This window comes from Labrus bergylta, chromosome 4 (assembly GCF_963930695.1).
Source record: "Labrus bergylta chromosome 4, fLabBer1.1, whole genome shotgun sequence".
Lineage (NCBI taxonomy): Eukaryota > Metazoa > Chordata > Actinopteri > Labriformes > Labridae > Labrus > Labrus bergylta.
Genome location: NC_089198.1, coordinates 9,000,040 through 9,111,926, shown reverse-complemented (window position 1 = coordinate 9,111,926; position 111,887 = coordinate 9,000,040). Strand labels below are relative to the sequence as shown.

The 111,887-nt window shown below is 41.7% G+C and overlaps 1 protein-coding gene across 1 annotated transcript; it reads right to left on the bottom strand.

Annotated features, from left to right (window-relative positions):
- Positions 1-3,517: 3,517 nt before the first annotated feature.
- Positions 3,518-100,875, bottom strand: LOC109989895 (neuropilin-1a). Its single transcript, XM_020641809.3, has 18 exons — positions 100,091-100,875; positions 98,986-99,160; positions 69,577-69,758; positions 58,800-59,027; positions 52,622-52,792; positions 46,705-46,871; positions 34,850-35,005; positions 32,753-32,897; positions 28,585-28,760; positions 28,239-28,394; positions 21,174-21,318; positions 16,775-16,957; positions 15,925-15,969; positions 11,972-12,109; positions 9,447-9,751; positions 9,069-9,165; positions 8,333-8,377; positions 3,518-8,091 (listed from the first exon to the last, which is right to left on the bottom strand). Exons 1-18 carry the CDS (start codon positions 100,179-100,181, stop codon positions 7,817-7,819), a joined length of 2,880 nt encoding a protein of 959 aa, XP_020497465.2. The 5' UTR covers positions 100,182-100,875; the 3' UTR covers positions 3,518-7,816.
- Between the last annotated feature and the right edge of the window lie 11,012 nt (positions 100,876-111,887).

Genomic DNA, 111,887 nt, shown 5'->3' with positions numbered 1-111,887 from the left:
AATGGTTCTTTCTTGTGGTATTTTATTTATTGGGTTATGTGATTTTTTGATCCAGCAGATGTCGCCCTTGAGCACCAGCATGAAACCAAAACAACTCGCGCTGCATTGTTGTGTTAGCATGCTAATGCTAGCGATCTTTATTATGCTGGTATCTTCACACTGCATATAAATTTACCTGAAATGAGCGTGATCTAGAAACACAGTTAAGCAGTGAGTACAGTATGTTATTCTTCTTTTCTCTAGTCCCTCAATTAAACAACTTTTATACGCGAGGGGAGGAGTCAGCCGGCCGTCCCGACGATGTAAACAAACTGAAGATAGGACTCGGAAAAACATCACAGACAGTGAACTTGATTCATATTATATTTAAGTGTGAAAAATCACATATAAAGACTTTAACCACAGAAGTGTATAAAACACAATATCTCAAGATTCAATTTCTGTTATCGTCTTACTTATAGATGGAATAAAAATAAAGTCTGCCCACCTCCTGGAACCCAGTGAAGGACCCACATGGGGAACCAAACATTTAAAGACCTAAGAGGCTCCTGAAGCCACATTTAGCCTGTTTAATCACAGGGAAATGTGTGATGATGAGTAAAGCAGCTGGTGCTGCCAGTTGTTCATATGGCGGTCACTGTCAAGTCACCGTCTCCTTTACACGTCTTTACATCACTGCTCAACCATCCTGACGCCCACCTCTGACCATCTGATCCAGAATGCAGAGTGAGTCTTTTAATGCAGTGATTTCCAAACTGGAGGGCGCGACCCCTCAGGAAGTCCCTGAGTTATGATGAGGGGAACAGCTAGGCTAAATAAAAACAATGCCCACAGTAAACAGACAACTCTGCACAAGGACTGCTTTTTAAAGACGAGAAAATATGACCACACAAATCTCACCCTTGGCCTCACCTGTATAAAGGCCGTTAAAGAGAAGAACAGAAGATTGAACATCATGTGTGTGTCATCTCTTGACAACATAAAGCCCAGAGACGTTACATCCGCACGAAGGAGCCCGTTTTTAATTGTTGTGCCCAACAGAGTGACTTTACCAACGTTGCATCTGTGCTCAGCTGGCCATTTATTAAGTATCCCAAAGAAAACGTACACTATAGCTACTCACACCACACAAATCAGGATCAAGAAAAGATCTTAAATGTAGAAGTGCAAATCCCCACAATTGGGGACATTATCCAAAATAAATATTAATACAATAAATCATCTGAAATAAAAAGCCACAAATGCTGATTTTGAGAAGCTTTAAAGGTCATTTTTATCCTTAAAAGAAATAACAAAAACAAACACACCACACTGCTTACCTCCGTGAGATACATTTTTATTCAATTGCCTCAGTTAAAAATAAATACAGACCAAGCTGGCCTTTGAAAAGATTGCAGAAATAGAGGTGTAGATATTACATAGGACATTTTCTTAAGTTGTTTATTCCCAGGGTGTTGATCAACTTTCAGCTAAAAATGGAGCATGTTGCATGTTGCAAAGCTTCCTCTGTAAAAGTGGCTTGTTATTTCTTTAGTTGAACACAAAACACTGTTTTTTTTTACAGATGATGTTTAAAATAACCTCTAAAGACATTATAATTTGTAAGCAAAGGACTGTCTCGTAGTGTGTTTTAGTGGATGTGGATGTAAGGATATGAGTCGATGTATATGGTGAGGGGTTGGGAGGCTCAACATTTTTTGTGAGGGCTCTGCAGAAAAAGTTTGGGGGGCGGGGGGCACTGTTTTCAGCTCACATCAGAGGGATAACAAGAAATCTATTTATCTGATATGCATTGTAATGTTATCCCTCTTAACTCTGATCAAGTCTAAACAAGTACAAAAACAATGTGGTTACTTCACTGCTTGTAGGTGCTCTTACTTCCACATGGCTGATCACAGCAGCACTGAAGTATACGACATTGTTTTTACCACATGCTGTGTAAAGATTTAGACTGAAATGAAACACCAAATAAGCAGAAGTGCAGACTCTGAAGCCAGCAGGGTAAGGGAAAGCGGTACAGTGGTGAGCGTTTGGGCAGGGGAACCTCTTCTAAAGCAAAATCACGTGACTCAAGTTCCCATGAGAAGTTCAGACTGCGGCCGAGCCAAAAACTGTAAAACTGACTTTTTTAAATGTGGTGTGTTTGTGACTTCTGCAGCCAGCCTCAAGTGGACACTCGATGAACTGCAGGATTTTACACTTCCGCACTGGCTTCATTTTTTAACACCGAGGGGTTGCCGCTTGGGGATGACTGGCAGCAAAGGGCCAAAGCAGGATTCCAACCCACGACTACTGCGATGAGGACTAAAATCTCAGAACATGAGGCGCGCGACATAACCGCTAGGCTATCTTGATGCTTTATTGACAAAGAGACTAACCTCACATTTTAAGCTCACATGATACCACATAATGCTACATCAAACTGCAACAGGATGCAGGAGGCTATAATGGGAGAAACTTTCAGCATTATCAGACCATAAGATCATGGTGGTGGAAATTTCTTTGAATGCACAGCAGCACTGAAGTATACTACATTGTTTTTACCACATGCTGTGTAAAGATTTAGACTGAAATGAAACACCAAATAAGCAGAAGTGCAGACTCTGAAGCCAGCAGGGTAAGGGAAAGCGGTACAGTGGTGAGCGTTTGGACAGGGGAACCTCTTCTAAAGCAAAGTCACGTGACTCAAGTTCCCATGAGAAGTTCAGACTGCGGCCGAGCCGAGCTGGGCTGAATGTTAAGATGAAATGTTTCTATGATGAGTGTGAAGTATTTAATGCTGCTGCGATAAGACACGCTTCAATAGGCAATACTGCCACCCTGTGGTTAAAGCACGACACTGCATGCAGTCAGTAATATAAGCACATCGAGAGCATTCCTCAGACATATTGTAATATATGTCATAATCTCATCATATTTTCCTTTTATTTTTTTTTTGCATCTTAACCCAGGCTGAGGATGTCGATTCCTCAAGCGCACACACACACACACACACACACACACACACACACACACACACACACACACACACACACACACACACACACACACACACACACACACACACACACACACACACACACACACACACACACAGACAACAGCATCAGCAGGCCGAAGACTCAGTGAGTGGCCCGGTTGCAGGGTCCTCGCACTCGTATATAAACTCCTCAAAAAAAGTTTGGAAACATTATTTAGCTCACTTTTTTTAGCCCCTTTAATAAAGCTAATTGGTGTTGTATTTTATATCGTTGGAAAGCCTGATTAGTCACCTTTACAACGAGGTAGAACTTGTTAGGATCTTGCATTTGTGGAATGTGCAACACAGCTAAACGTGAGGGTAGCACCCTAGAAAAATGTGCCAAAATCCCCTGCAATGTTCTTCTGTGGATAAGGGATAAGAGGTGGAAACTAGCTTTTTACTCTCTGTGCAGCACATCAGCTTCATGCTTTGTATTGAAACTACTGAATAAACACATTCAAATACTCAGGAAGGAAATCAAGCAGTCGAGCAGCGTTTACTTAAAACATTTATTTGATCCAATTCTTTGGAATGTAATAGTCAATGATCAGAGTCTGAGACAACAGAGACGGATGAGTCTGGGTGCTGACCAGAAAGTCAAAGTACAAACAATACTTTTAGTCACTTAAGGCCTCACTGCTTTTCCATTGTGTGTGTTTTTTGTTTTTGTTTTAAACTTTCTTATTTCCTTTCTCCATTTTTTTCTTGATCTGAGACGGCAAAACATTACAGAAGCAGTACTGAAAATAAAACTTTTTTTTCTCGTCATACAAAGAAAAGAAAAGAAAAACAAATCAATGGCACATACATCAGTGACAGAAAAAACACGAGGTGATATTATACCAAGTAAATAAAACTGTTACGCTTCAAAAGAGACGCATATAAGCTTTCTGGAGATTGACAAAAAACATCTCTGTAAAATGTATTTTTCAGAATAAAAGCATTGTCATCTGAAAGTGTTCAAAAAGAAGCAACAACACTGTCCTCCTCCTCCTCGCCTTCTTCTTCCTCTCTTTTCATAAATCAACATCATAAACACAGATTCTTTAAATATATCAGTGCAACATTTGTTTTCACATCGAGTGCTGCAGCATCCTTTCATGTCTGTTTTCTGAAATATTCCAAACACGTTGAGTCAGACTGAAGTTACACTTTGATACCAATGATCTCATCCAGGTTCTTTACTTTGATAATCGTCAACAGAACAAATAAAGAGTTAAACCAGAGTGATTTCTAACAGCTTGTAACGAACATCTCAACAGTCAGAGCACTCTGATTTGAATGGAAATATTCTTTAAGTTGTAACGGGAACAGGATAATGATTTAACTTCATACAAAACAGACTCTAGAGCGGCCTTTTCCTTCCAAAATAAAATAATCTAAAAACAAAAGAACTAATTGAAAGATGATGTTTTTTTTGGGTCTTTTTTGCCTTTACGGGATTGAAGCTGAAGAGAGACAGTAGGAGAGAGTGGGGGATGAGCATAGACTGTAAATATTAATGGACAAAGCCTGAGCGACGTCACCTGTCTGTTACTGCAGGGGGCTTTGGAGTCACATAGATGGTGGTCTCCATGCTGGAAATCCTGTCACAGCCTAACTGTCAGTCAACCTAACGACAGGCTGAGAGCTGGAGCTGAGGCGGGTCTTAAGCCTCTTGTCAATCAGGTGAACTTATTGTGAATCAAAACGGGTGAGTTATCAAAACACGTACGGTGTGTTTACAAGAAGGTACATTTGCGATTTGAGACACGAGCAGACCTATTTTGTTTTTTTTATCCAGGCTGTAAACATTTAAATTTCTGCTATAAAAACTGTAAAACTGACTTTTTTAAATGTGGTGTGTTTGTGACTTCTGCAGCCAGCCTCAAGTGGACACTCGATGAACTGCAGGATTTTACACTTCCGCACTGGCTTCATTTTTTAACACCGAGGGGTTGCCGCTTGGGGATGACTGGCAGCAAAGGGCCAAAGCAGGATTCCAACCCACGACTACTGCGATGAGGACTAAAATCTCAGAACATGAGGCGCGCGACATAACCGCTAGGCTATCTTGATGCTTTATTGACAAAGAGACTAACCTCACATTTTAAGCTCATATGATACCACATAATGCTACATCAAACTGCAACAGGATGCAGGAGGCTATAATGGGAGAAACTTTCAGCATTATCAGACCATAAGATCAAGGTGGTGGATTTTTTTTTGAATGCACACTTGACAAATTTCCAGAAGAACCGAAACATGTTTCACATTCACACACTTTGCTTGTTTCTCTCTCCAATAAATGGTGATGCAGAGCAAGAGCAGTGGGAGGAATTTTGTAGTTTCAATCTTTGAAAGCTCGCTCTGTTTCAACCCTCATTAAGAAACAGCCAGTTAGATAACAACAGCTTTCTTTGTTGATTCAACCAGAGTGCTGTGGGTGAAATGTCTGACTCCTCCAGCCTTCTCAGAGTGAAAAACAAGTGAGCAGAATCACAACACACATAGCCACAAATACCAATATTTACTTTTAGAAGGAAGCTAACCGGTTCATCTAATTTTCATCCTGCATTTTGTGTTAAAAAGTTAAGGATGGTTCTGATGTAAGTGTGCACTGATGTTTAGGAATAAGGCTCCTCTTGTGAAGTCTGCAGGTGAGGAAAAGCGCCAGGATGTAATAGCGATGTTTCAAATTGGGATAAAAAGCAGCAGAAACCCAAAAACATACAAATAAACCTTTTCCCACAGCCAATATTTAGTTATTTAAAAGTACAAAGAATAGCACAATGAGCCTTCCTTGTGTCTCTTTCTTTTGATTAGCAAATTAGCACGTTAGCTTCAGGGAAAACAACATGTGAGGCCATAATTGTACAGAAAGATCGTCATTTTTCTCAATTAAAAAAAAAAACATCCTTCAAAGATTTCTCCTGATAGTCAAAACATGACAAACACTGACGGAGAGTACAGCATTGTCCTCAAGTCTTCAAATCAAGAGCTTCCACTCCCCGGTCCGCTCCGTCGCGGGTCCAAAGAGAAGACAGGTGAAGCCTTCCTGACACCTGAAGTCCTTCACACTGACCGCTGGACACACTTTTAAGCTTCAAAGTTTCACAGTCGTCTCATGTGTGCCAGTGGGGAAAACGTTTGCCGCCTTCTCGTGAAAATATTTCCTGATGATCCATCCTGTCACATATCTTCTGAGCTGCTGCTGCTGCTGCTGCTGAGGTCGTCTGTTTTACCCTGTACAACAAAAAAAAACTTCACTTCCCATGAGGCATTTCTCCATAATGCCATAAAGCCGATATCCTTTCTCTTTCGCGGAGCACAACCAGAAAACCAAACAACAACAACAACAACAACAACAAAACGGACAAAAAATAGCAACAAGATCACACGTAAAAGCAGCACAAACGTGGTCGTCGTCTGTTTGTTAAAACTCAGATTTTCTGGACTTTGTAGTTTGGGAGTGAGTTTGATTCAAACACAGAAAGGATACTGCGGCACTGGTGTTTTTCGTTTTTTTTTTACTATATAGAAAAGGGCGCTCAAATATATTAAAACCTATGTACAATATGTTGGATGTGTCATGTGCCATGAAAACGAGGCATTCAGGGCTACTACACATTTTTTGAAATGCCATCACTTTTTCCAGAGCTTTCCACAAAAATCGCTGCTCACTGCAACGGTTAAAATCAGAGTCGGTACGACTGTCATCAAGGCGTGAAGATCTTCAGATGGATTCCAAACCAACTCATCTGATATCTGACAGTATGCACTTAAAAAAGTTTCTGGAAAAAAGTGCAGAATTTAATTCCTCCCCCCCCCCCAACTTTTCTCCGTGGTTTTTGTGTAGGAACCCTGAACGTGACGCCAGCCGATGAGAAAAAACAACCAGCAGAAAACAAGGCAACAGAAAAGTTGGAGAAAAAAAAGGCACTGTCGGAACTAGACACAGGTCACGATGGTACCCGCCTTCACACACACACACACACACACACACACACACACACACACACACACACACACACACACACACACATACACACAAACAAACACACAAAGTAAGATGCTTGCACACATAAACACAAGTGTAACGTGCACACACACACACAGACGCACACACACACACACACAGACGCACACACACACACACACACACACACACACACACAGACGCACACACACACACACACACACACACACACACACACACACACACACACACACACACACACACCTACAGCCAGACTCAGTGATACATACACACCCTAAATGCAGATGTATATGGATGTGACACCTGTACACACACATGTTCACGCACACACTTCCACACACACACTCACAGGGAACACGTGGCCTGCTAAAGAGCCAGATATCAGACTTTTCACAAACTCCGCCCCCCCCCCCACCTCTCTATGAAACTATGACATCTGAAACAACAAAAACAAACAAATAAACAGATTTTTTTCTTTCTGTAAAAGTTCACAAACGATACTTTTATCTGAATTGGTCTCAACACCAGCATGAAATCAACAAAGCACGCCGAAAAACAAATAGAATCCTTAGTTTTCTTCTTCTTCTTCTTTTTTTGCTGTACAGATTCTTTATACACAGTGCCCCCTGCAGGTCAGTCTTTTCCACTGCCGCTCCTGAGAAAAAAAATGGACATTGGCTCACTTTCAGCCCACCCTGACGTCCGTCCCATCGGTGGCTTCAGCCCAGCGTTCCCTCCCGTTTGATTGGCTGCATCACAAGTCCATGCGGAGTTGTCGCTGCTCCGTGTGTCCCGCCCCCCACCCCCCACTGCCCTCACGCCTCTGAGTAGTTAGTCTGTCCGTTCATCTTGTCCTTCTTTAGCTTCACGCCGTCCACCAGCTCAAAGTTATAGTTCTCCAGGGCGGATAAGTTCCTGTCCGTCATGCTGCCCTGTGAGCAGGCGCAGTACAGCACCACGCCGCAGATGGCGCCCAGGAAGACGCCGAGCGCGGACATGGCGATGATGGTGATGAGGATGGGGTCTAGGGTCTTCAGCATGTTTCCTGGGCCGCCGAGGTCGCTGTTCTCCAGAGGGAGGGAATCCATCGCTGTGAGAGAAAGAGACGATGACAGTCTTAAAGGGCCAGGCACATTTTATCAACACGTCTAAGCTCAATAATATTAAATGTGTATCTAAAAAAAAACCTCAAATTAAGGCAATGTTGCCAACTTCCCTGTCGAGGAAGAGGCGGTCTGAGGAGGATTTTCCACACAAATCGACAGTACACGCAACCACAACAAACATATTAAGACTTTGATGACAGGATTGCATCAGAAGAGGTTTCTTACGTAGGATGAAGATCTCAGTCGGTGGAGACGAGGGAGCCTCTGGATCTGTTTGGGGGAAAGAAATTGGTTCCATCAGATGAAATTACAGTGACAGTTCTTAATGCAAAAATAAAGTGACCAGCATTAAGAGGAGGCGGTTAGGGAAGTGGAAGAAATATTAACAAAGAAAATTAGAAAACTGTCTAGTTAGTCGTACAGAATTGCCTCACTGCAGCGGTTCTCCTCTTAAAGGGGCCCCGCTGAGCAGCATCTCCTGAGACTAATACCCTCACTATTCATAAGTACCGCATGCAACATCACTTCAAAAATACTGAACTATCCCTTTAAAAAAACATTCTTTTGTGATTTAATCAAATTCTAAATTCCAGTCAAAAACATTTACACTTCTTGTGAGCCACAGTTACCTAACAAGTCCTGATAAACATCTTAGTTTGAGATATCACAAGTGAAAAAAAAGGCCTGAGATGCTTGAAATAAGTAAAAAACTCAACAGGTTAAATATTTAGCCCCATTGTTGGATTTTTTCTTATTCATAGCAAGCGATCCAGGCCTTACTGTTCCTGTGTTACATCCCATAATAAGCTGTTTATCAGGACTTGTTAGGTAATCATGAATTATTAAAAGTGTAATGAGAAGTTTTTTAGACAAATACACTTGCTTAGATTTGAGTTTGTATCATTTTTTAATATCAAAGTGTAATTAGTAAAAAATTGTGATCTGACAATACAACACAGACCTTTGCATTCCTCTGGACCGAGTCCATCCAGGATCTGGATGTTGTCCACAGCTATGTGTCCCGCACTCCGTCTGTCTGCAACACCTTCTACCACCACCTGCAAATCAAAAAAAATACATGTAACATGCTCAACCGTTCAGCCTCAGGGATGAAGTCAGAAGAATCAGAGCGCTCTCAAATACAATCAGGATCAAGAAAAGATCTTAAATGTACAAGTGCAAATCCACACAATAAATTATCTGAAATAAAAAGCCAGAATGCTGATTTTGAGAATCTTTATCTTAAAAAAAGAACAAAAACAAACACAGAAAAAGACTCAAACATCCTAAAGTCACAGGATAATAGATGATGTCAGTTTTTAAGTAACGTGTGTCTTACCTGATATGAGACACTAGAGTGTGGCAGTAACACTCTCCCCTCCCTCCACCTGCTGCCCTGGTGCCCGCTGACTGTCCACAGGATCTGCCCCGCCTCCGCCTCCCTCCTCTGCTTGATGTGCAGCGCTCCGGCGTGTTCCCCGAACATGTGGTACCAGAAGGACATGCACAGGTCGGCGTCCGGAGCCGTGATGGGCAGGCTGGCCAGGCTCGCCACCTTTTCGTCCTCGTCGTCATCGTCGCCGCCGGTTTTACTCGGCATGTCTGTGTCACCCAGCTGCATGTAGATGAAGTTCCCTGGTCCGCCTGCAGGGGGCAGCAAAGGACAAGGTAAGAAGAGGGTGTGGGCTGTTTTTTTAAGGACTCCTGAGAGCATGTTTGAGGATAGTTTGACTCTTTAAACAAAGTGTTTGATCAAATATTTAAAAATGAGACCCCAAAGAATTAAAAAAGTAGAGTCCAAAGAGCATTCTTCTCTCTAAATGTTGACTTAAAATGTATTTATATGAACCTCGTATGTGACTATAAAAGGTGCTAAGGATTATTAAGGGTTTATTATGCATCACATTTATTGCATTAATAAAGTAAAGACCTGCTAGGTGTGTCATCTTCACTCACAGGAAACACAAAAAACAACAAATTCAAGGACTTCACAAGGTTTCAAAGGACTCTATCAGGAGTCGACATCACAAAAGCGCTCATTTTTTACTTGAGATCTGGTTAAGTCAAGAAATCAAGGTGAAGCCATTCATTTCAGAGCTGCTGCTGCCGTCTCCACGGAAACATCCATCACAGGAGGTGTTTTGAACGGAGAGCGGAGGGATAGTGATAAATGTGAGCGCTGCATCCTTTTCAAAAGTCTTCGTTTTTCAAGGCTGATCGTTCAGTCCAGTCGATGTTCGAGGGATCAAAGCGTGTACGAGTTCTGCTCTGTGCAGGTAGACAGAACACAGACGTGGTTATCGATGCATCTTCTGGCAGAAATGCAGGAGTTTGAGGGAGTTATGTAACCTATGTTTCCGGTTTAAAACGTTTTTGTTGGGTGTCAGTTTTCCACCGTTGTGACATTTCCTTTATGGTTGTATTTTGGCTCTAAGTTGATTTTCTTGCACATTTAGTGTTTCCTGTCACATGTTGTTTACCAGACGCTCTTAGATTGTGCTGCCTGTCTGACCTGAGGCCTGCACCAAGAAGCTGTTTGACACATGTATGTATATATCTGACTTCAAATGAAACTTGTCCAGTCTTGACCATGGCAAGCTGTCAAATGGTGCTGGTCATCAAGAAATTCAGTCAGTTCCTGGTTTTCATTTGGCCTTTATCAACAGCGGGTTGTATGTGGCGTATGATCATTTTAAACCTTGGACAGTTCGACTGGCTGCAGCAAAGGATCGAGGTCGGATTTGAACCCACGGCCGCTGCAACAAGAAGTTACAACCTCTGTACATAGGGCTTAGTTATGTAAAGTTCTGCAGATTTAACTTTCTAACAGAGATGTCTTCTCTGTCTCCTGCCCCGGCACTATAGGTGTAAATTAGCTCATAGCTAAGGTGTTTGATGTTCTGCATCGGGTCACTTCCTGTCAGCAACTGTGTGCACCAATCTGACTTAAAGCTGTTTGTTTGCACTTCCTGACGTTGTTTCCTCCTTTCTATCTCTTTGCTTGAGTTGTACTTACTCTCTGATGTGCGTCGCTTTGGATAAAAACATCTGCTAAATGAATTGAAGCTAACTCTGGTTCAGCTTATTGGCTGCACACTGTCCCTGTCAAAATAAACAAATATGGGACGTGGTTTTCTCTTAGAAGGTTTAGGTGTTGGTGACTCCTGAGGCTCGACCAGCTGAGAATGACGAGTTTAGTCCAGACGATGTTCACTTGAGAGTTTCCATTAATTCATCCAAAGACAACATTACATCTAAAGTTCCTCCATCCTCGTGGAAAAGCACCGACCATCAGGAAACAGCAAATTAAAACACAGGAGAAAAAGATGAAAAACTAATAAAACCAAATTAAAATGTTATTAAAAAACCCTAAAAGCCCCCACAGTCCGGTTTAAAAGTTCAATCAAAATATGTTTTTACAGTGGTGTCTGGCCCAGATATCACATCTATATCTTTGATTATATTTTATTGGACATTGTCTTTGGTCTGTTTTCATGCTCCAGTCTGAGAACACCACCACTACATTTGAGATGTTCTCCATGTGTTTATCTGCTTTTCCCACGCAGGAGTCGGGTTTTGCGTGCAACAGGACATCGTATTATATCATGTGAGGAAAAGAAGGACCCACTGTTGTGTTGATTGTTGTGATTCCCCGGGAGCAGCAGCAGCAGCAGCACAGACTGTCGTTTGTTATTTTAAGCTCACTGTGGTTAAAAATAGTCTCACATCGAGCACAAGAGGGTCAGACAGGCTTTCTCCACAGTTGCATAGTAACAAAGAGAGCCACACAGAGAGCTCTGGCAAAGCTTCAGTCCAGAGGTGCTGGTTTAAAAAAACAAAACAACAACACAAAGGTGCGCGTACCTGTGTGGTCCAGGGTGGGCCCTCTGTGCACGGTCGAGGCCCCGTTGGTCTGGATGAGCCACTCGGCGCCCGTCCCCGTCCCTCTGGTCCAGCCGCAGAACGACGAGAAGTCAAAGTTGCAGGCGAACCAGACGTACGCTGCACACAGAGAAGAACAGAGGGGAGCGGTTTGAGGTGAGTTTGTTGATTCACTGAGGTGTTGAGTCACATGAGCTGAACGTTGAGGAGAATCAACACTGAGAGCAGAGTAATAACCTTTGGATTTGTTTAGCAAGAATTTAACGTTTTCAGGGAGGGAAATTCTTGCATTAATATCTTGATATTTAGCACTAAGTAGAGAGGTACGCAGGGCTTTACATATGCAGTTGAGGATCAACTATTCAACTAATTAGACAATCCAGGAGTTCATCACTCACATGTACTAGGGATGCATCGACACATCGGTTGAACATTGGTACTAGAGGTGTGAAAAAAAATCGTTTTATGTAAAAATTGAGATTCTTATCTTCTGAGATTTTAAATCGATTCATAACTTCCAAAACTCTTCAGTCACTACCTGTTAAGTGCTAATGCTAGCTCTTTAACTCAGTAGAAAGCCAAACGGAGCAGCAAGAAATTCATCCAGTCTCACAGAGGACTGGAGGAGATCCTGAAGTATGTACTCATTCAAAAATAGACTTTGAATCAATGAATCCAGAATCATTTTGAAATCGAAAATAGATTCTGAATGTAATCACGACCCCAAGGATAGAAATCGAATTGTGAGAAACCCAAAGATGTCCACATTTTGCAGCTTTTTGCCACTTTTGCAAAAGTCAAACAGTATGCAGCTTTTATCCTTTTTATGTTCTACCCTTTAAACATATTTCCCCCCTACTCTACTTTTACTGTAAACTGCACACAAGACCATGAAGGCCTGTGAGTGGAGCCTGAAAATGTTCACTTATTTAACCCCATCTGTTTTATTCATTGCGTCAAAATCGTGAAACCTTGAGCGATCAAAGAGGCAGATAAGCAACAAGTTGGCTCCAAGCAAACTGAACCCTCAATCAGCCCGTATCTATTCCTGTAAAAAGAGTCCAAGAAAGGCAACAAAAGTTCCCAGAAGTGTAAGTGACTCGACTTTAAAAAGGCATCTGTGTTAAACAGTCTGATATCTCTGATCATACACCGTGTTCACAAGCTGAATTGACTTCAGCTCAGAGCAGGAGAGCAGGCAGCCTGAAGAGTCTTGTAACATCAATATTAGAAAGCTGTTCCTGCTGTATTGTACGCACAGTTTAAACATGCCGAGCTCTTGGAGAACATGTCGCACCGCACACAAAACGCTCTGTGCCGACGGGTCGGGGTGAAAAAGACAGAGAGAGACGGTTGTGACTGTAGCTGCGGTGCAGCAGCCGCAGGGCCTGAGTTGAAACACAGGAACTTAAGACGTCAGCGCTGATAGAAAGCAGCAGCGGCGGCGTGTACACATGTTTGGGATCAGGACATTCAAAGAGGGAGGATAACTGAGAGGAAGGCGTGGTGCCACCAACATGCGGATGTGGCCCCACTGAAAAAAAAGCCCCAAACAGAGAGAGAGAGAAAAAAAAGAAGCTACATTTCCCTCTCTGCTTTCTTTCTTTTCTGTGCCAGCAGTCGGCCGGCGGCAGCGCTTCACCGCAGTATACAAACGAACGCAGACGTCTCTGAACGCACACTGGACATGTTGTTTTTTTTGAGAGGCTAATAGGATGCAGAGATGACCGTGGAGCCGCTAACCCCTCCTGCAACCCCAAGCTGTCTTCACGCGATGCCTCCGCTCGGCTAATTGAGACCCAAGAGGGCCTTTTATTCTCTCACTCCACACCTCGCTCCTCTCTCTTTTTTACCTTCACTCTCCCTCTGCCTCTTCATCCTCCCTTTTCTGTCTCATCTCTATTCAGTCCTTTTCCTCCTCGCTGGCTCTCTCTCTTTCTGTCTTTTGTGTCCGTGTCACAGCTTCTATTTTCCCTACCTTTTCTCCTTCTATTCATCCCTCTCCTCCTCGGGGTTTGGCGATGAATTGAACTTGGGGAGTATTCACTAGGGGAAGATAAACTGTGACACCGTGCTGAGATGTTCATGCAGAAAATAAAGCTGCAGAGCTGCATTTGGCTTTCAGTGTGGAGTTGATGCTGGCTCACAAAGAGTGTCTTTCAAAACATAAAGAGGAGAAGGGAGACTTTATTTAGTCCTTTTGTAACACACTTGGAATACAATCCTTGGACCTTTATGAGGTAAAGAGAAGGAATAAAAACATGCCAGCTGGATATTCATTTGGATATTTTCTCTTTTACTCCTGCCTGTCACAAAATAGCTAGCTTGACTCAAGCTTGCTATCAGCTCCCCTCAGAGAAACTGTAGCAAATTAAAGGAGCAATCTGTAAGATATCTACTGACTTAAATGAAAAATTGAGCTCACTATATGATCAGACATTAAGGAAACATGCTATGTTGAAGTGCTGGCTTCTCTGACAACAATGCAGCAGCCAGTATGTCCTCCTTCTAACTTTAGATTCTGCTCCTGAATGATCTGGATTTGTTTGGACCAGAGAAGGTAGGGGGTCTTAAGGCGAACCTCCACACGGCCGTTTTGGACGCCCCTCAGTTTGCCAGATATGAGAGCAGTTATCAGGTCAACAGGTGTTGCAGCGATGGAAGCGGTCAGGAGAAGTGGTTCAGATAGAAGTGATTGTACCCGACCTAAAAAGCCTCTGCATGTTTCTAATAAGCTCCACGAGCAGAAACGTGCTCAAACTAGGATCAATATTGGAGATGCTTTTTGAAAAATGGAGAGAGGTTAGAACACAGAAAGGTTTACAGACCCATGCAGAGCTGGATAAACACTGAAGCTTCAGAGTCCACAACATGGTGACCTGAGTGAGCATCCACTCTAGAGAGGAGGGGGTGAGGGGGAGACAGCTCTCTACACTGTTTACATCTCAAGGGGTGTCAAGATGATTAATGAAACATAAGAAATCAAATATACTTCCGCTATTTTAAGGATGCAATCTGAAAGAGGAAAAGCACTCATTGGCGTAACTGCACGCTGATAACAAACATGACCAGGACCTAAATCTGTTCAGAAATTAAAGGTACAGGAATACATTGTTGTGCATTTACAAAAAAAAAAAAAAAAAAGCATGCTAGCTGCTAAAGTTCAGTCCAAATGTGGCATGAGCGTTGAAAAACAATCAACACAATATGAAGTAAAAATGAGGTTATTAAAGAACCATAATGCACAAACAAACTGAGGGCTGATAATCATTGCGCAAACAGCATGAACATGAGCTTTCTGTTGTTCTCTTATTTATTTATCTGCCTGTAAAAAGCTTTCATTCTTCCTCTGTCTCTCTGCGTTTTCTCTCTCTCTCTCTCTTTTTTTTTGGACTCTCTCTTTTCCATCTGTCGTCCCCCTGCAATTTCATTTTAACTGGATTTGCTGGCGTGACCAATGAGAAGAGAACGAAAACAATGCAGTTGCGTTTTGGAGCAAATCTATCAACATTTCTACTCGGCAGCTCGGGCCGTCGGCGAGCTGAGCTGAAGTCTCATTTGTGAACTGGGGCGATGAAAAGAGAGAAAAAAAAAGAAGCCATTTGCTCCCATGAAAGTCGGGTTTCATTGTTCTCTGTGACTGTGGTCAGAATTGATGGTGACACTGAATAACGGGGGGACACTGGCTGCTTTTAATGCACTGAACTGGCAACTCGGAACAGGCCCGCTTGTTTGTAAAAATCTGCCTGCAGAATACTTCAACTCCACTTTAAAAGTTTGTGAGCAGTTCAGAGGGGAAGATAAGCGGGTGGAGAGAAATGAGAACAGAAAAGTCAATAAATGAAAAAAAAAGCAGGACAAGGACACGAGGAGAGAGGAAAAGGTGAAAGAAGAGGAGAGTAAACATGGCAGCAGATTGCGGCAGACATCCTCACCTGGTATGAAGTCCAGGATGGGGTCGGGCGCTGTGGTTCCTCCTGCTGCAGACAGATGGACGAGTCAGAGAAAGGTCAGAGATCAGGCGGTTTAGTCACACCCACACAGATGCCAACACACACTCGACACACCTCGACTTACCAGAAATCAGTATTTCAATGTCGGGTTGCTCAACATTTAAGAAGGTAATATACATTTTAAGAAGTCTAAAGGATTCAAATATCATCTTAGTTTAAATGTACATATTGTGAAAAATCCACTTCTTCAGAGTTTCTGAACATATATTTGGGTAACCTCAGAGTCTACTGACCCACAAAATGTGAAATAAACCCATCCAGTCCTTTGTTTGTGGTCTGAATAAGTCTTACAACACAGAGAAAAATGCTCTGTTTCAAATGTGCTCTCCTTGTGATGTCACAGTGGGATTCTGGTATAAAAAAATCCCCTCCCCTCCCCTGGTATCTCCACCCAGGGACTCCACCCCCAGACTAGAACAAAACTTTTGCGCAGGTCGGCCATTTTTATTCTCGCTAGAGAGGAGTGATGTCTACCAGGAAAACTCAGGGGGCGGGGCTCATTGCATTTAAAGAGATACACACCACCAAAACGGAGCGTTCTGAGAGAGCTGAAGAGCAGCAACTATGGAGGTGAGTTTAGCTCAGCTGGTAGAGCAGACGCCTCATGTACAGAGTCTGAGTCACATTGGTTGCAGGTTCGACTACGATCATGTTTGGTGCACTTCATCTCCTCATTGTCTGTCTCTCTACGTCTGTACCTGTCCTCTGGAATAAAGGCCTAAAAGCGCCCCCCCCAAAAAAAGAATCTTAACAGTGAGTTTTGGCGTCTTACCCGTCACGGTGTCATAGTCATCGGGGGCGTCGGTCTCCACCACACAGTCCGGCTGCCCCTCCTCACACTCTGGACTCAGGGTGGTTCCAGGGATGGTGGTCGGCGCTGTGGTGGTCGCTCCAAACGTGGTCATGGGAAGTGTGGAGGCGATGGGCGTGGTGGGCGGGGCTGTCGTTGTAATGTCTGAATGAAAGAGACGATAAAAAAAGTTTTTTATTTGAACAGATACAAAGGCTTTTTCAAAATTGCTGCACTGTTTTTAAGAAAAGGAAAAAAGAAAGAAAGTGCGACTCAGCGTTTGCAGTTTCTGTGTCAAACATCAGAGCGAACTCAGATTTTTTTTTACCTGAATGCATCTCCAAGGTTTTTTTTATCACATTTAAGTTAAAGTCTCTTTTACTGTAGGGACTTTTAGGAACCAATGAACCTCTACTTCCCCTTCTGAAAGAGGAACAAGAGTCTTAAATAAGTTGGAACACCCACAAATCCTCGCCTGGAGGAGGAAGTCGTTTCTGCTGGCATGAGCACTCTGAGTTTGACAGTTTGATGTGGAAACAAGAACTTGACTGTAACGCCAAACTCTTGAGGGTTTTTTTTTCAGCATAAAAAATGCTGTCAAATATAACAGCAGGGAAATAATGAGCTCCTTTAAAATCAGGTGTGATGCTTTTCTGTTGTTAGCTCTTGACGTACCTGTGAAGGGAGAGCTGTCTCAAATCTTTCACTTTCAATCTCTGATTACAGTAATTAACCTGATCTGTATAAAGCAAACAGGAAGAATAACTTTGACTGGGCTACTTAAGAAGAACATAAGAAATAACAAGAAGCAAATCTATGAGAGGGACAGCGTTCAATCTTTTGCATGCAAAAACTGAACCTGTTGCTTTTTCATACTTTATTAATCAAACTAAAACAATGTTGCAGGCGAACTCCCGCAAACATTGGTGATGCTAGATTCTGTTGGGGCCCTCGGCAAAGAATCACAGGGGGGGCCCTCCAACCAGCATTCTTATATCTTGAGTAGACAGAGCTGCCCCAACCTTCAGCGAGGTGATCTGACACTACTACTACCACGACGCCCCTGACGCCCAGCAACTACCATCGGACTGTGTCGTCCAAGCAACCACCGCCAAACTTTGTCAGACCGGGTCGGGGGCTACTGGCTTTGGGGCCCCCAAGCAGTTCCCTGCCTTGCCTGTTGTAAAAGGAGCCCCATGCTCGCAAACTGTCTGATTTGCAAAAATGTATTCACTGGCAATGTATCGGAGCCAGACCTTCATCAAGCAAATGTTTGTGAGTTAGATAGTGTTGGCTTGCAATTATTAATGCACTCATTCCTCTCCTATACGTCTCTGTGAAATTACTGTCCAAAGTGTTTTTCTACTTAGGACTAAACTGATCCTAAGAGCTCCTGAAATGCCCAGAAAACTTTGTAAAAAGGGGCTTAAGATGCTACAGTTCTGGGACTTAGTGGTTAACATATATTCGGCAAAATTTAGCATGCTAAAGATTTGCTAAATGCTAGTGAACGACAAGACAATGATGGTCTCAGGATTGGTAGAAATGCACAATCAGAGGCATCATAAGCAGCTCTGAAAATAAACAGAGAGCGGGCTGTTAGCTGGAAGCCTTGAGCGAATGCAAAGTGAAGCAACGAACTAAGAGAAAGTCACATTTGAGCCACATTTCAAGAGGCCTTTCTTCATCTCAAGATCTCTTTGGATCATTTCTGCAGGAGAGTTGCGACTCCCTTTTTGGGTGAAGAGATATCAGAATATTAAAAAAAACTCGACACCCCTCGTCGACAAAACCGTCGCACAACTCGAGTGTCTCCATTTTCCTGAACATTAAAGACGAGCCGGCACTCTCGTTCCCCATTCAAGGATTCAAAGTGATAACGACGGAAACTCTCGTTATCTTGTTCAACTCCAGCATGCTCTCCATGTCTGCTGATGTGCTTTTATGGAAATGCAGCAAATTGAAGATGAATTAGCATATGTAGGCCGTGTGTAAAAAAAAAAAAAAAAAATCACAGATGGTGTGCATGTAATTAAACTTTGTAAGACGAGGAACATGTTTGAGTGGGATGAAGGTTTGCTCCGACAACAGCGTGGATGTAAGGACAGGATTTAACTCAAAGCAAACAACTGTTGAATGCGACTCGCAGGCAGCGCTGTGAGCTTGTTAGTGCCTCTGCTCGCTCCATTATTATTAAGATGTTCATGCAACATCGCTTTAAGAAACTTTGCTTTGAGGAGGTGAAGAAGTAATCCAAAGAAACACCTAATTAAGTGATCCTACATTAAGCCTCTTATCATTAAAAAAAGGGCTTCAATAACATCTTTACTCTCTGCTTCAGTGAGCATTAATGTATAAGAAGACTGTCATTAAAATAACTGATGATTAGCATGCTCACTAATTTGTATCTTTGAGTTTATAGACAGATGTTTGTGGGTTTGACTCGATCTTGAAATATCTCAGTAAACAGTATATATGTGTATGTTTTTTGAAGTGTGCACATGTGGTTTGGATGCATGTGAGTGTGCAGAGGAGTGGTTTGATCCTTATCAGGGACAAAAATGCTGCTTGAAATAGTACTCTTTTTTTGTCTTTCCGCTCTTTTTCAGTTTGCTCTCAGTCCTTACAACCCCTCTTCATATGCACACACAAACTCTCGTCTACACATTTTATCATGTTAGTCTCTCACTCAGTTTATTTCTCACAATATCAGGCTGAATAAACAGTCTAGAGTTTGTTAGGGCCCCAGGCAAAAAGGGGTCGAGCCCAGTTTAAGGTCCAGTCCTCATTACTAACCTGGTTTTGCTGTTTGTTAAAGGTGTACTATTTGGAGATTAGGTAGTGAAATTTGAAAGTTGGAGAAGTGAAATCATTTGTTTGGAGCTAAAAGGCTATCACGATACTTAAGTCAGGATTTTAAACATTTTGTGATATGTTGAGAATTGCGATAATGTAAATTGCGATTTAACTTTTTGAACTGTATATCATGTCCACAAAACTGAACTAAATCAAGAACTGTTTAGTCAAATAAGAAAACATTCTTAATCTCTTAATCTCACTTGAGTCTTTTTATTTCTACACAATGGGAGTCAAGCCGACAGACTGACCAACACTGTGACTCAGATACACTCAGAGTTGTTTTTAACCCCTTGAGTGCCAGAAATAGGCAATCTTCAGCTCCACTCCTCAGAAGGAGACATCAGAGGCCAAAAAGCGATGCATTGAAACATAGGTGGCTAATCATATCGTGTCATAAAATGATTGCTAGTACACTTTATAAAAAAACTTGCACAGGACTTTCAGTAGCATGCTAGGAGCTGTGCAGTGTTATCAGCTGCTGTTGACTGACCCTCCTCTGTGCTGCTTCTCATCTTTCAACCTTTAAATCAACTTTACAGTAAAGAAAAAAAGGGGAAATAATCAGCTGCAGGGAGCTTTTGGATTCTTAAAGGGTTTCAAGGGATTCTTCAAAGATCCTCTTAATCACACAAAGTTTATCTCCTGCCTTCTACTCCCCTCGTCTCCTCATTGCATCCTCCCCTCGACTCCTCTCTGTTTGTCTCTCCCTCTCTCTTTCTCACCCATCCTTCATCTCCTCTGAACTTTAGCTGATCCTTATCGTTCTCTCCACAGGGCAACCAGATACACCGGAGAGCCTCCCTACTCCCTTCATCTGTTCCTCCTTCACCTACTGCGGGAGGTCGAGCCCTCCTCTCTCTCTCTCTCTCTGACACACACACACTAACACACACACTATCCAGGTCTGTCCACTGCTGCAGTAGAGATATGAACCTGCCATGCGCTCGCTCTCCCGCCTCTCTCTAGCTCTCATTAAAGAGCAGATAAGCAGCTGCAGGTGAACGATGTTTAATGACTGATTGGTTTGCTGACTGAGGCCAAAAAACACTTTAATGCAAATACATCTCAAAGTGTTGTTTACATGTTTTGATATTTTCCCTTGTGTTATATGGCAGTGTTTCTCAAAGTGTGGGTCTTGACCACCCTGGGAGTTCAGCAGGGAGCCCTAGTGGGGTCACAGACACTTTTAAAGTAAGACGGAAATCAACTTCTAATTAATAATAAATATATTTTGGACAATAAAATTTAAATGTATGTAATTTTAGATTACATGCATATTGTTTTCTGTTTTTGCTAATATTTGAAACATCACATACCACCCTAGCCAATCAGAATCGAGCAGCTGCTATGAGTCACACTGGTAAATCAGAAAGTTGCTGTACCACTGAAAATAAGCTACCTAACATAACAACTAAAACAAAACAGACCACTAGGAGACCAGACTGAACATGACTCATCTACAAACACAGAATACCACCTACTACGGCATCTTACTGTATATGAAGTCAAATCCAACACCTACCGTCCAGCTCGCAGCCCAGCAGCTCCAGTCGGAGGCCCAGGCCCTCGGTTGTCGCTCTCTCCGGGTAGATCCTGATGAAGCGGGTCAGGAGGGGACCCACTGACCTCAGCTCAGGGGTGTCGTGGTTCTGGTTCCCGGTAAAGATCTAAAGATGAAAGCGACAGAGAGACACGTTAGGGACTGATTTATTGGGCGACTCAGGCTGTTTAAGGTGGAGGAGCGTCAGCTATGATGGGGTACCAACACACTGATGATGGGGTACCAACACACTGATGATCCTCTAGCATGTTGGGAAGCCAGTATGGTATCGCACTTGAATTATTTCCCTGGACTTCCAACCTGGAGGCCACTTCCTCATGCTTTTTCAAGACTCTGGCAGACATTTCATTTCAGGTACACCACTGCCTGATTATATTTCACTTATTTAACTAAAGATAAGATGGTGAGCTTGTTAGTTTCTCTGCTGTCTAGTCGTCTTTGTGGACGAGTTTTCAGGCATCATCGCCTTTGGAAACTTTGCTTTGAGGAGATGTTCAATGAATTTAAATAAACATCTAATTTAGTAATCTAACATTCAGGATCTTACATTAAAAAATGCTTTTAATAACTTATCACTGCTGCAGAAAGCATTAATGCACACGAGGACTATGATTGAGATAATTGGTGCACGATGACTGATTTGTATGTCTGAGGTTAAAGGAAGTCAATTAAAGAAACAACGATGAGTCCTCTTTGGAAAAACACAAAATTAAAGGTTTTATCTGGGAATTAAGTGGCTGAATAACGACAGACTTTAAACCAAAGTAGACACGGTCCATGTCTTATTCAATTTGGTTCAATTTGCAGCAGCAAATAGTCATTTCTGTTGCTTTTATCAGAAAAGCTGTAACACAGGATGTCTGCAAATTTCATCAAAGCCCAAACTTCAAAGACCTTTCAAGTGCATGTTAAGACTTTTGAAAGCAGATTTCCTAATTAAATGAACATGAAACTTCAAAAATAAAAACTCTCCTATCACAGATGAAAATGGTTTCCTATCAGAGGAGAGATCAGCAAAAAGCTTAAGGGTATAATTTTAGGCAAGCTTTTATCAAGCACGAGGAAATCTGAGGGCTTCAGATACTTATCTTTCCAGGAAATGGAGAAAATCAGTTTTTGGTTTCAAAATGAATCAGACGGTGTCATTCGATGATTTCTGAAGTTGTAAATCTCAGACAAAGGGACACATCAGACTTCTCTTTCCTGCTTTAATTCTGGCTCAAAGCTACGTCGCCAAACAATCATGTTTGGTGAGCGTCTGATCGAGCAATCGTCGCTTTGATAAGAAGCTGAAACTAAAATGAAAAAGAGGGAAACAAAGGCAAAAGGTAGGAAATCAGAACCAGCGTCCATCCTTTTCAAATGTTTAACATGGCGGCGGCACAGATGAAAATGGTTTCCGTCAAACTCAGCGGTGGGACACCAGACACCACATAGCACTCCTGGCTGTCTGGACGGCTGAGGTTTTCATTTTGCCTGATTCAATAAAGGCTGCAGTGAGGCATTATGGGTACAGCTAAGACGTGATTGTAAGTACAAAAAGATTTGTGTCTGGGGGGGAAATGACAAAACACTTCGAAGGTGAACGCTCTAGCTACATTCATGCTAACACCTACATGGAGGTTACTAACTCTTCAGCACTTCCTTTGTTGAGAAAGAAAATTAACAACTGCTGCAATTCTTTAACCACCACCACCAGTGACTAGACCCCATAGGGGGATTACCACCAGAGACTGGACCCCATAGGGGGACCACCACCAGAGACTAGACCCCATAGGGGGACCACCACCAGAGACTAGACCCCATAGGGGGACCACTACCAGTGACTAGACCCCATAGGGGGACCACCACCAGTGACTAGACCCCATAGGGGGACCACCAGCAGAGACTGGACCCCATAGGGGGACCACTACCAGTGACTAGACCGCATAGGGGGACCACTACCAGTGACTAGTGCCCATAGGGAGACCACTACCAGAGACTAGACCCCATAGGGGGACCACTACCAGAGACTAGACCCCATAGGGGGACCACTACCAGTGACTAGACCGCATAGGGGGACCACCACCAGAGCCTAGACCCCATAGGGGGACCACCACCAGAGACTAGACCCCATAGGGGGGTATCCTATCCTGCTATCATGACCGAGTGAACCACCAAACACATCTTTTCCTAAACTGTTAAATGCACAAATTGTAAACTCTTCATTAAGTCGTTCCTGATTGAAATACCTCTACAGTTGATGGATGAATAAAAAACGTCCAGTATGAAAAATATAATTCAATTAAGTTGAGATTGTTGAAGAAAGTGCAGCTCAAAATGAAACCTGGATACTTCAGCTCGAGTCTTAAACTCTGTCGGCCCTGTTGGAATCGCTACATGTATGAACGGTGCTCCATTAATAAACTTTTCCTTGAGTTAACATTCAAACGATCGGATCTATAAGGGTGTAGAAACATTTAGGATGTTATGAAGGTCATTGGAGTTGATTGGATGGGATTTTGGTACATCCGCTTTCTGTCTAGATTCTGCCGTTTGTGAATTTGTATGGAGGTTTGGTAAAAGTGCTTCAGGTTTCTGTAATTTTGTTTTGTAAAATGTAAAAATGGATATCATTAAGATGGACGTGACTGAGATTAGAAACACAAAGCCCAACTGTCCATAGCAGTACAAGTGTACAGGCAACTGGTGATAAGACAAAGGACCTCAGATATCTGTTTCCCTGTCGGCAGAAGTCTGCATGCAAAAGCGTGGTGAGGGTCATCCAGGATGAGCTTTGCCTTCTGAGTTGCTCTTATTTAAAAAACATGGCCAAGATCATTCAAGTGAACGCCTACGATCTTTCTGCAAAGTTTAACCATATTTCCCGGCCTGTTTTTTGTGAAGTCGTTGTTCTTACTCCACACGATGTGTCGACTGTTTTCCTGCGTTTGATGAGAAACAGGTGGAAGGTAAGAAACCCAACAGGCCAGTCTCCTCATATTGTCATGTTTATGCATGAACGTATATACAGTAACTACACTACGACCATGTGTGAGCCCGGCCTTGCTGTAATGCATGCACCAGCCCGGGCCTCGCTGAGCCCTTTTCCTGCCTCGTCTTTTGAAGCGGGTTTTTATAAAAAGACACAGGAAACAGAGCGGAGACGCAGAGCTGAGGGGGACAGAGGAGCATCAAGATCCGCGTCTGCACTAAATCAGTGGGAGACAGACGGCCCCAAACCTCGTCCTCCAGCCCTCACCATCTGGAACGCATAGAGGAGGATGTCGCACCAACAGGGCCGGGAGACGAAGGGGGGGAAGTGGGAGTCTTAAAGCAATGACATGAATTTCCTCTCGGGGATCAGACACAAAGTCTCCAAAATCTCTTAAGAAGTGATACAGACCGAGACGGAGACTAGAGGGGAGTTTTTCCTACTTCTATTCCATGTTTCCTTTTTTTTTTTTTTTTATCTCCTCTCTATCTTTTATACTTTACGCTCAATCACACCTGTCAGTCACACAGATAAGTTCTGCAAAGTCTTCTTTACATTTAAGGAAGAAGTTTGACTTGTATCCCATTTAAAACTTCACAAATCTTCCTTTTGTTAATCCTGATCAAACCAAAGCAGCTGTGAGAGGAGCTTGTTCATCAAGAAGAAGTTAGTAAGAAAGCTTTCCACTGAATAGTCATAAAAGAGGAACTTAATTCATCTGTTCAGAGACACTAACAGCTTAAATGACTCACATTTCTTTAGACTTAATTAAAATGTTGTCAGAGGCACTTACACTTTAAAAAAAATGTGTCATTATGCTTAGAGAAATGGTTGATAAATGAACAATATGAATTTAGTTTTGTTTTAAGCGAGCCATTAACTTTGTTTCGCTACTTTTCTTTTTAAACAGCAGCAACAGAAAGAAGACAAAGAAAATCGTAAGAAATCGTAATGGGCCTCATTCACAAACACATCTGAGACTCATCAATATGTTCTTACTTTAATTTACTCAAACTCTGCCAGCAAAAATAGAACTTCTCCAGACCATGCATAAGCTCAATGAAAGGCCAGCTTTCCCTGTGAAATTTAAACGCAATGAGTATAAGGAAGCATCCTGGATCTAAACACATACAGGTACTTGGGGCAGGTAAACAATGGCGGGGCAAACAGTGCAATGAAAAAAGGTATTGAGGAATAAATCAGACTGTTAAAAAGTGGAAGGATGAAGAGGCTATCTTGGTGTTATTTACAGTCTCCAGTCCTCTGCAGCTGCAGGAGGTGCAGGAGGTGAAGGAGGTTAAGGCTCCTGGGAAGAAGTCGTTCCTTCGTCCATTAAATCGGCTTTGGTGGCTCTATATCTCATCCCTGATGACGGGAGGACAAATAATCTGTGACCTGTGTGGGTTGGGTTCTTTAACACTGTCGACATCTAGCATCTATTAAATCCGGGTTAGAGAGCCAAATTCCCTTAAAGTTCTCTGCCTTTTTGTTAACACCTGGACCTCGTCCTTCTATCCTTCTATAATATATTTAAAAAAAAATCTTAGTTAAACACACAGTATGTAAATTCCACCGCCAGAGGGATCTTAATCAAAACAATAACAAAAGATGACGTGAAGGCTGGCGGGGAATCATGGGAGTGATTCTCTCTGCTATTCCCCCCTCCTCCCCCCACCAACTCCGAGTTGACCGTTGTCAAGACGATCGAGCCAATCCGACCTGAGGAAGAGAATATGTTTACAGACGAGCTAATGTATCCGAGTATAATTTACATGACGTATTTATCACAGCAGCACAAACAGCAACAGCGCGGCAGCTTTCAGTAGCAATCTATGACGAAACATCCGATGTTTCCATGGCAACGATAAACATGCCGTGTCTGTCAGGTCCCATTACAACTATAAAATTAAAGATTTCTCTGGCTTTGATGACTCTTCGACATATTTGAGGTCGTATCCTTGCTCGTTTCTCACTCCTGTCTCTCTCAGGTGCTTGAAGTTGGCGTGTGGGTGGAGCTGGGAGGGTCGTCAGCTGTGTCGGGCGTTTAAGCGTTTAAGCTGATTGAGACTCTCGTTCTCTCTCAGCTCGGCCTGCTGCTGCTGTCACCTCTCAGCCTTCCCTTTGTTTGGTGCGCTGCCTGCACTCATCACAAACATCGTGAATCTTCACTCACACAGACATTTCGGACTCGACACATCACATTATTTAATATTTGATTATTTCAGTTGAATAAAGATCATTTTGATGCTTTATCTGTGTGGCTTCTTTCTTTATTACCATCCATGAGTCAGGTGGTAACAAAACCCAATCATACTGTGATACTTCTTGAATCTGAAATCTATTTTTCCTTTTTCTACTTCGTATTTCTTCTTTTTTTGCCCCTGCATCTCAGTTTTTACTTTTAAATCTCCATCTTTCTTCCCGTCAAGGCTGGCGTCGCGTGCGTCAGACAAAAGCCATCCGACAAACAGAGCAGTCACAGCTCATATGAACAACAAGTCTATAATTTGGGTGCCAAACATTTCATTCCACGAGCGGCGTTGTGGTCGGGCGAGCGAGCGGCTCCCAGGAATCACAGATTACAGTCAGAGGAGGTTTATGTCACGTCAACAACCTTTTATCTCTCTCCCTGTATAATCAACTTTCTGCTAATCTGAGCCGGCTTTCATCACCGCACTGCCGCTGAATGACAGAAGACCGAGGACAGAGGACGATAGAGGAAGAATGAGAGAGAGACGAGAGGGGGAGGAAAGAAGTTTAGATGAAAAGTAGAAACATACAAGTGTCTGACTTCAGATGACATTTTTACAGCCTTGCTCATTAACCATCACATTTTAATAAGTGTAATAATACAGGGATAAATACAGACTGCTAAATGTGAGCAGAAATCAAACTTCCCACAAGGACTTAAAAAGTGTAAAAAGCAGTAATGTGATATTCTGTATGTTATTGTGTTGTATTGGAGTCTTTCATGCCAGGCTGGGCCATGCCATGTCGTCATGACGTGTTGTATCATATGGTGTTGCATTGTCAAATCATGTTGTTTTGTATGATATCACATCGTATCCGTCATGTCGTATCATACTGTATCGTGCTGTACCGTGTAGCATCATATCTTACAGCGTCGTACTATATCCTATATCTTAAAGTATCACTTCAATCATATCTGTATGTAACATCTATTTATGTATTGCGCCGCTAGTGTAGTGATATCATGCAAGATTCAGTCTGTAGGGACTGGTTGGGAATCGGAGTGTCGCCGGTTCAAGTCCCGGCACGGACCGAGTCCAGAAATTGGTCTGGTAGCTGGAGAGGTGCCAGTCCACTTCCTGAGCACTGCCGAGGTGCCCTTGAGCAAGGCACGAACCCCAAAGCTGCTCTGGAGCGCTCGCTGTGTGCAGCCCCCTCACTCTGAGACCTCTCCATTAGTGCATGTCCACAGGATCCTGTTTGTGCATTTCGGCCTATGTTTGTGTAGCATGTTCATTAAACAGAGTGTGAAACTGAATTTCCCCTCGCAGGATTAATAAAGTATAAATTATTATTATTATTCATTATTATTATATCGAATCATATCCTATCGTACCGTGTCATACCGGGTAGAATTGAATGGTGGCGCAAACGGTGAGCGAGTCGATGAGTGGACAGAGGGGGAAATGGGTGTGAATGTGGGATTCAGGGGTGTAAACATTCGGTGAAAACAGTGGAGCATCCAGGTTGTCACACTGTGTGGTATCGTATCCATCACATCATATCCTATCGTACTGTATCGTATCAAATTGTAACTCATCAAAATGTAACACATCCTATCGTATATCAGTGTGTCATGAAGGCTTTTGTCTCTAACAAGCTGTGTTATGAAACATCACTATCACTAAATAAATACAGATTCATTGGATTTGGATTAAATTCTCACAAATTTCTCAGGGACGATCATTTCAAAGATCTCTGGACGTTTTCTGTTATTATGATTCTGCTATTTTAGAAGTACAGCACATACAGTATATTCACAGTATTTATAGGGTTAGTAACCCGTGACAACAAACGCCGACCTTAAGCTTGGTGGTGTTGTCCTCCTTCACGATGGTCCAGTCCTCTCCGTCCAGGCTGTGGCCCACCCTGAACCTCTTCATGAAGACGTTTCTGTCGCGGTGTTTGCCTCCCTGGATCACAACGCCGCTCACCATCTTGTCCTGACCCAGATCCACCTTTCAAGAAGGACGGACACAGGAGAAACCAGTTAGTTTGATGATAAAACAATCACATAATACACTTAAAAAGAAAAATGATAGGCTGTGTATTATAAGGATTGAGTCACTCGTAGACCAACTTGATTTTAGGTAATTTGTTCAGACAAATGTTCCCCCCTGAATCTTCAGCGTTCAGTGTCAGACTCACCTGTAGCCACTCGTTTTTGAAAGGCTGCTTGGTCTGCTGCCCGGTCCAGCCCGATCTCCCTGTCAGCAGTCGAGCGTTTTCAGCGACCCAGCCCCGGTCTGCGTACGACGAGGCGCTGATCTGAGCGTCTGAGATCTGACCCGACACCATCCCCAGCATCCCGGCACATGGATAGTCTGCACAAAGAGAGAGAGAGAGAAACAGAGGGGGATGAGGAAAGTTTTGAAAGGCATACAGAGAGATAGGAAAGGGGATGCATCCTTATCTAGTTGCTGATATCGTCAGCGGTTAAAGTCAATACTCTCTGGGCGCTGCTGCCGTGGTTAAACACGAGAGTAAGAGCACAAAAGATTAATTTATTTTCTTCGGCTGAATTTAACTTAAAACTTTGCATTGGTAAGCAAACGCCTTCATATGGGTTTCACCTGAAGCTCTACTGTTATGATAATACCAGAAATAGCAAATAACGCTTGAATGGCCACTCTGTTCCTCGATTTTTACAATAAGGTGTCTGATGTATATGATATGTTCTGTGGTCTTACTACTTCTCCTACTTTTGATTTTGCAAATATTCTATTTTAAGCATGATTATTCTACTTTCATTTAGAAGTGTGCACTTTTTTTCATGTCCATCTGAGACTTTCACGTCGACAGTCGAGAAGCAGCTGGTAGCAGAGTGTTTGGAAAATGTTCAGAGTCTGGTCTCCTGGGTTCCCGACACCGACAGACTCGCCTGGTGAAGGGGGACTCTACGGGCCGCCTCGAGGTTAGAAGACAATCTGTTGAACAAGCGGGCCGGTCTGCTATCTCTGATGTCGCTCAGGAATAAAGAAATATACTGACGTAGAAACGTTATAAACTAGAAGCATAAGCTGTGCTGCTTCACCAGAATCAGTTCAATTAAACTCAACAAATAACAAGTTTTCTCCATTGTCTTATATCTGGGCTCAGACGGTCCTGGTCTCTGTGTGATTTTTGTATTGGACAGATGTTTCCAGAGTTATATTTGACACTTAACAGCAGCTCCAGAGGATGTAAATTCCTCCTCAATGTGAACATACAGACTGTCAGTGTTCTTTATGGAAACCCCCTGCAGTCATGTCTGTGTGTCGTCTTGCAGTTCTGAGTTTATGAATACAACGTGTCCTCTTAAAATGTGCAAGACAAAGAAAATCATTTCTCTTTTTTTTAGAACTTCTTTAAAGTGCATGTTTGTATCAAGAGTTTAGGTCAGGTTTAAAACGGAAATAGGATTAGGTTTGAGTCAAAATGAGGACTTTAACTTAAACTTAAATCTAATGTTCAAGGTTAAAAAGGTCCAGGTACACCTTTATAGAAAGCGCCTACAGTCATATTTGTGTGTGTGTGTTCTTGTGTTAAGGGGTTATTTTAAGTATCATCAACCTTGCAGGGATGGAAGACAATGGGTTAAAAAGGGAAAACTAAGCTTATCTCTCATGAGTTTCAGCCCCTCTATAAAGTGCCTGTTTGTTTGGTGCTGATCATGTTCTAGGTTAAAGGTTCTACTCACTGTTATTTATTAAGTAGATGTGTGTTTAAGAGTTTTATCACTTTGAATACGGTCTTCAAACAGGAAGAACTGAATTAGATTAAGTTCAAAACAAGGATCAATTCCTTGTCTTTCATTGAAGCACTACTGTAAAGAGCGTATCATGTTATAGGAGCAAGATTAAAACTGTACATCAAGATACTGGGCGGCAGTAGCTTAGTCTGTAGGGACTATTGAGATGGGTGCGGACCAAAATATGGAAGTCGGTCTGGTTGCTGGAGAGGCACCAGGTCACTACTGCCATTGTGCCATTGAGCACAGAATCAACAACAGTGTGTAGCAGTGTGTAGTAGCCCCACTCTGACATCACTCCACTGGTCCTGTTTGTGTAATTATTTCTGTGTGTGAGAAGTATATCTCTCAATAACAGAGTGTAAAACCAGAATTCAAAGTTTAAGGAGTTACACTTTGTTATTTAGGAAACTCACCACACAACCGTTATGTCACAACAAAGAGCAAATGTCCTCACAGGAATAGGAAAGAATTAGTTAAATGTGCAAGAAATAGCTTGTTTTCCATGTTATTTGTCGCTTCTCACCTCAGGTTTGACACGTTGCTGGGTGCGACCTGAGGAAGCCAGAGGTGAAACGTGATGTTGGCTCACAATAAAGTGACAGTGAAGTATTTTTCAGTGTGCCAAAGATGATTTTCTCATTGCATGCTCCTTCAAACGACCGGCTAATGAGAACGTAGGTTGGCTGTGGACGGGGTACCCTGTTGGTCATTTGGGTTAAATATGCGTGCTTCACTTTGATGCAGGTTCAGATTCAGGTTATTTTATTTGTACCTGTAGGTAAATTTGGTTGCAGGGAGAGTCACTTAATACAACACAGACAATACATAAAAACTTACAAAGTGCATTTGATCACTGCTTTAATTTGCAATTTTTTAAATGGGGTTTGATTTGGGATTGACTGTAAAAAAGTGAAATTGGGGACAAAGTTCAAAGTTACAGTTTAAAGGTTTTACTCAGTTATTTACAGTTTAGTAATAAATACCCTGCAGCAACGTCTGTGAGTGTTTTTTTATGTTTATGACTATAACATAAGTGCTCGCAGAAATAGGAGGTGTCAAATGATAAGAGGGAGCTAAACTGCATGTTTTTGGTCTGGGATTGAAAATAGAAATTGGATAAAATTCAGGTGAGATGATGATGAAGTACAAGGTTCTGTTTCATGTTTAATACTTTATACACACACGCACGCACGCACACACACACACACACACACACACACACTCACACTCCTGGCTTCCCGCTTGTGTCATTATATCACCTGAATCACCTGTCTAGCACTCCACAGCCTGTTCTCCTATGAGTAAGAGCCTAATATCTACTTTATGGAGCTCTCCTACTGAGAGTTGCTTGTAGCACATCAAGGACCGGGGCTTTATATAATGTTAGAGGATGAGTAATGAGGCGGCATGATTTTTCCTGCGCTGCTCTGTAATGAATAACGGTGTCCTTCTGTGGGAGTTTGGGCTCGCCTTGGAAGCGATGATTATTTTAAATCAACAGAGAGCAGCAGGAGGTTCTCATCCCGGCGCCAAAAAGATGTTAACTTTGATTCACGGTGATGTGCAAAAAGCGAGAAAATGCTGTTAAGAGGGTAGAGTGTGTGTTATGAGGAAGAACAGTCAAACGGGGCCAAAAGCAGGTAAAACTTTTAAAAGAAGTTGTTTCCCGGCTGTCACTCCTCGGAAAACTTCTCAAGTCTTTTCAAGTGAAGCCCGGTCCCACACTGAAAGACTTAATCTGAGACTGAATCTCAGCAGATGTTGAGAATGTGAGAGACCCCACACACATGATGACAAATACTCAAATCTAACAGCTCCCATGTGTGAGGAGAGCAACGGTGTGATCGAAACAGAAACACAAAACACTACCAGAAGCAGTCCTGACTCTAAAATCTCGCTAAATCTCTCGCAGTTAACTTCATAGTAAACAAACATGCCGGGGCGACGGACATGAAGACTTTGGATTTGCTGCGGTGATTGTGTTTCCTTCTCCAGTCAGCCCGCTTCCCAATTGGCTATGCCCTTCACTTGACAATCAACAGCAGACGATGGGCAGGATCATTTTTGGACTTCTTTAGACTGAAACTTCAAAATGTCAAACTGTAGATAAAGACGTGGAGACGACGTGAACATGTAACAGAGCGAGCTGGAGGTGAGTAGGAATTTATTTGCTGCGGTCGTTGAGTTTGAAAGAAAAGAAACTAAACATTTTGTGTGTTTTAGCATTTAGAGGATTATACCAAACCATGAACTGGTGCTCTAAGAGTTCAAGCTGTGAGCCTCATATAAAGTTCTCGTTAAAGGAGAACTCTTCTTCTTCTGACGCACTTAGCCGTAGTTTACAATCAAGAGATTGATCGGCAGCCAGACCAGATTAATCCTTCTGTTCATCGATGGTAAAACAAGCAAATTCCAACCCCGAGATGACGACAAGCGTTCAATGATAATCATGTTCTTGATACCTGAATTGAGGCTGAACATCAACATCATTTACTCAAAATATAATTTCAAAGAGCCGGTTATTTTGCTCTTAAAGTCCTTTCATGTGTATTTCTGTGTGCTGTGGACGTGGTTTTTTGTTACCTGATGTTCTGCAGCCGTAGATCTCAAAGCGCATACAGATGCCCTGCTCCCAGGACATCGGGCGGACTCGGATGTAACGAGCCAGAGTCTGTTTGGGGAGGTAGGCGAGAACCTCGTCCGTCGGGTTGTGGTTCCCCTGGAAGATCTGAACAACAGAAAGTACACAAGAAGAAACATATTTAATCAGCTTATATAATCAGTAAGGGTATAGATCCTACCATCGGAGCAGGAAGCTCCCAGTGCTGCGGGCCATTTCAGCTGAAAGATTTCCACTCTCTCCCTCTGCTCTGTCATTGTGTTGCTGTCTCTGACCAGTGCTGCTCTTAAACCCCACCACCCACCTGAAGGCCCCGACCGGCGGTTCAAAATATGATGTCACCTCTCCTCAATTTCTGCATGTGAAATCAAATCTGCGAGGAGGGATGAGGTCGGCGCCTCGACCCAAAACAAACTTTGTTCACCTGCTGCAATAAAAATATCAAGCAATGTAAATGTGAGTCGTCTGAGTGAACTGTGGCGCCTGGTGTTGCCAGGATCATACTTCCCCCCGTGTCTCCCCTGGCCACCCCTCTGGACACGCCCCTGGCTCTTGATTTTGCTGTTTTTAACATCTGTACTAAAAGGACCACTGCTTCTGTTGCCATGGAAACATCACCACTATCCCTGTGATTAGCACCACTACTCTATTTTCAAACCACAGCTGCTATTATTGCTATTAAAGGAAATGTTTTGCTCGATAAACCTGAAGTATTTATCACTACATCTGTGCCTCTACTACTACTGCTTGTTCTACTTTCAGCTTCTTCCCTCTGGGCGGAGGTTTTTGTAGTCCCACGGTGCCGAAACAAAGTGGTACAGGAACAGCTTTGTCCCCGCTGCTATTTCTAAACTAAACAAGCTGAAGCAATATTTGCTCTCATACATATCTGATATTTATTTATTTATTTATTGAGGGCTTAAACTTGCTTTAATCCATGGCTTAACTCAACATGTTATATATTTAACTGATTGATATTTCTTCATTCATGCATTTTCTGCTCCGACCTCCACCTCAGCGGCAAGGACGTGTGGGCGAGGAGAAATCCTTCCTGCATGTTATCCCATATGCTCTTTTTGTAAAGCGTCTCGAGATAACACTTGTTGTGAATTGACGCTATACAAATAATGACTGATTGATTGATTGATGTGCCCTGATTGCAGAAACCGTTTTCTTTTAGTTTTTTCTGACATGTTGAATCAGCGTCAGCGGTCGGTGAGATGAATCTCTCTGATTGGCTGTTATCATTTCTCTCCAGCTCTTTAGACTCAGGTTCAGGAAAGCCCCTTCAGCATGCCGCTGTAGTATCCATGCTTTCACCCATTAGTGCGGTTTCTCTTTACCTTCACCTCTTCTTTTCTTTTTCCACTAAAAGACAAAGGACTGTCAACGCCAGCGCCATTTTCAACTTTTTATCAGACATTATTCTCCATTAGTTTGTTACCTATAATACAAGTGGTGACTGACAGCGGTGTGAAAATGTTTTTTCTCATATCATAACAACGGACTACCGCCGCCTGCTGGCATGGAGATTTATTTCCTCTTAGGCATGCGCAGAATGTACGTGGTGGTTGGCTGTCGGCTGTAGTCTTTGCGGTGTGTTCAAGTGTAACTTTTTGGCCAAGACAAAAGGCAACGTGAGTAGTTCTTTGCCGTCTGCTTGTTGTGTCAGGACCTTAAGAGCTGATCCAACTTCTGAGCTTGAAATATAATGAGTTGTTTCTTCTAAGTTTCCCAAATTTAGCAACATGGTAATTCTCTCATCATGAACTTATTGTAAACAGGTCTTTGAATCTGTTGCACATCTATCAATAAGCCTTTAATGCGTCTTTTCACCGGCATCACTTTCAGACTTGTTTTCCATGAAAGAAGTCAGATGTAAAAAAGAACTCAGATCAGAGATTCTGCCAAATGCTGCCAGCCTTTAAAAAAAAAAAAAACTACATTGATTCAGCCGCCCACACCTCTCTCTCTCCATTGATTAGAATTCAGAGTCTTTCTCTGCTCATCAATATTAGCCATGTTGTGGGTTGTTACAGCACAAAGTGACTCATCATTACCTTCTGCTTTGAGCCCTCCTTCACGGTGACCCAGTCCTCTCCGGTAGAGCTCACGTCCACTTTGTAAGAGCGGACGTAGTAGTGCTTCTTCGTCTCTTTGGAGATCGCTCCCTGTGTCCCGACGGCCGTGATGAACCGGAGGAATCCCAAATCCACCTGGAAAGACAGTAAACATGCTTAGATTAATGGAAAATCTTGATTAACACAGTAAAAGAGAACGTTTGAATGCATAAATAAGTGCATTACTGACATAAAGAGCCACAAAGTATCATCCTGCAAATTCACCACTGTCTTGTATCATTATGCTCTTGAAGTGTATGGGAAACAACACGCTCACATCTCATTAATTATACTCTGATCGGTCCATAAGTAGACAGTGAGGAATCAGAGCAGGACGCTGGAGAGTTAGGCGGCCCCCCCTTTCTTGTTGAGACTGCCGCCTCGTCACCTCATAATAACTGAAGACCTTTTCAGGAAACATTATGCAGTAAACTCTAAACTAAACTGCTGACAAACGTTGAAAGTCGTGAGTTTTTCTCCTTAGTCCTTTTTCTCTTCCACTTAAACCCCGGTGCTGACAGCCTGGAAATCCTCTTCATCATTTCAGTTCCTATTGTGTCTGTGATATGAAAACCCCTGGAGAGTTTTTTCTGGTAACACAGTTTCAGCAAGAAGAAATTAAAATGAAAAAGGACACATTGATGAAATCCTTTTCTTCCTCACTTATGTCATCCAAGATGTGATCTGCTCTGGTTTCAGGATTACATCTTTTACATCTATTACATCTTTGTTCATTCATACTCAGCAACAATCCAATATAAATGTGAATACATAGCACGGTAATGACTTTCTAAAAAAAAAAGAGTGAAGCAAAACTCCCTCTGGGTTTATTGTTCTCAGCTCTGTGTTCACACCGACAACAGGGCGCTTCCTTCAGCTTGTTTGAGTTTCAAAGAGACCATGTTGGGGAAGCGATACAGCTCTGCCCACTCAGGGACGCTGTGTCTAGAGCGTCGACGCAAAACAACTGAAGGAGAACCAACAGACTATCCTAACAGAAGAAAAGGTTTTATTTGGTCTAAGACGTAAAGAGATAACAGCCAAATAAACTTGCAGACGATGCATATGGTCACTTGTCTTCTGCTCTCTGTCTCATTGAAACTTGCTGGTTGAACAGGATGGGCGGGGCTGGGGAAGTGTGGAGACAGGAGGGGGGGGGGGAGCTGAGGGAGGAAGGAGGTGTGTCTGAAGAGAGCATTGTATTGGTCTGAAAATCTGCTCTGAGAGTCGCATTGTATGCCTTTAAATGTAAATCTAGTCCAAGTTGATCGAGACAGCAGCGTGTTAGGGCGGTTTAGAGAAGCCAGAGGATTTGGCTGAAGAGAAAACTCCTCTGATGGTCTCCAAAGTGAGCCGGCTGGGTGGATCTTCAGAGGGGGGGTTTGTGGTTTTAGGATGCGTTTAAAAGCCCCATTAACAACCCCCGATAATGTGTCTGTCTGCCCAGAGCCCATCAACCTCCAAACACAGGAACAAGTTTAGGTCAGCGTTTAAAACCTTTTATCACCACGGAGAGCGCAGAAATATAAGAGGGCAGCACTTTGGATTCAAAAAAGAATATCCTGTGTATCCAAAAAACACCGTGTTTCCTCGTTTCTGAACAATCTTTTCATGGAAGAGGGCAGAACGTGACGTGGGACTGAGGTCATGTGTTTAATTTAGGCCGGCTGTGACAGGGGGTACATGTGAGGTTTGAGAGACCGATGTCCAGAAGAGTCTGCTGTTCAGAGATACGAAGAAGTGTGTGTGTGTGACATCAAAGTCATTCAGAGAATACCAGGGAGTGTGTGAGAGTGAAACAGCTCAGGATCAATTTTACGGCTGTCTGCCCGCATCACTAATGACTACTGTGTGACCTGTGTGTGTGTGTGTGTGTGTGTGTGTGTGTGTGTGTAACCTTCTAGACTTAGAGGTTGAGTTAGGCCAGCAGCAGATTTTACGAGAGGCTGAGAGTAACTAAGGATTCAATATTTAACAACCGGACTTAAAAAGTAGAAAAACTAGTAGCCCTATATTTCATACTCCAAAACTGCATGCCTTCATTTTTCCGATATTTTCTAGTTTTATAAACAAAAACATGAATCTTTTTCTTGGTGTAGTCTATCCAGTGCTGAGCAAAGTTAGCCTAGCTTAGCATAAAGATGGTAAGCAGTAGAAAACAGCCAGCTTAACTCTCTCAAAGGTTTTATTTCCTGGCTGTAACAAATTTAAAACAAGAGAAAACTGTCAGACCAGCATGACCAGAATGATGCTGATCATAAGAGTAACAACTTTATAGGTAAATGGTAAATCTAGTCTTCTGACTACTCAAAGTTCTTTTACACCGCAGGTCACACCTACACATTCACACACTGATGGTAGAGGCTGCTATTTAAAGTGACCATCAGAAGTAACTAAACACATTAATACACATTCATACTCCACTGATGAAGCAGTGGGAGTAATTCAGGGTTAAGTGTCTTGCCCAAGGACACATCAGACGTGTTTCTGCAGGAGTTAGGGATCAAACCCTCGACCTTCTAGTTGAGAGACGACAGACTCTAATAACAGCCAAAGGTGTGTCTGCCCTGAGCATGTCTGCGCTGGCTTATCATTAACGCATTTTGCATAAACTGGACCTGAAATTAATCTTTAAGGAAGTTTGTGCAAACTAAGTGACAACAAAAGTCTCAGAATGAAGCTCTTCCGTTTTAGCCAGTGTTCAAAACAAAGTAATTAATTGTCACAGCTTCAATCAGCCGACTTTTCTGCGCGAGGGGAAGTTCCCACATTGATTGTGTTACTCCGCTGACTGGATGCATTGTCTTGATCCTGATTGAGTTACAATTCCCAAGTTTACAAACTCACTTATAGAGCCACAAGTCTCAGGACACAAACTCGCCAGACATCCTGAAAATAGCCTCACAGAAAAAAAAATCACTTTTGAGATGTTTTAATCCAGATTTTTTAACAACACACAGAGGGCTCAAACAGTGTTTAATTATCTGAATAAATCAGTGTGATCACGCTTATTTCATTCAAGTTCATGAATTGAGTTTTCAAAGCCTTTTTTTTAAACAAGTCACTCCAAGTGAAATGATTTAGGGTGATATCAGAACATCTACTTTTCCTCTGTTCTCTCTTGAAATGATGATCTAAGGGCTACTTTACAGATAACACAAAAAAAGAGTTTTTCAGATGGCCAGGGCATTTTATCTCACGTTAGCGAAGAAGCGTCCAGAAACAAGGCGGATCAAAAAACGCTGGAAAAGAGAAAAGATAAGAAACAGGATGCTATCATCAAAGAGAGAGAGAGATAACAGAAAAGCCTTACAGTGGTCTTTTTTTAAGACTCAGATAATCGTTCACTGTCCACAAATACTGAGATATCAAATAAAAAAAATGATTCACTCTGACAGAATATATCTCCATAACTTCCTCCAAACTGCATCACAGCATGAGGTGGATTTGATTTTAATAATAAGTGTGTAAATTAAGCAAGGCCGGATTAACCATGAGGGCAATTGACCAGGGGCCAGAGATCTTTAGAGTAAATTTAAAGCAAAAAAATCATGTTAGATCTCGTTCTACTTTAGCCTCTCTGCTGGTGTCACAGCAGTTTTTTTTCCCACAGTACCACTGCATCCCCCTCCTCTGATTCTGTGGTAGTGTTGGTGGGTTTGGTGGGCAGCAGACTTCTGGAGGGGCTCTTGAAAGTTGCCGCCCTGGGGAATGTTGTTGTTGTTGTGTTAATTTGGCCCCTGACTCATTCTGCCTTCCTCTATACTTCCCATTCAGCTAAACAGAATCACTTGCTTGTTGAGTTTGGAGAATTATCAGCTGCGTACTAAAATAAACGTCCCCTCACTGTGTGGGTTGCTCTGTGATATACAGTATGGTGTGTAATTACGTTACCATGCAGACGCTGTGATGCTGTTACATGGGAAGGGACTGGAGGAGGCCATTATTTAACTTCTCCCACTCTTTCTTTTTTTTAGGAACAAGGGAAGAAAATAGCTTCTGGTGGGCTCTGTGCGGCCTCATGCGACTGACAGAGAGACCACTGGGAAAACACGTTTGGTGGGATCGCTCGCCCGGCGTTCCCAGCTGCGTCCTGAAATTCCCATGAGACGTGTCCCACACATTCTGTATGTGACGGAGACGTAGAAGTGATTTATTTAGGGTTCTTCTGGGAAACAACCTGAAGGAGATACTGAATAAAGTCTGTTGCTCATTACTTAATTGGGTTTTGAAAATTTGAAAAGTTTTGTTATCCCTCGTTAGACGTTATTTTTGGACACAAGTAGTCGAACCAAAAGTGATATTTTGATGGGTTAAAAAATGATACGGGGAAAAGTCACATTTTTAAAGCTTCATTCAGACTGTCGTTTAAAGCCCTGATAAAATCGTCTCTTTGGCGTTTCACCTTTGATCTGAATGTCACACAGGTGTAACTGGGGGGATGAAGTGATCCTCCCTCTGTATCATATTTGGCGGTTGGCATATTATTTCATTTTGTTTTCCCTCCTTTTAGCTGCAGGTTGCACAATTGGTGAAGTAGCCTCAATGAGTGCACCTGATTGGATAGATAGCTGTGCTCATTTGCACAGAATATAGACTTCAGGTCTAATTTGCCCGGCGAGCGCCAGAGCCCTTCTCGAGACGCGCCGCAAAGATCCCATAATGCATTGCGCGACTGCCTCTCCGGCTCTCCATAGGAAATGAATGGAAAGCGTTGAGACGCTGTAACACAACCCTCAAGAATTCGGCGAGTTAAATCTATAAAAATCACTTCAGTTTGTGTTACCAAAAAAAAAAAACGACTCCATGATTCAGGGGAGGAAATCAAAAGCCGAATCTACATGACAAGAAATAGTTGAAGCTCTGTGTTACACATCTGCAGCTACTTTGATCTACTAATTTTTGCTGACGCCAACATTCAAGTGCCAAAACAGTCGGTATAGTTTGAAGTTGTAGCCTCTGATTTATGAGGATTTGATAAACCGTATGCAGCAGTATACTCTGGGTTATGAGGCACAAAATGAGTTCTAAGATCATCTCTTTTTCAAAGCTTTGTCCTCAGTTTAAATAAGAATCCCCCTCAGCTCCTACAGTACACCACTGACCAGCTGTTACAGTTGTTACATGTTTGTCTTCAGCGGGGCAGTCAAAGCTCCATTCTCCAGACTTCCTCCTCCAAACGATGAAGGCTAATTGCTCTACCATCTCCTAATTAGTCAACACATGGCGGCGCCTACATTTATACCACAGAAAAAAGTCACACTCAGGGCTTTTTTTTTTTCTTTAAATGAAGGAAACAAACTGCAGGAAGAGAACGAAATTCAGTGGAGTGTGTCTAAAGGAGATTGAACAGAAAACAGTGCAGCTTCCTGCCAAAACAGGATACTGCTTTAGCACTGATAGTAAAAAGAAAGAACCTCAGCTACTTTACTGTCAACAGAGGCTTCAGTGTTTACTCAAGAAAGGGCTGTTCTGTTGGGGATGCCGAGGCTGGAATGAGGAAGAAAAAGTTCCCACAGTGTGATCTTTTCTCTACTATTAAATAACTTTTATACTGCTCGTGGAAGGAGTCGCCTCACAGGCATGAATGACTAGCGGTTATGCAACTTTTTAAAATTAATTTGAGGTAGAATTATGTTCATTTCTGCATCAACTTGCTTTGTTTTGTCTGAACCACTCTTCCAACATTATTTTCAATTGACTCATAATCTCTGTTAGCAACGATATTAATCCCAGTTTAGTGTTCTAACATTGTAAACTGTTTATTAACTAGAGTTGATGATGCCATGTTTCTCATGGAGGTGGCTGGAGAAGCTAACTATTAAAGACACTTCTTTTATAAATACCTATTTCTAGACTCTCATGTGTCACATAGGACTTAGTGCATCTATCCATTGCAGGCAACAAGTAAGAGCTGAATGCAGTGCACTTTTACACAACTTTTCCCGTCTTCTGACCCGCTCACAGTACTACATTTCAAACATATCCTTTCATACAGTGGTGGCAGAGAAGTGCCCAATGACAGTACAACACATGACTCTGTCCTTGGGAGAAACCTGTGATTCTTTGTCTTGACCAATGATACTCCAGTAGATGTCGCACTTCCGCACCAGTCTCTCAAACCATTATTGATATCTTCATTTTGTACACATTTTTAAATGTTCTTTCTGGTGTACATTAACAATTTTATAGTCTTTTCCGTCTTTGCGGTGCTCGAGTTTTGTTTGAAAATCATGAAAGGCCTTTCTCTAATCAACGCCTATACCACATTACTGCAGGGTGATTTCATAGACTAAAGTAAATAAAAGCCGTAATAGAAGTTTTACAGTAACCAAATTTTTGCCGTTTCTTAAGATAATATGATCACTTGGAGTCAGAGCTATGCTAGAGACAATGTTGTTTGTGATTGGTATCTGTTGAACAGCTGTTTTATGGAAGGTCAGTTTTGGGTCTACTCAGATGTTTTTTGACTGTGTTTGGTGCAGTGTTTCTGAAACCTACATAATTTGGCATGACATCATCCCTATTAGAGCATTAGGGTAGCTTTCTCATGACTTAAACCTTGAAAAGTGCTTAAGCTCATTGTTTGAATCCAAAGTTTAACTTCTGTTGGTCTAACTTTATTTAAGCAGCCTTGAGGGCTTTTTTTTTATCCCAGACAAATTACATAAGCTAATTAAAGAGCTAAACCTTGCAGATCTCGGGTAAAGCCTTTAAATTCTTGCCGGAAAACAAAATGTTTTTATTTGGACTTATTGCGTAATTATGTATCAGCTTTGTGACTGGAACAACAGAAGATAAAACCTCATTACTGTGAAATGACTCGTTGGTATTGATGAAAGAAGACGGGGTTTTATTCCTCATTCTTTCTTTTTAGTATAGCCTCGAGGTTTCAGACTAATTACATCTACTTTGTTTTCGGGCTTTTTTCACTTTGAAGAATGACATAACTCTGATTTAATCACTTTTTGTCTCTCTGCTCATTGCATAAGAAATTAGATTCACGATTAAAACGACACAAAAACACTTCTTTCATTGAAATTGGAAAACCAAAGAAAACTCAGACATTTCCTCACACATTGATCTCCATCTTTTTTTTAAAGGTCTGATCTGTGTTGAGTTTTCTCTGGGTTATTGACATTTCCGGGGGTTTGGGAGTCAACTGTTTCCCCCAGAGGTCTGCTCTGGATATTGAGACCATTTAACGCTCTCTGGAGGATCTTTTGTCTTTCGGGTTTCCCTCCCGGCCCGCAGCTTCAACAACACAAGGCCCCTAAATGTGTTCTCCAGATGCTCGCCGCTGAGCTCTTCCTGGTGGCGTCAAACAGATCCTCAAGACAAACGGCGCTGTGGTATATAAATACCTTTAAGTCATGAGGGGAAGGAAGCCTTTCCTGGGCTTACATCATGGGATTCAATAACAAGACAATTTACTACAACCTGTAAGGATGCACCAACACATATCTATTCTTATCTACCTGATCAGATTTTGATTTTGATTTTTAAGGGTAGAAAACTAAATGTGTACGTCTCTGATGGATTGTTCTTCATTTGTTAACGCTGCTCAGTTTGTTGAATAATTAAGACATCACTTCTTTAAAATTCCTTTTTCTCATGTTAGTCTCTAATGTTTCCTTTAACTTTCATTAAAAGCTCATGTTTGGTGCAAGCTCCTACTTCTAAAGATCGACTAAGTTTGGGCTTTTCTAAACACATTTTGAATAATGCTCTTTGCATCTGATCAGATTTTGAGCATTTTTAAAGTCAGCATTTTTACTTGTGTTTACTTGAGTCAGATTGCTTTGAACTTTGAATTCCTACATACTTTTCTTTGAGATGCTCAAGTTGTGAAGCATCTCTACTTCTTTTATCCCCTTCTCCAAAGAAGTATGGATTGATCTATAATCCATTAAAACCTAAATAAAAAAACGGGTTTACTGAGCCACATTTGAAAGTATTTCTTTAGATTTTTAACATTTTTAAAGTCAGTGTTTTTTCTTTGGCATGTTTGAGATACAGTCGGAATGATTTAAAAGCTCAATTTTTGCACCAGTTTTAGTTTGAACTGCTCTAAAAAATATAGATGAAAAAAATGCTCCTCCTGGACTCATTGCTATCAGAAGTGAACACTCAGTACAGGGTGTAATGTCTGCGTTTATTGCTTGTATCTACACTGCAGGCTACCACACACTAACACAAGCTAGCCGTTGGTGTTTGTTACCTGCCTGTCCAGCAGAAAGCAGGCCAACTCTGGGTCGTCGGGTGGAAACCAACACAAGGTTCACCCTCGTTTTGGAACGACCTTCTACTCAGCGTTTTGCCCCAAAATGATCACATTTTTGGTTTAATCGTATCCAATAGATGATCCACTCCTAAACTCACCTGCACACTGTTATTGGCTGTGGGAAACACACCAGCTCCCCACCCAGAAACATCTAGTGTCAACCAATACAAACCAAAACATGAAAATCCAGGCAGAGGACTGAGTCTCTGCAGACACAGTCACCACATGTATGGAGGCCGATAAGTGATTACTGAGCAGCAGTTAAGCGTGCGCACTACTACTGGCTACTGGCGCCCCTTAATTTCAGATAGTTACACTTTCTTTCCAGAATTTGACAAAACAAATGTGGATTATAGATATGGAGTTTTTCCATTAGGTTGCAAAAACCCAGCCTGCTGATAAAGTGGGTCACTACTGTGCAAAATAAAAAGATGACAGATTTATCATAAAGAGAGATAATGAGTTCACAGTGCCGCGGTGTAAATCGCCACCGGGGTAACATCTCCCTGACAACATCATAAATAGCAACCTGGCAACAGTATTAATATGGTATGTGGTATTAATATGAATGCCTTCAAATGAATAATAGATGTTTTCACAATGGAGAAGGCCGGCGTGCAAGAATTAACTAAGTCATAATTGTCTTCTCAAGTAAGATGAATGGCGGGCCGTAAGGCATACCAGGCGTTGCAGAGCGGGCCACGTGCGCACCGCACTTAATCAAATAACATGTTCACAGAAAACAACCAGTCATAACTCAAGATGCCTCACATAATCTGAGCTTCTGATTCTGATGATATAAAACACTGGGCTGATGTTTCTTCAGGAGGGTCGGACAACAAAGCTTCGATTGAACCAAACAAATCTGTCCTCACAAAACAAACCAGCTAGCTACTTTCAGGCCTTAGGCGGTTGAAGATCTACTGCTGCAGATCTCATGACCGGTTCTGAACAGGGAGTGTGTCCTACAATATCTACTGTCAGTGTGTTTTTAAGGGAAACACTGGAGCACTACAGCTCAATAAGGAGATCCACACACTACCAGGTTCATATTGTGAGAACTGGGCATGTAAACACTGTACTCCAATTAAAGGTGTACAGAAAGTCTAGACTTCTAGGTTTTATTTCAGGCCTCAAAACATTAAAACTTAGACCTACCTACATCAGCATTTATTTCAAAGCAATGAAGGGCGATTTCACACCTATAGTTTGTTTGCTTTGGACTGAATGGTGGACCAATTTGTTGCATTGTTGCTCAAGTTTGTTCTGTGTTCAACCCGGGATTATTGAAGGATCTATCAGGTATGCCTTACACACCTAACACCATGCCATGGTGAATAGAAAGGGCTCATGGTGGTTGCTTCCTGCAGGTTCAGTTGTTTGGTCTGCACCAGGGTTAGGTGGGAAACGCCCTTAATTACTGCTTAATTATTTCCAAAACAATAAAAAGAAGATTACGAAAGTCTCAGGGTTACATTCTTGTAGAGCCTGGCAATGCTAAAAGAAATCCTTTACAAAACATCACTTTTACATTGACGACATTGAAGCGTAACAACTGGAAAATACAACCTCAGCTTCCTTCATCAACCTGTTGAACTCTACTTTCATATTATTTCTTCCCAGTGGGCTCAGCTGTGGCCCGGTAGCTAAAAAGCGTCCCCAGACAGACAATAGAGAGCCGCTGCTACTAATTTGGCACAGGGGTCGTCTTCCTGTGTACTTCCTGTTGTAACCTCCACAGGAAGGAAGTGGGGGTCTGTTCTTAGTGCGTGGGGGCATTGTGAGTTTTTCCTCTATGAGTTCCTGTCCTGGACAATGGGACAGTCAAGTCGCACCTTACAGACTGATCTGAGAGAGAGCGATCTCAACTGTAGGTTAGCCTTCACTGATCCAAACAGTATTTACAAAGGCAATGTGCTCGTAGTTAACAAAGCCTAACTATAAGTGAATAAGGATTTAAAAGGACCTGAAGTTTTGGTACATTGCCATCCTGTTATGTTGGATAATTTGGCATTAGGAGGAAGAAAACATTTCTCTTGTTCCAGTGACTTTGACTTCTGGAAAGTCAGTCAGCTAGCAGCTACGAAGCCTGAGACTAGCTCTGTTGGAACGCTACAAGCTAGCTGTAATTTATAAAATGAAATTACTGTATCATCAGACATTAAAGAAACATGCTATGTTGAAGGGCTGGCTTCTCTGAATGCAGCAGTCAGTATGTCCTCCTTCTAAGTTTCATTTCCGGTGTGGAATGGTTTGTTTTTGTTTTGACCAGAGAAGTAGGCGGCAACCTGACACGGCCGTTTTGCCCCTCGCCTCTCAGTTTACCAGGCAAACGGCAAACCAGCAGGTGTTTGCAGCAATGGAAGCAGGTCAAGAGAAGTGGTTCAGATAGAAGTGATTGTACCCGCCCTAAAAAGCCTCTGCATGTTTCTAATAAGCTCCACGAGCAGAAACGTGCTCAAACTAGGATCAATATTGGAGATGCTTTTGAAAAATGGAGAGAGGTTAGAACACAGAAAGGTTTACAGACCCATGCAGAGCTGGATAAACACTGAAGCTACAGTGTCCACAACACAGCAATCCTGCGTGCACATTGACTCTAAGGAGGAGGGGGGCGGGGGAAGGACTGCAGTACCCATTTTAAACACTAGGTGTCAGAGTTACATACTGCTCCTTTAAAGGCTACGTTAGTGCTATTTTTACAAAACAATGTATTGCTTAACTTTCCCAAAAAAAGTCCACTGATATACAAACTTTAATATATTGTAGTCAGTTTATAAATGTTGCTGAGAGAAGAAAAGCCAAAATGCCCAAACACAGTCACATAGGTGTATACTGAATGTAGTCTAAGTATTGCAGGTCTGGAACTGTATTCTACATTGTAGGTTATTTAACCACAGATATTACGTGAGCTACTGAAAGTCACATTTTCCGCACTGAGAATTGTATTACTGCCTGAATAATCACATGACATTAGAAGAGTGCAAATACACTGAATATAACATGCTTGATAAAAGAGTTGTTTTGCGTCCTCCAACTTTTATGACATCTTAAACCTGAACAGGAGTGAGTCTAACAAACTGAAATCATTAAGAAGCAAATGAAAATGTTGAATATGTTTAAAGAAATCCACCACAGGGCTGATTTATTTCCACATTCAGTGATTGCAGGCTGCTACGTTAGATTTCACAGTGAATAAAGGAAATGTTAACTGCGCTTGAGAGGCAGATTTCAATAAATAATGCATGTTGGCTTATTTTTTCTTTCTTGCTTTTTGGGTCCCTTATACGTGCAGAGAAGTGGTACAAATGAGTGAACAATATTCAGACCAGATGTGAGCGAGATCTCGGCGGTGCAGTCGGGTTCAACGAGAGGAACACAGTGAGCATACATGCGTTATGAGCTCAGACTCAGAAATGAGGAGCAATGTGACACAATTTTCAGTTTTTCTAATCGAGTTTCACCTCAAGGATTCACTACTGGATTTCTAATGAGAGCAAACATTTCTGACCTGTATCCACTCCCTGACGGTGTCGTCGGAGGGCGTCCAGCCGTTCTCCTGGTAGTTGAGACGTGATCGTTCGGGGGACCAGTTGGAGTTGTACTGGGAGGAGGCCGTGATCCGCTCGGAGGAAATTTCTCCTGACTCCATTCCCAGCGGCTCCAGACAAGCGAATTCTGCAAAAGACAGAAAAACTCCATTAGTAGAAGTTGCAGAGGCGGCATCAGCCATAGGACAGCGGGCGCTTTGGTCAAGGATGTGGATTTAAGTGATCATTTATTCATCACAGGAGAGGCAGTGATGTTACACTGAATATCAGCACTGATGGGATCTCGATTCTATGCAGCGAATAGTAGTAAGAAGTAAGAAACTTAACTAGTTCTTCAACTTAAATCTCCTGTTTTATGTCCTTAAAAGGATGGCAATAAAGTTTGAAACTCCAAACAAAAAGGTCATTTATGAGTTATTGCTTTTAAATTAAAAGCAGCATCATTCCTATACACATCAATAGTCAGGTCAAAAGAGAAATGTTTGTATTCAAAATGATTGTAAATGTTCCTTTATTACAAACAGGACAGGTTTATTACACACATCATTAGCTGAATGAACTGGATTTTGGTGTTTTGCTCATCGGGTTGTCGCCACTAATGGCTGAATTCATCATCGACCTCCGCGCTGTGTTCTGAAGGGGACTCCAAGTTAAAGTCACAAGTCTGTGTTGGAGGAGAAAAAGCCAATTTTTTGGTCTGTGAGTCATGCAGGGAAACAAGTGAGCATTGTGGGTAAAGTATCACTCAGACACTGTGAAGTGTCCGTCCCTGTCACCCTGCTGGTTCTCTCAGTCACAGAAGCGCAGGGAGTCGTTTCAAACGGCTCCCGTGGCGACACTTCAGAGGCTGTTTGGTGACACTGGCCTTTGTACAGTATTCATACATTTACACACTAAATCCGCGTGCAGACATTTACGGCTGAAAAACGCAAAATTTATCACCAGAGCTCATTTAAATTTCAAAAACAACATTCAGTTGAGTTTCAGTGAAGGTCTTAGTTTGCTGATAATATGATCAACACTCTGTGTTATTGTAAAGAGTCAATAGCTCATTTCAGACGGGGATATTTATGCCCCTTTCACGTTTTAGCCTACAATCTGAATTTTAGGGAGGCCTATTGGGGGGGCGAAATGATCCCCCTCTGTACTGTCTTCAGAGGTAGTATCAGAGGCGAGATGGTTTTAGTTGAGCCAGGGAGGGAGCACAGCGCTGTGTGTGTGCATGTTTGACTGTTTGTGTATGTGGAGCCCCCCGCTGTGCCGTGTTTCCGCAATGTGAATTCACAGACCTGGACACCGCTTTTATACTGTTGAGGAAACAACATGAACGTCCAAAGACGTGATGACGGCTGAGCTTAGTGATGGCACTTTTGCAAAAAAAAAAAAAAAATAATAATAATTCTGAAAAGGGCTAAAGAAAGTAAATTTATGTTATTGTCAAACTCCTTTGTATTTAGATTTGGACATACCAAATATACAAAAATGCAAAAATACAAAAATGCCTTGAGTAGTTTTTGCTAACGCGAGAAATAATGTCTTTAAAATCTATGGAATGACATCACGGCTTGGCTCAGACCCCAAGTTAGCAGGTTCTGTCTTTCAGACGTTAAATGCAAAGTAGGCAAACTCAAATATCCATCCATATTTGCACACTGGATATCCAATCATAAATATTGAACATTTGTTTAATATTTACTTTTCACTCTAACTGATAAATAAGGCTCTCCTCTGAGGAAAGTCTATCCACACTCTGCTGGGCTCAGGAAACCTGTATCAAAACAGCTTTTGAGCAAATTCTAAATACCCGTCTGCATCTCTGAGGCGGCGGTGTCCATTCTGTAACAGCAGGGGAGCACGGGGAAGGAAGAGGGAGTGGGGGGACTAAAGGAAACTTGAGTGTTTGTGTGCGTGTGGGAGGGCTGTCTGGAGACACAAGGTCTGCCAGACTGACACAAACACACTTACATCATTCAGAGTTCCACAAATAAATTAGTGGGAGAAAGTTTGCTTGCAACATCGCCGAATGACTGCGGCGACTCGATTTATGGCGTTCGTCATCGATGTTGTTTCCTTGACGAAATCTGGACCCACATCTTTGTTTTCAGAGATTTTTTAAACTTTATCTTTCCAGTAAGGTAAACATTAAACACCATCCTGTTGCTACACCAATATATTATCTTGCATTTCTGTTCCCTAAGCCTGCAGTGGATAAGCTTTTCTCATTTTTATTCATGAGACAACCTCCGGGTCTCCCTCACAGCGGGCATGAAGGACAAACTTCAACCCCGTCACTGTACCTCTCCTTTCACAAACTAAAAGAAAAGGATGTAAACTGACGCCCCCGCCGATCACTCAGATGATCAACGGCTCAGCTGGAGGCTATTTCCAGTGGGGATGACTGGGACAAAGAGACAAAACTGTAAATTCACTGCAGCAAGAAGAAAGTTTGATTCCTCAGAGGCTGTAAAGATGCTGCGGGAAGATTGCTTGAAGGTTGTTTAGAGAAGTGGTTCCCAACCCCTGAGACATGTTGAATATGAGCCCCTTCATCACCCATCAGGTCCAAAATGTAAATGGATTCAAAATGCCTGTGATGAACTTTTAGCTAGCTTTGCAAATCGTTTATCCATTACTTTTGTGAATGAAACTATTGCTTTATAGCGTTCATTAAGCTAGCTAATTATGTCAACAATGCATCGCTAACATTAGCTAACTATTTAAACTGTTTAGCATTTATTTAGCTAGCATCATAGTCTGACCATTTGTTCCCTATTTACGCTGATTAATTCAACTTTTTATCCACAACCACAGACTAAATAAGATCTCTTACTCCACTTAGAGATAACTATTCAAACGGTTCAGCGGTTTCTTAGCTAGCAATGTAAACCGGCTAATTATCTAAGCTGTTAATAACCATTAGCATCACTCTTAGCTTCCCACTTCCACAGTAGGGCCTATCCATTACTTTAATTTAAAACTTTCAATGGTTTGTCATCTATGTTCCTAACCTTACTGTTTATATTACAAGTTACATACTGTATCATAATGTTTATCCGCAGATTTAAGCTAACAACAGTTTCCCGCTAACAACTGAATTTAAATGTATTTGGCAAACTATTTCAAGCCAATGTTTTCATTTGAGAAATCTACAGGGAAATGTGACTATTAAATTAGTTTAACTAGCCTATTTGAACCATCTGTATTCACACTTTACACCATCTTTAAAGCTATGCTTATAGACTTTTTCCTACATCATGTGAGAAAAAGAAAGTTGTGTTCAGACGTTACAGCAGACTCCATTTGTTGATATTTTTCCTAACTAGAAGGTTATCCTATTTTTATCCTATTTGTGCCGTTAAAATCTTTCCATATACCTCCTGGCAAAGTGCTAATGTAGCCTACAAGTACCGCTGGCTGTGAATTAGTGGCTTATAGCCATCAGAGTGGTTGTAAAATTTAGAGAAAAGATAATGAGATTTGGTTTGGTGAGAGGCTTTAATTCAATCTGCTGAGCTTAGACGGGGTCTGAAGGCAAAGCAATTGTGACTGTGTGTGTGTACGTGTGTGTGTGTGTGTGTGTGTGTGCTACTAAAGCTAACATAATTAGAGCTTTGTCTAACACCAGTGCTGCTCCCAGCCATTCCAGTTAAGACTAGAGGGACCGATTTATCTCTCACACACACACATGTGTAGAGTACGGACACATTTGATACATGTAGACCACATTCATGTTTTATCACCTTGTCATGAGCACTAACCATCGACAACAGAGAGCACACACACACACTCACACACATATATGCGGACATACAACAGACACATCATCTGCCAGTGGCAATAGCAAACAATAGAAAAACAGAAGATAATTGCTTTGACCCGTCCGGGAAAAAATGTCCACATAAATGTGTTAGTCAGGTAAATTTTTCACTCCACTGCATTCTTAGATGTGGCATCAAATATACTATGCAAATTAGCCAACAGCTTATTTGTCAAATGAAAGGGTAAAAAAAAAAGCTGGAAAAATGTTCTGAATGAATTAGAAAACAACTGTATCTCTGGTGATGCTTCTTTTTTTAATTGAATGGATTTTTTAAAATCAAGATCTTAACTGGCCCTATGATTGACTGGGTGTACTCCGCCTCTCACCCAATGACAGCTTGGATCGGCTCCAGCCCCCTCATGACCCCTAACAGGAAAAAGAGGTAATAAGAGATAATGGATGGATGGAAGAGCTTAACTGGAACCATTGTTTTGTCGGCCAACATGGCTAAAAAAAAAGGCTTTAAAGATGCTCAAAAAATGTAAACTTTAACAATGGCTCTCAACTGGTCTACCCTCTCAGGACCCACCACCAACTCCTCCATGAGGAATCAAGACCCAAAATGTCTGATATTTTTCAACCAATCAGATTTCTTCAATGAGAATTTTTTTTGCAGTTTTGACCTCAGACGGTGCAATACATGTGACAGAACAAAGACACAGAATTCAACAAACATGTTTAAAAAGCGCTTCATAGACTTTGACAGAAATTGTTTTCCATGCACATATTCACGACCCACTGGAAACTGCTTTGCGTCCCACTTTTGGGTCCCGACCGACCAGTTGAGAACCCTTTTTTTTCAACCAAAGACAAATAGAAATCTATGTGCTGATTTTTTTTGGGGGGGGGGATACGATAAGAAGATCCAGATTATTACTGAGTGGCCTCTGAGACAACATTGGAAAAACTGTGAATAACATTGTTTATACATAAAGCTGCCTGAACACTCTGTTCCCTTATCATTTAGGCCGAGCTGTTGTCATAAGTCAATCAGATGTCTCCATTTAATGAGGAAAATAAAGATTAGAACACTTTCCCAGACCACTGTGTGCACTTGGGACACTTAAAGCTGCACAGTCAACTGATTGAATGTCTCTAAATATCAATTTAGTGGATTCTAAAGTGAAAGTCGTGTTATTTCTCCTCTTAAAGTGCTCATGTGAGCTACTGTGGGACCTTATGTAAACCCAGCTCTCACATTCCTATACAGGGGTCACCGGGGTTGAGGTTACAAGAGTGCAAAAACCATACGGGCCAACATAACTTAAATCTCTACAGGCATTCAAACGAGGTCCCTCAGCTTTTTTTAAAATAACACTCGGGCTGCATGAGAAAACGTTTGTGGTAAAATCCTGATCCGTGAAATCACCCGAATGTATCGTACAAAAGGAGGAGATAAAGACTTAAAAGTGGGTCAAAGAGATGAATATAAACCACTTTTAAATCAGAAGCAGATCACATTTTTAATTTAAAGTTACAGTCAAGAGATAAGACACATATATACGGTTTGACGTCAGATTCAGATCTTGATTCTGATACTTGAAATTGAAGCCGGCCTGAATCAAACTAAAAACAGTTCCTTCAGTTGGTTTCATCCTGCAGGGAAACATCCCAGCACTACAGACAAAGGTTTAAAGATCAAGTCATTCATTGATTATAGGAAATGTATTTCTACTAGGGCCCAATTGATACAGGATTTTTAGGGCCGATACTGATATGGAAATTAAGGAGAGAAAAAATCTGATACCGATATATTGCTATGGTGCAAAGTGGAGAAATACCTTGCGCATCTATTCAACCAGACAGATGCCTCCAAGAGGAATGAGTCTATGAAGGTCAAGTGCTGAAGTGTTGCCAGTAAATATATGTTTGCAAGTCGAGTGTGGGAGTTTGCTTGCATATTTTAAGAGGTTGTTAAAAGTCGAGGGGACAGTTTTTAATTCTGTGTTTTTTTTCACGTGACAAAAAAAACATCCAGGAAATGAACCTTGCTCCTTTCTACTGCCAGATGACATGTCCCCCCTCCCTCTCCCCTTATCACTTATCCAGCTGCTCACCCTCGTCCTCGTGTCCCGGGGGGAGGCTCCTCTCTCGGATGGTGTAGTTGGCGGAGAAGCCCTCCCTGGCAATGGCGTTGTCGGTGGTGATGGTCATGGACAGGATGCCGGTGTAGGAGATCACACGGCCCGGGGACGTCTGGCCACAGTACCGGCCAATGTGGGGACCCACTGAGGGAGGAAGAGGAGGAAAGGAGGTCAGACATAAGAGAAAAACGAGGAGGAAGAGGAGGAGGAAAATTTAAGCACAGAGAAGAAGTGGTGGAGACACAAAGGGAGTGAGAGATGGAGCAGGGGAGGTGAAGAAAAAAAAAGAAAACGTCAGCTTCATCACTCATCACCGGCAGAGTGCTTTTTATTATTCACTTTGTCCTCCTCTGCCCTCCTCGCTCTGGGAAATGTTTCGTGACTTTTGAGTGCAAAAAAAACAAACCACAAAGACGAAAGGCTTTGTTTTTTCTCTGCACAGAGCTCCTGTTCAAACATGTCATATTTAGGTTAAAAGCAGCCCAAAAAACCCACAGCGTTATTTTGAACCTGTTGTGTTTCAGAGTTTTCAGACATGCACAGAGAGGTGACGATCCTCCTGTCAGCACAAATCTCTCACTTCTTATGAGTGATGTGGCACCTTTCAGACGGGAATAAAGGTGAGACCGCGGGTTGCAAAAAACACCCATTTTCAAAAAAACATATTGTGTGATACAAACACTATTTATACGCTGCATATTTCAAGTCAGACACAGAAAAGTGGAACGAGTTCACGTCAAGACGGAGTGTTAAAAACTTTATGTTTTGTCCTCCTGTTAAACGCACGGTATCTAAACTCCACCACCAGGGGGCTCTCAATCACAACAATAACAAAAGATGAAGTTGAGGCTGGCGGGGAATCATGGGAGTGACGCCTCTGCTACTCTCCCGCCACCCTTAATGAAACTGAACTCCGAGCTGAGCGTAGTAAAGACGAACGGGTGAAACCGACCTGAGGAAGAGAATATGTTTACAGACGATGTAACCAAATATAATTTACATGACGTTTTTAATCCCAGCAGCAGATACAACAACAGCACGGCAGCTTTCAGCAGCAGCTCATGCTTCATTATGTAACGCTCTTTGACGTTACATCCGGTGTTTCCATGGCAACTGTAAACATGTCGTGTCCGTCATGGTGGCTCATCCGGATACAACCATAAAACTAAGAATTTCTCTGGCTTTGATAACTTTTGGAAATATTTGAGGTAATTTAAGAACTCAACAAAGTTTCACATCCACAACTTTGAGTCCAGGTTGTTAAATATAAATGAATCCAGAACTCATGACTTCTTTTTATGGGATCTTCATTATGAAATAACTCTCTTATAATAGGATGCTATGTTGTGAAAGGAAAGACGTCATGGACAAAGATGTAAAAGGTCATTTCTTGCCTCAAAAGACTCCTAGAGTTAAAAAAAAACTTGAATTAAATTCAGGAAGAATGATATGTGACTCAATATTTAGCAAATAAAAGTAATAAAACTCAGACCGAGAGTTCACTCCTGGCTAAAGCAGAAAGAAGAGCAGACCCTTCAACATTTCCTTCCAGTTTCGGTCGCTCACATATTACATTCGAGGCACAGAGCTGAGCCTCCATTTCTCACAGAGATAAATCCCTTCAGTCCCCAGAGGTGGTTTAACAACCTTTACTGCAGTTTTTTTACAGGTGTGTTTTTCAGAATCCTCAAAAACTTTTCCTGCCCATCGGGGGAGACAAACAAGGAAACGTTAACCTCTGAAGTTTCCATTTCTTAATAATTTAGAGAAAAAGACTGGCTGTTACTTTGGGGAATACAATATTGTTTTTGAAGAAATTCTGCATTTAAACAAAAAGTAATTTTCCCTTATTACTCATGTTTAATGATAAGCTTGTATGTTTGAATGCACAGCTTCCACTGAGTGATGCTACTTTTTGCATGATGGGAATAATGTGTAGCAATTATAGTAACTATAATTCCTCTAGGGGCAATTTGTATGGCGCAGATTTAAAAAAATATGATTTTGGAAATGTGAACAAAACTGTCTTAAAATGGGCCGTCTAGGTGGATGACATGATGTGGATTTATCGTTCCTGCGCTCCAATGTAAAATAAGAAGCACAGAGTGGTGCTAACACCGGCTGTAACAACATGATTTTCCTACACGCAGCACACAGATGACACACTGTCTCATGTCGCCGACGTCTCCGCTTGCCCACAGTTTGCTGCCCATCTCATCCTGCTCATATCGGAGGGGAAACAATGCCAGGCCTGCGCTGCCTCCTGTTCCTGAGCGATACTGAATCAGCAGGACTCACCGAGGGAACACACAGTCCACAGTGAAGCCATGCATGCTACAAAAAAACGTGATTTTCCCTTCAGCTTCAGGGGTAAAATGAAAAATAACACGAGGCGATCACATTGGCATGCAGAGCTTTTGTAATCTTTGCTGGATTATGTTTATCAGTTACAGTTAAAAAGCAGGTAGTGGCTAATCTGTGACGGATTACATTCTGAATTATTACAGCCTTATCAGAGGGGCTGTGAAATACGGCGGTCTGCATGTCGATGCTATCAGCTATAAAATGGGAAAATCCCTTCAAGCAACGCGGTTGCATTTACATTTATGTAGGACATGGTTATATCTGATGTGAAAAAAAAGAAAAAAAGCAGCTGAAGGAGATTTATTAGCAGCGTTTCATCGAGATACACAAACAGTATGTGAGAGTGTGAAATACAGATGAAATAATAAGATTCTACAAGGTTTCTTTTTCTACACTGTGCATGAAAACACTCATCAGGTTTGTGTGTTTGGATCCCACCAGAATACAATTATTTCCTTTGAAGAGCAGATTAAGAGCGTTCAAAGGGAGAAAGGAAGAAGAAAAAAAAAAACAGCAGTGCATGATGGGAGTGGGTTCATGTTAACAGTGTGGATGCGTTTGATGGGGATGAAAAACTACATCCTGGTCTTCACCCTGCTGCAGAGATGCTTTGTTATCTGCACTGACACACGTGTTCGTTCTGCAAACACAGAACCACGGGCTTCACAGCATCAAACACACACACACGCACACGCGCACACACACACACACACACACACACACACACACACACACACATCATTTGACAGGAGAAGCTCTGGCATGTTGTGTATGCTGGCACGTCTTTAAAGTGTGTGTCACTGTCTGTATACCTGTGCCAGTCTCCCTCTCGTTCCCATGCCAGTCTCCTCCCCTGGCAGTAACCAGGCGAAGCTTTGGGCAACTGCAGCGAGCATTGTGGGGCAGCCTGGCAGCCCACTCAGGCCTGTCCAAGGTATGTCTCACCCCACAATTATCTGCACGCTGTACGCCTAATTAGACAACAATAGGAGCCGTGGAAACACTGTCCAAACTCCAAACGAGGGGACGGAGCAGAGCGAACAGAGCGGGGTGGGGGGGGGAGGGGAGGCAGGATGTGTCTTCGTCATGCAGAGAAATGGTTTTAGTGGAGGAACAATGAACAATCTGTGGAGGAGTCTTTTCAGTACATCCAGCCTCCGTGTGTGCACGGGAGGATGAGGTTCTTTTTTTTTTTTTTTAAAGATGAAATTAAAACAAGTGAGTCACAGCAGAGTGATTAATGATGACTATCTGCTGTGATTGTCTCAATGACAGACGGGCTAAATGCACCGTTTAGGAGAATATGCTTCTCTGTTTAAAATCAGCTGAAAGGTGTCAGTAAAACACGGTTTTGTTGAGCATAATAAAAACAAGTCTAGCATCTCCTGTCTTGTGTTGTCAGATGCCTTTTCAAACACTCTTTATTTGACTCCAATCTAAAACTCCTTTCTATAAAGTTTTTAGAGGTCTGGCAGAATCTTTGTTTCCAGCCTTTAAGATGCATAGAAGAGGCTGAAATTCTGTTTTCTATAAAATAATCCAATAAATCTTAAGGTCGACTTCAGGATGAAGAACTGAAATCCTGGATACTTTCAAACTGTTAGTGTGCCACGTTCTGCTCCAGTTTCTAACCGCCATGACAGACACGAAAGGTTTATCTTTGCCAAGGAAACACCGGATGTTACGTCAAAGACTGCTGCATAAGAAAGTGTACTGTTGCTGTATGTCCTGCTGGGATTAAAAACATCATGTAAATTAGACTTGGATACATCATATGTACATAACATGTTGTCTTTATCAGGTCAGTTTCGCCCCGTTCGTCTTGGCTGCGGTCAACACTGAGTTTGTTTTTACCGGGGGGGGGGGGGGGGGGGGGGGCGGGGGTAGCAGAGAGAATCACTCCCATGATTCCCCGCCAGCCTCAACATCATCTTTTGTTATTGAAACCTTATTCAGAAACGTGCTCAAACTAGGATCAATATTGGAGATGCTTTTGAAAAATGGAGAGAGGTTAGAACACAGAAAGGTTTACAGACCCATGCAGAGCTGGATAAACACTGAAGCTTCAGAGTCCACCACATGGTGACCTGTGTGAGCATCGACTCTAGAGAGGAGGAGGGGGCGGAGGGAGACAGCTCTCTATAATGTTTTGAATTTGGACTGCAGTACTGTTTTTTTAACGCTAGCTGTCAAAGTAACATATTAGAATTAAATTAGGATGCTCATTGCACAACAGATAAAATAATAGTTTTGCGTCTTTGTGCGGGCTGGAAGTGTCCCAGAACTGTAAAGCAGGTAGGGTCTACTGAGCCAACCAATACAGAGGGATACAGAGCTATCCTAGAAATTCCTAAATTAGCAAGTAGATCCTTTCATAAGAGATGAGTGCTGCAAAATTTAACTCCGAAAAGAAGGAATACTGCAAAATGACGTTTTGAAATATTCCTGAAAAAATACATGAAAGTGCACCAAAAAAAAACATCCTGCTGTAGAAGATAATTCCACAAAAAAACCTCTAAAAATCCCAACAAGTAAATCCCTTCCTTCTTTACTTGCTTTCCTTCCTTCTCTCTCTCTCTCTCTCTCTCTCTCTCGTGTCTTTATCAACCTATTCTTCACCTCTGCTTTCGTCGCCGTCTCTCAACCCGAGCAGGTCCCACCACCTGCAGGGGAAACCATCCATCCTTTGTTCTCCTCCTCCTCCTCTCCCTCACCTCCGCCTGTCTCTGTCAGTGTCTCCTGTCTGTTCTCTGTCAACCTCTGCAGGGAGAGGCCGTCTCCAGCATTTCTTTCATTCCTTTTAATCTCCCTGCTGCTTCACTGCTCTGCATATTTACCCTCGAACATCTGTATCACCATTGTCTGCACACACCCTCCACCTGTGAAGAGGCAGTCCTGTTGCTTCTCTCGTCTGTCTGACATCGCACCCCCCTCACATTCTTTTGAATCCTCACTGCTCCATCTTGGAAATGCATCCGTTTTTTATAGCTTATTAACCATGACACTTTGTCATAGAGACGCTCAAAGTGTGAAACAGGAAGATAAAGTTCAGGAAATGCTTCAAAAGTTAAGATTTTGCAAGCAGACATACCCATATCTTATTCCTTTATGTATATATGTTTAGCCTGGATTTGTATTGTTTTTACATCAGGCACTAGAATTCATTACTTAGAAAGGGACCCATGTTTAAAAAATTTAATAAAATGCATCTGAATAAATGTCCTTGTACCATTTTGCATGCTTTTTCAGAGTCATAATGTTGGATTTTTGTCTGTGTTAGAGTGAATTCTGTGCAGAAATTCAATTAGTGTGGATGATTAAAGCAGTTAACAGAAGTAATAACTTTCTCAGTGTGTGGTATGCTGACTGAAATAGCACAGTTTAAGTGGTTGGGGAGCCATAGCAGCGGTGCATACATATCCCAGGATGCATTGCATGCATGCAAGCAGCTGCAGACACAGCCTCTCTCGCCTGCACATCTACAGCTGCATGCTTGCTTTAAATCACCACTGAATATCTAAGTCTGCAAAAACATCTTCTGCACTCATATTTTGAGATGCAACCAGCAACTCTTATGAAGTCAACTACTCGAAATTGCTTTTGCTGGAAGAAAACCAGATTTTAAAGCTCCGCCGGGATGCAACCCATCGACAAATGGGAACGTTAGATCCTAATGGAGAGATTTTTTCACAATATTCTTCCTTTAGGAATTGATAAGAAATAAGCTCTGATCTCTTGTTTTTTATCCATCCATACTTAAGAAACAGTTCCTCCCTTTTTTCCTCACCTGCAGGGAATCCATCCCAGATCTCCAGCCAGTCGTATCGGCAGAGGGCGCCCGGCGGCGGCGTGGTGTCGGGCTCCATGTCGAAGCTGTCGAACTCCACCACGATCTCAGACATCTTGGGGGCGAAGATCATGAAGGTGCAGTCCAGGTTGTTGGGGTACTTCTCTGGGAAGCCCGGGGTCTTTATGACGCCTCTGGGAGCCGTGAAGTTCCTGGAACATTCGGGACCTGCGATGCGGAGAGAAGATACGGATGAGTTTTCAAAATGTCACAGCGTGTTTGGACAGAGTTCAGCAGAGGTGTGAACTGTCAGAGGTCAGGGGTCGTAGCATCGTTTAACACGTTATTGACACATATTGAAGTCTTTTTGCACTCTTTGCTCTGAGAGTTTTCAGACGTTTGGATGGAAATAAAAGTGTATCAAGCACACATTAATACAAGTTAGATCTGCCTGAATGTCTTTGAAAGAAACCTCTGTTGCTTGTTTGGTTTGCCTTTGACCTTTTTTGTCTTCTCTGCTGCAAAACAAAGACATGTTGAAAAGTGAAATTCTTTCAGTTTGTGACCTTTCTGGGCTTCGAAAACATTGGCAGCTTTGATTTTACTGGAATAAAGATTAACTTTTTGAAGAGTCAAGAATCCAAATATTCTCCTGAACAACAAAGAAACTCAGAGGAAAATCACAAGATATGAAATTCCTCTTTTTTTTTTTCTTTGCAGTGACCTCCCACACATTTTGTCTAAAAAGAGGCACATGACAGTATCATGAAATAATAAGAAAAACACTTCACTGGATCCAGATTAAATGAAAAACAGTGTTTTCTTCCCAAACATAACCTTTTGTTTTATTGGCTAAAACACATGTCACCCCCCTCCAATCAGACCAATTGGTCCCCTCCCCTGCCGGAGCCGTCTGTGTCTGTGTTGTGACTGGAGGGGTGGGGGGACGTTATTGGCTGTCGCACGCACTGAGAGTGCTGTTTACAAAAGGACCGATGGTGGTCAACAAACAACAAACACACACAGAGAATGTACTCAGAGATGAACAAATACAACCCCATTAGCTCATTAGACACATGTGAACGCACACACATGCTACCCTGCATACATATCCCACCGTGACATCATCACCTGCACTCAGTGTGTGGTCATATAGAAGCAGATTTTTACGTTCACTTTGTCCTCTCAGGCAGTTTTTTGTGTTTCAACTAGAGCTGTCAGCATTCACTAGTTAATCAAGATTAATCAAAGTCTGAAATTAATGCATTATTTTTTTTACCATGATTAATCTCATGTGATTTTGTCCCTTCAGGCTCTCCGTAGATAGTGGTCCTCAGTGTCTCCCTGTAGTCTCAGTGATGTAAAAGAAGGACACTGCTGCATCTTTGAATGTCTCATTTCACTCATTCAAACTCTCAGACAGCTCAGCTGACGAGTCCAAAGTAATATCCACCTTATGACATCACACATTGACCTTATGACATCACACATTGACCTTTGTTACCGTTCCTTTCAGCTGGTTTACTAAAGTTTATGATCTGTAATCACTTCCTGTTTCTCTGGTTAATTTAATTCGATCTACCTGAAGGTCCTTGATTTATTCCAAAGTAAAAGCAGGGTTGGGTTCAAACAGGAAGTGGAATAGTTTCCGCTTAAGACAGTGCAGAAATTCAAAATAAAAGCATAACTAATTTTATTTTTTAATGTTTAATAATGGAATTTCAAACATGCAATTTAAAGTTTGATTAATCGCGCTTAACTATTAAAATTTGCAGATGAATCGCAATTTTTGTTTCAAAGAACTGTATTTCTCCTCTTGTGTTTTGACCCGTTAAAGTTTTGAATTGTTTTTCAGTTTGGTACTTTATAATCCAGTTTTTCTTAAGATTTATTTTTGGGCTGTTGTGCCTTTACTGGAGAGTTAGGACAGTGGATAGAGATGGAAGCCAGGGAGAGAGAGAGAGTGGGGATGGACATGTGGGAGCCGCAGGTTGGATTTCAACCTTGGCCGCCCACTTGGAGGACCATAGCCTCCGTACACGAGGCGTCTGCACTAACCACTGCGCCACCAGCTGCCCCAAGCCAGTTTTTAAAGCCGAGCGATATGAAGAAAACAAAGAGGGAATGTTGTGCTCAGAGGATCGACTCAAAGTGTGACGAAGGTGCTCTTTGGTTAGGAACAGAAAAAAAAACAAAAAAAACGAGGCACTCATCTGTAAAAAAGTAACTCATAAAAAAACAATTCTTTCCTCGTTCACACAGAAAAAAATCCCTGACAAACAACATCTGCTGTTTTTTTTACACCCTCCGATGACGATGATGATGTTTCATTTCTCACACTTTCATTCATGCGTTTTGCACGTAACACCTCATTAGTGATAAAACCCTCAGCGCTGTTGTGTTTACATCTCGGCCTTTTTTATATTCATCTCACCATTGTACTGTAGTGTAGTGTGATGTTGCTGTGATGGATTGTAAATCAGGCTGTGTTTCATTCCTTAAGGAGTTTATATATTTTAAAAAGCATTTTGACTACCAATAAAGAAGCTGGATTAGTAAATCACTGCTTCAAGAGGTGATGCTGCAGGTTCCCCTCTGGTGTCATTTCCTGGAAGCTTGTCCTTTGGCTTTCAATGGTAGAGAGATAATGTAGCATCAAAGGCACAAAAATGTGCCTGGGGGGCTAATGAGGCAAAGAATAGGTCAAGCAGATGAGGATCTGGCACACCTTTTTTGGGCTGCATCCAGCTTTGTATGATTATTGGTCAAAGATTTTTGATGTTTTTATCTAGGGGTCTCCTCACCTTACCTTTTGGATGCTCTTAAAAAGGATGTCAGTCAAATGGTAATAAAGCCAATGGCTTTGTTAGTCTGAACGATTACAGCAAATAAACTCATCCTGCTCGACTGGAGATCATCCACCTCTTCCTCCCTGCTTTCAAAAATGGCTCAATGAAGTGGATGTTATTGCACAAACGGGGAGGATGCGCTTTCAAAGGAGATTAAGATGATAAGATCTCCAAAGAACGTGGCTCTCTTTTTGGACTATTTGGATAAAAACACAACTCTAAAGTCTTAATGTTTGCAGACAAATGAGCAAATTTCAAACAGAGGGTCCTGCTAGCGGAAAAGTAAAGAACCCTGACCTTGTTTTTCAGCTTTTTTATTTATTTTTATTTAGCCAAATTATGTGCACCAAACGTACCAATCATCGACAATCAATAGCCTTGATTCTGTACATGCACTCCTGCTGTTTTATCAAATAATTGCCTCAGCTGACTGACATATCGAGCAGTTAATACACTTCCTATTGACAACTATCTCACACAATCCCTCTTCAAAAATAGCATACTATCCCTTTAAATTTAGCCAATCTTGCTGCTGCACTTTCTCCCTTAGGATTGGACTTGTCTGCTTTTTTAATGCTTTTTTTTTTAATGTATTTGTAAAACTTTGTTTATAAGATAAAGATGTGTTGCAGGTAGGCTAGTAATACATTTCTGGCATTATCCATTTACTTGCAACATTTGTTGAAACATGTACGTGCCAAGGTTACCTTGCAGCTTGTTGTGATAAGTTTACTGTTGAGACTGTGTAGGCTCTCGGGGACTTTACTAATGATGTTACAAAGGAGCAGAGAGCATTATGCAAGAGAGACTCTGAAGTTACAACTCAGACGAGACTCCGTCAGGCGGCTGAGGGGAGTTTATAGGATGAAGTAGGATAATGAAATAAAAACCTCTGAAAGTAACAGAAATTTCACCGAGCAGGAGCAACACGTTGCAGAAATGTCTCCTGATAAAAGTTGAGACGGAGCGGTGGGTGTAGACGGCAGCTGTTGTGTCACTGTCGCTTCTTGTACGCAAGCTGTTTTCTCCAGTCACACACACACACACACACACACACACACACACACACACACACACACACACACACACTCTGTCAATACTGCTGGTGAAAAATCTCTGCGTCGGCTCGCATCAGTCAGACGGCGACTGGCAGCTCACACCTCCGCTGTCAAAAAAGTGACATGAGCGAGTTTACGAGACAGTGACTGATCTCTGCGGGACAAAGACGACACGAGGCGCGGACCAGGGTCAACAATCCCTCGGAGGCAAAGGTCCTGTGTGCCTGTGTGCGTGTGTGTGTGTGTGTGTGTGTTTCTGTGTGTTGGGGGCGAGGCTGTTATGTTGCCAGGCCAGATGTGACCTGTACGTTATCTGAGCATGCCTGTTAACATGAATGCACACAGAAACACAAGACACACACACACACACACACACACACACACACACACACACACACACACACACACACACACACACACACACTCTGCAGTGGAAGCCTTGCTGTTGACACAGGTGGTGTCATTAAAAGGGCGACATGATAAATGATGCGGAGGAGACGAGGCAGGCTTCGATCCTTCTCAGCTGGAACACTTGCCACTTTGTGTGTGTGTGTGGTGTGTGTGTGTGTGTGTGTGTGTGTGTGTGTGTGTGTGTGTGTGTGTGTGTGTGGGTATGCGTGTGTGTCAAAAGTGCAGATGGGTTAGATAAATCTGTTCATGAGCAATCGTCCCCGTCTTGTATATTCATCAAGGTCAGAAAATTAATGTGATCGTCGGGGCAAAAATCCTTGAAAGCTCCTAAAATGCTGATCTAACTTCTATCGTCTTTGCCATGAGAACTGAAGCTCATGTGCCACCAAAGCTTATTGTTTGAGTGCTAAAGCTGATCTTTAGGACAATGCTGTGGATAAGTGACAAAGAGCACCTCCTGATCTGAAGACTAGCAGGAAGGAGCAACAAAAGCTAAAAACATCAACATTTAAAGCATGAGAAACTGCTTATTTTCAACATGATTTTACTCTTTAAAGGTCACATATTCTCCTCCTTTTCCATAAGTTTAAATAAGTCTCAGAGCTCCTCAAAACATGTGAGTGAAGTTTCTTGTTCTAAATCCACTCTGATCCTGTATTTGATCATGTCTATAAACCCCTCTATTTCAGCCCTGCTCAGAACAGGCTGTTTCTGTGTCTGTACCTTTAAATATGTAAATGATCTGTGTCTGATCACGCCCCCTCTCTGGAAGGGCTTGGTGGACAGTAAAGTACAGACGCTGACCAAGTTGCCGCTTTTAAGTTTGCATCACCACCATGTTGTCAAGTCCACTTTTTGTTCAGTCTATGATTTTATCTTGAAGTAAAATAACTTTTTCCCTGATGCTGAATCAAACATTCACTCCGATTAAATATCTACAAAAGACACATTTGCGCCTCAAAATGATCCAAAACGACTCTGTGCTAAATCTGCCTGAATGGTTTTTTGATCGAGGTTGAATATATTGTGTGTTCAAGCATTCTTGTAAATGTGTAATATAACCAACAGGACTCTCCTTAAACCACATGGTACATTGCTCTCGTCTCTCATTGGCTCATTCCCCGTCCGTCCATCCTTCTCTACGTCTCTGATCTTTTTTATCAACGACCCTTCAATCAGCCAAACCACCGAGACATGTGTTTCTGGTTTTTTCAACCCTACAATAAAACCAGAGAGTTTTTGCAAATATAGATCCAGGGCGCTGAAGAGGACTCGCTCGGCTATCATTTATATCTGATATGTATTCTGTGGTCGGCAGAGGGTGGAGTTACGCTCGTGGTTTATGGGTTATACGAGAGGCGGATGTGCCGTAGCTTTACAGACCAGGGCTCATTAGACAGAGATTTACCGCCGCTGCCACAGTGACTATCTTTATCTCCGTACGAGGGTTTCTGCTTTTTAGTGGTTTTCTCATCATAATGACAGACATGGAAGAGAAGGACGGAGGTATAGAAAGCATGAAAGATAAAAAGACAAGACTGGTACCATACCGCATAAAACCAGGTACAGGTCCTGATGAAGAGCCGGGTCGGGCTTGAAACTTTGTGTTCTTTGATGAGTATGGCAAATAAATAAGTTTATATTTGGGAGCCATAGTGTTGCAAGTCTTTGTGCATCATACGGTACAATACCATACCAAACATTATCATATTAATATCACCTCATAATATATATTAAGGTACAATATGGTGTGGTATGGTATGTTACCATACCAGACAATACAATAGGATATGATAAGAAACAACATGACACAATACGTCAAATACGATGCTATAAGGTTTTTTGAGACACCATTTTTTATATTGTAAAATTACATTGTTTAATATCAAACTTTTCTGGCTAATACTTTTATCCAAAGCAACTTGAAATAAATTAATTCAACCAAAAAACTAAAAATTTACAAGAAATCCATCAAAAGTCCTGAACGTCCAGGGAGGTGTCAAGTTGGGTTTTTGAATGCGTATAACCAGCAGGTGCTGAGAGAAGCTAAGGCCATACTTGATATCTCAGATCACTCTCCACAGTGAGTTTGACCTGCTACCCTCAGGTCGTCGTTTTAGAGCTCCTGTGAGGAAGACTAAAAGACTCCAGGTCTCATTTGTATCAAGTGCAATTAATATGTTAAACAACAATTAGCCATTTGTTGCTCTTTTTTCCACTTGAATTGCACACGTCCTCTTTGCACTTTAATGAGCTGGTAGGAATTCCCATTTTGGTTTTATTACGATGTTTTATTTGGGTTTACATTTTGTTGTGTTGTCTGATTTTTTAATTTAGTTTTGGTTTATGTTTCATGGTGATGTTGTCCTTGGGTTTCTTGTCTTCTGTGTGATCCTGCTGCATTGCAAATTTCCCCTTGTGGGACAATAAAGAATCTGAATCTGAATCTGAACTGCAACAAATGACTGTAAGCCTGTGATTCTTTCTTTAAAAGCCTCTCCATCACTTCTGGCTTATAATGTGTGTTTAATGTTTATTAAAAGTACAAACATACTTAAAACTGCATAAACAGTACATGGGGCTGGTGTCTTTAAATTGGTGAGTAAATCTCATAATATTGCCCTGAGATCAGATCTAAAACAGTCACAGAGAGATAAATAGTACCAGAGAGACGAAGCGTGGGGGGGGGGGGTGTCTCAATAGAGTGAAGAGCCTGTTTGGAACAGAACAGCGGCTCCATTTAGCAGCAGCTTCAATCTGCAGCTCTGACTGTAATGGCTTTTAAATGTGGTGAGGAGGAAAGGCAGCAACATGGCAGGGGATTACCTGAGTGAGTACAAGAGCTGTTTTTAACTTGTTAGAGGGTGGAGGACCCATATTTAGGCCAACACACACACTCACACACATACACATGCACACATGCTGCCCTAGTTTCAACACCCCTCTTGTATGCCAAAGCATCCATCTCATCTGCAGGTCACCCCTGTTGCCACCAAGGACAAACAGCACATTAGCTAAATGAGCCTGGGGTCCCATGCACCTGTCAGCATGTGTAAGTGTGCATGTGTGTGCATGTGTGGGAGTTCTGTGTGTGCAGCAAAGGAAGCCCGATATAAACACTGAAATGCAAAGAAGGACAGTTAAAAGACAAACATGAGAAAGACAGAGACAGAAGAATCTGTGTGAATTTACAAAAAATAATCATTTTTTTAATCCTTCTGTTTTCTGGTTATTCATACACTAAGGTTTGCAAATCCGTGTGCACAAATTGGCAGACTGTGAACATGGTTTCCTATACTGTGCACAAGGTTTATAATCCATGCCCAAGGGTTTGTAAACACTATATTGTAATGCAAATCAGTACGCACAGTTTGTGCAAAGTGCAAAGTTTTCAAATCAATGCAAATTCTAATTGGCAGTCTGGGGACATTTCCTAAACTGTGCAAATCTGCGCGCTAAGATTTTTAAACCGTAAGTATAGATGTGAGAAGCTTTTTATTTTTTCTTACTTGAGACTTCAGGGGCTTCTTACATGCGTTACGTAATTCCACTTAACAAGTATATTTAACACGTGCTTTCTTTGGCCTCGAGCAACCTGATCAAGCCGGTTTTTCTGTGTGTTTTTTATACATAATCCCATGAGGCCACATCAGGGCTTCAGATATGTACTTGACAAATTTTAACTGGAAGAATTGAGGCTGAACGGACTCATCATTTTAATTATATTTACCTCTTGAAGTTGGTTGTTTATTCTGCTGTATTACAGCACCAAGATCAGGTGTCTACTTCATTAAAAAAACACAAGAAGTTAGACTTTGTATTAAAGGAAAAACGTCACTCTGAATGTATGAATCCAAAATAAATATCTCATCCTTGTTGCAGTTTAAGTATATCTTCATAAATTCCCACTAGGAAAATGTTCAGGACCGATGTTTCCTCTGAGCCGACACTCAGCTGACCTACTTTGAAAGATTTATTACTCGGGCTTTCTAATAACATCCTGTCGTTCATCAGTCACCGCTCCACTCTTTGCACTCTGAAATTAAACTCGATAAAGTCAGAATTGAAAGGTGTATCAGAAGTAAGGCTGTGCTTTGTAGTTTGGAGAGAACTTAGCAGTGCAGAGCCTGGAGGAGCTCTGACCCCGCTCGTATTTAACTCCTCATTTAAGTGAAAAAAAGAAGAAGAAGCACTCCGCTCTCCATTTTTCATGTTACAACACAGCACTTATCAACGCAGGTCCACATGGGGATTGTTATTCTTGGATCCTGTGATTCTGTGAATGCTTATTGCTCCCAAGGGTGCAAACAAAAAAAAAAAAAAAAGAAGGACGAGGGACCTCACATATACAAATGTTCCCCTTTGTAGCTGATTTATCTTCCCGTCTCCATTAGTGGAAACTGACGAGTTCACAGGAGAGCCGCTGTTTGGCGGCAGCTCAAGTGGACCCAAGAGGGAAGAGCAAAATACAAATGTAGGACACAGGAGCGAGGAGGTCCCTTCCTCGACAGGCCCTGTTTATTTAGGGTCTATCCTGCGAGCATCCTGCCCCAGCTGGGACTCACCGTTCCTCCAAAGGAATCCTGGGGCTTTGAGTTTATTTAACGTGCAGCTTTGAGGTCAGTGTACCAAGAGGTTCAGATCACGCTGTTTGGAAAACCTTTGGCCGTTATTAACTATATTCTCCGAAAAGGTTATTTTTAGGATGCTGGTAACTGGGCTGATCAAATATGGAAGATAACAGTTACCTGGAAATCCTAGAAACGAGTCCTATAGTGCAAGAAAAAAACCCAATTCAGAACATGTGACTGAAAGAAAATTAATGTGGACGTAAAACTGACAGAGGAAGGACATAAACGTCTGTAAAAACTGCTTAGTCATGTTAAGTATTTCTCATTTTTGTGCTTTTTATTTTTTAAACTCTATTTTATATATTGTAATAGCTTCTTATACTGTATTATTTAAATTGTTGCTAGTTTTGCTTTATTTCCTTGTTAATTGTTTAGCACCAATACACCAAGTCAAATGTGTAAAAGTACTTGTCAATAAACCTCGATTCTGATTCTGATTTAATTATTTTCCATTGGGTATCTCTATAGCGCCAGTCAAGGCTTGTATTCCTTTTTTGAGTGACGACTGAGACACAAGTACGTCATGGTGTCTTCACAGCTGATATGATTTACTCTCATAATCAAACACCCTGACCTCAGACTGATGGATTTGTCTAGCGCAATACAGCTGGGATGAAAAATAAATTTAGTACGTTTTGTTGCTGTTGGCGGAGACAGAAATCTTTCAGAAATTCATAAGACAAAGAATAAAGAGATGAATTACTGCCTCGGTAGAGGGGGGGCGGTTGATTGGTTAAACGTACAAAGGACCTTAAGTTTGTGTCCTGTGGTAAACTAAACGTATGTACTCAATCTAAAACTGGCCATGAAGTTTTTCTGACATGCTTTCATACCACATTTCATAGGATGCTTTTAACAAGCTCTATTTGTTGTAAACCCCTGAGGGACTTTAAAGGTCCCATATTCTTCTTTTTCTGGTTTTATATGCTCTTTAGTGTGTTTTCCAAGTGTCCTGTGCATGTTTAGGCACATCTATGTGCAAAAATTCAAAGTCTGCGGAAACGCTGCTTCTCCTACCTCCTCCTGTTAGCTGTAGCATTAGCTGCATGTAACGCTCGGTTCTAGCCCCCCTCAATAAAAATTTGTCAGTCCGGCGTCATGGTCAGTGTGAGATCACTGATCTAAGCCCATTGGCTCGTTGTGGCCCAGCAGCTCATGTTGCACGCCCGTTAACTTCTGTAGCACGCCCACGATATGCCGTAGCCTGCGATAGCACAGTGTTGCTAAGGTGCTAATGTTTATGCTCCCCTCGGACGGAGCCAGTGGCTGCATTCCCAATATGGTAAAAGAGGCGGGACATTCCCGAGAAGCGCGCTGAGCAACTGACCAATAACGACAGAGCGGATCGGCAGACCAATCAGAGCAGACTTGGCCCACGTGGGGACTAACAGTGTGGGCTCAACAGAGTGCAGCTGACGGACTCAGAGCGTAGAGGGAGCAAGGAGGAGCAGTTCATGAAAACAGACACTTTTTTCAAACTTTATCTATTGTGAACGTACAAGTAGGAACATAGATTAAATATAAGAACCCCAAAAAGGGCAGAATACGGGCTCTTTAAAAAAAGCCTCCTTAAGTATGTAAAATGATTCAAAAGAAACCAATATTTATCACGATGTGAAGCGAGGTGATACATGACAAAGATCAAAAACCTGCGGTGTAAACTCAGTGACGCTCCAATTGAATTTATATCAGTTGTTGTCCATTAGACAGTATATCACATCCAGTGCAGGGTGTGGAAAGCTACGATTCTGTTCTAGCCTCTGAGCTGAATCTGATGTCCTGTACACACAGCTACCGCGGTGACATCATGACAGTACAGATCACACACCTGTCTTGAAGACCTCGTAGCGGACGGAGAACCCGGCCCCGTGAGTCTCGTAGTCTGACACGAACTTGATGAGGAGCTGGCTGCCGCTGGAGATGATCGGAGACGGTGCGATCTTGCCACAAAACTTTCCCAACATGGGTGACTGCTCGTCCCCGCCGTTGTACACCTCAACGTAGTCGTACCTGCAGGAGGAGAGAGGAGGGAGAGGTTAACAATACTGCAAAAAACAGGCGGTCAAATCTTCTGTGACATAAAGTTTATGATGTTTTTTAATGCACGACTACAAGGCACTGTGTCCTTTTTACAGAGTTGTAAAAGTCTATGTCTGCACACAGCTGCTCAACATATGCATTCATCATTTTGTTGTCTGAGCTTCTTTTATCGGCCAAAAAGCTCCAATAATAACTTGATTTTGTACTTTAAAAGAGACTTTTCTACTGCTTTGTAACTCAGTGACTACCAGGAAGCTAGTGTCAAGATCTGCAGACATGGAGGGTCTGCTAAAGGTCGCTCTCAAGATGCATTATGGGTAGTGTTAAACATTATGGAAATAGGCTGGAGAGCTTTTCATCATGCAAACTTTCTTGTTGTCATGACAAATGTTCCATTGGGTGCAATCAGCCCGAGCTTAACTTAGTAAAGAACAATTTGTGCACAGAAATATTTATTGTGTTGAACACCATGCTGTGTATAAAATGCTTCAACCACATACAGCACAAGTCACAGCTGCACAGCCCGAGGACGTGACCGTGCGCAGTCTTACTCCTTTCTTTGTCAGTGGGTGATGTTTGAGAGTGCTCTCTTTACAAATCTCAAACGCTTTGAACCTTCCTGCTAACAACACACGGCCAATAAGGCGCCGCATCTTTGATTTCTGTACGAAGAATGAAATGTGTTGAAATTAAATCTTTGCAAAGACAAGATTTCATCGACCTCGGCCAAATGATTTAGGAGAAAAGCAGCAACAATCATCAATTCTCTTCACATAAAATGAGCAAGACGTCAAAATGATGCAACAGAATTTTCCATCAAAATTCAACGTTGAAGCTCGTTGAGATACGAGCACTGTGGCACATGTGGAGATGGCTTTTAAAACCACTTTTTATATACATCCCTTAAACATTTTGATCTACGGAGACACACCCACACTGTGAAACCACAACAACAAATGACATTTACTCAAACAAACTTCCTGACTCCGACCACTTCCTGATTTTGACTGATTTTCCTGAATGAGGCGTTTTCCCCAAAATACCATTCTCTGGTGTTGCCTTCATGTCTTAATAGCTTCTCTTTATAGCTGTCTATGAGGAAGGGTTGAAGATTTTGACGCCGCAGCAGAAAAATCTGAGCGGATCAGTGAAGAATCTCCGATACAGCAGCTGTTAAGTGAATTATTAAACGTTTGATGAGGGGGGAGGAGGGGAGTAGCGACATCCACCTTCCTTTGCATGCACAATATATCAATATTTATCGTTTTCTATCGAAGCTGGCTTAAGTTAGTCACAGATGGTTTGTGCTAAACACTTAATCTCAAAGAACAAGAAGAAGACATGCAGATCAGAGCGTCTTCAGTGTGTGCACACAACTCCTCTGTCTCCAGTTTATGTTGCAGGACAAAGAAGAAAAACACCTCAGATTTATTAAAGTGCAAGCGTGAGCAGAGTCAGAACGTCGGAAAGATTGGACTAGTGAGGCAAAGGAGAGAGAGAGAGAGGCAGAAACATGAACAGCAGGCAGGATGGAGCACGGGGGAGGGAGGCGGTGAGCGTCCCGCTGAGCGCCCCCTCAGAGACTTCATCAGTCTCTGCTGTCTGTGAGGACCTCCCATCGTGGCCGCCCCACCTCATCCTTTACCAGCGCACACACCCTCTCTGTCCACCCTCTGTCCGCTCCACGACATCTCAAGTGTGCCCTCTGGTAATATATGCTGTGTGTGTGCGACTTCTGTGAAACAACATCTGCAGGTTTATTTGTCGTGTTTGTGCTTTTAATGCAGGTTTTTTTTTTTTGGGGGGGGGGGAGGGTTGTAAAGCATTCACACAACTGTAGGTGTATCATTAAGCGCACAACTCATCGTAAAGTGTGTGTTTGTGTCTAAACGAGCATGTAGTGTGTGTGCGGATAAACACCCCTCCTCTCCATGCACATCTTTTTTTTTTTTTAAGATTCATTTTGGTGCTCTTTCTGCCTTTATTTTAGCGATAGGAAAGTGTCAAATACTCAACAAAATAAAGCAAATCAAAGTCCATTTTTGGCGCTAGCTGAACGTAGAAGAGCCACTTAATTGGCTTTGAGGTATGTCTTATATTTAATGTCTTATTTAATGTTGCAATCCTTTAGATTTCTTTGTGTGACTCCTTTAAGATCTAGAGCCACTGCATCAGAAGCAAAAAGCAACAAATCAATGAAACGAATCACAAAACTATCTCTGATTTTACATTTCTTGGGAGTCTTGTTCCGTTTGCTCTCATACTTCCTGAAGAACGCCAAAACATGCACATGTAGTCATTTCAAGCCAATAAATCAGAGTTTGATAAGACGTAATGTTATCAAAATAAATCAGATGTTTGCTCAACTGTCGGACACATTTGAGTCTGCTGTGTTTGTTTTGACAGCAGACCACAAAGCTTTTGATTTGGATTCCACCACAAAGCTTGAAAATATAGTGTACAGCGTTCACAGACACATAGACCTTTTGTGTTACGGTGATAGTATTTGGTCACGTCTGTAACGTCCCTGTTGTGTATAAAAGCAGAGCCACTTATCTGTAAACTGTCTATTTACACACTTCAGGACTTGTTGAGCTCTTGACATACCGGCTCAAACTTATCAGAAATGTTTGATATTATTTGGATTAGACTGTAAAGATTCCTCACAGATAATCTGTGCTGACCATCAGTCCTGACCCGGCCTCAGATTTCTCCTCTGACACATGTAAAAAAAAAAATCCCCCACTGGAAATCGACTCCATGCAGTCTGCTGTTCTCCAGAGATTAAACCTGTGGAACATCTAACATGGAGAACATAGATCTAACATTTACATCACTGATCTGTTTTCATAGTGCTCACAGAGCTGGAGTTCGATGTTTTGTTGGCATTCTTTCACCATGACTCCCACATCTGATCCCCTCGAGTCGCCACATTTGTCTTGTATTATTGCCGTTCGGTCTGAAAGCACTTTGTGGCTGTTTTGATAAGTGCTGCACAAATAAAGCACATTATCCAGAACTTGTTATATGATATAACAAGCGTCTTCCTCTCGCAGCCAGCTGTAGAAACAACTTCCCCCTGCAAGCTGCAAAAAAGTAGTGCAACAGAAAACCTGGACCTGGAGTGCTTTTATCCGCTGTGTGTCCTTCAGGAAGACTCTGTTTCTGTACTCTGTTTTGAAACTGAGCTTGACCTTTTGACCTCTCTGACAAGGGAACACAGTTTATTTTTTCCCTAAGGTAGGTTTTCCATGGGTAGAGTATCAAAATGTTCCTGGGGCATGATCAGCAGTAAAAGCTCTCAGGTAAGCATGTGTGGAATCACAGGAATGTGTGTCTAACGAGGGCCGACAGAAATACAGATGCAGGATCAGGGCCTTCTGACCTTTAGCGGGATAAATAACCCAGCTGGGGTCAACGTTTCTGCTGTGGACTAAGAATAAAACGTGGTGTTTTTTTTTTTTCTCCAAGAGAAGCTTCATGAGCAGGTCTGGACTGAAGCTCGGACCGCCGCCTCGTCTCAGACTCGAGGAATTCCGCTGTTGACCGCTGATTTTGCTCACAGCTAACAGCGTTAGCGTGCAGACGGAGAGCTTGTTGGGTGGTGCCTTTTCAAAGGAGTCTCTTCATGAGTTTGGACATGGGAAATGTGTCTCCCTCCTCACATCTCTCACAGACATCTCAATTCGGTCTCTCTTTGTGAGAATAAGACACATGTGGAACAGGTAGACAGACGGAGCTTTGTTACATCACATAGCACAGATGTGTGTGCAGACATGAAAGTATGGAATGTTTGACTTGAACGCAAAGGTTTCTCAGACGTTGAGTCACAGTTTTACATTTCTGAATTATTTCTTTGTGGTGAAGCTTGAAGATGGACAGAAACGATGGCCGGCAGAGAGGGAACGAGTAACTACAGTCCCAGGATCTTAGTTAAACTGTTGACTAACCCCAAAAGCAAGAAAAGGAATGAAACATTTAAAAGGTTTTGCTTTTATTTTCACTGATGTTTGCCTTTCAAACAGTCCTGATGAGGCATTGGTGGCCTAGCGGTTTGGGTTGCGCCCTATGTACAGAGGCTGTAGTCTTCCAGGCCAGTGGCCAGAGTTCGAGATTAACCCCCACTCTCTCTCCGTGATTTCCAACTCTTACTGTCCTATCTAAATAAAGGCAAAAGCCCAGAAATTAATCCTAATAAAAAGGCGTAATGAAAACAGAAAGGACAATCTTACAGAGGAGCTGGTAAACACAGAAACAAGCTCAGAAGCATGTTTTCTATGTAACAATGCTAACATATTGAACAAAGAGAGCAGCAATGTTCAGTACAAAATTCATGTCACTGACAGTATCATCCCCTTTTCTGGCCAGTTCTGCAATTTTTAAAACCCTGACTGAGGCTATACAAACAGTGTAAATGTGTGTTTTACCAAACTATCACAAAGCCAGCTTCGTAAAAAAACATGAGGAGAAAAGAAATCACCAGGCTTTGATGAGGGAAAAGGAAGCTAAGCATGAGCAGTATCTGCATTATGTACAACTATGTATCAACTGCTAAAGACCTCAGCCAGGACAAACATGCATCACTCAGTCTTAGCATCAGTGTGTCCACCTGCTAATAAAAGTCTCTGACCTTCGTCCAGCACTGTAACAGGAGTGGGATGGGATCTCTCTGAGCCAAATAAACATACTAGACACTTCCATGGCCAACACATAGAGTAGCACATATAAGTGGATGTTAAGAGTTGGGTTCATTCTTAAATTCCCTCAAATACTTAAACGTAGAGTATTAACTTAAAACAAAAGTTCTGCCACTCAATTATCACTTATGAGCCTCCATACATGTCACTGTGTCTGCAGAGACTCTGTCCTCTGCCTGGATTTTGATGTTCTGGTTTGTTCTGGTTGACTCGGGACGCTTCTGGGCGGGGAGCTGGTGTGTTTTAACCAGCCACTGACAGTCGATAAATGGAGAGAACATATAATCATTGTGAGGCGAAAAGCCAGGTGGATAAAGCTGGTTCCAAAACGAGGCTGAACCTTGTGTCGGCTTTTATCCACGGGCGCAGAGTTGGCCTGCTCGCTGTTGGATAAAACCAAACAAGGATGTTAGCTTGTGCTAGCGTCTGGTAGCTTGCAGTGTAGGAACAAGCAGTAAATGTACACACTACATCCTGCAGTGAGTGTTCACTTCTCGGAGTGATGAACCCAGGAGGAGGAGGAGGGGTCTAGTTACTGAGTCTACCTTTAAATAATGCAAACTAAAACACCAACATTAGCAGCAAAGGCAAACGAGTCCAAACCTTGGCCGCAGTCACATTTTTGTAACTACACTGCAACCTGCATGTTACATCTCAAAGCGTGAATAATCAACCAGACTAATAACCAGATGAACATGTACCACAGCATTTGTTGAGTTACCACACAGTCGTACAGTAATACTCAGGCAGGGCTGTTTACAGACATTCTGCATCAGCAGTGCTGACAGCTGAGGGCATAAACAATGTTTTTCCATGTTTGAATCGAGGTTTTTCTGAGCCGGAGGTAGAAACAAAAAACCGGTTCTCTCCATCTCTGACTTTATGTGTCTCCGTCTTATCCTCCATGTGTTCTCAGAGAGCTTTACATGCCCGCGGAGAAAAGGACTTAAGTGCGCACTTGTAAAGTCTCCAAAAGCCGACGGTGATATTTAGGTGATGGCATTTTTATTCATAGCATCAAACTTCCCCCCTCCCTCTCTCCGCCCCTCCCTGTCTTACAGAGGGCTCATAAAATAAAAGCCACAGGGAGATGGGGAGAGGAACAATGTGTGTGTTTGTGTGTGTACATGCAGATGGCTGCACTCGCTCACTCGCTGCAGCCAGTCCTGGAGGCAGTCGGTGTTTACAGAGACTGGCCGTTTAATGAAGTGGCTCTGTCTCTTCACACTCTAGTTAGAGAGGCTCTCAGCCCGGCAGCCTCCTCTCCATCCCCCTCACATCACTCATTAACCACACCGGCTACTCCAAACCGCCCTCAAAATGCAGCTGCCCGGAACAAATGCCTTGCTCAAGGGCGAAGCAATCGCAATGCCATCTGGGGGGCCCCCCCTCCAACAGCAGAGGTTTAAAATTAACATTGTGAGCTAATAACTGGCCCTCTTGCACACAGAGAGAAACACACAACAGTGAGTGCATGTGGTCTAAATGTCAATGTTGATAAGTTACCGGCAGCAGGAAATGCAAGCGGAGGTCAGGAGTGTGAGATTAATGCTGCGTGAGGAAGAAGTCTTGGTTTAACCAGTAACATGGAGGAATTTCAGAGGGTCTCTGATACTCAAATCTTTAAACAACAAAGTTAGTGTATCCCACATGCAAACTTTTAAATGAGCTGTTTTAAAAATAATAATTCTTCACCTAAGGCTGCAGTTTCCACTTGATGGAGAACATTTGTGCAGCTCAGTTTGCCAAACTTGTGTTTCCTCTTCGTCCAAAAATCCAGATGTAAAATATATTAAATTATAAGGATGCAGATGAGCTTATCAAGGCTGCCCACAACACATAAAAACATATTTTAACCCTGGGTTCTGCCTCTCAGGCTCATGGACACTAATGGCTGATTGACTACATGTATGCATCATTTTAATTGCAGATTACAGACGTACAGATTTTCTAGATGAGATCTATCAACCATTACAGCAGGCAACACTTCTGCTGTTTAATTCACTCAAAAGCTCCAGATCCAGAGAGAATATCACTATTCAAACAATAGACTTGAGCTTGAATAAAAAGTAAATGGATGAGCTGGTGCTTTTCTAGTCTTCTGACTACTCAAAGCACTTTTTAAACTGCATGTCACACCTATTCATTCTCACACTGTTGGCAGAGGCTGCTTCGGAAAGTGTCCATCATCATTATTGTATCCCATTTATATGCATTCACACGCAGCTGACGCAACAGTGGGAGGAATTTAGGGTTCAGTATCTTGCCAAAGGAAACCTCAGCATGTGGCTGAAGGAGCTGGGGATCGAACCCCAGACGACTGGCCCTTCCACTGATCCACAGCTGCCTCTAAAACTTAAAAAAAAACTTCGCGTTCGCGTTCACACATCGGAAGTATCCGATGTGTGAACGCAGCAGGAAAAGTTATCTCTAGAAAGTGGGAGGGGATGTCGATGTTTTTATCCTGCGTCCAGTGCGCTCTTGGTGAACGTACTACTCAGTATGTTCTTCTCCGCTCTTCAGATTTACAGTAATGTGAATGCTGAAACGTTAAATTAACGCCCACTGGACTTTAAATTTACATTTTCTTTACATGCACTCTGTGAGTAGGTTACATACACTGTAAGATTTTTTTTTCTCATAGTCCACTGCACAGCTCCTACATTGCACCTTTTGTACTTTTTGTGTTTTTTACCTTTATTTTTGTATTATATTTTTTACATTTTTTAATTCTATTTTATATATTGTAATAGCTTCTTATTCTGTATTATTTAAGTTGTTGCTAGTTCTGCTTTATCTCCTCGTTAATTGTTTAGCACCAATACACCAAGTCACATTCCTTCTATGTGTAAATGTACTTGGCAATAAAACCCGATTCTGATTCTGATTCTGATTCTGAATACGTCCAGTTACACTTGCATTGACATAAAAGCAAACAACGTTCATTGTGGCAGCTCGTCCACCATCTTGACGCACCCTTTTACATCTGTCTCCCCTTCAGAGTTCCCCCATCTGACAGGGAAAATGAGGGACATGTGAACAAGCATCCCAGGAAGATTTCAGGGGCAGGCTGCTCTACACATGTTCAGGAGAGCACATGTAAAAAAAACAGCTAAAAGAGACTTTTAGTTCAGATGATTTTCTTTTGTCCTCAAGCAGCAGAAATAATGCGTTATAGGATTAAAGGAAGTGGGTGGTTCACAGCGGCAGCTTTCTCCTCAATGGCTGATCTGGAAAGAAAAGAGTAACGCCAACACAAACTCACAGATAAAAAATAAACCCAGTTAATTAGAGAGAAAATCCAAGAACAAGCGTAATAATTAAGATATCTAATTATCATCCCTCACAGTGATCAGATGAGTGTTACAGTACAAAGCAATCTGACAACATCAGTCACCTCTGAGGAGTAATGTTACTAAATTTAAAACCAGGAGACGTAGCCTCTTTAAATAAACGAGATCCAGACGGAGAAGGGGAATTTTTCACACAGCGCCGCATTCCTTCCCGCCTTGTTGCAAAAGCTACAGAAGCTGCGAGCTAAAAGCAGACGCCCTCGCCCCGCTACAGCCGTACACACTACAACTCATTAACATGCTCGCACTGTTGTGTTGTGCATGTGTTCCCCCTGTGGCTGCATGACTTACTTCAAACATCTGGAAGGAATCATGGGAGCATTAACGGGGTGAAGTTTGAGCTGTTTTTGTTTTTTTTTAAGGTCCTGCACAGAGAGGGAGTGACTCAGTGTTTCTGCAGAGCGTAGTCACACCTTTTCCCCCACGTCGTCCATTTATTCCATCTGACTTCTTTCCCTTCAAACACCGTCGACTCTCCACCTTCAACTCCAGACATCAAAAGCATTTGTCAAAAAAACTCACACCTCTATTAAGTACGCGTCTATAAAGGAAATATACTAAACAGTCCAGGTGTTAGAAGTTTGATCAAGTGCCGTAATCAACTTTTTTGGCATTGCCACCTTTTCACAGGACAGAGCTCGTCCACTTCTACCGCGTGTAGTCATTTCCTTCATTACCCAGAATGGCTTTCAACAACCCCCGAGGAGAGAGGAGGGAACGTGTTTGCTGACAAGAGAGAGCGATCGAGCCAATAACGCGGAGAGTGTGCTCCCGTTCCAGTCCAGAGAACGGGAGTCCTTTTCCACTTTGTCAAAATGCAACAGGTAGTTCACGTGAGTGCTGGAGTGTGTGTAGGTGGTTTTACCTGTGTGGTTATGGATGTCAGTACAACGTGTGGACTTGATAAAAGAAGATTTTTGAGGTTCTGACACTTAGAAGTGACATTTATTGTGATAATTTAATAAGTGTTTTTTCTTTCATTGATTGAAAATGCAGGAAACATGACTAACTGTGGTTTAAGAGATACCCCCACTCTACTGATACGTCCTGTTTTCGGATATTTATGTTTGGACAAGTTTACCTCTGTTGCCATGGTAACCATTATAAACATGTGGTTAGCATTGTGGTTTGGTTTCCCCGAAAAGAATCTTGTTTGGTGATTTTTTTTTAAGGTACGCTACATGGAACACACGTGTGACATTTACAAAAGTCACACCTTGGTTCTGTTCCTTCCTGCATGAACTTCCTTTTTTACAAGAAAACATCTGTACTACCTTCTGCCCTTCTTCGGATTAAGACACAAACAAAATTAAACTCTTCATTCTGCCCAACAACAGAGGTTACTGATCCCCCCCCCCTCACTTTAGAAACATCTATATAAAGCCTGTTTCTCTTTGTCTTCTTTGAACTTGACTGCAGACTGTCCTTACACTCTGCAGCGTTGCTTCTTCTACTTGCAAGAGAATTAAACTCAGCAAAGACTACTACTTGACTCAAGATCTTTTATTCAAACAAACTCTTGTTTACAGAAATTTCCATTAAATACGCAAGTTATGTTATGTACAGAAAACCTTGTGATGCTATGAACCATATATGAACTGCATATATAGGGTTTGAACTCTAACCTTGTGCACTTGATCACTCACTCTTACTGGCTTAGGCACATTGTGTTTTCACTAGACTGGGCTTGCTTGGTGCTAAGGTTGACCCTCTTTAAAAAGGGTGGTTAGGAGGTTGATACACACACTACAACACCCACAAACACTCACCCCTTTTTAAGCACATATGAGGACATTTGACTCCATGTACCTGCTGTTACTGAACATGATCACTGCATGACTAACTCTGTTGTAAATCAAAACTTTTAAACCATAAATTCAACGTCCCATCTCGTCAGGGCCTGTTTTTGTGTCTCGTGGAGCGGATTAATGTCCCCACACTGTGCGTAAAAACCAGAGCAAACACGCTCACACACAGATGAAGCACGAGTGGATTTAGCATTTCAGTGCCGATAAACTGCGTCTGACCAGTCGTTGTGGGCTCTGCTGGGAGGCTGCAGATGGCACATGTGTGTGTGAGCAGAAGACACACTACGACGCCACCTGCCATCACACACACACACACACACACACACGCACACACACACCAGTTCATCCATCCCCATTTCTCACCTCCTCTGTGTTCACCGAAAAAAATCGACATCATCACCCTCTCGCTCTCTCTCGCTTGCACACAGTCGAGTACTCACCACAGCTACTGTCATCTCCTCATGAATAACACCCTTAGTCAGTTTCCTGTTCACAACACACACACACATACACACACACACACATATTTGAGGAAATACTCACTTGTAGTCATAGCACAGCCATGTGTGTTCAAGTTTGTGCAACAACGATCCTTAATTCTATCAGATGTGTTGGAACTCCTTCTCAAAAGGACAACAGGAAGTGAGGGATTGAGCTCAGACACATTAAAAAGGGTGGGGTCCAATCTTGACAGAATTTAGATCCAGATTGGAGCACATCTCTTCTGTAGAGAGAGGATAGATATGCTCTCATGTTCCTCTGTTGTGCAACACTTCCCTTCAGGATCACCGTTGCCAAAAAAAAAAAAAAAGAGGTGCTTTGCAAAAAGTTGAGAGAATAGTCGAGGAAAATGGCAGATTGTTTACTTGCCAGCTCGCTTCTTGTTGGATTTACAGCACCTTTTTTCACATCAATATATCGGTGGCTTCCTCTGGAGCTCCAAACTGAATGTGACCCGAAAGTAAGAGGCTTGCTAATTTGTTAGCCCACAGTTAGCTTGCATGAACCATTCTACTATTGAGGCATTTGTTGATTAATCACTAATTTGTGTACAATCGTTGAATAGTCTTTCTCAGTAAAGTTTCTTGTGTACTATCTAAGGATAGGCTAGTTGTGTTCTTGCAGCACTGTTAGCTTTCATGATCTGCTGACAGTATGAAGCAGTAGGGAGGGGAGAAAATGTCTTCCTAGCAGCCTGTTTACTCATAATGCTAATCCAGTGGATGTCACAACCTCGACAACCTCAGATGACACCAAGTAGAGCACAGAGCAGGAGCATGATGGGAAGTAATCTGAGCAGGAATCGAGTTAGTCTTGTCAAAAACGCATCCTGCAAGATACCCAGTCTTTGCTAAATCTTATGGTCTGTGAGTTGATTTCTTTGGATGTGAGCGGATGTCAGACTTTTCTCCTTGGAAAGTCTTTTTTAGGGCTTTCAAACGTAAAGCTTTATTTTTGGGCTTTTGCCTTTTTTGGGATAGGACAGTAGATAGAGTAAGAAATCGGGAGAGAGAGAGAGAGAGAGAGAGAGAGAGAGAGAGAGAGAGAGAGAGAGAGAGAGAGAGAGAGAGTGGGGAATGACATGCAGGAAAGGAGCCTCAGGTCTGACTCCGCTTGGAGGACAGTAGCCTCTGTGGGGCGCAAGTTAACCAATAGGCCATCAGCGCCCCCAACTCTGAGATTTGGAGTTGTAGAAAAATCAATCAGAATGATGCTGGTGAACATTAAAGTGATAAATACGACTCAAATGTTTTATGAACGGCTTTATATGTTTGTTAACAACATTTCACCATCATCACCTAAACGTAAATGTATCAGAGGCTCCAACAAAGAGACTGGTTTCCAAGTGTCTCTCCCATCATTATCCTTCTAGACGACAAGTGAGGACAAAAATATCATGTTCAGAATCTTCTGACAAAGACAAGAGGGCAAAAAACAAAGACAAACTCATCATGAATGTTTGCAGAACAAGCTTTCTCCTCATGCGATATTCTCAAAAACATGACGAACACACTCATACTGAAAAATGCTTCCAATAACAATGACTATAACTCATACCACTGGATCAGCCTACACACAACTCCTTTTATGAACATGAAAGTTCGACAGAAGCAATAAACACACAACTCAAAACAGACCGAACATCCAACCTTTGATTACATGATGAATTAGTCGAGCCAATGCTTACAATATGATGGAGAGGAACATTTCCAAAAATGGAGAAAATGTAGTCGAGCAAATCTTATTAGAATGAGTAAGATCTCACACACACACACCCACACACACCCACACACACAGACTCCCTCTTCTCCCCAAAAAAATAAATTGGGCCAAGGAGCCAAAGTATGAATATCCTCATCCTTCACCTCTGCCGTGCAGATACAAAGCCACGGCAGCACAATCCTGCAGGGAAATTAAAAAGCGGAGAAAAGGAGGAGGTGGAATTTGTTCTCATTTAGGAAGCCTTAATCTGACAGAGGAGGGAGGGGGGGGGGGGAGGGGTGCTGGTTTTTCCCCACTCTCTCCTCAACAGACTGTTTAGGGACCCCGAAGGATGAAATGAGATTTGGTGCAAACTCAATGGGGTTTAATGGGAAAAAAGTTTTAAAAAGACCCAAAGTCAAAGTCGACATTTTTTAGGGGGGGAGAAGAGAAGTTTCTCTTCGGGTCAAAGCTTTGCAACTCTAAAAGTGTTTAAAGCTCATTTTACTCATAGACTGCACTCAAGATGTGTGCATGCAGCGGGAGATAGTCTGAAACTTTCACTTGGAGCAAGTTTTGCTTCCGCTCGTCTCGGTTGTCGCCGTTAAATTTTCAACAACCCCACTTCCTAAAAAGTTGGGAGGTTGTGAAAGCACAAAGTGATGATTTTCAAAAACACTGAAACCTCACATTTGATTGTAAACAGCACAAAGAGAACATTTCAAACGCTGAAGGTTGGTCCATCTATCTACCTACCTGAAAATACATTTTAAAAAAGTTGAGCCTCTGTAGCGTCACCTTTTCATTCACAACAATCTGTAAGAGTTTGGGAATTAAGGAAACCAGTTTCTGTCATTTTAAGAGTGGATGCTGTCCCATTCTTGCTTTTTTGTAACAGTTCAGGGTCTCCTTTGTCATATTTTACATTTCATTATGTGCAAAACATTTTCGGTGAGTGACAAGCCAGGACTTCAGGCAGGTCAGTTTATCCCCTCGACCCTTTTACGACGATGGCATGCTTTTATATTACGTGCAGAATGCTGTTTGGCATCGTCTTGCTGAAATAAGAAAAGGCATTCCCTGAAGAGGACGATGTCGACTTAGCAGCTCATGTTGCTCCAAAACATGTTAATGTTTTCCAGCAATAATGCAGCCTTCACATGTATGCAGGTTACCTATGCAATGTGCACTAATGCACCCCTATACCATCATGGATGATGGACAATGGGCACTCAGCACATTTAACAAAACGTCTAATTTTGTGTGTGTGTGTTGCCGTTTTGAGAGAGCATCTGATACAGACAATCTCTCCGCTGTTCCCACTGTGAACTCAAGAAGGTATCAGGGCCTTGATATCCGGAAATTGTGTTTGAGATCTCGTGTGAAAGGGGCTTCATCGTAATCAAAGTCAGCTCGTTGCTACATCCTGACTCTATCATGGTAACTCAAGCGTCTCTGTTCGTATACCTGAGAGATTTGGGAGGAAAAAGGCCCTTTGTCAAGCGACACTCAATCCTCACCTCTCTTAAAGCGAGTTAGGGGGCGAAGCAATAAACACCATGTCACTTCCACTGCACTTTGACACGTCTGAGCCCTCAACAAGTTCGTCTGCAATAAGAGAGAGAGAGGCAGCGCTGACTACACATTCCCCTCTCTTGTTCCCAACAACATGTGACATTAATTAGCCAGCTCTATTCAGGCACACATATAGAAGGCCCAGCAGGGAGCGCTTCGGCTTTGGCAACGAGAGAGAGGCTGGGCTGACAGACAGACGGAGAGGCAGAGAGAGAGATAATGAGCTAACAGTTGGATGTTGTGAAATAGCATCCATTTTAGAAGATTGTATTAAGCAGAAATGCCTGCTGTGTTAATAGCATTTGATTAATAAACCAAGTTATAAAAGAGGATAAGCACATTTGCCAAATCATTCACTTAACGCAAACAACTAAATGGCTCTTTTGTTATGGGTTGCGGGGATTTGTAAGCAGGCATGCTAACGCTATTCGATGCATCATGTGTTAAAATTAAGTGAAACAATGTTTTAAGATAGTCCATTTAATCTGTTATACATGCCATAAAGGCAGACAGTAGATATTATCTGGCTAAAAATGGAAGATCTAAAGCTAACCAGGCTAACACTTGAGCATCATGGGTGATTGAAGGAAGTTAACATTCCAGAGAAGAAGAAGAAGAAATCAGGTATTTTGATTAGCTCGTAACTTAATGCATAGAAGGTGTCATGTATAAATGCTTAAAACAAGATCACACATGTGTCTAAACATGTGCTGTAACAAGTTGTAACACAGTCCAAAAAGTAAGCTAAGCCAAGCTATGTTTGATAAATGAGCTAATTTAACATTACCACAGATGAGTGGTTCTCAACTGGTGGGTGAGGACCCAAAAGTGGGTCGCGGAGCAATTTCCAGTGGGTCAAGAATGTGTGCCTTGAATAAAAGTGGTGTCAAAAAGTCTATGAGGCAATTTTTAAACATGTTTATTTTGTTAATTCTTTTTTGTTCTGTCAGACTGCAAAACTTTTCTTTAAATAAATCTGATTGGTCGAGAAATATCATATATTTTGACAACATGATCAAACCTCTTTTAGAGACTGGGAGGCCATTTTTCATTGTTTACATTCAGTTAAAAACTCAGGTATTTTTGCTGTTATGAGACGTTTGCTCCACTTTTCTCTCACTGAGGAGTCTTTACTCCAGGTTTGTAATAAGTAAAGTATCGCAGGGAAATCCCTTTTTAAACTCATTACAACGATGCAGGTTAATTACCAGAACCACTGTGTATCATGTAATGTCACTAGAGAATATTTACTGTAGCTGTTAATAACTTAATTAAGGATAACTCATGGAAAGCCGTATTCAAAAATCAAAATGATGATGAATTATTCTGAACAAAACCACTACATATTGTGCAATGTTGTTAACGCTGCTTAATTACCTTACAGCCGGGCTTATGAAATCATGCATGAATAATTTAACTCCATAAAGGGAGCATTTCTCTTCAGACCTTTACCTCTCCTTAGCTGTTATATGGAGCATTAATAAAACGTGTGCTTTTATAACTTGGGTCAAAAATCCCCCTAACACCACCTCCTCAACTATTTATATATCTACAACTGGTTTAAGGATACTCTCTAAAAAAGACTTATCTGAGAGTGCACTATGCAAAATTGTAAGCTTATTATAACTGAAGAGATTATTTTCCAGTGACACATGAAAGATTTCAAGTTAAAAACCTGACTCAACACACCTACAACCTCCATTGTTTCTTTCAGTGAGTGGTCTGATTCAAAGAAGCACAGAACACAGATGAACACTGACTCACTCCAGTGTTCACTGTACTCTTAAAATTTGCTTTAAAAAGTGAATAAAATCAAGCTTGAGACACACACACACACACACACACACACACACACACACACACACACACACACACACACACACACACACACACAGGGCCTTAAAACCCGTAAACCACAGGCTCTCATGTTGAACCAAAAAGCTCCAGAGTAGAGCTGACCTGAAAGATTTGGGTCAGCAGACTGAATACATTCATGTCTGTTACATTCATGTCTGTATGCATTTTATTTTTACGTGTATGCATAATTGTGTGTGTGTGTGTGTGTGTGTGTGTGCCTCCCACACACTTAAATCTGTTTATCGTCTGCCCACAACATGCGTCTGTGTGTGTGTGTATATCTGCCACCTCCACATCTCAATGGGAGGTCACCCCGGGGCGTTACAACCCAGACAGATACAACACATTCCTCTGCAGGCTGAGAGAGAAAAAAGACTTTATTGTACACGCTGCTGGTGAACAGCCATTAAGGCTCCACTGGGGGGGGGGCAGGTTTCCCTGTCGCACATGTTTTAAAAAGCACAAAGCCTCCCAGGGCGCTCATCGTCCCCCAGAGAAGGTCAAAGCACAGTTTGACCCCGCGCTAACCGACCTCTGACTCTCATATCCCGACGCTGACCCGTCCCAAGCGTGACATTGAGTTTCTACGGACCATAAAAGTTCAGACGGAGGCAGACTGGGGAATCAGATGTGTTTGAAGTACACTCTGTCTTTTTATGTTTGGTGCTTTATTGGAATTTTTAATGGTGCCGTGTGACTTTTGGGACTTTTTTTAGAAACATGTAGGTCAGTTTAACTACACAGAGAAGTGGGTCAAGACTTATCTATCCATCTCTCTCTCCAGCTCTCAGTCCATCCTTACATCCATCTACCTATCCGTCTTAAAAATCTGAAGGCAATAAAATGTTTAATTCCTGTAATTTGGAGACATTTTAATCAGTAAAGTTCATGTGGGTTATTTTCACACTTATGCCAGTTGGACAGGTTTTCCTGGACCTGAAGCTGATTTCCCTAAAGAGCTGTGCTGAGGTGTGAAAGCTGCTGTAGCTCGACTGCAGTCCAAAAAAAATAAATCAGTCTAAAGCAGTCTCCCAAATGTGACAGCCAAGAGCTTCACAGGCTTGAAGTTGGTGTCACATTAGGGTCATTTCTCATTTTATACATATAAAAAAAACAGGATATATAGGTATTCAAAATGATGTCTTCCTACATAGGACTCCTCTAAAATCACTCCTGAAGTTAGCTTCTCGCTGTAAACGAAGCAATGCTGAGAGAAACAGCTTGGCCTTCAGATTTACAAACTTAGTTGCATGAAGGGTTGAGTGTTCAAAAAGTTGTTATTGAGAACTTTATGTCTGCAGACGTCTCCATCACTTACAAAGTGACAAATTAATTCTAAGAGGTGGGCTGCCAGCTGAGCTTCTTGCAGGTGTCCTGAATTTAAGTCAGGATTGCTTCAGTTTTTGTTTTTCAAGGTTTATTTTGGGGCTTTTTATGCCTTTTATTTTCAAGACAGGACAGTGGATAGAGCCATAAATCAGGGACAGAGAGAGTGGCATTGACTTGCGGGAAAAGAGGCACAGGTCAGATTCGAACCTGGGCCATTCCTGAGTATTTAAAAGTAGTCAAATTATGAGTAGTGATCCACTCCACTCCAGAAGAAATGAGCACTTTAGACCAACAGTTTCAGTCTTCAGAAACTCTGATTCCCCCTCGAGGAGGTTTGGGGATCTGGGAGTCGAGCTGCAGCTAACATGATCTCATCTTGTTACACCACTATCTCAAGATCTAGACATTTGTTCCAATTATATATCCAAAACACAAGACTGACATGCCTTGAAGCACTAAGAATCACAAATGATTTCAGGATAGGAGTTTGGTGTGATGTTGAAATGGAAGTGAATTGAACGTTTTGTCTCATCTTCATATCGAACAACAAAATCCTGAGTTGGCCCTAATTCCAAAAAGACAAGCTTTACTTTGAAAATACACATCTGCTGAATGGCTGCATTGTAACACAGTTCTCCTTGCTGTTACATTATCACATGCACTCATCCATGACTGATTCCCATTTCTTTTAAGTGGCAACAGAACAAAAAGTAGTATATGGATGAATCCTGAGCTTGAAAACAGATTTAAAAGTAGCAAAGTCCAACTATCACTACATTTAATATCCTGAGGATTGAGATGCTATTGCCTTCTTTGGATAAACTTTTCCAACAAACCAATCCTTCAAGCCACCGAACTCGGCGTCTACTGACTTTATTTTAATGCCTACTGTACTGTACATCCAGTTTTCCAAGGACTAGGATAACAGCCAATGGGAGCTGCGTTCAAAAGTAGTTCAAAACAAGCTTTATCGTCACGGTGAAATCCAACTGTTTACTCTGATAAATGCCCCTCTCTCGTGCGTAAAGTGTGTATTTTGCTGTTGAGACATCTGGAGTGCATCAGTGAGTGCATCCTATAAATCCTGGGATTGCAGCTGTGTGTGTGTCGGTGTGTATGTGTCAGTGTGTGTGTGTTGATGTATGTGTGTGTGTGTGTGTGTGTGTGTGGGACGTTGCTAACTGGGTATCCCCCCCTCTCTGTCCCCTTGCCAAATTCTCTCCTCGTTAATCTGCTCGTTAAAGATCTAATCTGACATGTGTTTTCATTTGTGTGCGAACTAGTGACAGAGTGTGTGTGTGTGTGTGTGTGTGTGTGTGTGTGTGTGTGTGCGCGTGCGTCCGTGCGTGTGTGTTTATATACGAGTCACTGATGAGCAGGGAATCCACAATAAGTCTGATTAAGCTTGGAACAGTGTGTTAGTTTTATTGTTTGTGTGTACGCTTAAGTGTCCACTTTCTTTGCTTGTATGCATGCAGCATGTCCAACATGTGCATTGTGTCCTGTGTTGTTTGTGTCCATATATGTGAGAGCTGATACAGATGGGACGTGGAAGTTGTGTCTATAACTGTTTAAAAAATCAAATCCAAACAACGTTCTGTTGCGTAAGAGAAAACAATAGCAGGATTCAAAGTTCACTTTTCCTCCCATTAGACAAATATTTGCTGAGAGAGACGAGAGTCAGCTGCTGAAAGTCCAGCTCTAATCATATATTCACATTTCTTTATTTGGAGACAAATTCTTCACTTTGTAATACTAATGTCTGGCTCTAAGCAAGTGAATATATGTCAACCCAGTCAGTATAAAATCACCAAACAGCTTGAATGTGTTTTCAACCAGTTTGTCAGCTTGTTTTTCCCAAAAATCAAACTAAATTCAATCACAACCTCATGGAAAACATCAGGGTAAAAAGAAAAAGCAGTAGGTTCATTTCACTTATATCACCAGTGACACTTTGTCTTGACATAAAAAACAGTTTAGTCGTAGTTTCATCAAATCTCTATGAGCTTGTAGGTGAAAATCTGAAGTTGAAATATATAGAAAATGAAGTGCTACAGTAGCAGCTAGCAGTAGGCCTAGTCTCTAATACAAAAAAAACAGCTTGGTTGTTGACAACTATCTTAACCATATGCTCAAGGCTAAGCAGCTAAAGTTACTAAATGAAATGAAAGGAGAGTTCAATTTAAGTTCGATTCAATATGTTGATGTTTTCTGTTCTCTTTCTCTTTGACGAAGCCTCTGAAATAGACAATACGGTTCATAAGCTGACATACAGAGTTAGCATAGCGAACATGGACTCAAGGACTCTGGCTCCAGCTGAACATTGAGGATTAGTTTTAAGATTAAGACCTAGCTGTGTTTGTCAGGAGGTGATGGAAACCAAAACAGACTAAAAAGGAGAGTAGATGTTTGACTTCTGTGCAGAAACTGGCACTAGAAATTTTGAGCGCACGTACTGCTCTCTCTACTGTACATAATAGGCGGGTGTTGGTTAGCATGTTACTACATGCTACATCAGTAGCAGTAGCCTAGGCTTAGATATTGTTGTAGTTTATTTTAGTCTGTATTGACATTTTGCAAAAATACAAACATAAAAAAAAAACTACCACAATGATTGTTTCATTCAAGGAAAACAACAACAAAAAGGTTAAAGCTTAAGCTTATCATAGCTAACCTTTTTACATCAGGCTAACAGGCTGTACAAATATCATCATTGTTTACTTCCACCACATTTCTGACTTTAGTGGATGATTTCCTTAAATGGCAAGTGATTCAGAAATAAAGTAATACATTTACTCTGCACCTTTAGCGCCATTTTCTCTACCAGTTGATTCTTGCACACAAGTAGCCTATCATTGCAAAAATAGCCTCATCAGATTTTATGGACAGGAAAATTTGCAATCATCTCTGAATTCATGAAAGGCAGTGAACAAGACACAGTGACAGGAGCGACGTCGAAACAAAGGCACAAAATGAGCTGAAAACATGACGAGTGCAAAGAGAGTTCAGAGAGTGTGAGGACAGACAGACAGAGAGAGAGAAAGTGATGGGATAAAAGAACGACAGAGCCGCCTGAGGGTGGAGTAGGAGGTGGAGGAGGAGGAGGAGGAGAAACAGCGAGAGGTCTGTCACAGAGGTCAGTATTACACTGACCATGCCAACAGCCTGCAGTCCTCTCTCACTGAGTCTGTCTGTTCTGCTCTCCTCTCTCTCTCTCTCTCTCTCCATCCCTCTGGTTCTCTCCTCATCTTCCTTTCTTTCTCTCATGTTTACGCTTCTTCTCAGAGTCTTTTTCTTATTCAGCAGATTACTTTTACTGTATATCCCTCTTCTTTACTCTCTTCTTTCTCATTTTTATTTCTAACTTTTCATCTTAATTCATCCTTTTAATATTTGATATTCTGTTAAATTCTCAGTGAATGACTGGGACGCATTTAATTATTAAATTCACGTCATTTGTTTGTGTTTTTTCAGCTCAGCAAGGGAAATCCCAGACAAAGACGCCTTTGCAATGTAAGAAGTGTAGTCATTTTTGAAAGAAAGATGGTATGAAAAAAGGGGGATTCATGTAAATTGTAGATCAGTAGTTTTATGATTTTAGCGATTTAACAAATCTGCAGAGATAAAATGTATTTAGCTTAAATTGGTCATTTTTTATAACTACTTCTGAGTTAAATAAATAAATGATTCAACTCTACAGTCTCTAGAAACACCTTAGACTGTTTTACTGTTTTGAGAAATTAACTGGAAAACAAGAGATTTGTCAGTCTAACACAGGAGACAACAAAAAGTTGAGATAAGAAGGGACAATTGCTCATTCAGACGACAAACAGGAAACCAAACCAAATATCCATCTTTCATTGACCCAATTCTCATGGCTGATGTGTGCTTCAACGTCACAAAAAAAGAAGGAACAAAACAGAACAAACAATAAAAAAAAATGTTTGGGGGCTCACGCCTCCAGTTTCCTTGGAAGTGAACCATTACCTAACCATTTTGTGACAGCGGCGCATTAAATCTTCCTGTTTTTTGGTGGATAGTGTGCAACTGAAAAATACAACCATCTGGAGGGGCTGATTTTATTTAGTTTAAACTCAGTCTGAATGCAGAGCACGGGGCGGCTGGTGAAGCAACGCCTCAGTCTAAAAAGCCACATAAAAAAGGCTGAGAATCAACAGAATATTTGTGATGTGGCACATTTTTTGGGAGTCCCGCAACACAAGACTAAACAGCTGGCAGCGTTGTTTTGCCCTTTCATAAAGAAGAGGTCGGAAAGAATGTGCCGGGAACTGAAGTTTACCAAACTGTATATCCATCCATTCAGCAGTCCGGCCCACAATCCCTCCAGCCATCTCAAGATTTATACATCCTTCCAGCAATCTCATCACACAACATATCCATTCTTCCACTCAGTCGCCCCAATGTTTCATCTCTTTTAGTCAACCATCCCTGCTACTTACTGTATCATCATCCAGAAATGTATGAGTTCAATCATCAATCCATCTATTCTACTTATCAACCCTGCCATACATTTCTAATGATCAAGCAGTAGGCTACTTACATCCGACTCATGCATCCATTCTTCTATCATCAAGAAACCCCTTTATCCATTGTCCAGCAATGCATATAGATTATGACATCCATGTTTCATCCGTTAGTTGATCCATTAGCGCAGCCTGAAATCGATCTATCCGTCCAATTAACAATAAATCCACCACTGTATACATTGATCTATTGACCTATCAATCCATCCACTGCATCCATCCATTTCTTTACCCTTCATCCAATGTCAAATAGTCCATGCTTAAGTTAATTCATCCAAAATCTACCCACAAGTTGATCCAACACCGCTTCTGCTATCCTTCTATCCATCCATCCAATTAACAATCAATCGAATTAGTTGTTTATCCATCTTGCCATCCTTTCTTTATCTTCAAACAATCCAGTCCTGCATCCCAATATCATGTAGAAGTCCTATTTATTTGTTGATTTTTGGAAGTTTTGAATCGATTTAAAAAAAAATTCCCACCTCTTCCTGCATCCCAATATCATGTATATCTTATTCATATGTTGTCCATCAGTCCATGCATAAAGTAGAAACATCCTTTCACGGTCTAGTAATCAGTGGATCCATCACTGCAGTCTGGAAACATCCAGTTAACAATTAACAGTCAAAACATCCATTAACAGACTCCTCTGCTTGCCATCCATTATCATTCAACCAACAATCAAATTCATACATCCATTATTCTATCTGTGCACAATCTAGAAAATGTTTATTCATCACCCAGCAGTCTATGCATAGAATTATCCATCCATTTAAGTTGATTTGTGTGTGCAACCTGCGATCCTTTCATTCATCCATTTCACAATCAAATGGCCATTCTTTACACAAACCCATCTATATCTCCATCCTGCGGTTCCTCATTTAATATTCCAACAATCTGTCCCTTGGTCGTCGAAAAAAAAACAACCTTTAACATATCCTTTGTCCAGCGATCCTAATTTAGTCTCATTTATTCCAAATCTATCCATAAATTGATCCATTACTGCATCCTCCTGTCAATCCAAAGAACAATCGATGTATACAGCCATTCATGGATGCATCAATCCTGCCATACATCACCATCCAATAAGTCATCCATCAGATCCATCCATCAATTACATTTTTTATCCATTGTGTTGATGTCCATGCATAAATGTATCCATGCAACACCAATCAACAAGTTGATTTATCAGTGCAACATGCCAAACAATTTTTTTTCTGTCCTGTCCTGTCCTGCCGTCCATTATTATCCAATCAACCGAGCTACCATGTACTTATTACATCATCTAGAAGCCCTTGATTCATTCTTATGTCCATCAACATGCTATCCTTCTGCCCACCCAATAAATAATACATCAATTGATCATCTAGTGACACTTCTGCGCATCTGCATCTAATAATCCATCAATCGTTCAGTCAACCTTTCTTTTATTGTTGTTCGTTATCTTAGACACTATATTGCAAAATACCTGTTTTCCCTTTTAAAGCCATAATTATCAGTAAATATATTTACAAAAAAAGAGACAAAAAAACAAAACCCCAGACATACTTCGTAAATAACACAGACTGTCTGTTCATTTTCACCATGGGATGGTCAACACATTCTTATGTCCATCAACCTGCTATCCTTCTGTACACCCAATAAATAATCCATCAATTGATGCTCCAGTGGCACTTCTGCACACCTTTTTTTTTTTATTGTCCTTCATTATCTAACACAATGTCCTTACAGAAACATATTCCGTTTTTTTGTTTAGATAGTTGTGTGGAGAAAAAAAAGTTAAGTCCCTGGAGGCTTTATAATTAAAGTCCTTAAAAAAACTGAAGTTATTCAAACAGCCACTTCAGGCAGGCTTCAAGAAATGACTTAATCTTGAAAGAAGCAATATTAAAATGCCCAAATATATAATAGAACTTAACATGTTTACAGCCTGATACAAACACTAATGCTTATTTTGACATTTAGGAAAACGGTGAAGGAGTTGAACTATTTTTATGACTGATCTGTTTGAATCGTGTTGAAGCTAAACTTTTTTATAACTAAGACAGTGGGTGATTTGAATGATAGGCGAGTAAACCAGCTGCGATAGGGAGTCATTGAACTTGATAAAACTTGACCTCATGAATATCCAACCTCTCTTCTAAATAAGCCTAGTACATGATTTTAAAGAAAACTGAGGATGGCAATGGCCCAAAAAGCCGTTCTTGAGGAATTGAAACGACCCTATAGTTAACTTCCCAGTGGTTACTTCCCCTTATTCTTTGCAATCAGTGTAGACAGCACATCTCACACATTCTTCAAAATCTCCCAAAGATGTTCAGATAAGTTAAAAATGTTTGACTGTTAAGGCCAAAGCTTGTAATAGTTTTTAAAAGCTCAATGACCCAATAATGCAATATGTATATAGTAACGTTTTGAGGGGCCATTCTTGTCTTTATTGGATAGGACAGCTGAGAAAAGACAGGACATGTTGGGAGATGAGAGTGGGGGACGCCATGCAGCAAAAGGTCGGACTCGAACCCACCAAGGACAAAAGCTGCTGTGGGTGCACAACATGACCTCTATCTGGCATCCCAATAATACATAATTTTACAAGTTGGTATGTCCATTGAATTTTCTTGATTTGTTATGTGAGGGTGTTAATCTCTTTGTGTCCCTGTGAGCACATCACCGCACAGGAATCTGCAACGCGTGCACAGTGTAAGTGTGTTTGCACCACAGAGTGCACATAAAGCATACTGTAAGTGATAGAAAGTTTGGTCGCCTGTGTGCGTATGTGTGTGTGTGTGTGTGTGTTCTGTATGTGTGAGGCGGCAGACTGTGCCAGTGCGACCTCATGTAGGAGGAAACAGTTCAGCCTCAAAAGAGATGTCCCAAATTTATCCCGCCACCGACGCATGTTCCTTATCCATGCCTGTGCTCTATTTTACCTCACTCCGCAGGGAACCTCTTTGTCGGCCTCGCTATTTCAGACGTGGACATGAGACAGGATCTGGTGGCGCTCCAGATTGGCTACGGAGGCAGAGCCAAACGGATCTCGGAGTGTCTGGACAAAAAGTGTTACTGCGCTTCCCGTCTGAAAAAACCAACGTCTGCTCAGTGAGCGCAGATTGTGTCACTGGAGAGTTTTTGTGGAAGTAAAAGGTTGTTGTTTGAATTATCACCCAGACGGACTGTTTTACAGAAGCTCGCAAAAGCCTTTTGAACCACAAATTTAGCCAATTAACCTCAAGTCTTTTCTGAAAGATGCAACAGAGTGCATCTGCTTTCACAACTTCATAAAGTTTAACTCATTTTTGATGATAAGAGTTCATTGTCCCCAAACTGGTGGATCGTCTAAGCCCCGTACAAAAACTCCACAAACTTCCCTCCAGCATGAATCACATCGGCAGAAAACATTTCCCATTCTTCAAGTATGTATTTTTAAACAAGCTGTAATTACGGATATCATAATTACAAAGCGTGTGCACCGTGTGTGTGTGTGCGTGTGTGCATGGTGGAGGATATTTTGTAACACAGATGTCGGAAATGTAGCGCCGGCGTTTGCTTTTTTGGCTTCGCCGGGTGCTGTGGCTTCTTTGTTTGGCTAGTTAAACTGCAGACATGTTTCTCACAGCACTCGAACATGTTTGTTCCATTTTGGTCCAGTAATTTAATTATGGGACCGGGAGAGATAGGCAAGCTGTGACTGGCTATCTGATGAGGCAGGGACGGGGGGGGGGGGAAGGGGTCCAACAATGCATTTCAGTCAGGAGGGGAAAATTTGAACTAAAGATAGCAGATAGTGAGTTAGAAGAGTTGTTATTGGAAGTGTCCCGTCAGTAATCTAAATGCCACTGGCTTGATTTCCCTATGCAACATTCATGGTCCCTCAAGCTCAGCTGCAATGATATTGCATGTAGTATGATTTTTACACTGGGTTTTATGTAGGGTTGAAACTACTATTGATGTTTTCACACTGAGGTATTTTGAAATCGATGACCGAGTTGTTAATTGCACTTATGTTTCCACTGTGGCTGTGATTTATTTGATTGGCTGTGGTGCTGTCTTTCTGTGTGTTGGTCTGCCAGCCCCAGGAACTGATTGACCCATCAGTGGCCCACTCCCTCTAATGATAGGCTGAGAAGAGACCTTCCCCACTGTTAAAAGCAGGAAGATGACGTCGCTGCAGCACATGTTCCTCATCTTTGTTAAGCTGCTGTTCTTCGTTTGTTTTGTGTTAGTTGTTGTATTGATGAATCACCGGTTGATTTACAGGAAGCATGTTTTCTCATGTTTTTGGTTAGATATGGAGGTTGGTTGCTCAGCTACAGGAGTGACATGGATTTTCCGCACACGGATTTGGACTCAAACTAAAAGTTAAGCGTATCAGCGGAGGTGGGAAGTGGGTTGTATTTTGTTTTTCGTTCATTTACCAGGTCAGTTTGTTTCAAGAGCAGTCAGACTCGGTTTTCATGTTTGAGCACCGATTCATCCTGAAGTTTATTCTTTCTTATTCTTATTTTCACTAATATGTTGCTGTACTTTAGTTCTTTAGTGTAAAATAAATTACTTTCTGGTGAAAACGTTAAAAAGTTGCCGTGGCTGCTTGGGGAAGTGAGGGATTTGGGCCTTTATTCACGTTGTGCCGTGACCTCCCCTAGACCAGCAGAACAACTTCAGAGGAAATTTACCAAACACTTGCTGGTTTCAGCGTTTTAAAAATGAGGAATTGTTTTTCCTCTAAATTTAAATGTTTTTTAAAACTTTTTTCTCAATTTTCTTGCATAAATGTGTTCGTTGATAGTCTTTTGTTTCTTAGTTTGTAGCTCTATATTTTCTCACCTATGCTGCATATTTAACCTCTTTGCAGACCAACCTTTTACTTTCTGTTGATAGGAGATACAAAAATGTAGCTTTGGAGCTTTCGTGTAACTTAAATAAGCTGTTTCTAAAAGGCGTTTATTGAAAGACCGGTTAATTATTTGCTTTATCGATTCACCTTGTTAAACAAAATATCCCCCCAAAAAATGCCCAAAGTGACACCTTCAAATGACTTTATTGAAGTCTGTCCAAACCCACAGATCTCAGGTGATAGATAGAAAAATCTCACATTTCCTAAGGTGGAACCAGGGAACTTTAATGCATTGGCTTTAAGCTGGCTTTAATGATTTCTTCATTGTTCAACACAAATATCCTATTGATCGACTTATTGACTTAATGATTGGTTCTTTCAGCTGGACTCTACATATGCATTAGATTCCTGAGGATGAAATTCCCAGCTGACCTGCTCCTCTCTGCAGGGACATGGGGGAGGTCAAAGGCCAGATCTGGAGCTGATATGACTTCAGTGTCTTGCTCGGGGACACTTCACATGCTTGCCGTCCCATGAGGCTTCAGATTTTAAAGCCAGACTGTCATCAGCAGAGATTCAAGTCCAAACTTTAAGACTTTCAGATTCATAGTTAAACATTATGTTCTGTGCCTGTTTCCAATCGGGGGAATTACAATATTTTGGAGCTGAAGCTGAACCCCGGTGGCATCAAAACGCTGAAATAAAAACTCTTAAATATCATCTCAGGAAAATTTTTAAGTGGGTCTTGCGGTCTCGCCAAAGGCTTACGGCCCGGCTCAATGGGCATATTTCGAACATTTGACTCGTTCCCAAGAACAACACAGCCTCCTGCCAAGTCAGAGAGAGAGACATGAGCTGCACACCCCGTCATCATCCAACACAAACTCACACAACAAATACTGAAAACCGATCGAGCAAAACGGGAGAGGGGCCCTATAAGAAAAACAGCCAAATGATCTGTTACGGTGGCTGCAGGGTGGCCTGCTGGCTGCCGGACGGTCACAGGTTTCAATCCTTTTGGCTGCGGAGAAGCGTGTCAATCTTAATGTGGAAATGTGTGCTCTCCTGACTGAAGGCGGACCAAGACGAGGAATGTGAAGCCAACATAAACAAAGTCAGAACACATAGAAAAATCAGCCTGAGAAAATGATAAAGAACTGGATTTTTTTCATCTTCTTTTCCACGTTTTTAGATTTGAATTGACTCAACCCTTTGTACCTGTTAACCCTCCTTTTGTTCTTTGTCAGAAGGCCTCTCACTGGATACAAACATATACTGAAATATTTAGCACATAAACTCTAATTAAATCCTAATATCGTACTTTACAACCACCTTATTACAGCTCATTAACCTGTGGGGAAAGTGATTTAACGAACACAATAAGACTCTGTTGGTGGTTTTCTCCACAGTCCCAACCACCTTCATGAAACTTTATCACCAGGATTTACAACATTTCATTACCAAAGCAGCATTATTACATACTTCTACTGCTCCCTGGGTTATCACAAAAAGATAAGGTCACTGCAGAATGAGGTTCTGCTGAAGGAAGCTCTCCTGATCGTCGGCTAAAACCACTGACTGAGAAAAAAAAAAATGGTGTGTAATCCATCGAAAGACACAAAATATCCACTATGTGTCCAGAAAGCTAATGGTTTATTAGTCCCTTGGTGGTTGCAACATGATCCGATAGTATTGGAGGAGCCCATCTGTGAGACGGCCAGCGGTGATTTACACAGGAGCCGTTTATGGAGCTTTTAAAAGAGACAGAGGAGCCGACATAAAAACAGGCTTATTTATGGAAGAGGAGGGAGAGAGGCAACACATGGGCTGTTGTGTGGATGCACACAATCCAGTGTGTGTCTCTGTGTTAAAGAGAGGGGGGGATGTGTGTGTGTGTGTGTGTGTGTGTCTACGGGCATGAATGTTTGTTTACATGTCGTGTAGGGTGATGCCATGAAAAAACACACAATCAGACATGTGAAGGAATGATGCATGTTTGAGTGTCTGTGAGGAAAATTCATTTAGTTTGAGAAAGTATTTAAACCAAAGTGACCCCTTTGTTTGGTCAGTGCAGAGAAATAAGCCACAGATGGTGACAGGAAGTAAGGCTACACTAAAGTTTCTGTGTCCGAGTCAACTCATTTGACCTTTTCTGGAATCAAACAAACAATACATTTGTCGATGAAACCAGACAGAAAAGTGCATTAATTGTTTGCAGGACCCATGATGATATCACCAAATAGATGTTTTTGTTATAACCAAACAAAGAAAGGAAGTTTACTTCTCTTAAAAGATTTTTAAAAAAAGGTTTCAAATCTCCATATTTACAAACTGAAACCACTGAATTTTTGGCATTTTTACCCTCCATAATGACTAAACTGTGGCCTTGTTTGTGGCGATCAACTTGATGAACGATGCAAACTGCATGCTCTGACTGACAAAAACACACCAAACATGAAAAAAACAGCTTGAGACAAAACCATCATCTCATGTTTGTGTCTTTTTAACCATCTTCAAACTTACAAAAGCAAAACAGCCTCGCTTTCAACACTGTTGATGTTTTAAGTCGATCTTTTTCTGCAAGCAAACTTTTCAGACAAACAGGTTTACTGCCTCCGAATGAAAAGCAAACACAATTTCTATGTTTATGCAACAGGCAAACTGAACTCCATCAATAAAAAAAGCCAGTTCACACTGAGTTTCACTGCCAAAAGAAAAAAAAAACACATCAGAGGCTCTTACCATGGGAGACCCTCCCTCTTTATCAATGAATTACAAGAACCCATGTAACACCCATTTCCTCTGAACTAACAGCCAGAAGCTTCAGTGCCACAGTATATCTCATCCCTGCACCTTGACCAATAGGGGGCAGAGTTTCCCACTGTATCCAGGCAGGATTGAGGAGGAGAAAGGAGCAAATGAAGGGGGTGGGAGAATGAGAGAGAGAGAAAGAGAGAGAGAAAGAGAGAGAGTGAAGTGAGGAGTGAACTCTTACTTGCAGTCTCGGTCCTCCAGATCAAAATGCGGGTTGAAGTTGATGAGGATCTTCTGACCGGGCTCCGGGGCTGTGATCACCCACACGCACTGCTGGGAGGGCGGGTACGCGCCGGGATAGCCCGGGGAGGTCAGGTAGTCCGCGGTGTGGATCTCTATGTTCCCCCCGCATTTGTCTGCGCCGCAAGAGAAGACAGAAAGTTGTTCAGCTGGAGGATAAGACACGGACTTTCCCGGGTCTTGTAGCTTGCGCACAGATTTGGACTCAAACTAAAAGATGTATGTGTGTCAGCAGGGGTGGGAGTGTGCACACAAAGACCTCATACTGGGAATCATAAAAATCACAAATTAAAGGAAAATGTCTTAACACTCAGAAAGCTCCCAATTACGCGCAAATCCTCCACCCACTAGTATTTACTCTAAATTCATGTCACAAGAAATTCCATCAGGCTAGAAAAAAAGGCATTAAATCTCCCACACACACTCTTTTTTTTTTTTTTTTTGACAAGGTGTGTTTAAAGTGTTCCCCTGCATCCCTGACAGAAGGTGTGATTACGCCCGTGTGGATGAGGTGGGCTGGCTGCAGCTGCTGCCGCTCCTGCGAACAGGCAGGATGATTGAATTACATTTTCTCAATGAATGATTTATTAATTTGCTTGTAAAGCCTACATCATGCTTCAGTGAGAACGCGCGTAAAAAGCTACAGAATGCGTACTTGAATATCCAAAGCGCAAAGAAAACGTGGACGATAACGCGTAAAAATGTGGACTAAAATCAGTTAAACCTTCTTCTTCTACGTCTGCGACAACATTATTGTGATTTTGAGGTGATTGTTTGACACTTTGTGGATCTGTTTCTGTATTGCTTCATGTTACAACAACAGGTTTTCGCACAATATCTATGAATATTTTCATATTTTATTGTGATTTACAGTAAAAACAGGGGCTTAACTTGAACCTTTGCAGACGTGCTCTCACCGTGTAAGCAGAGGCATAACAGGTGAGAGGAAACAAGGCTGCAAAATTATGCAGAAACGGATCAATATTCAAGCAAACTGCCTGTTGTCGAGCCACATGCATTCATTCATACAAGCAGTCAACACCTACCAGTCTGAGTCAACGAAGCAACCGAGATGACTTGGGCGAAAAGGAACAATAGCAATCCACAACGCATCCTTAGATTGTACAACACAGACATTCTGTATTTTAAAGAAGGTTTAAAAAAAAACAGTCCAGGGGGATGTTACGTCCGAAAAGGGAGAAGGAGAAATAATGTGTGTCTCAAAGTAGGAGATCTGGTTGTCGTAGGGTCCCCAGCATCCTGCGAGGCTCAGCAGCAGATCCCCGCGTCAGTCAGGCAACAACTTGCCATCTCCTGCAAAACCAAAAAATTAATAATCCAAACGTAGGAAACAAGAATCAAAAAAGGGGAAAAAATCCGTCAGGAGTGGCAGCTGTGTGCCTCTGATTCTTTGTCAAACCTCACAAAAAGGAGCGAACACGTACTTCCAAATGGATCATTTCAAAAAAGACAAACCCAGAATTCAGTAAAAAAAAGAAAGAAAAAGAAAGCAGCACCGAGGATCATCGGAGCGCTGCTCTCAGCTCTCCTGATCTTTACTCCTTATTTCAGTCCAGCTCTGTCTTTTTCTTCCGCCTGTGTCTGTCCGCGGCGTCTGACTGACCGTCACAGCAGAAATGTCAGAAATACAAGGCGAGCCGTGAAAGTAACAGCGGAATTTCCACTCCCCAAAAAATTCCTTGCTGCTGCTGTTAGAAGGCAGTGTGCGCGCAACCGGCAGCCACCGACCCACCGACCGCTACAAGGAGCTCCAGAGCAAACTGACACCGGTGCGCCCTCTGTGCGCTCCCGACGCATGCGAGCAGGGAAACTGCGCACGCAAACTCCCGCTGGCATGTGAGAGAGTGAGTGAGTGAGTGAGTGAGTGTGGTAAGAGGTGTGGGCAGTGTCCACCAGGCAGAGGCGCGTTCACATCTGATCTTTGTTAAGCAGAGGAGCAAAGGATTCAGAAAATGATGTATTATTATCTTCCTTTTTAGGTGACCTACATCTGATTGCGTGCTCCACTGACCGAATGTGTTCATGTTTGTGATTTAACACTCGGCTTTTGGTTGTTTCTGTGCTACAAACGAAAGGGGACTGGGCACAGTATTCACAATAGGAGAATAAAAGCTGGATCCTGTTTTATGTTTGCACATGTAATCGCACTTTCTTTCTCTGTTTTTACAAATAAAACCTTGACTGAATTGATCTGATAATATCTGAAGTGTCCTGGAAGTTGACATACACTTTGTAGCTGTGCAAAATGTCCTGCTATGTTTTTTGTTTTTGTGTTTAAAGTCAAATGATCAGTAATCATTTTTGGCATTTTGATGACGTATGATAGGACAGCACTGTTTTATTATTAGATTAATGTCATGAGGACATCTATATTTATTATCAAAAGCTGAGCAGAGAGACAAAAGCAGATTACAGAGAAAGACAGATGACATGACAGACAACAGGAACACCTTTTATATTTACTATACTGTAGATTATGTGTTGTGGATTATTTGTCTTCATCAATGTCATGTCTAATGTGTTGTTTGTTGTGAAAATATCTAACAATTAGCACAATGAATGACAGTGATTTGTCATCTAGTGTTATTTTTTCCCCCTCAAAGCATTGTCCAAATATTGATCAAATTGTCCCTTGATGCTTTGGTAGAAGTGTTTTTATTGAACTGCCCTGCCAATAAAAAAAGACATGCATTGGATTTATACACAAATATAAAATTATGTATAAACTACAAAGCATTTCACAAAAACATCCATAGATGTAATGCATAGAATTCACATTTTTTAAGCTCTATTTTTGGGCTGTTTATGCTTTTTTCTTTTTATTTAGAGCTAGGACAGTGGATATAGTCAGAAATCAGGGAGAGAGAGAGAGTGAAAGAGTGTAGCCACAGATCGGATTCGAACCTAGGCCACCTGCCCTTCAGGACCACAGCCTATGTACAGTACATGGGGCGCTCTAACCCATACACCAGGGATGGGCAACTTGGGTCACGGCAAGGGGCCACATTCATTTCATTCTCACAGCCAGGGGGCCAAATTGTAGAACACAAAAATGATTACAGTCTCAAATTTAACTCAACATATACCAGTGGTCAAATATTATTATGGACATGTTTCTGGTTTTCATGATTTAATAGCAGATTTGTTATGTTTTCTTCATGTTTCCAATTAATTGATATGCAAAACTTGACCTGGGGCCACGTTGAGGGTTGATGGGGGTCGCACGTGGCCCCCAGGCCGCCAGTTGCCCACGCCTGCTACAGACTCTCCAGCGTCCGAGAATAAACCTTTTTATGAAGTCATGTGCAACCAAACTTTAATGTTAAGTGAATAACAGGATTATCAAAAACTGCCACATGTCTGTATGTTGGTACACTTCCCAGATTACCCTATCACCGCCCTGCGCACACACGCACGCACGCACGCACGCACGCACGCACGCACGCACGCACGCACGCACGCACGCACGCACGCACGCACACACACACACACACACACACAGTTTCATATGTGAAGACAGCAGTATTGATTGTGATGAAAGGGCAACAGTTGCACAAACATGTTTGTTCACAGCATTGCATTGTGGTCAGCTGGGACTAAAGAAGACAGAGACATATTGGATCCTGTGTGACAGATTTCTCACTTTATTATCGCTAGCTTTGGTGGCTGACGACTCTGACTAGAACATTTTAAGTTTGTAGTTTGTTGTAATTAATATAACTAAATCTTAAGATAAATCATCTGAAGTTACAAAAGACTAATGCCCTATATGGACTTACAGTACATCCATACAACTCAATTTTCCTGTGATAACAAGTACATTTTTGTTTTCTGTGAATCTCAATTTATTTATCTCGTTATCTCGAGATAACAACACTGATTTTCCTATGATAGCAAGTTTATGTCTCCAGATATCAAGAAAATTACTGATTTCATCTGGTTAATCGCTGTAAAATCCGCCTTTATATACCCGGATAACAAGACAGAGATGTCGAGAAAAAGACTCATTATCGTGTGAAATCTGAGTACAATAAAATGTATGGATGTATGTCCACTCAGGGCTTCTGTAACGAAACACCGGCAGCCAGATGATTGTTTGAAAATGCTGCTGGTTCACAACCTGCGAGGAGCAGAGAAAATCTGTTTCAGGACAGTAAAAATTATTGACCAGATGTCCTGAAACATAAAATTTATGTCTCCACGTTCAAGCTCAAGGCAGCGAGTTTAAACAGTCAGTAAAATAGTTCACATCCTGACATTCAGGCTTTCCCAACCTTGGGGTCGAATGGAATTCAAACTGGGACCCCTTAAATTTCGAATTATTGATCAATAAAAAATATATTGTAGCGCTCTGCCTGAAATAAGCTACAAGACGTTATCCAGTTAACTTTTAGTTTTCCATGTGAAAAACTAACAAACTTACAGTTTCTCTGTCTGTATCTCATCCATGCATTATGCGTACAGCATTCATTTCCAGCCTCTTTAAATACAAGCTCACCTGGCTGTACCTATCTCACACTGAGAAAAATAAAATCTCATCCTATAGCTTTTTTCCCTTGTCCACAGTAATTTACATGAAATAACCTTAAAGTGGTCTAAAATAGATAGTAGATAAAAACTATCACAAGATTGTTAAAATTGTAGTTTTATCAAAAATCTGTAGCCTGTGTGTTTGGACGCCTGGGGAGTTTGGTGAAGTGAAAGTGGGGTTACTAGCCAAAAAGCTAATTAATCATTCAGCTTTTTTACACTTTAAAGAGGACATATCATCCCCCTTGTCCACCTTTTCAAACAGTCCCCCTGTGGTCTAAATGAAACATCTGTGCTGTGCTTTGGTCAAAATATAACATGAACCAAGCACCAGAGGAGGTTTGTGACCCTGTATAAACCAGCTCTCTCAGAACGCTCCGTTTTGGTGTGTGTGTCTCTTTAAATGAGATGACCCCCCCCCCAGAGTTTTCCCCGTAGACATCACTCCTTTGCTAGCGAGAATAAACATGGCGGACCTGCGCAAAAGTTTTGTTCTAGGCTGGAGGTGGAGTCCATGGGAGGAGATACCAGGGGAGGGGAGGAGATTTTTTTTTACCAGAATCCTGCTGTGATGTCACAAGGAGAGCAAATTTAGCATTTTCCTTTGTGTTGTAAGACTTATGCAGACCACAAACAAAGGACTGGATGGGTTTATTTCACATTTTGTGGGTCAGTAGACACTCAGGTTACCCAAATATATGTTCACAGACACTGTTGAATTTGGATTTCACTGGATTTTTCATAATATGTCCCCTTTAAAGTTTAAAGTGTTATTTCTTTAGCGTATCCTCAGAGTACTGGAGAGACTTATGAACAGAAACATCCTTTAAAATAATTAAAAACTGAGAGTTAAAATTAATAAAATAAGGGCTCAAATCTAAAATGTTTGACCATTTTCTGTGTCTCTTCAAACTGTCGCGGCACATGCAGGTGTATTGGATATCGTTGGACCCATGACCTCAGCGTTTCTTTAATCCTGTGTCCCCTGGGTGCAACTTTATGTAATTAGAGAGTGTTTGCACGTTCAGCAAAACTTTCCTGCGCTAAATGAAGATTTAAAAAAAATGTGATCATTAAACACTTCTAAGAGCTGCTAGTGGCTAACCATACTTTAAAAAGTGCAGTGTGGGTCATTGTGGCTGCACACTTTAGTAACACTGTTGTTGTTTCTCTGTGGTTTAGGTTTCATGAGAGTCAGCATCAAATCCTCTCTAAATATGTTGTCTGCATTTTCTAATGTCTTCAGCAGTTGTTCAGATTAAAACAGCTGTTTCAGGAGAAGAGTTCAATAAGAGAAAAACGACAAATTAATACATTAAATTCTAATTTAGAACATATATAGGATTGTGTCAGTTAAGGTTAAGTTTTGTCTTTCAGGCTGATAAAGTTTGAGTCATTTTTAAACAAACTGATGTATTAATTTATTCGTTAATTGAAAACAAACACATCTGGTCACTATTGGTCCTTTTTTAATAACTTATATAAAGGCATCAGAATTTTTCAGTCTGGTTTACGACCGGCTAAAACTCCTCACATGAGCTTTAAGGAATACAGTTTCTAGAAGAACATTTCAAAGAGGGTGCAAACGTTTAAGTAAGCCATGTGAATTATGAAGAATTTCAAAAGGAGAATCAATGAAAACCAAGCAGAAAAAACGGGTGTTGAAAAGGGAAGCCAAAGTGGAAGTGCAAAAAAAAAAAAGAACAAACTGCAGTTCCTTAAGTGTCCACTAGAGGCTGGCTTCAAAACCTTGGAAGTTTCATTTACAACCACTCTAAAAAGCAAATGCTTACAACAGAAAAAAAAATGTTTCCAGCCTGGTTCAATAACTGTTTTAGTGTGAACAGATCATGTCTCTGTTGGTACACACAGTACGGGGAGATTATTTTTAATAACTCATCCATTTTGATTATATAAAGGATAAGAGACAGGCGGGTGAGGTGTGCTAGGAGGCTTAAGGCCAGCCTCAGCTTCACCTCTTTGCCTGCAGCTAGGTTGACCATATGTTAGTGTGAGACACAAAGGCGATTTTAGAGTATTGTCAGAGGTGAAATATATAGAAAAATATTTCTAGCAGTTCAGTGAAATTTGTGTTTTAGCAGGGGAATTAAACACACAAATAACCCCTGGTGACAGCTCCGTCATGGAGCGAGGAGACACTCCACTCACTTCTCTTGTGTTACAATCAGACTTCTCAGCCAGCGTTCTAACAGGATTATCATTCACGTTACACATCGCTGTGTTAAAGTTATATTTACAGCACACGTACATGTCTGAGTGGAGACAATAAAGAAGTCTTTGGCACCTCAACACACTCGTTACACTGCCAAGTGAGTCTGAAATAGTCACAGTGGTGCATGTTGGTGACGCAGATTGTGAAGCGAGAACAGAACTCGGTGTGTTTGTGTGAAGATAACAGATTAGAGCTTTTTTGACGTCTGGTGATAACACTGTTCTTTTGAGATTTGGTGCTCATGGCAAACATCTTGATGTTTTTTTTTTCTCCACTTTTGTACAAAGTGTTTCTGAGTATTCAGAGCCATTAATCAGGATTTAATAAAAGGCCAATAACAGCTCAATAAATCACTTTAATGCTCGGCAGTGTTCATTAATTACAGGGAGTGTGTTTGTGTTAGAGCGAATTTAAGCATGTGAGTGAGTGGGAGAGGACGGGGAGAGGAAGTGTGGGCCAACAGGAGTGAATGTTATCCAAGGATATTCTATTTTTTCTATTCCTCTTTAAAGGAAATATATTCTGCTGATGCATATTTAAGTACCTACATGTAATGTAAAGATGTTGGATGTCCATAAAACCTTCTTGGTGTAATCCCCGGACGTGGTTTCCTGTTGTCTAAACGAGACTTTACGAGAATTGTGAAAGACTTGGCCTGAGGTTCTGAAGACGTAACAGAGCAAAGCATGGAGCAAAGTTGTAGGACATGCCCACCTGGAAGCTCACTCAAATTTCCCTGCAACTGCAAACAGAGCTGGCCAATCAGGGGAAAGTGGGCAGGCGGGTCTTAAAGAGACAGTAGCTGAAATGAACCGTTTCAGGCAGAGGCTGAAATGAGGGATTTACTGATGCCTGTATCAGTTTTTTTTAGCTTTTTTTTCAGAAGTTTTTGAGCTACACATCTCACAACACTACTTAAACTAGGTGTCCCAGACTGACATCATTAATGGTGAAAGAGAGGATAATAAATCCCCTTTAATGTAATCTTGATTTCCTCTAGTTTGATACATGATACACATGAAGTTGAGGGGATTTTTTTGCATGAAAAGGTTCTCCAGAAGTTCACTTCCTGTTCATTTTTCTAACACACAAATTGAAGATGACCCTTAGCGGCAGTTGGAGTTCTTCCAAAGCTTTGATGGATACAAACATGACTGCCTGAGTCACGGTACAAAAGTTGAGAAACTGTGTTAAAAATATCTTTAAAAAACACTCAGCGGGAAAGTGGGAAAAAAAAAAATCCAGTTTGAGTAAAAATGGAAGGAGAAATGTTGCTGTTATAAAATGAAGGCATTTTCAGTAAGAAATATGAAACGGTGCTGGCCTCTCAGCTCAGTGGTTAAAGCGTGTGCAGTACATAGGCGGCTCAATGCATCGAAAATGCATTCTTCAAAGTTGTTCCCACTTTCAGTCGGCCCTGGAGGTCATAACAGAGCAAAAATCACATTAATACTTATTGTCTCTTAATAAGTATTGTATTGTGGAGTTGTGAGAAATACCAAGCAAAACAATTTTTAAAATGTGAAATAATGGAATTTAAAACATGAGATTAAAAATGCGATCAATCGTGATCAAAAATCATAATCGTTTTGACAGCCCTAAAGGCCTAAAGACACAAAGTGCAGGTTAACTGGTCAATAAAGTGTGGAATAGTTCAGTAACAGCTGCTGGTTCTGCATAGTCAACTACTTTTTTCTCGCATCCATCGACAATAAATACAATTTATTTTACTTACAATGGCGTCTCCAGCAGTCTCAGAGTAAAGTCCTTCCATCACTCTCCATTTATATGTAGATATAAATCTTACATGGACATAAAACTGCAGTGCTCAGACTCTTCAGAAGCTCTAATTGAATGAAACTTTAAATTGTTGACTTACAGAAGCTGGTGGAACAAATGGGTCAGACAAGGGCACGAGTGAGTCACAGGCTCCCATACCAACCGACATACTAATACAGCCTCGAGTGCTGCTGAAGATTAATGCATAAACTGCTTTTATAATGTACTGCCTGGACAAACTCATGCAGACACAGATTCATATTTACATTGTAATGTATGTATATCAGCTCCCTCATACACATGCACACACATGTGTATGAGGCCTGTGGAATGATGGAGGAGGGGAGTATTTGCGTAATGACACAGTCGAACCTCTGTAATTACAGGACACGGTGACAGTGATCCATCCGCCTGCTGCGGTGAGCTGAGCGCTACAGCGGCTACATGCTGGCTAACGCTGGGCTACTGGTACACACAAAGCTGAAGACTACTGTGTTACATATCCTAATATTATCCACTTACAGATAACCATGTGTCAAACAGGTAACGGTGTAACTCAGAGACTGTAAATATTAATGGATCAATCAATCTCCATTAGTATAGTGTCAACTCATAACAAGTGTTATCTCAAGATACTTTGCAAAAGTAGGTAAGGTAAAAAGACCTTTCTTATTTCTATATTACAAAGACTTAATGGCACTTTAGCATAGCAGCAAAAGTTTCAGTGGTTTACAGCAACAACTGTGTACCTTGTGTTTATCGAGGTTTAGTGCGGACATCGTTCATTATGTATGTATTTAAATATGGATCAGCAACCTTTAAGTTTAATGTTTGTGTTAAAATTGTCATTTAATCAACTAGAGCTGCCCTGTAGCCAAAAACCTTCATTGTGTTTCCTGGCAGGTTTGTAAAATCACAGAAAAGACGAGACTGAAGGTTTCTAGGGTTCTTTGTGTACAAATAATTCAGTATTTTGATGTCCATGTTTAACTATTTACATACGCACTAATGAATGAGGTATCAGAGATTAATGTGAAGGAGCTATCTGTGTTGTCATCTGTTATTTCCTGAGGATTTAGCTTGCGAGTGTATAGCAGGAAGAACAGCTCCCACTCCTCAAATATTCATGATTTGACTAGTTTTTTTATATTTCTAGCACTCTATAAAAAAAAAGCTATTTGCCTGGCCCACAATGCAGTTGGGGAGATGAGCTAGCCCTCTTTTATTTACTACTACAGCTGGACAGTGGTAACATGGTCTTTTTTTACAAATTGGCTCCTTGGTAATGACAGTAATTATCACTGTCCAAGTCCTCAAACAAGGCGGTTTTTTGGCCAGCATCGTCCATTTCACTCCTCAATCCAGAGCCTCCTCATTAGGCCCTTTGGGAGGTGTAACTGGCAAGGCCACAGCAGAGCCATGCTGTGAGTGTGTGTGTGTGTGTTCAATGTGTGTGTATGAGAGAGAGAGGGAGGGCGAGCGAGAGTGCACAATAGCTTGGTTTTGGTCCCAGAGAGTGAACCCGAGAAGGCAGTCTGGACCAGTGCCAAGCGGTGAGATCTTATCGTCAGTGCCATGACCTCGAGTTGTGTTGAAATATCTTTTCACAATGTGTGCATTTTCTCCCTGTGTGTGTGTGTGTGTGTATCTATGCATACGTCTCTGCATGTGTGTGTGGAGAGCGTGTGGGGGTTGACAAATGTGGTTTCGAGCTCTGAGAGTGTTTCAGTTTTGCTGGATTATTTTATAAATGGTAGCTCTTGAAATAGCAGAGAAGGGCTGAGGGGTGTGTGCAGCTTGGATATGCATGTATACATATTAATGCATATTTTTGCATATTATGTGATCTTGTTTGCATTCATGCATGCCTGTGTACACCTTCCTATTGTATGCACGTGCCCTTAAAGGAGTGTGTTTTTTAGAGATAAAAGAAAATAGGTAAAAGAAATGCTTTAGAAGAAGTAAAATCAGTGAAGATATAATTTAGGGACAGGATCACAGCAGTGTAAATTTAACTATTTTAAAATACAATTGTAATAAGCAGGTTGCATACAACAACTTCAACTAATTCAACAAGAAAACAAAAAAAAAGGTTGCATGTCGATTAGGGGGAAATGTGCTGATAGGATGCTTCATATCATTCTCTTTTTGTTGAGAATATTATCTTACTGTCAGAATTTGCTTATATAACCGTATCTTGAATTAAAAGGGACAACCAGTTCGGATATGCTTCCTGAGATTGGATTACATTGGGAGTGCAAACAGAGAATGGGTGCAAACTTGTTTAAACACAGGGGAGTGCAACTTGAGGCTGGCTTCAAGTTACACATAAACACACCACATTAAAAAAAAGCAAGTTTTTACAGTAGACATTAACACGTTTACAGCCAAGTACAAAAAAACGACATATTGGTCTGATTAGTTATTGTCCTGATGGAAACACATTGTACGGGGGTTGAATTTCTTTATAACACATCCGATTGGGTTTTATGAACGATACATGTTATCTGTAGTTAAGCGATTAGCTGACCTGAAGGTGAGCACGATATAATGGTTTGTCAAAAGCTTAAAACCTGCCTCAGCTCTCAGCCCTGGCAGCCACCATGCTGGAAACAATGTGCTTTTTTTATATAATGAAAACAAGGAGTTAACCAGAATGGGGTGCATGGGGTCAATTTTGTTACCAAGGTTTTAAAACGTGTCGATATTGTCTGGTTTTTAGTTAAACCATTTTGAAAAATGTTATATCGTGGGTCGCCGGATAGCCTGTAATATACTTGAAGCCCCATTTCCACCAAGCAGTTGGGTTCGGTACGGTACCCATTTATTGGCATTTCCACTGTCAAAAGTTGGGAATGGTACCAAAATAAGGGATCCATACCATCCCACTTTTTTGGCACCCTACTGTTGGGGTGCCAAGGGTACCAATTCGAATCTAAGGGCGCATTCACACTCGCCATCCGTACCGTGCCCAAGCACACTTTAACCCTAAAGTCCAGTTCGTTTGACCAGTGTGACCGCTCAGGCACGGTACACTTCCTTGGCTTTGGCACACTTTGGAGAGGTGTGCTTCAGCACGGTACACTTCATGCACGAGCACAAGCACGCGGGTACACAACGCTGACAGCCTTCATTATGGAGAAATCCAGACTATATCTGACTAACATGACACAATATAAGACACAAAGTATCTGTCATGTTCTCGGTGTTGTTCTCCGATGTGCGGCCCGCGGACTCGCCTGTGGACTCTGCCGCGCGTCTATTTTATTTTTAAATTTATTTATGGCTGTGTCTGATAAAAATGGCTTAAAATCAGCTCAGTAAAGTAGCTGTCATGCTCTCTGTGTTGTTCTTCGATGTGCAGACGCGGACTTGACTGCGCGTCTCTCTCACACGATGTCGGTAATCTGGTATCGTGACGACCCTAATTTGCATCACCATGTTCACTAAAGCGTTTTTGTGTTACATTGGGTAATATTGTGTTTAGCAGTGGCTGGTAGTGATCATAAATATAGTTTATGTCTTTGAGCTGCTGGTTTAGCAGACAACCATAAGGGAGTGAAAGTTTACTCCTCTCAATGTAAGAAAAGTGAGAAAAGTTCAGAACAAGTTCAGGACTTGTGATCAACATTCCCCATCGCAGAACAAATCGAGGACTTTCAAGGCTGTTGGCAAAAAATCTGATCTCCATCAACTTTCTTCCTTATCTAAAGAGGCATGACATTAAACGTTGAGTCATATCTGAGGCTGAGACAGCTGAGAGTCATACCTGTTCTGCCTGTCAGCGGGATTTCTGCTCCATTACTCAGCGGGGCCTCCAGTGCTACAAGTACAAGGTTTTCATGCAATAATACGGTGAGTCAGTGTTTATCAGATCAAGTCAAGGCAAATGCACAAAGCAACTGTTTCGAATTAGATTCATCCGTCACATGAGGGATTTGTTTTCGATATTGGTATTACAAAGGGATACACACCCCCCCCCCATGAAACCTTAGAACAATGACTTCAGACGAAATTCTACAAAAGATATTAAATTTACAAAAGAAGAAGTAATGAACTAATTCTTATATGGCCACACCAGATAAACATGAGTCATGTTTTCAACCATCTTTTTCAGAAACTCACTCAAGCATTTCACCATTTTCAGTCAAAAAAATGAGTTAAAAAGGTCAAGATTGGTGTTGAGATTCACAAAATGAAAATGAAATACACAAATTCTGAATACCCAGCGCCAGAATGTTTACTGTCTGAGTATTATTGACCAGTTATGTATCAGCAGG

Coding starts and splice junctions, on each gene's coding strand:
- LOC109989895 (XM_020641809.3), bottom strand. CDS start 100,181: ATGTCTGTGTTGTACAATCTAAGGATGCGTTGTGGATTGCTATTGTTC. Junction 32,898..34,849: donor AGGAGGGCTCAAAGCAGAAG/GTAATGATGAGT, acceptor TCTGTTGTTCAG/ATCTTCCAGGGGAACCACAA. Junction 8,378..9,068: donor CGGTCCAGAGGAATGCAAAG/GTCTGTGTTGTA, acceptor TCCCCCAAACAG/ATCCAGAGGCTCCCTCGTCT.